This window comes from Clytia hemisphaerica, unplaced genomic scaffold (assembly GCF_902728285.1).
Source record: "Clytia hemisphaerica strain Z4C2 unplaced genomic scaffold, Clytia hemisphaerica genome assembly, whole genome shotgun sequence".
NCBI classification, from domain to species: Eukaryota; Metazoa; Cnidaria; class Hydrozoa; order Leptothecata; family Clytiidae; genus Clytia; species Clytia hemisphaerica.
In genome coordinates, this window is record NW_027103555.1 from 36,288 (window position 1) to 180,466 (window position 144,179).

At 35.9% G+C, this 144,179-nt stretch overlaps 9 protein-coding genes and 1 long non-coding RNA gene across 11 annotated transcripts in view; 4 read left to right on the top strand and 6 right to left on the bottom strand.

The window, feature by feature from the left end:
* The first annotated feature begins 3,452 nt into the window (after positions 1-3,452).
* LOC136800433 (dimethyladenosine transferase-like) lies at positions 3,453-4,469 on the top strand. Its single transcript, XM_067057090.1, has one exon. It carries the CDS (start codon positions 3,502-3,504, stop codon positions 4,420-4,422), a length of 921 nt encoding a protein of 306 aa, XP_066913191.1. The 5' UTR covers positions 3,453-3,501; the 3' UTR covers positions 4,423-4,469.
* An 80-nt stretch (positions 4,470-4,549) lies between these two features.
* On the top strand, positions 4,550-5,885 carry LOC136800434 (general transcription factor IIE subunit 2-like). The gene has a single exon (XM_067057091.1). The coding sequence runs from the start codon at positions 4,785-4,787 to the stop codon at positions 5,676-5,678; it is 894 nt and encodes a 297-aa protein (XP_066913192.1). The 5' UTR covers positions 4,550-4,784; the 3' UTR covers positions 5,679-5,885.
* A 276-nt stretch (positions 5,886-6,161) lies between these two features.
* On the top strand, positions 6,162-56,339 carry LOC136800447 (protein unc-79 homolog). 2 transcript variants are annotated; one of them, XM_067057105.1, is made up of 36 exons: positions 6,162-6,298; positions 8,294-8,417; positions 9,228-9,781; positions 11,650-12,013; positions 13,133-13,288; positions 15,092-15,521; positions 15,771-15,859; positions 16,064-16,178; positions 17,227-17,523; positions 18,111-18,372; positions 19,122-19,184; positions 19,842-20,086; positions 20,752-20,900; positions 21,709-21,866; positions 22,340-22,518; positions 23,340-23,574; positions 24,796-24,936; positions 38,893-39,262; positions 39,476-39,698; positions 40,331-40,648; positions 41,459-41,700; positions 42,401-42,442; positions 42,952-43,064; positions 43,566-43,651; positions 44,437-44,613; positions 47,029-47,094; positions 48,020-48,127; positions 49,669-49,794; positions 50,102-50,173; positions 50,502-50,588; positions 51,033-51,196; positions 51,845-52,043; positions 52,545-52,763; positions 53,619-53,696; positions 54,094-54,138; positions 54,388-56,339. In XM_067057105.1, the coding sequence occupies exons 1-36, from the start codon at positions 6,271-6,273 to the stop codon at positions 54,556-54,558; spliced, it is 6,495 nt and encodes a 2,164-aa protein (XP_066913206.1). In that variant the 5' UTR covers positions 6,162-6,270; the 3' UTR covers positions 54,559-56,339. The 2 variants fall into 2 exon arrangements, with proteins under 2 accessions (XP_066913206.1, XP_066913207.1); XM_067057106.1 differs by lacking the exon at positions 6,162-6,298 and adding an exon at positions 7,016-7,093.
* Positions 56,340-56,847: 508 nt separating this feature from the next.
* On the top strand, positions 56,848-82,424 carry LOC136800487 (NAD-dependent protein deacetylase sirtuin-2-like). The gene is made up of 13 exons (XM_067057146.1): positions 56,848-57,041; positions 57,350-57,472; positions 58,237-58,385; positions 59,118-59,174; positions 59,804-59,872; positions 77,592-77,715; positions 78,297-78,356; positions 80,053-80,108; positions 80,452-80,528; positions 80,881-80,932; positions 81,159-81,205; positions 81,659-81,725; positions 82,227-82,424. The coding sequence occupies exons 1-13, from the start codon at positions 56,897-56,899 to the stop codon at positions 82,341-82,343; spliced, it is 1,143 nt and encodes a 380-aa protein (XP_066913247.1). The 5' UTR covers positions 56,848-56,896; the 3' UTR covers positions 82,344-82,424.
* LOC136800435 (microfibril-associated glycoprotein 4-like) lies at positions 61,399-65,400 on the bottom strand. Its single transcript, XM_067057092.1, has 3 exons — positions 64,730-65,400; positions 64,018-64,259; positions 61,399-63,050 (listed from the first exon to the last, which is right to left on the bottom strand). The coding sequence occupies exons 1-3, from the start codon at positions 65,202-65,204 to the stop codon at positions 62,799-62,801; spliced, it is 969 nt and encodes a 322-aa protein (XP_066913193.1). The 5' UTR covers positions 65,205-65,400; the 3' UTR covers positions 61,399-62,798.
* On the bottom strand, positions 66,766-67,059 carry LOC136800424 (uncharacterized). The gene is made up of 2 exons (XR_010845706.1): positions 66,989-67,059; positions 66,766-66,803 (listed from the first exon to the last, which is right to left on the bottom strand). It is a non-coding gene; the product is annotated as an uncharacterized lncRNA (long non-coding RNA).
* A 9,195-nt stretch (positions 82,425-91,619) lies between the features above and the next one.
* On the bottom strand, positions 91,620-93,582 carry LOC136800426 (uncharacterized). The gene is made up of 3 exons (XM_067057083.1): positions 93,372-93,582; positions 92,513-93,012; positions 91,620-92,035 (listed from the first exon to the last, which is right to left on the bottom strand). The coding sequence occupies exons 1-2, from the start codon at positions 93,415-93,417 to the stop codon at positions 92,519-92,521; spliced, it is 540 nt and encodes a 179-aa protein (XP_066913184.1). The 5' UTR covers positions 93,418-93,582; the 3' UTR covers positions 91,620-92,035; positions 92,513-92,518.
* Positions 93,583-96,882: 3,300 nt separating this feature from the next.
* Positions 96,883-97,830, bottom strand: LOC136800490 (histamine H2 receptor-like). Its single transcript, XM_067057147.1, has one exon. It carries the CDS (start codon positions 97,828-97,830, stop codon positions 96,883-96,885), a length of 948 nt encoding a protein of 315 aa, XP_066913248.1.
* A 1,365-nt stretch (positions 97,831-99,195) lies between these two features.
* On the bottom strand, positions 99,196-101,797 carry LOC136800491 (uncharacterized). The gene is made up of 4 exons (XM_067057148.1): positions 101,548-101,797; positions 100,998-101,428; positions 100,221-100,583; positions 99,196-99,861 (listed from the first exon to the last, which is right to left on the bottom strand). Exons 1-4 carry the CDS (start codon positions 101,795-101,797, stop codon positions 99,196-99,198), a joined length of 1,710 nt encoding a protein of 569 aa, XP_066913249.1.
* A 37,259-nt stretch (positions 101,798-139,056) lies between these two features.
* LOC136800436 (ubiquinone biosynthesis monooxygenase COQ6, mitochondrial-like) overlaps positions 139,057-144,179 on the bottom strand; it is a 12,494-nt gene continuing 7,371 nt past the window's right edge. Inside the window, exons 6-10 of the mRNA XM_067057094.1 lie at positions 141,906-142,073; positions 141,567-141,753; positions 141,091-141,336; positions 140,686-140,852; positions 139,057-139,198 (exon numbers count right to left, since the gene is read on the bottom strand). Coding sequence (XP_066913195.1) covers positions 139,169-139,198; positions 140,686-140,852; positions 141,091-141,336; positions 141,567-141,753; positions 141,906-142,073 — 798 coding nt within the window. The 3' untranslated portion in view covers positions 139,057-139,168. The remainder of the gene's footprint in view (positions 139,199-140,685; positions 140,853-141,090; positions 141,337-141,566; positions 141,754-141,905; positions 142,074-144,179) is intronic.

The following is a 144,179-nucleotide window of genomic DNA, read 5'->3' on the forward strand; positions in this document are numbered from 1 at the left end:
TGTTTGTTCAAGAGATTTTAAGTCAATACTCTCAATGAATGGTTACACAAAATTATTCATCTTTGAACGGTGAATCATTCAAATCTTGCTTTAGCTAGGTGATAAATGTTCTTTTGCATCAGTTAGGTTGCCATATGCAGTGAGTGATCTTGGTTTTTAACTGTTATCATAAATTTCGAGTAATTGAAACAATAACAAGACGACTTAAAGTCGAAAATTTCGCCTAGAATTTAAACTACATAGAAAAAACAAGAAGTAGAGATTGAAGCCAATTTGAAATCTACTTTACATCGAGCCTTGATGAAACAATTTTACAAGAACAACGAGGCTTAAAATCGCTAAAAAAAGAGACCAATTTAAGAACAACTGTTGTTTAATTTTTAAGAACTAATGAACAAAGGTAATATCACCGTCTTTCAAAAGTTATTTATTTGATTCTTAGCAAATGCTTGTATAAGAAAAATGAATATGCTCATATTGTGCGCCATCTCTTGTTTATTTTGTAAGAGCTAATTACCGAAAGGTATATTACCGTCTATCAAGAGTTATTGATTTGATTCTTATGAAGTAAATGCTTAAAAGAATAATAAATATGCTCATAATGTGCGCCGTCCCTTGATTACTTTGTAAAAACTAATTACCGAAAGGTATATCACCGTCTATCGAGAGTTATTGATTTGATTCTTATAAAGTAAATGCTTATAAGAAAAATAAAAATGTTCATATTGTGTGCCATTGCTTGTTTACTTTGTAAGAGCTAATTACCGAAAGGTATATCACCTTCTATCAAGAGTTATTGATTTGATTCTTATAAAGTATATGCTTATAAGAAAAATAAATGAGCTCATATTGTGCGCCGTTCCTTGTTTACTTTGGAACAACTAATTACCGAAAGCTATATCACCGTCTATCAAGAGTTATTGATTTGATTCTTATAAAGTAAATGCTTATAAGAAAAATAAATATGCTCATATTGTGCGCCATACTTTGTTTACTTTGTAAGAACTAATTACCGAAAGGTATATCACCGTCTATCAAGAGTTATTGATTTGATTCTTATAAAGTATATGCTTATAAGAAAAATAAATATGCTCATATTGTGCGCCATACCTTGTTTACTTTGTAAGAACTAATTACCGAAAGGTATATCACCGTCTATCAAGAGTTATGGATTTGATTCTTATAAAGTATATGCTTATAAGAAAAATAAATATGCTCATATTGTGCGCCATACTTTGTTTACTTTGTAAGAACTAATTACCGAAAGGTATATCACCGTCTATCAAGAGTTATGGATTTGATTCTTATAAAGTATATGCTTATAAGAAAAATAAAAATGTTCATATTGTGTGCCATTGCTTGTTTACTTTGTAAGAAATAATTACCGAAAGGTATATCACCGTCTATCAAAAGTTATTGATTTGATTCTTATAAAGTATATGCTTATAATAAAAATAAGTAAGCTCATATTGTGCGCCATCCCTTGTTTACTTTGTAAGAACTAATTCACGAAAGGTATATTACCGTCTATAAAGAGTTATTGATTTGATTCTTATAAAGTAAATGCTTATAACAAAATAAATAAGGTCATATTGTGCGCCGTTCCTTGTTTACTTTGGAACAACTAATTACCGAAAGCTATATCACCGTCTATCAAGAGTTATTGATTTGATTCTTATAAAGTAAATGCTTATAAGAAAAATAAATATGCTCATATTGTGCGCCATACTTTGTTTACTTTGTAAGAACTAATTACCGAAAGGTATATCACCGTCTATCAAGAGTTATTGATTTGATTCTTATAAAGTATATGCTTATAAGAAGAATAAATATGCTCATATTGTGCGCCATACCTTGTTTACTTTGTAAGAACTAATTACCGAAAGGTATATCACCGTCAATCAAGAGTTATGGATTTGATTCTTATAAAGTATATGCTTATAAGAAAAATAAATATGCTCATATTGTGCGCCATACTTTGTTTACTTTGTAAGAACTAATTACCGAAAGGTATATCACCGTCTATCAAGAGTTATGGATTTGATTCTTATAAAGTATATGCTTATAAGAAAAATAAAAATGTTCATATTGTGTGCCATTGCTTGTTTACTTTGTAAGAAATAATTACCGAAAGGTATATCACCGTCTATCAAAAGTTATTGATTTGATTCTTATAAAGTATATGCTTATAATAAAAATAAGTAAGCTCATATTGTGCGCCATCCCTTGTTTACTTTGTAAGAACTAATTCACGAAAGGTATATTACCGTCTATAAAGAGTTATTGATTTGATTCTTATAAAGTAAATGCTTATAACAAAATAAATAAGGTCATATTGTGCGCCATACTTTGTTTACTTTGTAAGAACTAATTACCGAAAGGTATATCACCGTCTATCAAAAGTTATTGATTTGATTCTTATAAAGTATATGCTTATAATAAAAATAAGTAAGCTCATATTGTGCGCCATCCCTTGTTTACTTTGTAAGAACTAATTCACGAAAGGTATATCACCGTCTATCAAGAGTTATTGATTTGATTCTTATAAAGTATATGCTTATAAGAAAATAAAGAAAAAATCAAAACTGTGGAGCTAAAGACACAAAGATATATGACGTAATCCAAAGAAAACCCGCGAAAATCGTCCGTGGTTATACGAGCGTGTAATTTGTAAATCAAATTTAGTGAGTTCGTCCACCGTATCAAGCACTTTCGTTTTCTAATTTTTTTTCCGATGACACCGCCGCCGCCGCCGCCGCCGCAGAAAGGCTATCGTAATACTGAGAAATTAATGGCGAAATTAATAAATCTTCTCATCTATCTTATTTTTCTTGCCAACACAACATCCATCTTCCAAATCTTTGACCCAAAATAGGTTCGAGTGAAAAGGTTTTGTTTCAACAACATCACGAGTGTGGTAGTTTGAATGAGATAATATCAATGAAGAACCACAAATTTGAATTTTGAAGAATTATTATTGTAGTTGTAGATGTAATCTACATCAAGTATCATTTGCTGCTTGCACTTTGCAGTATAAACTTTCGACAACTTTCTAATTTCTAACAACTTTCTAATTTCTAACAACTTTCAGGAGGCTTCCAATTATTACTTTCCAACCCACCCTAGCTAGATGGTGGGTAAACGGTTTTCCAAAAAAGTTGAAAAGGGCGGGGTTCAGAGAGTTTCTAGATTTAGGGCGGGGTTGGTGGCAAAGGGTGGGGAATTTTTTCGAGGGTGGGGTTGAAGACTTTTTTCGAGGGTGGGGTTGAAGACTTTTTCCTTCAATTTTTACCAAAAAGGATACTAATTTTAGATTTAAAGTATATCATTTGCAAGAAAGTACTTTAAAAGTATTTTTAATGCAAACAAAAATAATGTCACACTCATTCGGAGTTATGATTATAATTTTTATTTCTTTCAGAATTACTAGGTTTTAATAATGGTGTTGCATTTCAATTTTTTATTTCTTTTCTGTATAGAGTTCCAGTTGCAATTTCAAAAATGCCTAAGGAAAGAGTTGCCAAAAAATCGAGGACTCACCAACAAACTCGTACAGAGGGAATTCAATTCAATACAGGACTTGGTCAGCATATTTTAAAAAATCCTTTGATAGTCAATGCTATCATTGAAAAAGCAGCAATCAAGCCGACAGATACAGTTCTTGAAGTTGGTCCTGGAACAGGTAATATGAGTGTTAAGATCATGGAAAAGGGTAAAAAATTAATTGCTTGTGAAGTTGACCCAAGGATGGCTGCAGAACTTCAAAAGAGGGTCCAAGGTACACCTGAAGCTAATAAATTACATCTTCTGGTTGGTGATGTTTTGAAAGCTGATCTTCCATACTTTGATTGTTGTGTTGCTAATCTTCCATATCAAATCTCATCTCCATTTGTTTTCAAACTTTTACTCCACAGACCAATTTTTAGATGTGCAGTACTCATGTTTCAGCGTGAATTTGCACTCAGGTTGGTGGCTAAACCAGGGGATAAATTATATTGTCGTCTATCAATTAATACGCAATTGTTATCCAAAGTTGATCATTTAATGAAAGTGGGGAAAAATAATTTCCGACCTCCGCCCAAAGTGGAATCTAGCGTCATCAGAATTGAACCCAAAAATCCTCCACCGCCAATCAACTTCCAGGAATGGGATGGCCTTGTTCGTATAGCATTTGTCAGAAAAAATAAGACCTTGAGTGCATGTTTCAGCTCTAAGGCAGTCATCGAAATGTTGGATAAAAATTATAAAATTCATTGCTCTATGAACAGTATTATGGTAGATGAGGATTTTGATATCAAAACAAAAGTCCAAGAAATTTTACAAGAAAATGAATTCAACAAGAAACGTGCAAGAACCATGGATATAGACGATTTTCTTCAACTTTTAGACAAGTTTAATAAAAATGGAATACATTTTGCATGAAAATAGAAATTATAAAAAAAAATGATTTGAATGTGTCTCAAAAAGGATATATTAATTTTATGTTTCATTTTTTTTTTGGTGTTTTTAAAAGTAACTTGTCATGGTGTCTTTTTTAATATTTTTATCAATTTCTGCACTATGTATACTGTGTAACTACGTCATCTTTTTTCAAAGTTTGAAAACTCTTGTATGTTTAGGAAAACACAATGCATTGTTTTGTTTTAGACAAATCAGCTGCATCTATTTGGACTCAAAGTTTTTGTCTCCTTATTATTATTTCTTTATTTTACTTTATTCTTTTTTACAGGGTATAAAATAAATAACAAAAAATAAGAAAAATAAGATCACATTTTTTATAGAAGATGGCAATGGACCCTGCACTTTTGAAGGAATTCAATGCATTCAAAAAGAAAAGTTTGGCAACACCTAGTGTCGAGGCTAAAAAGACTCCAAGCTCTACTGTTTCTAAACCTTCATCATCTAAAAGAAAAGTCAAGAGAAAGAATGAACTACCTGCCCAGCTTTTACAGCAAGCTAAGAAACAAGCACAGCAATCACAATTTAATTACAAAACACATGCTCCTTTGAAATCCAAAAGTAGATTTGCTATTTTGTCATCGTGTGTTGACCATTTGAAAGGAAACTATCAAAAAAGAATATTCGAAGGCTACACGCTAGATGAATTGTTAGATATCACAAAGAATACAGACATTAAACCCCACGATAAAGAATGGTTATTTGTTGCACTGAGAGAAAACCCTAAAATTGGTATTGATGATGGAAAGTATATTTTCAAGCCTAAATACACGTTGAAAGACAAGAAATCATTAGTGAAGCTTCTAGACAAGCATGATCAAAAGGGACACGGTGGCATTCTACTTGATGATATTAGAGAGGGTCTACCTAATGCTGATGATATCATAAAAGCAATCGCTGACAAAGTTACATTTGTCACACGCTCAAATGACAAGAAAGCTGTTTTGTTTCATTATGATCCCAGTATGGCGGTCAGTGTTGATGAGGAATTTCAAAAACATTGGCGTAGTGTTGCCGTTGAAGGGTTAGCAGAGCCTGATATAGAGAAATATTTGAGTAGCAGTGGTATCACAACTATGCAAGGTGTAGCACCCAAAGCGCAGAAAGCTCAAAAGCGTAGAGGTGGAAAACGTAAAAGGACAGGCAAACTACACAATGACCATTTACAAAGCCATGTTTTGAAAGATTACTCTGAAGTTCCTAAGAAAGGTACTCACTAGATTAAAACTAAAAAGTACAATGAAAGGCTGGTCATAACATTGATGAGTGCAATTTGTTCGGGTTTGGTACGGTGGAATTAGAAAATCAGATTCCCAGTTTATTATTTAAGAATTCACGAGTTTTTGATATAATATACTTTTTTTTTAAGTAATGAGATTGTATTGTTGTAACCTTCTTAAACTTTTTTAATTTTAATAAAAAAATTGCCCTTTTTGTTTTTATCCTTTCTTTGTGTAGGATTTAATTTTTAAAACCTCTTTTGGAACTTGAATATCTTCTTACCAAGGTTTCTTATCAATCACTGTTGATTAGACAAATGATCGTCATATTATATGTTGAATCCAAATCTACTTGAATCAATCTCCCGGTTTTTTTAAATGCTTTATATTTTGATACACATCTAGAAACTCTTCTTCCTAAGTGGCTCTATCCTTGATGATGATTTCCATGTATTATTTTCATTCATTTTCATTTTCAGAAAGAACTAATCAAATAACATGAAAAAACTATTAACATTACATGAAATAATACCATCAAGGAAGATGGCATCTTATTGACAGTTCGTGTGATGTTTCATCCATCTACACCAAAATGTTTTCATCAACAAAAGCATCACAATGTGAGTTCATTCTGCTGTTGACACAACAGCTTAAATCATATTTATTCTGTTTAAAGTTGATCCTCTGCATAACTCAATACTCAAACCGTTCCCATCTCCCTTCATAGAAAGTCCTTTGCTGGGGTACTCAGTTGCTGATATACGATATAAGATATACCTTAGCCAAAGAGTCAGGATTGAGAGGATGTTTTGGGGCTCTTAGAGTGCCAAAGTGAAATCTTTCCTTCAAAAATTTCTGAGAACCGTGACCCTTTGAGGCCTTTGAGAGATTGATTTTTCGATTCTTTGTGTAAATTTGGGATTTGGGATTTTGTAAATTTGTGGGATTATTTTGGTATCCGAAAGATTTTCAAAGGCTTTAAAAAGGTCAATTTAGTGATCGCAACCATTACTTTTATTGTTTCAATTCAAAATGAGTGGAACCCGATCCTTTTTGGGTATAAAACATTACGCCATGAATATCACGAATAGAGTGCTAAATGTAGCTGCTTGGTATTATTAAAGTTGTCTTAACTACAAGGAAGATTTGTGAAGCTGACTTTTGAATGGCAAATGTGCTCTCTCTTTTTCATGTTCGGACCATCATAATTCTAAAAAAAGAACATAGATTTTTTAAAGAGATGAAAATAATGTTTTGTTTTCTCTCAAAACATTGTTGAGAGATTTTTATTTTCAAATTTACTATAAACTAACAGACAGTCTAAGTAAAGCTCAAAACTTTCAGTTTGACTGATAAACCAAAAGGACATCGCATTAGAGAACCTTGTGTTTTGAAGAGTATGGATCCCAACAACTGTAAGATCCTTCACTTTTTTTACCTTTTAGGGGAATCATTATACAATATTGGTTCCTTTTGTTGTTTTTTTTACCCTAATAAGGCCGTATTTTTAAGATTTTTCAAAATAAATCTCTAATCTAAGAGTGTTTTTGTGAAGTATTCTTTCTGAGTTGTATTCTTTTTATTAAAGTCGTCACAGATTCGGATTCTTGTTCCCAGAATCCTCTCCTAGAAACTGAAAAAAATCGACTAAAAATTGTGAAATGGAACTTCGGTCCTTAATTCAATCCCCCATCATCAAGTTCTCAAGTTCTCACCAGGTTACTGAGACAGGAGTGCTTGTAGAAAAGATATATAAGAGTGGAGATGTTTTCTTCATTTCTCATCTTTATCATTCATTATTTCTGCTGATCCATTCTTAGATATCTTTCGAACAAGTATAAAATCCCAATTAATCCAGAGCCTATTAGAAGTTGCATTCTTTTTTGGAACTGCTCTTGATTGAACTGGGACAGCATGTTTCATTCATGCCTAGTCCTTGACTATAGCAGATCAGTAGTAGAGCATTCGCCTTGAAACCATTTTTTTCTTGGTAAAACCCTTGGTCGCATCCAGTCAAATGGATAATTGGCTTTAATTACAGTGTGAATCTCCATAACTTGAACCTATAGAACTCGAAATTTCTTCCAAGTTGATGACAAACTTGAAATTCTAATGTGTAGATAATTGATTTGTTGTTAATAAGCGCGAAGTCAGGCTGGGTTGCATTTTATAATTTGCTACCACTAACCCAAATACCCCCAATAACCTAAACAATGCGTAAATATGGTGGAGATTTCGCTAACTTCATAACCTGTACTATTCGAATGTCTCCTTGACTTAAACGATTTCCTCCGGCCTGCATGCTATCGAGCTTTGAACACTCTAACATAATACATGTTTTTTATAGGAACAAACTATTTAAAAACATAAGGCTTCGATGGCTAAAATATGAAGAACAAGTTAAGAACATTTTAATGCCTTGCGGACTCTAAAACAACCTATTTTCTTAGAAAAATGGACAGAAATACTCACAAAATGGTGAAAACAAGAACATGTTAACATTTTTAGGCTTTTAAGAACATCCGAAGGCTTCAAAAATTTTAAATGCTCTTATAAAAAACCGTGTAACATACTTGAACAGATAGTAATTCACCATTTTCTCATTTTTGTTGTAGTTACCGCCAAGATTAACCAACTGAATGACTTCAGTGCTCGACTCAATGCAGGTGGTGTCAACATTGAAGTGATCAGTAGAGAAATCGTAACATCTTTGAAATATTTCGAAACACAATTAATAAGGTCAGAAATTATTAGATCTTAGTGATCTTTTTCATGGAAATGCCAGAAATGATGTTATAGATGGATAGATTAGAGCCGATATTTTTACGTGGATAGCCCAGTCATCTAGGACTTTTAGACAGTCTTTCAATTGCTTTCACGGGATCCACGGCCAGCCGACTCGGTTATCCATAAACTGAACGGAACATTGGAAAGAGCGGGGATTTGAACCGCGAATCCCTGGTTTAAGACGCTGACCCCTTTGTCCACTTGCCCATCACTCCGTTAGTTCAATCCCTAATTCAATATTCTAAGAACAAACATTTTTGCACGAATTATTCATAATGGGATCAATGATTTAGTTCGAAAGATTCTAATACAATTGGTGGAATTCTCTAATTATGCAGAGAGAGCTCATGTTTTTTGAGTAATCTTGTGTATTGAAAGAACTTTTTAGTGACCTCTTATCTATTGATGATTCTTATTTGACACCCCTCAAGTTCTTGAATTCTCAAAACTTTTCATCTTGTAAGAAATAAAGCTAGTTAGATATACAAGTAACTTTTCTCCATGAAAAATATTTTTTAATCAGTTTTAATACACCTTTTCGACTGTAGCCGCCAATTGCCGTGCGGTCATTTTTTTGTCCGTTTTACCACCCTAAAACCGTCCCAGTCTTTTTTTTTTCGCGCCTTAAGACAAAAGAAAAAAATGTAAAAAAAGGATTGTATCGAGTTTAGGGTGTTAAATTAAATAATAAAGTGGCACAGGCTTGACCACGTGACTACGGTCGAAATAGTGTATTGCATTATAAACGTTTGTAATTTTCAGTTGGATCAAAGATTCCGATCCATGTTACAAGCCATCAGAATGTGACTTCGATCGAAACCAGTTCCCCAATGTCGACTATTTACATTTAATGCAAGCTCTACTCGATTTGATACCTAACCTTCACAACGAGCAAGACGCCGAACTGAACAATTTAGTTCTACGTACAATAGCATGCATTGTACCATTCATCGATAAAGAAACACTTCTCAATCTGTTGGTGACCTTATCAGATACTCTGTACGATGTACAACAATTTTTTCATCTTAAAATCGTGGATTTACTCTCACAATATTTCATCCCGTTTGTTTATGGTTTTATGACGCACGACAAGTCGGACGATTTGGCGGAGATTAATCTACTAATACCGGCCATTTTGAGTAACGTCTTGGACGCCACTTCGGAGCCGGCATCGTGGACGAAGGTCATGGAATGTATCATGAGATTTAAGAAGAACGCATCTACTGATCTTCTCATGGTTTTAGCGTATGGTAGCAAAGAATCACTAAAAGCTTCGTTACATCTGCTAAACCGTTATTTTCCACCTGTCGATATAGGTATACTTTTAATTAACTTCGGATTAGGCCAAATTTATTGTTCTATGGATTTGACCAACCCTGTTTTTTCTAAAATCAAAAAAAAAAAATTTGTAAAGCTAGAAGATGGATTTGAAAGTTCTTTTTGCAGATTATTTTTAACTGAACATGTAAATTCATTCTCATGTGAAAATTTATACGCCTTCCAGTATCTTACGATTTTCACACATACCGCAGATGAGATGGAGTTTTTGGACCTACCCCGGTGGGGTGGAGGTCCTATAAATTCACCTCTGTCCGTCCGTCCGTCTGTCCGTTCGTTACCAGCTTTTCTCGAGATTGAATCATAGGAATCATTTGATTTTTGGTACAAAGGTGCAAAACGGTGGTGGCCAAAATGTGACGGAGCCCGATTTTCGAAAGAAAAAATTTTTGGGCAAATTTGGGCCAAAAAACGGCTAAAAATCGGGTTTTTTGGACTTTGTGAAAAATTGGATCATTAAATTTTTTTGCTTTTTTGCATGAAAGTAGGGTACCATCATAGGTAAAAGATGGCTCAAGCAGATTTTTGAAAAAAAATTTATTTGGCTTGAAAAGCGCATGTTTATCTATAAGAATCACTATTAATAAGCATACATCAATGTTCTTAGTCAAATTACTCAATTTCTTTATGAGATAGAAGTTTTTTTTTGCTCATGAGGGCTTACTTTTGAAGAATATGTGTGTTTAGACATGCAACTTTGGTTGCTTGGCGTGTTTTTAGTTAAAAACTGGCCAAGCTCAATATTTTTTTATACGCACATTATCAAATACTTACGTATTAGCTTTTCTCGAGATTGACTCTTTCATTCTTTAAGACTTTTTGCACAAAGATGAATAACTATAAACCCTCGAATGTGACGGAGCCCAATTTTCGAAAAAAAAATTGTTTTTGGGCAAATTTGGGCCAAAAAACGGCTAAAAAGCGGTTTTTTTGGACTTTGTGAAAAATTGGATCATTGATTTTTTCTGATTTTTTGCATGGAAGTAGGGTACCATTATAGGTAAAAAATGGCTCAGGGAGATTTTTGCAAAAAGAATTGTTGGCTCAAAAACCGCATGTTTATCTATAAGAATCACTATTAATAAGCTTACATTAATGTTCTTAGCCAAATTACTCAATTTTTTAATGAGATAGATGTCTTTTTATGCTCACGAAGTCTTGAATATGAAAGAATATTTCAAGAGCATGAAATTTTGGTTTCTAAACGTTTTTTTAATAAGAAACAAACGACTAATTTCAATAAATCGTCACTATTTGTGTTCTGAATGATTGTTTAACGTTCATGCTCACGTAGATATCAATTATATATGTGTTAAATGCATAACCAGGTAGGTCCATAAAAGTATCACTTGTTATGATCCATTTTGCTCAAAGAAGTTGCCAAACATGCGAAGTTTTTTTTAAACACCTGGTATTTTATAGAGGTTTTTCACGTTTTGTTTTCTGCCAATATGAAAGCAAGCTTCGAATCCGTAGGGTGATCGGGGGTGGGGGTCCGAATAAACAGGGGGGAGGAAAATTTTCTAAATTCTAATAAGCGGGGGGGGGGGTAATTTGAAGACAGAATTTTTTTAATTGATATCAATCTCAACAACAAAAAAGAAACTTTAACAAATGAACACGTAAAATAAGAACCAATACTAACAAAAAGGAAAATTTAAGCAATTTTAAGGTCTATCTACACTATAATAAAGTATTGAATTATTTGAATTTAATTAGCGAGGGGGGTCTTAATAAGAGCGGGGGGATGGTTTTTTTTTCTCTTAACAATTAGTGGGGAGGACGTCTGGATTCGGGAGACAAGAGTAAGTAAACTAAACATCTATAAAGTCATTTCTCTTTTCAGCCAGTATCAAAGCTTATCAGTCACCTCCATACGAAAATATCAGACCTTATACTTGCCAATATCAAGAATGTTCAGGTTCAAACAGAGATGCCGTCATTGAATGCCTTGATCCCATAATATGTGCCAGATACAATGATTCACCACCTCCGATGTATCTTTGCCAGAAATGTCACGATAGCATGGATCGTATGGAAAGCCCAATGTTCATCCATGTCAACCAACCTGCTGATTTGGTTTCTCAGATATGTGATAATAGCAATTGTCGGTTCGGATTCATGAAAGCATTGTATTTTTGTTTCTCGTTGGACTGTATCAAGAGGAATGATTATAAACCGATTCGCCTCTGTGAAGACTGCCATCAAAGGTATTACTTCCTCACTTTTCCCCTTCGAATATCATAAAATCAGAGATTTTTCAAAGCACTTTTAGCTGGGGCCGTTTTGTATATTTAGATTGAGTTTCTTTTGGTGCTATTAGCCAACAAATAGGCCCTGGATAAAATTGAGTTGGGGATACAGAGGTGAGAGGCCCCAAAAGATTAATGTATGAGCTAAAGTCCGAAATAGGCCAATGTTTTGACAAAATGGAAAGTTTTTTTCGGATTGAGTTTTATGAACTCAATGTTGGATTGAGAATTTTGAGTATACTGTAAAAAAGTGCTTAGAAAAATCCCTGAACGCTATCATTACATTTTTAACTTTTTATTACTTTATATATCTATCTGTTGACACGTGTTTCGTCCTTCGGAGGACTCATCAGTGCGACTCGGTAAGCGAGCATAAACTACTGTTGTGCCCAGAGTGCTAAAAACACCATTACAGCCTTATGCTCTATTCTGCGGACATGTTTCTTTCCAGTTCTTTTTAACTTTAATCCTTCCAATTTATTAGGACCCACTGTTCAAAATTAAATTACTTTCATCGTAAAAGTTTTTTATCATTTTCTTCAAAATGAAGTACAGTTAAATCTCACTATTTCGAACTCAAATGGGGAATCTGATTTGTTCGAGTTACAGAGACATTAGAATTGTAGAAGGTATTTTAAGAGGGTTTCTTCTTGACGGGGGCTGGGAATTAGTTCGAATTATAGAAAAATTCGAATAATCAGGAATAATAAAGGTTCGAAAAAGCAAGAGTCTGCTGTATCTGTTTGCGGAGTTTTTTTCTTACAATTAATCCTTGAGATCACCGTCATCTGGAATTTATTGAATATTTCATTAATGAAGCATCAAAATTTTAGTTTTTTTGTAATTGTATAAATTCGTAGGACAATTATGAATTAAAGGAAATTTTTTAAAATGATTGACTAAAACCACGCGTTTATGAAGAACCTGACTGACCAAAAATGTAATTACATGAAAATTAGTTATTTTTTAGTAAAATTTTTTTTCATTTTCTTCGAAATGAAATATCTTTTTTCGTAGTTTTTTTCTCATAATCAGCCTTGAGATCACTGTCATCTGGTTCTCTTTTGATCTCTTTAGATTACACGCTGACTTGCATGAGCCTCACATCAATCATGAATGTTTGAAGGAGCTATGGATCACTGGTAATCCTGAACAAACTTATCTGGTTGATGCTATCATTCGCCTTGGTATGGAAGCTCAACCTAATTTCCAAGAAAAATGTTCTCGAATGGGGTAAAAAATGATTGAAATATTACATTTTTGGACCTACCCCGGTGGGGTGGAGGTCCTATAAATTAACCCATGTTCGTTCGTTCGTTAGTTAGTGTGTTAGTTACCAGCTTTTCTCGAGATTGGCTCATTAGTTTTTTCTGATTTTTGGCACAAAGGTGCATGACCATAAACCCTCGAATGTGACGGAGCCCGATTTTCGAAAAAAAAATTTTTTGGGCAAATTTGGGCCAAAAAACGGCTTAAAAACGGGTTTTTTGGACTTTGTGAAAAATTAGATCATTAATTTTTTCTGATTTTTAGCATGAAAGTAGGGTACAATCATAGTTAAAGGATGGCTCAAGCAGATTTTTGCAAAAAAATTTTTTTGGCTCAAAAATCGCATTTTTATCTATAAGAACCACTTTTAATAAGAATACATCAATGTTCTTAGCCATATTATTATTATTATTATTTCTATTATTTTTTTTACGATGAAAATGTCACGGTGGAGGGTAATGGTTAATCTATATCTATAAGAATCACTATTTATGAGCATATATCAATGTTATTAGCCAAATTGTTTTTTTATTATTATTTTTTCTAATAGAAGAAAGTGTCACGGTAGAGTGCGACGGTTTGACTTTTCTGGAAACCTTATTTATTAAGCTGTGCATTTTTCTGATAGTGGTTTTTATAAAGAAAAGCGCTTAATAGCCTTTTTATTTCTTTTTCAAAAATCTTTTTCAATAATAGTTTCTCTCAATAGATATGCTTTCATTTTCTTTATTTTTTTGTATTTTGACCAGTTATGTCTTATGTGTTTCATTGTTTCAATGTTCACTGATTAGTTTGATAACCAGGTAGGTCCATAAAAGTATCGCTTGTTTATAACAACAGGACTTTTCTAGTTTAACGATTTCAGTGTTTTTTTCAAACTAACATCCATCCTACGGGTTATCTGATATTCCGATGGCGGATTGGCGGCCGCCCACACTAAAGCTCTAAAGGAGCGGGCCAATTTCCCATAGGAGAGGAATGGTAGTCGGCCTTTGATGTGCCGCATCCCAAGTCGGGTTCAACTAGCCTTGGGCGTAAACCTGAAAATATTTCACTTGGACCCGCCAATCTCCGAAAACGAGGTCTGACTTACCAGACCTCCCGCTGCAAAATTCCGTAATCTAAACCTTCCAGATGTTGAGAATTTTTGCGATCTTCAGAGCTTTAGCGTGTCGGATGAAAGTTTCTGCATCTGGGTGCCAGATAATCCTAAGGGCTGTTTCACAATTAGCGATTTATTAGTGGATTATTTTAACGACCAGACTTGAAATAAAGCTTCAACTAAGGAGGTGGTGCCAGAGGTGACTTAATTGCGTGCTCGCTTTGCGTTCGACTTGACAGAGCCATAACCCTTAACCTTGCGGCAAGGAGTTGAGCGCCCTACCATTCCCGACACGACTCCGTTTTATCTTTTTGTTGAAAACATTTTACTTTAATGGGATAAATTTTCGCGGGATAAAATTTCACGGTTTACCTCACCCGCGAAATTTTAAGATTTCGTGGGGACTTAATTTTGAGGATAGCACTATAGTGAGACAATATTTTCACGATTTTGCGCCTTTTTACGCCAAATTATGCATGTTGGCTGTCGTTAAAGTATTTCACAAGTATCACAACTCTCTTTCATTGTTTTTGCTATAAAAAAGGAAAACTAAAATGATGTCAGGTGGAAGAAACCTCATCGCATCGGTAAGCAAAACATGATCGAAAAGTAACCAAGCGACCTTTTTTGTGTTTTTCAATATCCTGTTTTCTCCTCTTTATTAGACTTGATCTTGACGTGGAGATAGTTGACAAATCACAGCAAGACTTACTACAATACATTGGAAAGATATTCACGAGTTTACATGGATTGCTCTTACTCCAAAAGACTTGTCCTTATCCACCAACAGTCTATCATTTGGAACATCTAGGAAGACTGGTTGCTATGCTATTCGTGTGGGTGGAATCCGTAGATTACGCCTCGCATCACGAGGCGGTAAAAATCGTTAATCCCAACCGCCAACAGGCGGTGGCGTGGCTGAACAAAGTGGCGGCGCACGATTTTAATTTCTATTGTTCCTGTTTATTACCGGCTCCGCCCAAACATGCGAGGGTTGGGCACCCGTGGAACATGTTGACAAGCGTGCTGCGGAAAGATATGGAGATTTTACAGCGGATCACCACACTGGCCAAGTATGGTTTAGTACCTGAAAATGTAAGTTCAAACTCTTTTCAGCTCTTCAAGAAATAAACGATTTTGTAGTTTTGCTTTTCACTTCACTATCCTTTTAAGTATGGCTTGAAGCGAACGCGTTTTTCCTTTCCAACAATTTTAATTGCTGGGGCCTGGAGAAAAATGTTTTCTAGAGTAAAAAAACTCAACTGCCTATCAATAAAGGTTTTTTTACACGACTGATGAAGACCATGTGTACACTTTATTTATATTCGTTCTTTCCTTCGCCAGGTCTGGGAAGAAATAATGCCACATTGGTTCCACGAGATCAAAACTGCCATCCCGGTGTCTGAAATCAAGAAATTCAAAACCATCTTGTTGTAAGTTGTTCTCTAATTCTATATGTAAGTTCTGATATTCAATACGCTTTATTATTCGATGAAAATCGAATTCCCAAAAGTCAAAAAACCGGTTCCCATTTACATGACTAGCACTATACGGGCTTGATTACATTTGTCGACTTTGTTTTACCTTTACAATAGCACAATGAAGCCTTGCTGATGTATATCTTTCTTATCACTCAGGGAACTTTTCGACATGAACTCGGAGACACGTCCGGAGTACGCTATCAATTTCATCCGAAAGAATCTCGAATCATCCATCTTGAAGCAAAGTCAAGAAGCTCTTGTATGGGTTCAGGTCAGTATTCATTTGAGCAGCCTACCATATTTAGTCATGTCTCCTGGTCGTGAACACGTAAAAATCTAGCAGTCGGTGCATGAAGGTAGAATATCCAGCTACAGTTCTCCGCAAGGTTGTGGGTTCGTTCCCAGATGGGTCAAACTAAAGATTCCCAAAATGGTAGTTGATGCATCTCTGCTTGATGCCCAGCAACTAAAAAGACGGTTCAAGAGTAAATGGAGAAATCCAGGGAAAGAAATGGCACCCTCTCTTACCTTCGGGTAGACAGCTAGAGAAAAGGAGTCTTCGGATCGCCCTCAACTGCGATCGCAAACTTACTTACTAAGCTTTCAGAAAAAAACGAATGTTCTGATGTGCTTTCTTGCTAAAGAAAAGGGCTCATCATCAGTAATACCGTGAGTTGGTCTAATGTCGACATCCCTCTTCTAATTCCAACACCCAGTTTTAGAGATAGGAATAATAGAAAGGTCAGAATCACTGATATTCCTCTCTAATCGCTAAGCAAACAAAAATAGTTTTAATCAGTGATTCCGACCTTTCCGTTATTCCCATCTCTAAAGAAGGGTGTCGAATTTAGAAGAGGGGTGTCGACTTTAGACCAACTTACGGTACTATGGTTAACATGAAACCACGACCAGCTAAAAATTTTAAAGTAAAAAAGTGCGACTGATAAACCGAAAATTTTCACCATCATAATCTTAATCAGAAAAATAACGAGAAAAGATGTTAAAATTATCTATATTTCGTTTATTTCTAATAGAACACATTTTTCATGAGAAATAAAATGGGTGGCATAAAACTTGCTCCCCTGCCCAGAAATAAAAAGTTAGCAACCTTTGCAGCAGTTTACAGGGAAGTTCTTCCATCTCAGACGGATTTCCGTCCCAAGAAAGTATATAAAAGGCGTTCCAGCCTAATTCACCGAAAGTCCAAGAGTATGTGCTAATTGGCTATTTAAAATCCATTTTCCGTCTCAGACCAAGTTTCTTGCTCATACGAAAAGTTTCGCTTTGATCACTTTAATTAATTCGCTGTTATGTTTCAGATTCTTTCCTATCTCGATGTTCAACTGGAAATCACATCTCTCATTGAAATGTTCATCGAACTCTTGCTCAACAAAGATGACGGTTTGTCGGCCGTTGATAATAACATACAATCTGTATTCTCCTTTCCTGATAAAGACACCATCCATAAAGTTACGAGTAGTGGTACTCTGTCGCGTCAGAATTCACTCCATTCTACACCGTTGAAATCACCGCTGGGTGCAACGTTACTGAGTTTGAAAACCGTTCAAGATGATCTGTCAATCAGTATCCTCATGTTAGATGTCTTGATTAAACAGGTAAGAAAGCAAACACAGTACACCTTTTCGACCTTAGTCGCGCGGTCAGGCGTGTGCCACTTTATTATTTAATTATCCCCCCAAACTCGATCCAATTATTTTTTGACACATTTTTCTATTGTCTTTAGGTGCGAAAAAAAGACTGGGACGGTTTTAGGGTGGTAAAGCGGACAAAAAAATGCCCTTGCGGCAATTGGCGGCTACGGTCGAAAAGGTGTATACATTACTATGTCGACATCTAACGTCCCGGCTTTGTACCAAAATTGTTTTTTGAAGTTTCAAACAGATACACAGTTGAGAGAGATTGGATTTTCATCGAACAAAGAAGCGTATCAAATAGAAGAGCGTCGTTTAAGAGCGTTTCTTGTTAAACGGCCCTCGAATAAACGCCTCTCCTAAAAACCCTAAAAATTTGATAAGCGCTCTGGACTTCGGACCTACTTGTTTGTTGAATTGCTTGCTTATTTCGCACAAATGTCGAGACAGATAGAGAGAACCAGAGACAACTTTCAGTTTCAAAGACAACAAAATCGTATAAGATCTAACTCAGCCATTCTAACCAACTCATGAATTCTTACTTTTAAAAGCTGACGCTGCAAAAATCACCATCAGGTAGCGTCTACATTGCTGATAAAGAAAGTATCTCATTAAACGTGCTCTTATCGCAAATCCTTGACCAATCATTTGAGGGTGAACACGTGGAGTTGCCAGGATTCAGTTGTCCAAGATGTCAAATAATGAACACTGTTTTTTACTTGGTTGCATTGCTGGTTGATCTGGCAATCAAAAGACAAGTGACGTTAGATCAAGCTAAAACAGAATATACCAATAGTGTCATTTCTCGGAGAAGTGAGTTATGGTTTTTATGTTTTGAACCACAGATCTATAAAGCCCGAAGGGCTAGATAGGCAACTTTAAGCTTTCTCCAGCAAAAAATAAAGTGAAGCAAAAATTTGACTTTTTAAATTTCGTGCCGATGGATAAGATCTAGCATTTTAATTGTTTTCGGAGCGCGAGATAAAAAAAGTAGGCGGCAAACGCTCTTTCGCATCTCTCAAACCAGTGAAATTACTTGTTGTCACGTGATTTCTTTGGTAGGAAATCTTACCAAAACTTGCTTCACTTTTTGGTAAAGGCCGTGGGTCTAGCTTTGAACTCCTTGTATGTTTGATCGTCAGTGAAAGTTTAATTTTCTGACCGTAGCCAAGGGTGACCCGAAAGCTCTCTACGGAACTTTGGCTTTTAACCACAAATCTATAAAGCCCTTGACCAATCAGAAGTTTCGTGGATTTTCGAAAACGATGGCAACAATATCTTTTGCGATGTTTTTTGCTTGGACAAGCTTAAAGCACTTTATCTAGCCCTTCGGGCTTTACAGAAATCTGTGCTTTGAATTCCTTTTAAAGATTCTGATGAGGTGGTTGATGCCATTTGGCCTATCTTTATATTTATGAATACACCGAGCTCTTTCAAATGTATTAATAACTGAGCTTTAAGGACAGGAAAGTTATAATAAACTATCAATTTTTACCTGTTTGTACTAGTTTTATAGATTCCAAATGTTCTAATTTTTCGGTCTCTATTCCACAACTTTCTAGATTCAAGCAGTGCTTCCAGGAAATCAAGGGACACAACCTCCTTGAAAAGTCGCTTCAGTAGCGGTAAGTTTGGTTAAACACTTTTAGCAAAATCTACCAGAATGAGGTCTTTTACTTAGGGGGCTCTGAGACTTGGGACTCAGACTATGAGAACTTACAAGCGAACCACTTTGACAGTCCAAGAACTGTAAAAAGTATGAAATGACGAGTATAAAAATTAGACGTAATCGCTACTGTTTTCCAATTTTGACCAGTGAGTTTTATGATCACATGTTCAGAATCCAAGAATGGAAGCCGCTGCAATGCTACTCTGTACCAGAGTGTATATCACGTTTATCGCTTCGTAGTACACTCTGTGCGCATTGTCTGTTTGATAAATAATTTCCGTACGGAGCCCTCTGCGATGAAGTCTGATTTATAAATAGCAACACTTCTCTCATCGTCTCCCCTCTCTCACCAACACTCTATTGCAGCGGTCGGTTTAAAAAATCTCAAGTGGGAAAAGACAATGACAACAGACCCTCTACGGCAATGAATTTTGAAAGTAGCTGTAGATACTGGGTCTGTGTACATACAACTGCAATGCTTGACGTGTATATTTGACATCGACCATGTGACCAGTTAGCAAAATTTTCGTTCATATTTTGACCATGTTCTTTATTCAATCGACATATTTGACACAATTTTATATTTCACTAATGAAGTTTTCTCTTTCTGTAGGAACTCCAGTGAACACTTCAAAACTTGATCAAACACCATTAGTGGGCAGCCATAATGATGACGTCATCATAGAAGAAGATGAGAACGATCGCGGGGCGGCGGCCGCCAATTCAGTTGTTGACGGTGCCGCCAAATATCTAAAGGAGAGAGTTTTCCGTGTGGAGTCGGGGCGTTTCAAATCGGATATAAGTGAGAGCAGTTTGAACAGTATTCCGGAATTGCAGATCTTGGAAAGACTTTTACAGGTTCGGCTTCTCAGTTTGCTGAATTTTCTTCTTCCTTTTGGTTCATTCGTCCTTTCATTCGTCTTTTAGGACGAATGGTGAAGTTTGCATGGTTATTGTCATAATGATAATTGATTGAAAGATTGTGTCATATCTCGTACTTTGATAAGAATTCTAAGAACATTTCTAAAATTTAACCAATCATAACAAATCTTCCATTCTGCACATACCACGTTCTGCTCTAAAGGAATATGGCCAATGTGACGATCTGACCTGATCAAAGCGCTGCGCCAATCTGGGCAGATTTTCTTACGGTTTCATGACCTTTAGAGGGCATACGTGCCACCGTGGGGTAATCAGAATCTGCTTGGAGATTATCTCAAACATGGTAAAGTTCTTTACTCTCGTTCTCACAGATATCTTATATAAAACACTAGGTAGAGCTTTCCCTACCCTATTAGAAGCAAAATAATTCGCCATCTTGAATGAAGTGACGTCACAGTTTAGCTTGCGCGATCCTTGAAATTTCTAAGTCATTACACAGACAAAAACCAAGGTTTCTGCTGTGATCTGCTTTCAGCAAAGACGGAGCATCATTTTGCTTCACCTGTTATGGTTTGGAAAAGATAGAGAAGCTCTATATATTGTTTTATATAGGATATCTGTGTCTTGTTATCCATTTACAGGAGCTTTCAGAATGTCATGAATCGTCAGTAGTAGTGCACATTTTAACATCTCTGGACATCCTTTGTATTCGTGGTGAATGTTTAGAAATGGTGGCTGACCAGGACCTGGATTTGCTGGAGAAATTGCAGCGACACCAACTCATTCCAAAGTAATTTTTGTTTCTTTTGTTTTTTTCTTTTCAAACATTTTTAATCGATTATAACGCCATACAAAAGTAACTACTGCTTTTCCAGTGCTGCAAATAACAGTGGGTGACCGGTAATTACCTGTCATTTTGTGGTTTCTACTGTTCTACTGTTCATTCTGGTACGGGTTACTGGTTTCTTGTAAAAAAAACCCGCTTTAGGGGGGGGGCAAGAGCGCTTGTTACACTTGCAAAATTACTGGTCAACTGAAATTCCCTTATTTGAAGCACTATTTTCACGGAACCTCTTTTTGCTATTTTCGGACTTTATCGTTAAAATTCTATATGATGTTTCGAGAATCTCGGCAAAAAGTAGCCGTTATCAAACGCGAAAATAAGTTCCTTAAAAACGTCAATTCCATTACTCTCGGGTACTTAATAGCCGGGGGGGCCGCTAATTAATTTTTCGAAAATTTTCCACCCAGGACATTCTTATTCCAACCCCCCCGCTTATTGATTTTTGGGAATTTTTTTTTGAAAGTTCCCTCTTTTGTCCTAATTCTGCTGTATTAGCCTCCTTTTCGAAAATTTTCCACCCAGGACATTTTTATTCCAACCCCCCCCCGCTTATTAATTTTTGAGAATTTTTCCAACTCCCCTGCTTATTCCAAACCCCCCGGCTATTAAGTACCCGAGGGTACCTAAGACGGCGAAGATTAGCTTGTTGAATTTGATTGTCTAAAAATGAAAAACTACAACAGGCTTTTTCTGCAAGGTCACTGATACTATTAAGAATTTCATAGAATTATATTATATATTCAATTTTATTCAGCTTGTGGCGTCGCTTGGAATCGACTAATTCCAACATTGGGCGGACTGTTGTACCATTGCTTTTACATTGTGCATCGTTACCGTACGGTGCTGATCATCTTTGCCAATGTATGGAATCTGATTTCACAAATGATGATTGGAAAACAAGATTCTCTGCAGGTTTCGATCTATTTTTCTTTTCTTTTCTTGTTTTCCGTAATCATGAGAATCTAAACACCCCTAAACACCCCTTCTCACAGACCCGGTAGGATTTTTTTAGATAGTGGGGGTAAAAATAACGGACCAAAACTCAATGGGGATTGATTTTCCCATGTTTTTTTAATGGCTGGGGATTTGAATTCCATTGTTTTCGGCAATTTTTCTGGTGGTAAGGGGTCCCGGTGAGTCTGTGAGAAGGGGGTGACGTATAATGACGTGACCGAAAAAAGACTGGGTACCTTATCGGGGAAAATTTTCGTCGGGGAAAAATATTCGTCACTTGGCCAAAATTTCGTCACTTTTCCCCGACGAAGAATCCCCCGATTAGGTATTTGCCAATAATTTTGAATTTCAACAATGAAGTAGTGGGAAACGCCGGGACTATTTTGGGTGCTTCCGTATAATAAAAAACATACATGCATATACCATTCTAGTTGACAAAGTTGGATTATTATGTCAGTTTATTGAAGCACGGAACATCAAAGAAGGAAAGGCGAAATCAGCTGTCGTCCATGCTGTTTGTTACATGACCATTGCTATGGAGGACATCAATAGTACTGTGTCTACCCGAGCAAGAAGCGTACTCCAATCCATCAAAATCTCTTCACTGAAGGTTTGTCCACTGACCTTTATATTCATGATATGCACCACTGCAATGACTTCACGAAATTATGCAATTTTTCTGTTTTTGTTCCACCCAATACGTCACTTTTTCTATTGTTTAAGTGACGCATTGGGTGAAATTTTTTTAAAGTTTTCAGAAGACTCTCCAGTGGTGCATATCATGAATACCCTGGGCAAAGTCTTTCAATCCTGGCAAAGCAAAATCTTTGATCGCAGTTTTTTGAAAAGTGGTACCCTAATGGCGGCGGCACTACTCAATAGCGGTGCATCGAGAGCGCTAGATCTACTTTCCATAAAAAACTTTTGATGATGTAGCGCTGTTAGACGTTAATTTTTAACACTGCAATGGCTTCTTTACGGGTACCAATTCAAAAAAGAACTTCGATCAAAGATGGTGGATATAGCTTGGTCCAGGGATATATAAAGGTCAGTGGGACAAAGTCTTTCAATCCTGGCAAAGTAAAATCTTTGATCGCAGTTTTTTAGAAATTTGTTCCCTAATGGTAGCACTACTCAATAGCGGTGTAAATGCATCGAGAGCGCTAGATTCACTTTTCCTAGAATGCTTTTGAGGATGCAGCGCTGTTAAAAACATTAATTTTTATTATTGCAATGGGAGATACCACTTTCAAAAAAAACTTTGATTTAAATCAACATTTTCTTAGTAGCCATTTAAGAAATTTGTGGCCAGGTTTGTTCTCAATTCGTTATTTCCAAAATTGAGCCTCATCTTCTTATTTTCATAAAATTGTTCTGATAGAATTTCTCTTAATAAACAAAAGTGTGAAAACTTTTGAAATCTTTTTACAGCCTGTCTACGGATATATGAAAGAACACTTTGTGAAAGTTGTGGAAGATCGTTTGGTGTTACTGAACGCTTACCGGACGCTCCACATGGTCATACCAGAGTCGTCACCTTTGAGTGGTACACTACTGCTGGACCTTTTGAAACTGGCTAAATATGTGGATGATAAAACTATTGAAACTCATATCAAGAAAGAATTACAAAGAGGCAGTACTATAATGGATACTTCTATTGATCCCGGTAAGAATGATACTAATTGGTAAAAAGACGTTTTCAAATAAGATGGTAGCTTAACTGTGTCAATATAATAATAAAAAACTACCGGTAACCGAGGCACTATAATGGATACGTCTATTAACCCGAGTGATAATGATATTTTAAGAGCCCATAATAATTCATAAACTCGATACTTGGAGTCGTTGTTTTTACACAGGGTTTAGTTACTTCGACCGTTTTCATTTTGCGTCTAATGATCAGTGGCGTTGTGGGAAAATTTTTCTGGAGGGGCCAAAGTCAAATTTTTTTAAATGCCCCCCCCCCCCAATTTTCCAAAGCAGTGCCCCCACCCACCAGTTTCTAAACTTTTACTAATTCATTTGCCTAGGCATAATAAGGAAGGAAATATTTAGTGGGGAAGAGTAGATATATCTTTGATGAATGGAAAAGGGAAAAACAGGCCCCACCATGGTTAGGGCCGACTAGAAAATTTTGAAAATCGTCTGCTAAGATACCCTAAATCACTAGATAAAAATAGACAAATTTGACACTTGCTAGAGTGAAAAGAAAGTTAAAGAAGCAATGTGTAATGTGAGCGAAGCGAGCGAAAAAATTTATGTTTTATGATTTCAATATTGTTGTCAGCAAATTGGTCTTGGGGCGCAGTTAGATTTTCATTTAATAATGCTTTATTGTACACAAAAAAAACTTTTAAATTAGCTAGATTGCAAAGAAGTTACCAATTAACTGTATTGCGAGCGAAGTGAGCGAAAAAAATTGCAATCATCTCAGTAAAATTGGTTCTGGGGCACAATATAAGGCGCATAAAGTATGATTTTTAAGATTGGGGCGTTTAAAAAAATCTCTTTTGACGCCCCTTGCTCTTCGACGCCCCTTCAAAAAAGCTCCGCTGGGGGGGGGGGGCATGCCCCCCCCCTGCCACAACGCCACTGCTAATGATACTAAATTCTTGGCAACAGTGCTTTGAAAACGAAAGGTTTTGTGCATTTCGCAAAACAGTGTCTTAAATATTCGCTTCAAAACTCCAACAGGCTACGTACAATTCGAACGCCGAGGAAACCAATTTATTCCATAGAATAAATGGACCTCTTAGAATTACAAGGTTCGTATCGTTTGGCTTAATTAAGGGAGCGCTGGCGATTTTGTATTGAATGCGTTATAGTTCTATTTACAGGAACTTCAAAAACAGGAGTTCAGTAACCCTCTAATTTTGGTTTCATTTAGAGTGCTTGCCAATGTACACTAGGAAGTCAAGAGAGCAACGTGCACGTTTAGGGCAGCAAAGTCAAGCGCCCATCAACTGCTACCGGCGTCATTTGACTATACAAACCGGAACACTATGGATTGATGGACCACGTGACTCAGGTACCATAAACTCTCTGAAAAGCGACCACTTGTAGTCTGTATGCAGCAATATGAAGGGTTCAATCCTTAGCAGTGTCTCACCAAGGTCTTCAAAAGTGATAGTCGATACAGTGTACTCTCGTTAATTCGAAGTCGAACGGGGACTGGAAACAAGTTCGAATTACAGAGAGATTCGAATAATAGAAGTTCGAATTAGCGAGAGTTCACTGTATGTGTCTGCTTTTAGCGATCCGTAGTTTAAGAGATGTATCAAAGGTAACCGAAGCAGCGTAGCAAAGAAATGGCGGAAAAGATATAGCTAGCTATCGAAAAAGATGGTTTTGAACAGTTATCGTAGATTTCCTCTGACTTAAATAGGCTCTCTAATTAACTAAATGTAATTCAACAACTTTGGTCTCCCATCACCATCTAATGTCTCTTATCGAGATTCCGGTATTTCTAAGTGCGGTGAGAAAAATTATTTTGGAATTACATAGCATATGTTTTCTTTGGCGCCCGTCTCCCATTTAATCTCAGTTTATTCTTTCTACACACAACGCTCTTCCCTAAATCGGTTGTATCATTAAGGGAGTGTATCCGGCTACGGTGCGCAAGGTTGTATGCTTAATCCCTGGTCGGGTCATACCAAAGGCTTTGTACTGATTACGAAATGGTACTTGATTCCTCTCTGCTTGATGCTTAGTAATTGAGGGAAGAATCAAGGGTGAGTGGAGCAATCCAGGGATAACGAGTGGAGCTCTTCCTTCCTACCTTGGGGTAGGGGAGCTATCGAAACAGGGGCTTTTAGGTCTCCCCAGACTGTGGTTGGAGACTCGCTTACTTCAAGGAATGTGACGAATGTGATGAATTGACTAGGTTGTTCAACCAAAACATTCAAAACCGTGTTGTCTTTTTGTTTGAAAATGAAATTGAAAGAGACTTGACTCTAAAACGGTTACGTTAATGATTTACGTTTGTTCTGTTCCGATTCTTTTGTATGAGCCAATCAGTAAAAAGTCTATTTAACACTCATCCCATGAAATCTGACTTAAAAAGATCAAAGTGGTGCGCAAACCTGGATAGATTCTCTTACGGCCTTTAGAATGCATGCGTACCAGAGTGGAGTTATCAAACTCTACTCTGAGATAATTTGGTAAAGTAGCATGTCCTATTTTTGGAGGGATTCAACAAGATGAAGATTTTTGTTGGCAGTAACTTTTCCCAGTTTAGAGAAAAAGGCTACACCAAAAATGTTTTTCGATTTTTTGTATCAATTATGTAACGTGAAAACGTTATAGTGGGCTTTGAATAGAGCTAGAAAAGGCTAATGCCTGAGGGGATCTTTGTTCATCTAATTGGAAATACAAAGTACTATGAAAATGAAACGACAAAATCGATATTATATTAGCAGTTGTATTGGTGAGTATCTTGAAGAAAGAAAGGAGAAAATTTGGAATTAATTTTTTTTCTTCTCTTTTCACGATATAACATGAAAGTTACAAAGATGTTGAAAATACATCCTTTAGAATGACAAAATACTTTAATTTCGTCGTCTTCTTTTCTTCAAAGCACGTTTGAATAATCGAATTGGTTTAGGGGCAGGTTCTGGATCGTTCAACCTTGATGCAAGTTGTTCATCGTGACTTTTTCTTTTGAAAAGTCTCTTGACAAAGGAAAAGATGGGTTGTGGATCATTCAAATCTTCGTCATCGTCGTTGTGAGTGAATTCGTGTTGGATAATATCCTCAATTTCACCGAAATCGTTTGTCTCATCTTGTGGCTCGCTTGGAGTGCCTGAAAATTTGTCAAAAGAAGAAAACTTGATTAAATAGAGGCCCGAAAACAACATCAAACATAACCAAATGTCTGGAAGACAGTCTTATGATTTTCAAATAACATTTTTCTGATTGTCTAGCAGACAGGTAGAATTTATCGTCACTGCTTTTGGTTGATTTATCAGACGATGTGAAAGAATTCTTTAAAAAATCTAATTATGACTTACAATGCACAGCATACACGACGAAAGAGATCAACAATAAAGTTTTCAACAGCTTCATTTTTACAGCTTTGTGTTATTCTTCTTGTTTTTTTCAACTTGAGAATGATTTTCGAAGTGAAAGATCTGTCTTTTATGTCTTGAGTAAAGAAGGAAGTGATTGCCCTCATTTTAATGTTAAGTATCTCACACACTACTATAAGGAAACTGTTTTTCCCAATCATTATCTTTCTAAATAGGCGATAACGTTCCACGTCTGAGGGCGACTGTAGGTTTTTACAAATTTGTCACAAAATATAAAGAAATGAAATTCTATGAAGATTTATTTAGAATTGAGGTCAAACTTTCTTCCCCATGTTATAAAAGCCGACAGAAAAAGGATGGTTAAGTGGATGAAAAACAATGCCTAGGGTCTGAAGTTTGTCGAACAAAGGTTTTTTTTGCATGGGAATATATAGAGCAGTGCAGAAAAAAGTGTTAAGTGTTTTCAAAAGAGTTTAGTTTTGCAGTCACAAAAAGGGTCTAAACTGTCGCGAAAGCCATGCCTAAATTTATTATGATCGTTGAGAAAGATCACTCCAGGAATGTCAGGAACATCAAAAACATGAGATTGCTTAAGTCTCAAAAATTTATAGATTGCTTTTTTGAAAGTTTTAATGGAAGGTAGATGTCGTATTTTACCTCCTAGAACACTCAACTGAGATATACAGTAAGGAAAAAAAGTGTTACGGAAACGCTCAGTTCGTATATTAAAAGGATAAATAGGAATTCTTGCTCTAAGGCCACTCGGTACTGTAAGTTTTACTGGCGGCTAGTTACGTAAATACGAAGGGGCTAAATTGTTAATAATTCCTTGGAAGAATGTCATTCTTCTAGTAAAGCGCTTGTCAGCAAGACTTTCAAGACCAAGTTCTGAATATAGTTTTTCTTGAGACGTTCCGCGAAAACAGCGTGTTGTAGCTAAACAGGCGTTATGTTGAATAGATTCAAGCTTCTGCACAAAGGTAGCATTTCTTTGGTGGTCATTATACGATATCACCGTAGTCAAGATGAGGCCTAATGAAAGATTTATAAATGCATGGCAGGGCCCGCGCCACCGGGGGGGCCGGGGGGGCCATGGCCCCTCCACTTTTTTGCAAAGCAAAATAAAAAATTTCTCTTCACCTAATAATCTTTTTCTTTTCTGTGCGCGTGCCAATAAAAACGTTAGAACCTTTCTAAGAGGGGACAGATGGACACTTAAATAAGTCTAATTATACTATTTTGTTTTAATAAAACAAACTTAACAGTTTTCTTTCAGAAAATCAGAACAAAAAGGAAGCTGTTTTAGCCAAATAAGACAGGTCAAAATCGAAAATTTTCCGGCCCGTCGGCGCAAACCATGGTTGCGCCTCCTTAGTCACTATATTTTTTTTGGCCCCCTCACTTTCAAAATCGTGGCGCGGGCCCTGCATGGTTAGTAGAGATCTCCAAGGCACATGCTTGCGAAGCCGGTTAATAGACCAATTCCTTTTTTGGCCTTTTGTATCTTCTCGTCTAGATGGATCTCGTCTAAGATTAGACTAAGATCTTTCTGGTACTCACTGGTCGTGATATTAGAGTTATTAAATGAGATTACTGGAACATTAGCAGGAGTGAGTCTACAGGAAAAAGAGACTTCATTAGCTAGTTTAGATGGGTCAGGGCTATCTGGTTCTTACATTTTTTTTTGCAAAATTCACGCTTGAAACACATAATGCTACTTTTAAGGTTTGTATCACTTCCGAAAAAGTGAACAAGAGCAAAATATTAAGGTTTTCAATGTTTGGACTTGATTTTTTTGTTTTTAGATTTACGAATTTTACGGGTTATTTCATTTTGTGATGAGTACGATATCCCTAATTCAGGTAAACTTCCTTTGAATTAATTTTATAAGGTGAAAAGTGCTCTTAAAAATGTCCAAATATTTCCTAATAACATCTTTAAAACTTTTTACACGATAATGAAGTCGAGGTAAACTTTAGGATAAAGAAGGAAGTAAATGAATTCGCTTGATGCTTCCAAAAAATAAAATTTGTGCGTGAACTTTAGGTAGACAAACTAATTTATTGCATCAGGAGGAAGCTGAGAGGAGTCGATCAAGACTTTGGGAATGTAGAATTAATTCTAAAAAGCACACGCAATTTCAAGGACGGACTTCCTGGGACAAGTGGTATATAAACGAGAGATCTTACTCTTCGAAAATCATTCTCAAGTTCAATGAAACAACGAGAATAACACAAAGCCGTAAAAATGAAGATGTTGAAAACTTTATTGTTAATCTCTTTCGTCGTGTATGCTGTGCATTGTAAGTAATAATTTGACTTTTGAAGAATTCTTTCACATCGCCTGATAAATCAACCAAATTTTACCTGTCTGCTAGACAATCACAAAATTATATTTGAAAACCAAAAGACTGTCTTCCTGACATATGTTTTTGTTTAATGTTGTTTTCGGAACTCTGTTTGATCAATTTTCTTCTTTTGTCAACTTTTCAGGCACTTCAGATGAGCCACAAAGTGAGACAAATGATTTCGCTGAAATTGAGGATATTATCCAACACGAATTCACTCACAACGACGATGACGAAGATTTGAATGATCCACAACCCATCTTTTCCTTTGTCAAGAGACTTTTCAAAAGAAAAAGTCACGATGAACAACTTGCATCCAGGTTAAATGACCCAGAACCTGCCCCTAAACCAATTCGATTATTCAAACGTGCTTTGAAGAAAAGAAGACGACGAAATTAAAGTGTGGTAGTTCTAAAGGATGTATTTTTCAACATCTTTGTATCATTTATTTGTAACATTTGTGTTATCTTGAAAAAGGAGGAAAATAAGTTAAATAAAAAGTTTCTCATTTCTTTATTCACAATACACACCAACTACAAGGTGAACTAATTGATCTGAATTTTGTGCTTTGATTTTCATAGTATTTTTTATTTTTAGGTGGATAGCCTTTGCCCTAAGGTAGCCTTTGCTATCTTTATTTGAAGTCTGAACTTAATACATTTTAATTTCTCTAATTCAATCTTCATGGGACCAAAAATTTCCTTCGAATTAGAGAAAGATTCGAATTACAAAGAGTAATTTAAACTATTTTCTAGCCGACCAATGTTTAAGTTCGAATTACAGAAAGATTCGAATAATGGAGGTTCGAATTAGAGTTCGTATTTTTCTCCAATCTGGAAAATGTTACTGCCAACAGAAATTATCATTCTCTTGGTTTACTTTAAATAATTAAATAAAAAGTAAGTAAGTTTGCGACCGCAGTCGAGGGCGCCTCGAAGGCTTTCTTTTCTCTGCTGTCTACCCGAAGATAGGGGAGGGCACCACTCCTTTCCCTGGATTCCCTTGATCCGTCTCTTTAGTTGCTGAGCATCAAGCAGAGAGGTACCAAGTACCATTTTGGAAATCTTTGGTATGACCTGGCTTGGGATCGAACCCACAATCTTGTGCGCCGTAGCTGGATGCTCTTACTTTATGTTTGCACTCTGAAGACCTATAGATCCAAATTTGCGGATCGCTTGCATAGATTCGTGGCCTTTATCGAAAAGTGAAGCAAGTTTTGGTGTGATTTCCCACCAGAGAAATCACGTGACAACAAGCAATTTCACTGGTTTGAGAGATGCGAAATAGCGTTTGCCGCCTACTTTTTTTTATCTCGCGCTCCGAAAACAATTAAAATGCTTGATCCTATCTATCGGCACGAAATTTAAAAAGTCAAATTTTTGCTTCACTTTTTTTTGCTGGAGAAAGCTTAAAGTTGCTTATCTAGCCCTTTGGGCTTTATAGATCTGTGATTGCTTGACTTTTCTCATCCAGATTTGGGATGAATGTTAATGAGAGGGATATCGTGTGAGAAAAATATAAGAGATATCAGATGCATCATGTTTTTTAAGCTAGATGTCTAGAAACTTTGAAAGACTTAAGTTGTATTGGGTTGTATTACTTGATATATTTTGCGTCCACAGTCTAGCGAATTCCGATGGCCATTTTCACATTTACCTTTTCTACACAAAGGCGAGGCCACTCCTTGACCTGGATTTCTCCACTAACCCTTGAGATGCAGAACGCTAAGCAGAGAGACATTTAAGTACCTTTTTTTAAGCTTTTTGTAGAATCTTGCCCCGTAGCCGAATGCTCTACCATCGCACTACGGCAACCAAAGCAATCGAAGCTTTATGCTCTTACAGTAATTTCTCATTTATTCGAACTTCCATTATTCGAATCTCTCCATAATTCGAACTTGTTTACAGTCCCCGTCAAGGAGAAACCCTCTTTAAAGACTTTCTATAATTCGAATGTCTCTGTAATTCGAACAAATAGATATTTCCCGTTCGAGTTCGAATTAGCGTGAGTAAAAAGCGTTTTTAACACTCATCCCATGAAATCTTGATGAAAAAGATCAAAGTGTTGCACAAGCCTGGATAGATTCTCTTAAAAATTTTAGAATGCATGCGTACAAGAGTGGAGTTATCAAACTCTATTCGGAGATAATTTGGTAAAGTAGCATGGACTATTTTTGGAGTGATTCATCAAGATGAAGATTTTTGTTGGCAGTAACTTTTTCCATTTTTTAGAGAAAAATGCGACAACAAAAATGAATGAAAAATTTTTTGTATCAATTATGTAACGTAAAAACGTTAGAGTGGGCTTTGAATAGAGATAAAAAAGGCTATGCCTGAGGAGATCTTTGTCCATCGATTTGGAAATACAAAGTACTATGAAAATCAAAGGACAAAATCGATATTATATTAGCAGTTGTATTGGTGAGTATCTTGAAGAAAGAAAGGAGAAAATTTGGAATTAATTTTTTTTCTTCTCTTTTCACGAAAACATTAATGTTACAAAGATGTTGAAAATACATCCTTTAGAATGACCACACTTTAATTTCGTCGTCTTCTTTTCTTCAAAGCACGTTTGAATAATCGAATTGGTTTAGGGGCAGGTTCTGGGTCATTTAACCTGGATGCAAGTTGTTCATCGTGACTTTTTCTTTTGAAAAGTCTCTTGACAAAGGAAAAGATGGGTTGTGGATCATTCAAATCTTCGTCATCGCCGTTGTGAGTGAATTCGTGTTGGATAATATCCTCAATTTCACCGAAATCGTTTTTCTCATCTTGTGGCTCGTTTGAAGTGCCTGAAAATTTGACAAAAGAAGAAAACTTGATTAAATAGAGGCCCCTAAAACAACATCAAACATAACCAAATGTCAGGAAGACAGTCTTTTGCTTTTCAAATATATTTTCGGATTATCTAGCAGAGACAGGTAAAATATTTATCGTCACTGCTTTTGTTTGATTTATCAGGCGATGTGAAAAAATTCTTCAAACATCAAATCATCACTTACAATGCACAGCATAAACGACGAAAGAGATTAACAATAAAGTTTTCAACAGCTTCATTTTTACGGCTTGTTGTGTTATTTCTTGTTTTTTTCATTCAACTTGAGAATGATTTTCGAAGTGAAAGATCTATCCTTTATATCTTCAGTAAAGAAGGAAGTGATTGCCCTCATTTTAATGTTAAGTATCTCTCACACTACTATAAGGAAACTGTTTTTCCCAATCATCATCTTTCTAAATAGGCGATAACGTTCCACGTCTGAGGGCGTATGTAGGCTTTTACAAATTTGTCATAAAATGTAAAGAAATGAAATTCTATGAAGATTTTTTTAGAATTGAGGTCAAACTTTCCTCCCCATATTATAAAAGCTGACAAAAAAGGAGGGTTAACAATACGATGAAAAACAATGCCTAGGGTCTGAAGTTTGTCGAACAAAGGTTGTCTTGCATGGGAATATATAGAGCAGTGCAGAAAAAAGTGGTGAGTGTTTTCAAAAGAGTTAGTTTTGCGGTCACAAAAAGGGTCTAAACTGTCGCGAAAGCCATGCCTAAATTTATGATCGTTGAGAAAGGTCACTCCTGGAATGTCAGGAACATCAAAAACATGAGATTGCTTGAGTCTCAAAAATTTATAGATTGCTTTTTTGAAAGTTTTAATGGAAGGTAGATCTCGTATATTACCTCCCAGAACACTCCACTGAGATATACAGTAAGGAAAAAAAGTGTTACGGAAACGCTCAGTTTGTATGTTAAAAGGATAAATAGGAATTCTTGCCTTAAGGCCACTCGGTCCTGTAATTTTTACTGGCAGCTAGTTACGTAAATACGAAGGGGCTAAATTATTAATAATTCCATGGAAGAATGTCATTCTTCTAGTAAAGCGCCTGTCAGCAAGACTTTCAAGACTAAGTTGAGAGTAAAGTTTTTCTTGAGACGTTCCGCGAAAACAGCCTGTTATAGCTAAACAGGCATTTTGTTGGATAGATTCAAGCTTCTGCACAAAGGTAGCATTTCCTTGGCGGTCATATACGATATCACCGTAGTCAAGATGAGGCCTAATGAAAGATTTATAAATGGTTAGTAGAGATCTCCTAGGCACATGCTTACGAAGTCGGTTAATAAAACCAATTCCTTTATTGACCTTCTCGTCTGGATGGCGATCAAAAGAAAATTTTTGATCTGAGATTAGACCAATTCAGGTAAACTTATTTCGAATCAATTCTTTAAGGTGAAAAGTGCTCTTAAATGTCCAAATATTTCCTAATAACATCTTTAAAACTTTTTACACGATAATGAAGTCGAGGTAAACTTTAGGATAAAGAAGGAAGTAAGTGAATTCGCGTGATGCTTCCAAAAAATAAAATTTGTGCGTGAACTGTAGGTAGACAAACTAATTTATTGCATCAGGAGGAAGCTGAGAGGAGTCGATCAAGACCTTGGAAATATAGAATTAGTTCTAAAAAGCGCAGGCAATTTCAAGGACGGACTTCCTGGGACAAGTGGTATATAAAGGAGAGATCTTACTCTTCGAAAATCATTCTCAAGTTGAAAGAAACAAGAAGAATAACACAAAGCCGTAAAAATGAAGCTGTTGAAAACTTTATTGTTGATCTCTTTCGTTGTTTATGCTGTGCATTGTAAGTGATAATTTGATTTTTGAAGAATTCTTTCAGATCGTTAGATAAATCAACCAAAAGGAGTAAAGACCTGTCTGCTAGATAATCAGAAAATATATTTGTAAAGCTAAAGTCTGTCCTCCTGACATTTGGTTATGTTTAATGTTGTTTTAGGGCCTCTATTTAATCAAGTTTTCTATTTTTTGTCAAATTTTCAGGCACTTCAAACGAGCCACAAGATGAGAAAAACGATTTCGGTGAGATTGAGGATATTATTCAACACGAATTCACTCACAACGACGATGACGAAGATTTGAATGATCCACAACCCATCTTTTCCTTTGTCAAGAGACTTTTCAAAAGAAAAAGTCACGATGGACAACTTGCATCTAGGTTGAACGATCCAGAACCTGCCCCTAAACCAATTCGATTATTCAAACGTGCTTTGAAGAAAAGAAGACGACGAAATTAAGTTGTGGTTGTTCTAAAGGATGTATTTTTAACATTCGTGTTATCGTGAAAAATGAGGAAAAGAAGTGAAATGCAAACTTTCTGATTTCTTATTCTTTGACCTATATAGCCTTTGCTATCTTCGCTACATTTTTATGAGGTAATCATTTTTCCAAGCAAGAATTATTGAAGCCAAAAGATGCGATCGCAGCGTGCGCAAGTGGAGACCGGCCTTTACTGCCAACAGAAATTATCATTCTCTTGGTTTGCTTTTAATAATTAGTGTTACTTTATGTATGCACTGTGAAGGCCTATAGATCCATAGATGTTTTGTTAAGAAACCTTGGAAGCCTTAAGTTGCATATGGGTTGTATTACTTAATATATTTTGCGTCCACAGCCTAGCGAATTCCGAAGGCTATTTTCACATTTACCTTTCTAAACAAAGGCGAGGCCACTCCTTGACCTGGATTTCTCTACTAATCCTTGAGATGCAGAACGCTAAGCAGAGAGACATTAAGTACCTTTTTTAAGGCCTTAAGCAGAATCTTTCAAGGGATTGAACGCACAACCTTATGCACCGTAGTAGTCTTGAGCTACTACTGATTAACATCAGTTTTACTCAAAAGCTTCTTTTACAGTAGTAGAAAAAACCTACCTAGAAATTTGTTTACTTTTCGAGTGTTTGAATTAGTATTCCAACTTCCCGTGCGGCTTTTCTTTTTCTTTTTGACTTTGAGGCAGGATTGCTCCTACGTTTTGTGCTAAAAGAATAGTGGTCTGGAAATCGAGACTAGCACCGCCGAATGCTCTACCTTCCCACTACGGCAACCAAAGCAATCGAAGCTTTATGTTTTTACAGTAATTTCTCATTTATTCGTACTTCCATTATTCGAATCTTTCTATAATTCGAACATACTTTCAGTCTCCGTCAAGAAGAAACCTTCTTTAAAAACTTTCTACTATTCGAATGTCTATGTAATTCGAACTTAATTTCAGTCAACGTCAAGGAGAAACCTTCTTTAAAAACTTTCTACAATTCGAATGTCTATGTAATTCGAACATACTTTCAGTCTCCGTCAAGGAGAAACCTTCTTTAAAAACTTTCTACTATTCGAATGTCTATGTAATTCGAACTTAATTTCAGTCAACGTCAAGGAGAAACCTTCTTTAAAAACTTTCTACAATTCGAATGTCTATGTAATTCGAACTTAATTTCAGTCTCCGTCAAGAAGAAACCTTCTTTAAAAACTTTCTACAATTCGAATGTCTCTGTAATTCGAACTTAATTTCAGTCAACGTCAAGGAGAAACTTTCTTTTAAAACTTTCTCTAATTCGAATATCTCTGTAATTCGAACATACTTTCAGTCTCCGTCAAGAAGAAACCTTCTTTAAAAACTTTCTACAATTCGAATGTCTCTATAATTCGAACTTAATTTCAGTCAACGTCAAGGAGAAACCTTCTTTAAAAACTTTCTACAATTCGAATGTCTATGTAATTCGAACTTAATTTCAGTCAACGTCAAGGAGAAACCTTCTTTAAAAACTTTCTACAATTCGAATGTCTATGTAATTCGAACTTAATTTCAGTCAACGTCAAGGAGAAACCTTCTTTAAAAACTTTCTACAATTCGAATGTCTCTGTAATTCGAACAACTTTCAGTCAACGTCAAGGAGAAACTTTCTTTTAAAACTTTCTACAATTCGAATGTCTATGTAATTCGAACATACTTTCAGTCTCCGTCAAGGAGAAACCTTCTTTAAAAACTTTCTACTATTCGAATGTCTATGTAATTTGAACTTAATTTCAGTCAACGTCAAGGAGAAACCTTCTTTAAAAACTTTCTACAATTCGAATGTCTATGTAATTCGAACTTAATTTCAGTCTCCGTCAAGAAGAAACCTTCTTTAAAAACTTTCTACAATTCGAATGTCTCTGTAATTCGAACTTAATTTCAGTCAACGTCAAGGAGAAACTTTCTTTTAAAACTTTCTCTAATTCGAATATCTCTGTAATTCGAACATACTTTCAGTCTCCGTCAAGAAGAAACCTTCTTTAAAAACTTTCTACAATTCGAATGTCTCTATAATTCGAACTTAATTTCAGTCAACGTCAAGGAGAAACCTTCTTTAAAAACTTTCTACAATTCGAATGTCTATGTAATTCGAACTTAATTTCAGTCAACGTCAAGGAGAAACCTTCTTTAAAAACTTTCTACAATTCGAATGTCTATGTAATTCGAACTTAATTTCAGTCAACGTCAAGGAGAAACCTTCTTTAAAAACTTTCTACAATTCGAATGTCTATGTAATTCGAACTTAATTTCAGTCAACGTCAAGGAGAAACCTTCTTTAAAAACTTTCTACAATTCGAATGTCTATGTAATTCGAACTTAATTTCAGTCAACGTCAAGGAGAAACCTTCTTTAAAAACTTTCTACAATTCGAATGTCTATGTAATTCGAACATACTTTCAGTCTCCGTCAAGAAGAAACCTTCTTTAAAAACTTTCTACAATTCGAATGTCTATGTAATTCGAACTTAATTTCAGTCAACGTCAAGGAGAAACTTTCTTTTAAAACTTTCTCTAATTCGAATATCTCTGTAATTCGAACATACTTTCAGTCTCCGTCAAGAAGAAACCTTCTTTAAAAACTTTCTACAATTCGAATGTCTCTATAATTCGAACTTAATTTCAGTCAACGTCAAGGAGAAACCTTCTTTAAAAACTTTCTACAATTCGAATGTCTATGTAATTCGAACTTAATTTCAGTCAACGTCAAGGAGAAACCTTCTTTAAAAACTTTCTACAATTCGAATGTCTATGTAATTCGAACTTAATTTCAGTCAACGTCAAGGAGAAACCTGCTTTAAAAACTTTCTACAATTCGAATGTCTATGTAATTCGAACTTAATTTCAGTCAACGTCAAGGAGAAACCTTCTTTAAAAACTTTCTACAATTCGAATGTCTATGTAATTCGAACTTAATTTCATTCAACGTCAAGGAGAAACCTTCTTTAAAAACTTTCTACAATTCGAATGTCTATGTAATTCGAACTTAATTTCAGTCAACGTCAAGGAGAAACTTTCTTTTAAAACTTTCTACAATTCGAATGTCTATGTAATTCGAACATACTTTCCGTCCCCGTCAAGGAAAAAACCTCTTTAAATACTTTCCATAATTCGAATCTCTCTGTAGTTCGAACAAATAAGATTTAATAAAGAAAAAGAAAGAAAATATATATATTCTGATTAGGAACTTTTCACCATAAAATAAAGGGGTGAAAACCGTTAAAACTTTCCAAAACTTCCTGTTGTAAAGATTAAAAAAACAAAAAAACACAAGCTTCTAAGCATTGAAAAATAATAGGTTAATAGGGTTCTAGACATAACCTGCAGCTTCGGTTATGCCAATGTCGTTGATGTTAATGGCAGCTTTCTTTGGGATTCTGCTTCCCCTTATGCATAGAACTGTAGAACGAATGAGTGCAAAAGAAATTTTCGTTCTCAGATAGTTCAAAGTAAGAGAGAAAAGTTCACCTCTCTTTTCAGCCATTAGTGCTGCAAGGGAACGAATGAAAATCTGTGCTTCCCTGCCAGTTCCGCCATTGGTAGTAAAAACAAGCGGCGTAAAAGAGCCTCCTTCAATCCTGATGATGCGATCATTATAGTGTCTCTTTTTTTCCCTTTCGTTAGCTTCAAACATGCTAGAGGGGCTCTTCCTAGAGTACCTTTGGGCATAGGCATTGAATACCCTAACATCAAAAAATGCCCTCTGGCCTCTAGTCCAGAACCCCATAGCGCTGATATCCGCTCTTGCTCCGTCCTCTCTGATCGTGCCAGGTGTTAAGTCCTCTCCAGTAATGGGTTCTAGGCTTGGCTCGACCGCAACATCTTTCTTGACTTCGCTCAGTAGTGTCGATAGAGTGTCTCTTATCTCATTGTGTCTCTTATAGACGAAACCTCCTTTTGGGCACGATAGTGCATGTTCGATTGTGAAACGATTACCACATGCGCAATTGGTGGGGAGATGTTTCAGTTGCCATCGATAGCGGATTGAATAAGATTTCCCGTTCGAGTTCGAATTAGCGAGAGTCAACTGTTTATGCTTTGTTCTTATAAAAAAGCGTGTTTATCCTTAAATTAATTTTTACATCTTGAATGAATGATTAACATGTTCTCTCTCTACCTACTCATACGAATGAACGAATGAACGAATTCCAAAAGGTCAAATTTTCGATTTCTAAAATAGTAAAGTTGAGAACGTGATTGACATTTAAAGGTTTTGTTTTTAAATTAGAGTGGTATCGTTTGCTTACTCATCAATTTTAATTCACACGCTTTTTCACATTGAATTGACACGAATGTGGAGCAAGATTGGTCAGAAAGGAGGAAAAGAAAAACATTTTTTTTGCTTATTATAAGCATAATATAACAATAGGCAGACACTGTCCTGATATGATATATGTGTCTGATATGAAACGGGAACGCTTATGTAAAAATAAAACCTTTAAATATCCCTTCTTCTCTTACATTTTCTACAATAGATAATTTACGACGTTTGACACGTATAGTATCCACAGATGTCGCTCCAAAGATGGATCCATCCTTGCATACTGTGACCGAAGAAGACGAACAATCCACCAGCAATTCAACGTCCAATTGCCAGAGCCTTCACGACCTTACAGTTACCAATGATTTAGGGTCAGCTGAAGATGAGATTCTCTCCTCGCTCAGCACCCTGGTGTTTGAATTTCTATCATCAAAAGATACTAAACAAAAGATCGATTCAGATTTGATTAACACCAACTTTGAGCAAGTATGTGAAATTGTGAACTACTTTGGGCATGCTATGGGCTTCGAACCGACTAATTCGTCGTGGAAAGCGAACAAAGCTATGAATACCAAAAGATTTAGGTAGTGTATTGCCTTTGCTTTCAATTTAATATCATAAAGGCCTGTTCTTTCTTCAGATTTCTACACAAATCGTCTTTAAACATTCAAATATCAATGTTCTCCCTATATTTTTTTGGTTGGTGAGAACTGGAATTTTTCGATTTCAAAGGTTGAAAACTTTCCCATTTTTCAAAAACGCGTTGGAAAGGCTAATAATAATTTCTTATTGTTTAGAAAAAATCCGATTTTTGTATCTTTCCTGATGAACTTGCCTTACCTTCTTGATGGGAACGTTGAGCGGGGAAAATTGTTTTTGCCGCTCGCTCTTGTCGTCATGGAAACTTGTATTAAGCCGAAACCTACGGAACCGATCAATCAAAGTACAACAACGTTGTCATCTTTGGAATCGCATCTTTTGAACGCATGGATAATGTCTTTGTTGGTGATTCTATATAAGGTAAAGTTGTAATTAAATTGGTATTATGAAGATTTCGATCACATACTTGCACCGAAATGGACTGTGTTCGAAACCCAAGCACTTCTAGACAGGGTTTTCGGGAAGCATTGTGGTAAACTATTCTTTCACTAATATATCACTCTCTCTAAAAACTGACTGATGATCGAAGTACTGGTTGACGTAAGAAATGACAAAATAATACATCCAACCCATTAAAAATTTATCTCTACAAGTACCTTTGTCAGAAAAAAACTATTTGAAAATTAGTGAACTTAACTTACAGGCTAATTTTTTATAAGAACATCAGGAGCTTCCGGATAATTCATAAATTATTTGAGTTTTAAGCCTGAAAATGTTCTCAACTTGTTCTTAACATTTTTGCCATCGAAGCCTTATGTTCTTATATACAAGGTGATTTAGAAAAAAACCGCACCCATAGAGTTTTTGACGTAACTTTTTTTCTGCTTATCGTATCGTCGTGAAATCTTCAACACTAATATACTAGTAGATTCCGAGCCTGCAGGTGAAATTTCAGGCCTATTGCTCAGATGTTTCTCAAGATATGACAGTTTAAATAAAAAACCATTTCTTTTTTGACGTTTGTTCTTATAAAAAACGTTTAATCTGTTTAGTATCCGATTCAAGAAAATTCGACCACTCGCGAGACTATTTGGACTTTGATGTCGGTTGTGAAGAACACGTTGGACGGCCACGGTCACCACGTTTGCTCCGGTAAAATTCAACAACAAGTCATGTCAATGAGGAATGTTGTCCATTTGAAAATGAATCTAAAAACGGTCTTCAAGAAGCACGATCAAACTAAACAAACTAATTCTAGCGGCGGTGGTTCCGCTTTGGGTTCGCATCACCACCAGAATGGGGAAATTGAAATGACAGATTTCAGTGGAGATGGAGGACACCATGACCAAACAGCGTCTGCTTTGAATTCGGTTAGTATAGTTTGTTTATTGACGCATGCTCAAATACGCAAAGAAATAACGTCGCATACGTTTAAGTCTACTTTTACCGAGCTCGATTACCACTATATTACTATCCCAACTTTCGCTCGGGTCAACCCATACCATGTGAGGGGAATCGGTTAGCACTACTCTGATACAAGAGTGTGGGTGATATGCCAGACATTGTGGTGTGTGGTGTCACTCATCCCGTTCTGCGGCTGCGACGAGCTATATGCTCTCCCGTGTAGTTTGAGTGTCATCACTATACATCATGATATCTGTGTCTCGCGTGCAGTGTTTGGACAGCGCTACTAAGCGTTCAGACTTTAAAAAGGAGGAACTCCTACTTCACAAGGAGAAGGACCCAGTCCCCAATGGGAATGGCTCATATCATCTTTAAAGTCCGGGCATCGTCGATTCTAAACACATTTTTGGACACATTGACCTTCGCTGTTTATTGCTTTCGTATAAATCTTTTGCGACCTCCTTTGCCAACCCTCTTGTAGATAGGAGATTAGACGAATCCCAGGGGTTTGCTGATACCTTTTAACCAAGGTTCACAGTTTCCTAAGGTACAATAAGTGAAAAATTACATCGTCATCCAACCATGGTGACCGATAATTTCTTTTCAATAGTTCGGGCTAAGTAACTTCAAACAACTCGCTGGGGCTCATGTGGTCATCGGCACTGGAAACCAAAAAACACATCATAACTAACATATACGTAGTACTAACGATATCTATATTTGACAACTGATTTTCACGCACATATTCATTTTCATCATATTTGCTATCCTTGTAGACTGATATGGGAGATAATCGGCTCTCGCGACCAGCTTCGGAACTTTTTCTCGGTATCCCGGACACTACCGAGGAATTACTCGTTGAAACGAATCAACAAAACTGTCAGCGATGCAAAATGACACTCTTCAACCATAGTGAAGAAATTATCAATAGCTGTTTGATTTCCCTATTGACGTACGTTCACATGGACCCTGAGCGGTCGGCCTCGTTTATCGTGGACCTGGTCAAGTCGGTCGTCTGGTATGTTTAACCCTATTTTATTAGTCTTCTATAGAATGTAATAAAACTTAACTTCGGATTTGGTAAACTTCTGTCGATTGCTTAATTTCAAGGAAGGTAATTTTCCAAGATTATTACATTTTGCAGAATTAGGTCTCATTCGCGTGTCAACTCCCAATAAAAGTTTCTTACAATATTTTTTAAAACCAATAGCCTGTTGATGATATCGCTGAGTTGGAATTAACTCGTGCTTGTACGTTAAAATGTTACTCTTAGATTCCAAATAAACGGGGGGGGGGGGGCTTGGAAAATTTTCTAGATTTTAATAAATGGGGGGGACCTAATTGCCGGGGGGGTTGGAAATTGTACTTCTAAAACCCAAAAATAAGGTAGAAGGCTAAAATCACGCTATTTAGAGCAAAATAAGGGTCCTTCTCTTTGACAGCTGAAAATATTCTTAGAGATTAATAAACGGGGGGGGGTCCTAATAAGGTCTGGAGGGGTTGGAAAATTTTCGAAAAATTAACAAGCGGGAGGGGGGCCCGTTTATTTAGAACCTAAGAGTAGTTCTTTACCAGCTTTTCTCGAGAATCGTTCACGCTCGAATTAAAAAAAAAACCTTCCCTGAGAGGTGAAAGAGGCATCTGTAGCACTGAATCATTTGTAGCTGATCACTTAATAATGGAGGTAACTGTATTATTTTTCATCTTTGTTTTTATAGGAAAGCACAAGTCATGCCGACCAGTGGCACTTGTAAATTACCGTAAGTTATCGCTATTCTCTAGCTTAAATTGTGCGTGTGCGTGCGTGCGTGTGTGTCAAAGTCCAGACAAATTGTTGGTTTTGGCTGAAACACGCGTGCTCCTTGGATGAAGATCTTATCTCGGGTGTTTTTTTTTCTTTTTTTGATAAATTTTGATTTTTGATGCCTTTGGACGATTTGTTCACTAATACTAAAATAAGGCCACAGTAAATATGATTTCGACATGGTAGCAAAAGTGCAGAATAAAATATTGTACTGAAAGCTCAGTACCGTATTTCTGATTTTGATGATGGGCTCTCTGATGATCTTTTTCGTGAACCCTTTTAGTGTTCATTTTTATAATTTTAGAATAATCATAGAATTTCAAAGTTGCCTCTCTTTAGAGAGCATTTTATACTTCTTTCTATCTAAGGTGACCAATATTCTAGTGCAAATTACAAAAATATTCGAGTTATATAAGCTCGATTTAGGGAGAGCTCACTGTATATTTTCTTCATCTCTTCATCAAGGAAACTCGGTTTGACGAACACAGCAAGTATTGCTCAACAATTCTTACGATGTGTGTTTGCCAAAATGGCGCAATCAAGATTATTCCCTGAGCTCTTTGGAGCTGAAAAATATGGTGAGCCCATTCAGATTATTTTCAATTACAAAAGGGAACAAGAGTTTTCTTTAAAAGAGACCCTTCCATAAATTATTTCTGAGCTCAACGACTGCCTCGTTTTGAAACCATTACCAAGGTGATGAGTATCTCTTCGTGTCTTCAAGTGTTACTTTTTAAATTGAGTGAACTTCTTATGAACTCCTCTGGGCAAAGTAATATATTGAAAACGATTAGTTTTGCTCGTGATTTAATTTATGAAAAGGTTTATTATTTTTCAACTTCAAAGGGAACACAATTTTCTGCTTTGATTTATAAAATATTTTAAGAGCCGAGACCTTCGTATTGGATGATAGAGGTTGAATTTAGAATTCAAACTGACTGCTATGAAATTACTAGCAAATACCTTTGCAAAATTTGCAAAAAGTGATCCTTATATCACTTAGAGTGTGACCCTTTCCAGCTACACATAACCAGCACATATGTGCCTAAGTAGTCTACTACTTTTTCTCTTTGATTTAGATGAAGATTTTTTCATGATCATTACAACAGTGTTGACAGAATTTCCATTCTTGAGTTTGTTGGAGCCAATCAAACTCATTCTTCAGGTTCGTCACAAATACCTTTTATTCGGACACAATCAATTTTTCTGTTAAGACCAAGTTCACACGTTACTGTTCTGTTTCGCTCCGGTATGATTTTCGTTATGGATCGAGTGTGTTCATATTGGTTTCGGAACGGAGTTGTTTCGTTCCGATGAAAAAAGTGGAGCGAAACCGTTTCTATCTGTTTTGTAACGTCTTCTTTTTTGACGTTTCGAATTTTGACGTTCACACTTGTTTCGAAACTGTTTCGTTTCGGAGCGGAACGGAACCGTAAAGTCTGAACATGGTCTAAGGTATATAGCGGACGCTCCATAACCAAATTTGTTCGAGATAAGGAAATTTCGAGTTAAAAAAGGTTTTTAAGGCATTGTTAAATGAAGAGACCATAAAACTTGTTCGAGTTATAGAGACACCACTTTATTTTGATTGTCAAGATTATTATTTGGGACAATGTATTTGATTATATAGTATGTATATAATAGATTTGTCATTTGAATGGGACTTAGCCCGGTTGGGCTCTTGCCCTTAATTATATAGTAACCATGCCGGCTTAATATTAGCTTTTATTAGTGTATTATGAGGCTCTTTCTCTCGCCTTTATAATCCGTAACAATGCGCTTTAAATATATTAATATATTCAAAGTTGCAGTATCCTAAGGCGTTAGCGCCAAAAACTACCTCCTTTTTTAACATACCTTGTTTTAAAGAGAGTTCGTCTAAAAAGTAGTTGGGCTACGATGTAAAATGTCGACTCAAAATCATTATGTTATTGATTCACATCTTTATAGGATTTCATGCAACCTGAAAGTCAGATCAACAAGGAGCGCTACATGATATTACGTAATCTTTCCGGTTACATTGAGAAAATGGTGGACGGTAAACACATCGCCCATAAAGAATGGAATTCCTTGAAAAGTACTTTCCAAAGTTTCTTCAGTAACGTGGAAAACCTGTTGCCGAAAGGGGTAAATAATTTCCCTTTTAGTCACATTAGATTCATATGTGACCTAACGGCCCTGTACTAATGGGTCTAGACACTAAATATCTTATATTGAACCTTACAATTAATGTCATAATATTTGGCTCGATAGGGGAATTTCCTCAAACTTTTAAAACTGCAGTGACTTTTGAGTGCTTAAAAGGTTTTATTTTTACATAAGTGTTCCCGCTTCATATCAGACATAAATTTCATATCGGGGCAGTGTCTGCCTATTCTATTGTTATATTATGCTGATATAAGCAAAAAAGTGTTTTTTGGACCTACCTGGAGGTCCTATAAATTAACCTTTGTCCGTCCGTCCGTCCGTCTGTCCGTTCGTCCGTCTGTTACCTGCTTTTCTCGAGATTGGCTCACTAGTTTTTTCTGGTTTTTGGCATAATGATGCAAAATGGTAATGCCCAAAATGTGACTGAGCCCGATTTTCGACAAAAAATTCATTTCCGGCCGAAAATGCCGGAAATATGCCGGAAAAACCGGTTTTTCGGCATTTTCTCGAGATTTCATCATTAGTTTTTTCTGATTTTTTGCTCAAAGATGCGTATTAACAATGCCTTAAACATGGCTAGTCTGATTCCTGAGAAAAAAATTTTTCCATGCCGGAAATCGCCGTTTTTCATTGGACTTTTTCCATATAATTGGTTGTTTTTTCGTTCAAAAACATTATTAATAGCACTGCCCACCATCAAGCATGTTTCAATTTTCAATAAAATTGATTTTTTAAGCTGGAACTTTCTAAAAATCGCCGGAACAGCCGATTTTCGCCGGAAAAACGGTATTTCTTGAATTTCTTGAGCTGTACTTTATATTTTTTCATGAAATTTTGCACACTGATGCAATATGACAATACCTAAAATGTGACGGAGCCCGATTTTCGAAAAACATATTTTTCGGCCGAAAATGCCGGAAATATGTCGGAAAAATGGGTTTTTTGACATTTTCTCGAATTTTCATTTTTAGTTTTTTTCTGATTTTTTACAGAAAGATGCGTATTCGCATTTCTCAAAACATGGCCGAGTTCGATTTTTGAGAAAACATTTTTTCCGGTTGAAAATGCCGGAAATCGCCGTTTTTGCAGATTTTCATTGGATTTTTTCATTTCTATGTTTATCACACAAAAACATTATTGATAACAATGCTCACCATCAAGCATGATTCAATTGTCAATGAAACTGATTTTTGCAACCAGAACTTCCTATTTATTTTTTCCCTACAACCCTTCCCTCTCCCCCCATCAACAATCAATGATGAATTTATTGCGTTGTGTATTTTCGCTAAACGCTATATTTTCTGACTCATTTTTTTCATTTTTCTTTTCGCATTGCTATCTAACTTTCATCATAAGGTAGGTCCAATCAGAATCTAGCTTGTCTTTCCCTTTTTCTGACCAATCTTGCTCCACATCCGTGTCAATCCAATGTGAAAAAGCTTGTGAATTAAAAGTGATGAATAAGCAAACGATATCTCTCTTATTTAGAAATAATGTAAAATAATTGAATGTAGAGTTTAACTTTGAGTTTTAACATGAGTCTTAGGATATAGCCTGGAAGCCACTTAACCCTCCCTAAAGCGAAAAATCGAATTAATTAAATTGGAAGTACTAAAATCGCCAGTATCGCCCGGCCTTATTCTTAAAAACGTTAAAATTCAACGCTCATCTGACGTTATATGGACGTTGTGAATATTAGATTAACGTTGAAACAACGTTGTGTGCCAGGTGGGTTGTAATACGCTCATTTGATTAAAACTATAAGAAAAAAAACAGTGGAGCCTCTATCACTTGAATTTGCGCTTGAAATTGAACTTGTTCGAGTTATTGAAAATTTGAGTTATTGGGACATTCGAGTTATCGAAACTCCACTGTACTTTGTATTAAGTGAGCTTTGGAGTTACCGGTGTTCCAGTATTGGACGAAAAGATTGGGGTATTTTTGGCTAAAGTATTGTGTCCTTTTCAACAGTGCTATGTTTGCGTTTAGAAGTCAATTTAGGCTGGACTTAAAAAAATGTTGGTTTGCCGTCATCCGACCGACTCTTCTCTAAACTTTTATTGCTATTTCGACGAAGAGAATTGTTATTCTTCAAAAATTACAAAATATAGACAAAAACTCTATGAATCTCCAAAATAAAAAGATTTTCCGACCGACCGACCCACCTCCAAAGTCTAGGGTCGGGTGATGGCAAACCTAGAATTTTTTAAGTCCAGCCTTATCCTAATCCGTTACACTGGCGTCTCCATAACTCAAAACACGCACGGGGGACGCAATTTTATTCGAGTTATGGAGGAATCATAAAACTTATTCGAGTTAAGGAGACATTTGAGTTGTTCAGGTACGAGTTTAGAGACACTCCACTGTAATACTTTTATATGTTATTTTTTCTAGCGAGATATGGATTGCTTGCTGAACATCATGACTTTGTTGTTAACACATCAACATCGATCCGTTAAGGTGAAGATGATTTTTTTAACACTTAGATATTGGACCCATTTCTTTAAGATCCTCTTAGCTTCAACATTAGCCAAATACTTTAGTGAGTTAAAAGTATACCGGTACCACGGGGAGGGGGATACTCAAGGTTAATAGTGAGGTTAAGTAAATCGGTAAAATCACGACGACGAACGAAAATTTAACAGGCTAGTGAGTTTCAACCAATCAAATTTCGTATTTCCACTAGCCCATTACATTTTTCGTCCGTCGTCGTGATTATCCCAGTATACTTAACCTCACTAATGACCTACCATACATGCGACCCTTAAGGGTATATTTTCCAAGCTTCCCAAAGTACACTGTAAGGGTCGAAATCAGTAAAGATGAGAAAAATTGCACTCTAAGGGTGCAAATTTCGAAATTCTGACCATATTTTGACCAAATGGTCAAAAGTGTAAGAAAAACACATTAACACTAGCCTATTACGATAATAATAGGTGTTATATGATAACACCATAATTGTTAAAGGATAATTTTTATTTTGTATTAACTTATACAATTCGCTTCTTCAATTATCATTTGTTTAATTTCTAGTATGTTTGAATTAGTCGTACTTTATAGCATGCCAGGCTAGCAAAAACGTTTTACGTTTACATTAGCGTATTAAATTTTCGGTTTGTTTTCGCTACTGTAATTCCATGGTCTTGCAAAAATCTAAGTGAGTCTCCTTTATGTAGCGGAGCCGTATCTCGGTAGAAAAGGTCACGTGACATTACAGTAGAAATTCAGTGCTTGACCAATCAGAGGCTTCGTGGATTTTTGAAAAACAAAAGCAACTATATTTCTTGCGATTTTCAATTTTTTTCTAGCCCGTCGGGCTTTATAAATCTGTGGCACCCAGTCATGTGTCTTTATTCATAATCTGTTTTTACTTTCTTTTTTTTAGTTTCTAATGGAAGAACTTGAAAATGCAATGACCTTCATTATCAAACATTGTAAATTTAGTGTGCAAGCTTTATATAATTTAACCTCTTCGACCGTGGTTAGCTCAAAGGTAAGTAAGTTCCATTCATCTAATTTGAAGCCCGTAAGAGGCTAGAGAGGAACCTTCTACCTTACTCAAGCAAGAAAAAGGTGAAGCCTCATATTTGCCCCGCATTTAGAAATTTTGTTTAAAAAGCGCACGGATTATGTGTTTTGATGGGAAATAGGTGGTTTCATTTCCCATACAGGAGTTTCGGATCTAGTCCCTTTTTTGAAATCAATGGTCCCATTACACCATTTTTTTCAAAAGAACGTTAAATTTTTTGAAGACTTCGGGCGTTCTTAAAACTTTTCGTTTTTGAGTCTAAAATGTTCTTATATTGTTCTTATTTTCAGTAATTTGTGAGTATTTTGGTCATTTTTCTAAAAAAATGGGGTGTTTTAAAGTCCGCAAAGCCCTAGGTTTAGAATATTTTTTTTTAGTCTTGAAGCCTTTTTTATGTATACTTTGTTCTTATTATAAAAAACATGTATTTTATCTTTATCTATATAATCTTCTTATCTTCTACTTTAGACGTACAAACTTTCGCGAGCAGAAAGAAACTTTCGCGATTTTCGCGATTTTCGGCCTTTTCAGCAAAAGTAAACGCATTTTTAAAATTCTTAACAAGGTGATTCGCAAAAGTTTATACTCGTGAAAAATTCTCTAAAAAGTTAAAAATCTAAGAAGCTTCCAAATCAAAATCGAAATTAGTAATTGTTGCGATTTTATGCCTTAAAAGTGTCATTGAATTCATAGAATACCAATTTACGTCAATTTTAAGCCATTTTTTCCACTTTGATTATCCAATTCGTGAAAGTTTATATTTATATAATATTATATATTTATATAATATTTTTTCCTTGAATTCGTGAAAGTAAATGTCATAAAATCTTGAATTTTCGACCTCGTGAAAGTTTCTAATTGCGAAAGTTTGCGAAAGACTGCCACAAAGGCTTCAAAGAATTAGATAGACTAGGTTCTAGTAGCGAGCACCTCACTAAAAACCGGGATTTTTCATCTCGTTTCTTAGTGAGTTCCACTTTGACGATTTTCGAAAAATAGAAGCCTTTCAAGTGTTTTGACGCAAATTCGATTATTTGATACTGCAGGAGCTTCAAACGTTTAAAGTGACGTCAAAAAATCGAATGTGTAGAGCCTGAAAACCCGGGCGCAAAACATTCGAAAAAGTTGCAAAGTGGAATAGACGTTAATTGCGTAAAAAACGCGGGTGACGTCTAGTATAGGCTAAGGTTCTAGCTGTTTAAGGGCGTTGTGATTAATTAACATATTCATATTCAAATATTACACGAATACACCTTTTCGACCGTTGTTATTATTTATCTATCCCCCTCAACTCGATCCAATCCTTTTTTACACCTTTTTCTATTGTCTATAGGCGCACTGGGACGGTTTTAGGGTGTGGTAAAACGGACAAAAAATGTCCGCGCGGCAATTGGTGGCTACGGTTGAAAAGGTGTGTTATCACCTGAGCTATGAAATAGCATGATAAAACTCGATTTCATTGAGTTGAAAGGACAATTTCTATTCACTGTTATGTCTGTTACTAGGAGAAAGATCAATCGAAGTTGTCACGTGATCAAATGAAATTGACACGCAAAGTGGCTTTCTTATTGGCCAACACGCTGGCTGGTAAAGGTAGCTTACCTGAAGTATCACTCACTAAACTCGTCCAAGTAAGTCACATCCGGCGGATTATGTCGTTTCCCTATGGCTCTGAATTAGTTATTGTAACTTTGTGTAATACGTCGTCTAATTCCGTCATAACAATTATCTGGTCTTTGAAATGTTTGAATAAATAAAACCTTCTGAGTAAACTGTTAGAAAAAATTACTCGAACTTCTTTGCAGACCAGCCAGTTGCTATGACGGAATTAGACAAGGTATGTCCGCATTACATGAAGTTATGGTACTGTTTTTCTTACTTCAACTCGACCCCAACCCCTTTTTCGATTGATCGAAATAATATCCTTTTCTATTGCAGTTCTTTTGTCATGATGCTGGAACCAAGTACCATTTTGATGACGTCAACAATGAACTGACACCTAACACATTTGTAAGTGACTAAAGAATTTCCTGCATGAACTTTTGGAATTAGTGTTTTTTCACTCGTCTATTGCCTCAAAATCAAAGCCTTTGATTCAAGGACCCCACGAAAAGTTATATGGTCACATGATAAGTATTAATTACTTATAACTATAGTGTACGCTGGGGTCCCCAACATTAAAGTGATAATCAGATGGTTTGAGATATTTAGATTACAGAAACCTTCTGTGGTCCTTAGTAAAACCTCAAAGTATTTTTATGTAACAATCTTCCAAAATCGAGATATGAAAATTTGAACTTTATTTGAATTTTAACTTATCCCTATCATATTTTTACAGAAACCGCGCGCTGTGGAGTGCCTGGATATCAACAGCTCATCAGAAATTATTGAATATTTGAAAAACCCTTGCAAACGGATCATCAAGGTCTGACGCTGATATGCAAAATATTTATACAGTTTACACTCTAATTGGACGTTCTACTATTAGATACGCTCCTTTATTCGATAACATTGAGTCACCGTCAACAAGAAACTCATAAACGACACTGCCATTCAATACTGTCCCTATTCGTTGAAAATCGAAAAGAGGGCGTCAGCTGTAGTTTTTATGACCATGTTTTGGTTTGTAGGATCATATCTTTACCCCCTCCCCCATTCCTGCTCAGACTCCCACATTAGACCCTACGCTACGTTGGAGTCGAATCATGACACTTTTGACGAAACATGTGCTCAGATGATAAAATTCTAAATAAACATGCATTTACATTACATGCTTAATTTACCTGGTGTACACACTATTTGCAACAATGTAATCACTAAAACTAAAATTATTTCTTTTTTTAATTTATTACATCTCCACCACAACCAGGAACTCAACGATAATGAGAATTACAATTACTTTAGCAACCTCAAATTGGCCTTGTATCAATTCGTGTCTGTTTACTTGAATAACATTGACTCAAAGATTTTACGTGATAGCCGATTCTATTATAAACTATCTGCTGTGCTGTTGACTGAGATCAGCCAGGAAAGGTATGTTACCCCTTCCAAAGAAATCGGAAAAGAAGTAAAGTCTTTTTAACTCGACCTTCTATAACTCGAATGTCTCCTGAACTCGACAAGTTTTCTCGTCCCTTCGGTTAACAATAGCGAGTTCGTTATGTATTTGCACTTTTGAGGACGGTAAAGTGACTAAAGCGATTTGGAAAAACCCGCACTTCTGACCCGCAAAATCGAGGACGGTAAAAGTGCTGATTTACCGTCGTCCTCAGTTGGTCATGATCTAGTCAAATTAGAACCTTACCCTCTCCGTCGCTGAAAAACACACATACATAAACTCGGTAATGTCTCCGAGTTACAAAGACTCTACGGTATAATTTTGCATTGTGTTGAGATGAAAATTGCTGATTTCATATAGCTATTCAAGTCGCAAGGTGATTGACTTGGCTTTTCAAAAGGATATTTGAAATTGCTTTTTTCTGGGCAGACCGCTAAGACTGTTAAGAGCAACATTTTAAGGCTTTATGGACTCAAAAACACACGATTTCTTAGGGAAATGGTAAAAAAAAATCACAAAATGGTCAAAATAAGAACATTATTCGCTCAGCACATTCCCGACAGCTCGCAACCCTAGTACCCTCCACCAGGGTATCATTATTATCATTTCAAATTACTTTTCAGGCAACAAGCAGCTTCAATCAGCGAAATGCACGAACATGCAACCCATTTTCGTATCTACAGTTGGCTGTTGCTAGGGGCAATTAATCATTCCGTTGTCATGGAAACTCCCATCAGTCGATTGATTCCATTGGTCAAAGCGGCGTACATATCAGAATATTTAAACGTTGTTTTTGACGTCTTGAGAAAGGAATTGTCAGAGGTATAGTTCGTCCATTTTCATATGTATACAGGATGTGCGCGAAAAAAAGTACTTCCTGGTCAGACCACTTCTATAAGTAGGAAAACATTGTGTGCTTGTATCACAAAATCTGAATAGTACTCTTTTTTATTACTTGGTGCGAGACGCGAGACGAAAAGGGCTTTCCATGTAGAACTTTTTTTCGTTTGATGAAAAAAAAGTAGTATCCTAAAGAGCGTTCACACGAATTTCAGTCTCAGCAAAGTATATATATAAAAGGCTTTTCCATCTGTTTCCATCTCAAAATTCTGAATAAATCACAAAAGTGTCAAGAATATTTACTAATTTGTGTAAAATCCATTTTCCATCTCGGACGAAAAACCTAGCTATAACCACTGATACTTAACTGTTTAGGACGAGGGATTGAACTCAAGACCTTACTCACCATAGCCGGATGGTCTACCACTGCACTACGGTTGCTGTTAGTTTGTAAATCAATCAGCCTTTACTTATCTTGTTTAGGACGTGTTAAAGAAATCAAAGACACGAGCCATGCTTCAACTCTCATTTTACCTCATGCAAATATGGAATGTATACATTGAGTTGCATTATGAAGGAATGGAGAACCAAGATAACCAATCCATCCATCCATCAGCTAACCTGAAACCAATCACTGTTATCAAAGAATTTTGGTCCAAAATTACACCCTCACTTTACTCACTCTTGAAACACTCACAAAAGGTTTGTACTGAAAATAATAGAATATGTTGATTTTGTGTGACCACCACTGTTGTTTCATCCCACTGTGTTTAAGGGGTGTCCTCAAATTTTCTAATTACACCCTCTCTTTACTCCCTCTTAAAACACTCACAAAAGGTTTGTATTGAAAATAATAGAATAGGTTGATGCTTCATGATATCTTTGGTCTACCATCTTGGGCTAACCACTGTGACCTATTTGTGGGTGAAAGATTGTTTCTATAAAGGACTCTTCCTATCTTTAAACTTGGCTCTTTATTTATACACCTACTATAAGGACATTCGATTTTTACTACATTTACTTCACTACAAGCTTTCTTTACCCGCAAATTAAAAGAAGATGGTACTGCAAAAAATAAACAAAATAATTGTACGGCAGCCGAGAGTATCTGAAGCGGCCTATGATGGGCACGATCGGGATATTTCGGGAGTTTGATTGTTACCATGGAGAAAACAAGCTCATTTTAATCCCTCAAGATCTGTCGTTAGCGACTTTTAAATTTTTAGATAAGGGATATGCTTGTCTGGGAATCACAAAAATCTACATTGAGAATTGGTTCGGCCAAGACCGTCCCAAGGGAAGGGTGCACTAATGTTGGGGAATGTCGTCGAGTATGTGCGGACCTCAGAAAACCGACAAGATTTCCTATAAATCTGAAAGTGTTTTTTTTAACTTCATGGTTTGGATACTCTTTAGTCCAAAACTCTTACCGTTTGCATTTACCCAGTACCTATTTTTTGCTAATTACCACCCCACCCTAATCCCCGGGACCCTGACACTGTCTCTGTCTCCATTTATGATATTTATTAGAACAATGTTGTTTTTTTTTGTCTTTAGATGAAATTGGAATCGATTCCATTATTTTTGCAAGTGGTTGAAAATCTTTCGCTTCACTGCCCGAAAACATTTTCACAAGTATTTTTTGATTACTTCATTTGTTTTATCGCATGACAGCCACACACTTATTTAAAGGTTTTATTTTTACATAAGTGTTCCCGTTTCATATCAAACACATATTTCATATCAGGACAGTGTCTGTTATATTATGCTGTTATAAACAACGTAATTCTTATTTAAAAACAAAACCTTTAATTCGTAGAAAAACACTTTACAACCTTTGAAAAGATCGTCAGTACACATTATAGTTTTAACGAGGGACTCTTCTTTAGACAGCTGAAATTGTAAGGCTTGGTGTTTGTAAAAAATCGAAAAATCAACAAACGCGGGCCGTTTATGAGGCACTTTAGATTAGCAAGTTAGAGTGCAAACTTTTTGCTCAAGACTGTTCTCAAATTGTTTATCTCCTTTGCAGCTTTATCCGATGTGGAAACCACTCCTTGAAATCTACAGTAATGAGGTAAGATGATTTTATTTGAAATTAAAGCGGCCACTATGATGAGATGGAGTTTTGCGGAGACTTTTAACATTAAAATCCGCCAAATTTAATCCCCGCGAAAATTTATCCCATCAAAGTAATCTCAGATCAAAGCTTCTCTTTCTTGCATTTTCAATATCAGGTTTCAATAGCTAATATAAGTAAAGCGGAAGGGTCTCGGGTGATTTTACGGGTGTTTTTATATTACGACAAATGTTCTCTTCCTTGTAGGTGCCATCGTCAGCTCGGCAGCGCATAAAGGAGTTTGACAACCTACCGTCCGAAAGGAGCAATGTTCCACGTGGCGATTCATTATCTTACTGGGTGTCCGATATCCGTAAAAAGTTATGGAATGCTGAACGTCTTACTAAAGGGAAACTGGCCCAAGTCGTCAATGTTTGATCCTTCAGTTGATTATACAGTGACCTTTATATATCCCTGGACCAAGTTACTCAATCCTGTCCAACCAAAAATCTTTGATCGGAGCTTTTTTTTTAAATTGGTACCCTAAAGAAGGCACTACTCAATAGCGGGGTGAATGCATCGAGAGAGCTAGATCAACTTTTCCTCGAATAGTTTTGATGATGTAGAGCTGTTAGACGTTAATTTTAACATTGCAATAGCTTCTCCTCGGACTCGGGTACCAATTCCAAAAAAACTCAGATCAAAGATAGCGGATATAGCTTGGTCCAGGGATGTATAAAGATCAGTGGAATTATACAGTTTACAAAGTTCTTTCGATTTTATAGCGATTTTACCGAACGAAGAGGAAAATTACGGGGTTTTGTGAAAATCTGGTACGTCGGCCGCTGTACCTGCCGCACCCGTTGCGTCGTGCCTGAACGACTTCTGATAGTAGCTGCTAAGATCTTACCCATTCATCTCACATCTATCAAAGGTTGATCGTTGTTTTCTAATTTGTATGGATTGTACATTTTTTATTAGAAAAAATTATATAAGAACATGAGGCTTTGGGGTAAAGAAGATTGAGAACATTTTAAGACTATTTAAAACTTTGCATGCTCTAAAACGTGCAATTTCTTAAAAAATTACACTAAAACAGTCTGATAATAAGAACATTTTAAAAACATTTATAGGCTTATAAACCAAAATGTTAAGAGCACCCTTGAAACACCCGGTATTGTTCTAAGCACTGTATATTATTTTGTAGTATATAATGAGCACTATTTAGTTTCGTATCAATTTAGTTAATTTAATGTAGATCACCACGTCTTGGTTCAGTTATATTTATTATTTAAACAATAAATCTATCAATCCTGTTTTGAGAGATCGGGTTAGAAAACTCAATCCATTTTACACAAATCTTTCTGCGCACGTTGATAGGTATCATCAATACACCTTTTCGATCGCAGTCGCACGGTCAAGCGCGTGTCAATTTATTATTTAATTTACCACCCCAAAACTCGATCCAATCCTTTTTTTTTTTATTATAACCTATTTCTTTAATCTAAAGGTGTGAAAAAAAGACTGGGGTGGTTTTAAGGTGGTAAAACGGACAAAAAATGCAATTAGCGGACGGTCGAAAAAGTGTATTTGTATATTTCTTTAACCGAATAGACCTTTTCACAAATTACGTCACTAGCAATGCTTACCTCGTTTCCAAAATACTACTACTTCTAATTGATTCTCAGAGGAGTTCATAAGATGTATACTCTATTTATAAAAGTAACACTCGAAGACTCAGAGGGTTCAAACCATATATTTGTAAAGCCCGAAGGGCTAGATATGGTGCTTTTGCTGAAAAAGTGTGCCGAGGTTAGATAGAAAATCCTACCTAAGTCACGTGACATTACAATAGAATTTCAGCCAATCAAAAGCTTTGCGGGTTTTCGAAATCAATAGCAGTAATATTTTTTCCGATATTCGCTTTTTTTTGCTTGGAAGAGCTTAAAGCACTCCATCTAACCCTTCGGGCTTTATAAATCTATGGTTCAAACGCCTTGGTAATTATTTCAAAACGATGCAGTCGTTGCACTCAAAATAATTTATGAAAAGGCTTATTTCATTAGCACAAATTATATTTTTTATTTCATTGTACTAGAAGACGATTTATTTACTATATCATCACGGATTATTTTATTATTATTTAAATATTTCAATTTTCATGTTTTTTTTATACTTTTTTTGTACCAAAACCTAATGGGATTGATTTGATAGTGTTTAACTTTTTCAAATTCCTTTTATATCTTCTTCAGGAGATCACCATTTGGATTAGCTTCCCCCCCTCGTATTTTCAATTTCCAACCCCTCAACCCCTTTATACAAGGCCTCTCTGGCTTATTCATGATATTCATGAGTTAATGTTTTCTACGGAAAGACCCCGGTTTTTGCCAGCAGTTGCAAATTTTATGCAACTTTTGTTTAGTTTAATTTTCCAATACTGGCTAAAACCGGGGTATTTCCGTAGAAAACATTACGTCATGAATATAATGAATTATAGTCTCTTAGTTTATCTAGTACCTGAGGGAAACTTATATCTCATACAGTTAGTCTTGAGTTGTTTATTAATTGAGATGCTCCAGAACATGGCTTACAAAACTCTTTCGTCGCCAAGTTTTTGGGCTACTGCCCCCCTGGAATAGATTTATTTCAGGTTTCGAAACCTAAATGTATAGGCTAATATGTATTACAAATACCACTTGACATGTTTTTTCATTTTCATAATTTTAGTGACTAAAGAAAGAAAAAGAAAAAATAAGAAAATAAGATTCCCACTGTCATGAGCAACAGCTCAACAAATGATGCTGGCTCATCAAAATTACCGGAAGCCGATGATAAAGAAGATGGTATCTCTAATGACGTCACCAATCAAGATGGTGGAGCAAGTGGTGGGGCGGGGGCAATAACAGAAGAATCGGCTAGAGGTATTATCACAATATGAACCCATAAAATAAAGCTTGAGACCGAATCCTAATTTTTGTATTTTTTTGAAAAAAATCGTCGAAATAGTCGCAATGTTTTAAATCAAATCAAAAAGCTTGAAGCACAAGCCATACTATTATAAATATACCAATTTTTCTTCCGATTAGCACCACTGGAAAAAAATTAAATCGTGAAAAAGTTGAACACTTTTGAAGGGTCACATCCAACCAAGAGGCTTTTGAAGCTGATCGTTTGAAAAAAAACATAAAATATTGAAAAAGATCTACTAAGCCGTTCTTTTCTTTTTCAGATCGCCTGTTCGAATATTTCAAGACGTTAGGAATTTCAACCAATCAAACGGAGGAAAAGCACGAAAAAGTGATCTCTAGTTTAACAATCGAAGGGATAGCCGAACACATCAGAGAATTACGTTGTAAGACTTCCCGCCAGCTGACACATATGTTTTTTCGACATTTATCTAATGCCTACTCTCGGGTACCTAATAGCCGTGGTTGGAATAAAAATGCCCTGGGTGGAAAATTTTTGAAAAGGAGGCTAAAACAGTAAAATTAGGACAAAAGAGGGAACTTTCAAAAATATTTTCCCAAAAATTGATAAGCGGGGAGGGGGGTTGGAATAAGAATGTCCTGGGTGGAAAAATTAATTATGGGGGGGGCGGCTATTATAGGTACCCGACAGTATATAGCATTATGTGAACGTTGAAACAACTTTGTGTGCCAGCTGGGTTAACTACCAAGCCACTGAAAGTTTCGATAGATTTTTAACCGTTTATTAAGCCAGTAAGCTTTTTTTTCTGTTTGACACGGGACAAATGAAGGTTCGACATCGACATTATATCGGTATATGCGAACATGGGTGATCTTTTTTATTATTTTTACCATTGAATTTATTTTCACCCAAATATATCGCTGCAACCAATCAGCTGTTTTGAAACGTAATTTTAGATGAATTACAGTCCTGTGTATTTGATATCTTATTGTACATTAATCTTACAGTTGACTATCTCTATAATTCGACGTTCTTCTATTCGATACGCTCCATACTGATAACAAGAAACTTTCATAAACAACGCGCTACTATTCGATACGTTCCCTTATTCGATTAAATTCTAATTCCCCGTGAAAATGGAATAAGAGAGCGTCAAATGTATTTTCCAATTGATTTCTTTCTTTCTAGGCAAGAATATCATCGTTATGACAGGTGCTGGGATTTCAACATCGGCCGGTATTCCAGATTTTCGATCGCCGGGTACTGGGCTCTACTCCAAACTAGAGAAATACAATTTACCATACCCTCAAGCTATATTTGAACTAGACTATTTTAAGGTAAACCATTTCTTTTTTACACAATTTTTTATAAGAACATTTTATGAGAACAATGAGAATTCCAGAAAATTCCAGAAAATTCCAGAAATTGAGAACAATTAAAAAAAAAGCTGAGCCTGGAATAATTTAAAGCGAATTAGTAAAAATAAATTATCAAATATAAAGTACCTCGATTTCCTCCTAGAAATAAAGAACAAGATAACAATTTTAAGATCAAAGAGCCAAAACGTTAGAAAAGCCAAGCCTTCAAATATTTTGGTTCTTATAAAAAGAGATTAGTTCTATTAAGTAATATACGAAAAAGTCGTTTTATTTAATCTGACTAAGAATTTCTTTCCAGCCAATCAAACATCACGATCAGGAAAACCTTGAAATTCGAAAAATTAACAAAAAATTAACCAAGGAAGATTTTCTGTGGAGCTCCAAGAAGCAGAAACGAATACAATGGAATTAATACTCTTACACTACCCCTTCAAGTCAGGAAATTCAGCGAAGATGGAAAAAATAACACGATATTTTTCTTTTTGCAATGTGGATTATAACTTATTCCACTGGGGAAACCATATTTTGGCCGTTTTTTCTAGAAGGGGGTCCCATCGGGTCTGTGGAAAGGGCGGGTGTATTTCTTCACAGTTTGATTTTTGATGCATTGGAGATGATTTTCTTCGCTAATGTCATTTTGATGAACTTTTAATAAAGTAATTCTATGGATGTTGTTGTTGTTGTTTTCAGGAAAACCCAGATCCATTCTTTTTGCTGGCAAAAGAATTATACCCTGGAAATTTCCAAGTTGGTATAAGTAATTTCTTATTTTTTTTTAAAGTGTCAAATATCACATGTTAATACAAAAACCATAATAAGTATAATCTCATAACAGATCATCCATTCTGCGCATACCACGCTCTGCTCTAAAGGGATAAGGCAAAAGTAATGATATGACTAAGAAACTTGATATGACATGGCTGTTAAGCCAAAATAATCAAAAGCGCGTAACCTTTTGCTTGAAAACGAAAATGAAAGCGACTGGGTTCTAATGCTTACGTTTGTGATCTTTGTGCGATTGTTATGTTTTAATCAATCACTGCGCTCAAAAACTAATTTGCCATTCATGTCAAATCTGGATGCAAAAGATCAAAGCGTTGCGCCAACCTGGGCAGATCCTCTTACAGAACTAAGTCCTTTAGAGTTGATACGTGTCATGCGTGAAGTATCATTGCAGGTTATAACAAATAACTAGCGTAGCTATAATTCTTTCAGAAGTTTGTTTTGACGCAAGTTTTCGATTGCATTTTTTAAGTGCGCGTGGTGTGAGTGCATGCGCAATGTTTCCATTTTAATACTTGACTCTCTCTCTCTCTCTCAGCGGGTGGTCTCAAAATACCCGAAATGTATATTACGTGCGTTTTTCTTATTTCCAGCCAACGCCGTCTCATCGTTTCATAAAACTTCTTCACGAAAATGGACTTCTTCTGCGAAACTACACTCAGGTATGCCATTTCTATCTTCCATTTTCTGTAAGAGGTTCTCCCAACGGACCCTAAATCCACTACATCACGCCAACCCTCAGGGGAGGAGGGGTTTCTCTTGTAATCAATATATGCGTCACTTTGAAGGGATGCAGCGAAGGGACAGATTTTCTTGACGCTCTACAGTAATGTAATATCGCCTATGTAATATTTTGAAGGTTAAGTTTTTTTCATAAGTGTTCCCGTTTCATATCAGACACATATTTCATATCAGGACAGTGTCTTCCTATTGTTATATTGTGCTGATATATATAAGCAAAATAATGTTTTTCTTTTTCTATTTCTAACCAATCTTGCTCCATATCCGTGTCAATCCAATGTAAAAAAGCTTGTGAATTAAAATTGACGAGTAAGCTAACAATGTTACCCTTATTTAAAAACAAAAACTTTAAGTGAGATTGACGGATGTCGAACACTGAAAATGGTATATAAGTCATTAGACTCGAATTCCTTTGGTGTATTTGCTGTTATTTTTATATTCAGACTTTATAAAAAACACAAGCTTTCAAAATTACAATACTATGTGGTGCAGAAAACATGGTGATTTCAAAATTACAATACTATGTGGTGCAGAAAACATGGTGATTTCAAATTACAATACTGTGTGGTGCAGAAAACATGGTGATTTCAAAATTACAATACTATGTGGTGCAGAAAACATGGTAATTTCAAAATTGCAATACTATGTAGTGCAGAAAACATGGTGGTTTCAAAATTACAACACTTTGTGGTGCAGAAAACAAGGTGATTTCAAAATTACAATACTATGTGGTGCAGAAAACATGTTGATTTCAAAATTACAATACTATGTGGTGTAGAAAACATGGTGATTTCAATTTACAATACTATGTGGTGCAGAAAACATGGTGATTTCAAAATTACAATACTATGTGGTGCAGAAAACATGGCGAAATGATATTTCTAATAATGAGGTGAAAGAGATTAAAGGCTAAATGCTAGTGCACACACATTTTAATTCTGTTAAATATGGTAAAAAAAGGACAAAAGTTAACGCGTAGTTTTAGCCCTTTTTAGGCCTTTTTGCCGACCCTTAATCCGCCACGGGCGAAAAGAGCAGTTTAGGGGTGCTCTTACAAACAACTTTATATCATAGTCCGTATAAAAAACCCCGGTCTGGAAGCCTTGTGTTTCTTGAACTTGCATTGAGAGATTGGTTTGTTGTGCTCACTTTTTGATCTAGCATGTATCACCCTGCCGCCACGGGTGTTTTTTATATTTTGAAAAAAAAAACTTGACGTAGATCAGTCTGTTACGGTGACGTCTCAGTTTGTCCCAGTTTTCGGGGACAAAATCCTAAAAAACACAAAGAGTAGGAGTGCTCTTTTGAAAATTAAAAGATACCATTGCCTTGACGCGTTAAAAGTAACGTCACGTTAGCTAGACTGAATGCAACAAATATCTATAATCCACCGCAGAGACATTCAGAGATTTGCGTAAAAATGTCTGAGACACGGAATGTTGCCTAAACCTTCGCGTTATCTTTTCAGTCTGGTACAGGCTATTTTTGAATATGTGATTAGATCTTAAACCAATCCAAAGAAGAAGAAGAAAGTATTTGGTAACGTGATCAAAAGCTGAGAAAATCGACTTTTATCTTTTTATATTAACAAAGGAAAAAGCTAACAAAAAGCTTCCAGAACAGGGTTTTTATACAGACTATGTTTATATTAAACGGATTGTTCCCTTTCCTATTGTGCGTTCGTTGTAGACACGTGGATAACGGGATTTGAGTATTAGCCAATCATAAATATCGGGTCCTACCCACGAAGGAGTAGGAATCGCGGCGCTGGCAGACACTGCAACTTGACACTAGAAAAGCGATGCTCACACGAGGCCGAACCTTATGAGTGCCATGACACGTCACTATGTGTGTCTAATCTACCCACACTCTTGTATTAGAGTAATGGTACCCAATTCCCCTCAAATTGCATGAGTTGACCCGGGCGAAGGTATATTCACTTGCCAAGTGAATCGTGGAGACACGGTGGGTATCGAACTTGGGCTGGATAACCACTATACCACTACGCCTGATAAAAATCAAATTACAATAAATCGACGATTGACTATACTACTGCTGCACGGTTTATCGTCCATTGTTCAAAGCAGCCTTGGTTGGACGCCTCCCTCTCTTGATGGTCGCATGCCAAGCAGTAGCGTGGTGGCAGGGGGGGGCAGCCGGATTTCTTTGGGGGCGCCGAAATAAAAAACACCTCTGTTTACTGATTTTGGCGCCCCTTCGCTCTTTTACGCCTTAGATATGGCAGTTTTCGGCCAGATAACAGAGAAAATACCTCAAAATTGCCTCCCCAGTTTGCGCGAATTTTAGTCGACCCACCATGCTACTGATGCCAAGCAAGGCGATCGCTCATATTAAGGGATGTCATGTTATCATTGATTTTGTCTGATTATCTATGTCACGTGGTCTTCCAACATATTTCCTTTCCACGACATGTGCGAGCATCTTCTTTTGCAAGCAGTCTTCGTGTATATCCCAGCTGACACACAACGTTCTTTCAACGTTTATTTAACGTTCACAACGTCCATATGACGTTAGATGAACGTTGAAACAACGTTGTGTGCCAGCTGGGATACTGCACATGACCGAATCAAGTGAGGTCTACGTTGGGAAAGTCTTCCATAAGCCATCGGATTAAGGAAAATATTTAACACAAATTTCCTTTCAGTAGATTCATGTAAATAAAGTCACGAAAAAACGTCGAGTAAAGCTCTGATTGGCTGAGGCATGCAAAGATTACCTCATACTTTGGGCATATGTTTAATTGCGCAACCTTTAGCCAATCAGAGCTTTTACTCTACGTTTTTTGTGACTTTTTTACATGAAACTGCCAATAGGGAAATTTTGTATTCAATGATGAAAAGAAGAACGTCGTACCATCAACAAACAACTTTGTAGTGACTCACCATGTCCTTTCCAACCACCCCACATAATACCGTTAGCGTGATTTGTCGATATATAGTTTCCATTCATAGCGACAGCATGGCACTTTTTATGCCACCATCCCCCATATCTTTGAGCACAGTCATATCGGTCATGATCAAAAGTTAAGAAGTCTTGACCTCTCATAACAAGTCCATAATTGGTACCGCTACCAGAGGCCTGAAAAAAATTATTTTGATCAATTTAACATTTTGATCAGAAGGATATTTGACTAACTTCCGACATAGTGGAAGAAAACATTCGATTTGCGTAAGCGATCGTGTCAAATCAAATTTTAATGTTTTATTCCATAGAGGATTTTATGTTTTGTTAAGTTACGTAATTTCCGCCATTATGGAAGCAAATATTCGAATCTGGAGAGGCTGGTCTTTACGCAAACCGAACGTTTGCTTCCATAATGGCGAAAGTTACGTAATATAAAGGTCGCTACCCACTCAGCATTTTCGACCAAAGCGCCCGAGCCGTGCGCCTTGTTCGCCGACCATAAAATGCTGAGTGGGTAGCGGCCTTAAGACATGAAAAACCTATAAAACTAAGTTGAATTGTACTTCCGGAAAATCCTGAAACTGCATTCAGTGAGCTGACAGGTTACATAAATCGTTACTTAAACGGTTCTATCGAGACGACTCCTAGACCTAGACATTCTTAGTAAAAGTTTATAGTAAAAATATTACGACTAAGGATAGACCAAGTGAAAACTTTTTTTCGAAAAAAAAGGAATAAACCCTGGAATCAATATCAATATTCAATGGGGTATTAATTCCGGCCAAGCAAAATATTTTGATCGGAGTGTTCTTGAAAGTGGTACCCGCACCGAGATCTACTTTGCTTGCTCGTGTGATGTGATGTAGCGCCATTTTGTCGTTAGACAAATTTTGAACAATGTAATGGCTTCTTTACGGGTACCAATTCAAAAAAAACTCTGATCAAAGATGGTGGATAAAGCTTGGTCCAGAGATATATAAAGGTTGCACCGTTTGAAGAAAGACAAATTTGTAGGTATTGTATTAACTCCTTTTGCGGATACCCCTTTCAAAAGAAAACTCCCATCAAAGAGAGTTACCAATAAGAGGCCAGTATGCTTGCCCACGAATCTAATAACTTGAAAGTAAAATCTTTTCATTACGCTATCAATATCTTCTTCACGGTATTCGATCTTGTAATTCTCCTCTTCGCTTTCAATGCGGACGTTGTGAATCTGTTTTCGTTTTCGACTCCCATCTTTGGCATGTGCTTGTACCATGTAGTCATGCTTTTCGGAAGTTGTCAATAAATGCAATAGCTCGTTGCCAAGGTAATATTCACCATCAGAATCGCCGAAACCATTTTTGAAATCTTCCCAATTTCGACCGAAAAACTGTACACTTCCTGAAGAAATTAAAAGTCGAAGATTCCCATTACTCCATTTCAATCCCGTATTTCTTTCTTTTTTCCCTATTTTGCTGATCCCTTCACCAAGTTCCTTGCTTTCATCACTTATTGCTCAGTCTTTAGTTCTTCAAACTTGGTTCTAGTCGGGTTAGAGGTTTTTTTATAAGAAATATTTTTTAAGCCTTCAGATGCTGTTAAATTTTTTTTCCATTTTGTAAGTATATTTTTGTTCAATTTCCTATGAAATTGGGTTTTTTAGAATCCTTGAGCCTTAAAATGTTCTTAACGTGTTCTTTATCTTTTGGCCATCGAAGTCACGCGTTCTTGTACAGTTTGTTCTTATAAAGACGTGTAGAAGCAGAAATATCCAAAAACGTCCTATTGGTTGAATAGGTTTCTCATTTTAAAACACGCCTAGAAACTGTAGAAGGTTGCAAGTTGCGTTAACTTGCCAAAACAAATCTTACCATCGAATCTACGCTGAAAGGCCATCCAGCCACCTCCAGATCCAGTCATAAGACAATAAACGCGACGTTTGTACTTCGCCAGCAAATAGACTTCATAGACACCGTCCTCACGATGGCCCAGCCTGTACCAGTCAATACAATCAGTTGCAATGATCGGGATGGTGTAGTACTTGAAGCCTGTCTTCTCCATCAATTTATTTGTTTGGTTAAGTACAGGTAAACCAATATCGTAAAAACTACATTCACCTATCTCAAATGTGTAGGAATGGTCGAAAGAAAGACATTTAGGATTGAGAGAACAAATACTGAAGCATTGTCTGTAATGTGCTGTTGTCGCGTGATAAGGGATAACTTTGATACTCTTGTCTATCACAGCAAGATTAAACACTTTCGAACCATTAATTTCCTCGGCAGTGAAGCAAACTATAATTGCTGAACTGAATAGAAACATCCAAATACACTTTCTATCAAACATACTCCGATGGTAAAGGTAGCTGTTTTGTGGCTACTTGTAGCAGTGTTAAAAAGTTCTTCCGTTCTAAAGTATAAAGTATATTGAGACGTATTTTCGTCTCAAAAATCTGCCTAATTCACCAAAATATCGAGATTTATGTCTTCCGTCTCACACTTTGCTTTGACAACTCTTTTGATACTGAGGAAAAAAGGTTTCTTTTTTTGTTGGTATTTTTCCTTTTTACCACCTAACTCGAAATTAATTTTTAAAACACGTACAAATCGAATCGGGGAGAGTTGTATACACTTACTGTGATTAGACAGTTCACTATTCAGTAAATCAGAGTTTGTTTTTCGTTTTTTTATGAAGTATTCCCTGCTAACCATGTCAATACTTGTATTTAATGGTTTGGGTAGGTGAGATTTCTTTAAATTCAAAGCCATTGCTGGATAAGACAAACAGTTCACTATTCAGAAAATCAGAATTTGTTTTTCGTTTTTTATGAAGTATTCCCTGCTAACTATGTCAATACTTGTATTTAAAGGCTTGAGTAGGTGAGATGTCACCAAATTCAAAGCCATTGCTTGATCAGACAAACAGTTCACTATTCAGAAGATCAGAATTTGTTTTTCGTTTTTTTATGAAGTATTCCCTGCTAACTATGTCAATACTTGTATTTAATGGCTTGAGTAGGTGAGATTTCTTTAAATTCAAAGCCATTGCTGGATAAGACAAACAGTTCACTATTCAGAAGATCAGAATTTGTTTTTCGTTTTTTTATGAAGTATTCCCTGCTAACTATGTCAATACTTGTATTTAATGGTTTGAGTAGGTGAGATTTCTTTAAATTCAAAGCCATTGCTGGATAAGACAAACAGTTCACTATTCAGAAGATCAGAATTTGTTTTCGTTTTTTTATGAAGTATTCCCTGCTAACTATGTCAATACTTGTATTTAATGGTTTGAGTAGGTGAGATTTCTTTAAATTCAAAGCCATTGCTGGATAAGACAAACAGTTCACTATTCAGAAGATCAGAATTTGTTTTTCGTTTTTTTATGAAATATTCCCTGCTAACTATGTCAATACTTGTATTTAATGGCTTGAGTAGGTGAGATTTCTTTAAATTCAAAGCCATTGCTGGATCAGACAAACAGTTCACTATTCAGAAGATCAGAATTTGTTTTTCGTTTTTTTATGAAGTATTCCCTGCTAACTATGTCAATACTTGTATTTAATGGCTTGAGTAGGTGAGATTTCTTTAAATTCAAAGCCATTGCTGGATAAGACAAACAGTTCACTATTCAGAAGATCAGAATTTGTTTTTCGTTTTTTTATGAAGTATTCCCTGCTAACTATGTCAATACTTGTATTTAATGGCTTGAGTAGGTGAGATTTCTTTAAATTCAAAGCCATTGCTGGATAAGACAAACAGTTCACTATTCAGAAGATCAGAATTTGTTTTTCGTTTTTTTATGAAGTATTCCCTGCTAACTATGTCAATACTTGTATTTAATGGCTTGAGTAGGTGAGATTTCTTTAAATTCAAAGCCATTGCTGTTGCATGGAGTTCACCACTGAGGATTCTCGTACTGACGTATATTTGTAATCAAGGATTCAAACTAAATAGATACAAAGATCCAAAATTAGTTTACATGAAAAAACAAAAATGAATAAATTCTAAGACTAAGTCTATATCAAACAAAGTCTAGAGTATATGAGACTAGGGTATCATACATACAAGAGAGGATACATTAAAGTAAACAAGAGGAAATATATTGAATAGTAAATAATAAATAATGCTTACCAGCTTGCCAGAGTGAAAGAACTGTGAAGGAGAATCCAAAATGTCAAAATGATTTGAAGACTATCATTGATTGACTTTTGTTTGTTTACATTATTTAATATTTATGTTGAGAAAATGATTAAGTCTTGAGGTGTTGACTCTCTGAGTGCTACATGTCAACTGAACTCTGAAGAAAAGTGGACAAGCTGTATTATATTTATAGAAAATCTAAACCAAGTTGGCCATAAATACTAAAATTATGAAAAATAGCTAGTAAATGTAAATATGATGAACCAAGTTGGCTATCAAACTAAAATTGATATAAACTAGAAAATACAAAATAAGTTATCATAAATTATGCAGAAAACCTGGTTTTCACTGAAAATACTGAAAAATGCACTTAAAAGAAACCAGAATAGACACAAAAACAAATGGAAGAGACTCAAGATAGAATGAGATCAAACTTGAGATATTGGTAAATTTTGCAGTTCAATATTGGTCAAATTACACTGCCCAAAGACACGATGCAAAATTTATTCATTAATACAACCAGCAAATGCCAATTCTTCACTTATACTCAATTCATCATACGGGTGAATCATGATCAAGCCACGAGTTGCACGAAACGTTTCACGATCAACATTTTCGCTATGATTTCGATACTTCACCAATACCTTTCGAATCTTTCCATCTGTACTTTTCTCGACACTTTTCACCATTCCATATTGGTATGTGCTTGAGAGTGCATTCTCACGCTTTGCAAATAGGACGATGTCTCCGGTTTTGATGTCGTATTCGTTCTTGAACCATTTTGGTCGATGCATTAGCCGTGGCACATGGACAACGAGCCATGTTTCGAACCACGCTTGAAATATCTCTTGATTCAACCTGATGAATTTATCAGGTTTTGTGCTAACATCAACAGGAAAGGTTGGACTTCTCTCGTTATTTCTGCCCAGTAGCAGACGATTTGGTGTTAAAACATCAGATATCTCGTAATCAGTCTGTCCAGCAAGAGCAAGTGGCATGTCATTGATTGTATTTCCAACTTGTGCTGCAACAGTTTCCCATTGCATTAAGGAAAGCTTATGGTTGTGGAAATTCATCTCGATTGATTTCTTTATTTCTTGAATCTTCCTTTCTACCTTTCCGTGCATGAAATGACCTGAAACTGGACATACTTCAAATTCGATCATTGTGTCGCGATGAAGTTGGTTTTGAAGATCCTTAAAGTTGAGTCGGAGAGAATCACATCCTTTGACTAATTGACTGCCTTCATCTGGCAACAAATACTTGGGATAGCCAACGTTGCTTGAAAATCTGATAACCGATAGGATGAATGATGGTGTACTGTAGTCATCCATAACATGTATTTTTGTTGCTGATGTTGTTGTACAACAAAAAACCACCAACCAAAGCTTTATACTCTTTCGCTTATTGAAACTTGAATATGCACTGAATGGACCACATAGATCCACTTGAGTTGAATAAAATGGTGGTGCAATATTGAGACTGTGCTGGGATACTGGACCCATTTCAACGTTGATTGCTTTCTTGGCCAGGTAGCGGCATCTTTGACAATTCCTTCTGATAGTACGAATTAGATCTCGTCCATCGATGATATATGCGATCTGTAGAACGTAGCGATACACTGTTTCCACTCCTTTGTGTTTAGCCACCGGGTGGTGCCAGTGAATGAAGTTAACAATACTGTAAGCGATTGGCGAATATCTGTCGACAACTGGGACAATGAAGGTTGACGAGGACAAGTCAAACATTGCATTGGTGAGCTTTCCAGTTGATGTGATTTTTTCGATTGGAAGGATACGTTCGTTGTAGTAAAGAATTCCATTTTTCTCAGATGAAATGTTTGCCAATCTCTTTGATGGTGTAAATTTCTTCACTTCTTGGGTTGCTTTCATAAAGAAATATTCCTGTGCCAACGCGTTGTTATCCTTTGAAGATGGTTTTGGTAGACACGACTTGAGTTTCAGGAATTTGATCACAAGAGCAAGAGTTGAAGTGGCTTTCTTCCAACCATATTTGTTAGGATCAATGATGTACTTTGAAAAACTGTATCGATCAGATATTGATTGTGCTGATGATGACAAATGGCAAGTTTGAGCTTCTGACAAGTATGACATTGACAACATGCTCTGTGGACTGATTGTTGATATAATTTGCTCTTTCTCAATATCCTTGACTTCATCCTGATTGAGCTTGATTTGATTAACAGTCTTGGTTGGGAAGGTTTCCACTGATTCTTTCATCCATGGAAAACCATTGAACCATTTTGAATCTTGACAAATTTCATTCAAGGATACACCTTTTCTTGTCCCGATATCAGCAATCATGTCTTGACTTTTGACAAACCTCCAGTCATCAGGATTTGTGAAGCGATGAACTTCGTTGACACGGTTGCGGACATAGGGTTTCAATTGTTTGTCACTATGAAGCCAGAAAAGCACAATTTGGCTGTCTGTTAGCTTTAGTGAAGATTGATGATGCTTTTGAAATGCTCTTCTCACAACTTCACCAGTATGGGCGTTCAGAGTTGCAGCATATAGTTCAGCTCGAGGTTGTGTGGTGCCATCTGGTACGAGCCTTGATCTCGAGAAAACCAGTTGACTTGAATATCCACCAGACTTTCTTTTGAATCGTGCATATATTGCAACACATGCAATATGCTTGGATGCATCACCAGTGTCGATTGTATCTAGTTCAAGGCTTGCAGCATCTTCTGGAATGCAAGCTCTTCTGTACCTCACATTTGAAATTTCTTCCATCATAGCGAAATGGGACTCCCAAATTGGTTTGAAATCATCTGGAATTCTGTCATCCCATCCAAGACCTCTATCCACAAGTTTGTGTAGGTCCAGTTTCATACCTGCTGTGATGGGTGTTATCTTTCCTGTGATGTCATACAATTCTGCCACCTTTGATACACATTGTCTTCTAGTTAGGTTCTTTGGGATATCCTTGATTGACATTGGTTTCTTCCCCCTAACTTTTGTTGCAAAGTTAAGTTCACTGACATCCAAGGATACTTCATCTTGTAGTGGGAACCATTTCATACCAGCCACACTGATGCTTTCACCATCGGCAGAGAGATCCTTGTCAGGTGTTTGTTTGGAAAAAGTGACTCCCTTCAATGCAAAACCACCTCTATTGACTACAACTTCCAGGCCATCTGCCAATTTGATTGCTGCTGACATTGATTCAGCACCTGATAAACAATCGTCAACATACACATCTTTGGTTATGACTTCGTAAGCATCAGGATACTCGTCTTTTGATAAACGTGCTGTCTCCCTGAGGGCACGTTCTGATTGGTTACCAGAGGATTTGACTCCATAAATTAGAGTTTTGATGATCTTTTCCTTTGGGATTCTTGTTCTGTCCAAATTCTCTTCCCAAATGTATCTTTGCAGGCACCAATGACTTTCGACTAACTTGACAGAGTTGTACATCTTGCGAACATCAGTATGAAATACAGTTTGGTGTGATGTCCATCTGATCAATAACTCAATGAGTGAATTCATATTGTTTGTACCCTTTGCTAAGATGTCATTAAGGCTGTATCCGCTGTTGGTTGGTTGGGAGGCATCAAATACCACACGACAAGGCGTGGATAAAGAATTTGGTTTCCAAACTGCTCGCCATGGGATGTAGTTCACAATTTCACTGTCATTCAATAAATTCTGTTGGGAGGGTGTCATATTTTCAACGTAATCTACGAAACCCAATGTATGCATCTTCTTTTCTGATAAGAGAACATCAGCCTTGTCACTTGGATTGTTGTCAAGCTTCTTCAGTTGCTGATAATAAACTTTCAATGCTTTGTGTTTGTTGTTTGAAAGTTTGACTTCTGGTTTGTGGAGCAATGGCAGATGAGCATATGAGGTTCTGTTGGCAATGTCAATGGTGACGGATCGGTTGATGATTTGTTGCTCAATTTCCTCTCTGATGCTGATCGATTCTGTTGATGCATTATTTTTGCAGTCTTTGCAATCTCGGCAGTTGATACATCGGTAGGTGATTTCACTACCAGCGTTCTCTGCTTGCTCAAAGATCTTTTGGTTGCGTGAAACAAGTGCATTTGAATGGTTGGGTATGTCCAACATTAGATTTTGATAATGGTCTTTGGGAACTTTCATATGAAGGAGATCAGTGTCAGGATTGATGTTTGAGCGTAGGATCTGATGACGGTCTACAATGAATGAAGTCATCTCTTGATTGGCAATGTGACTGTTGTTGATCTTGTTGAAAGCTCGATGTGGTCCACCAACAACTCCTCTTCCGCCATCTGCACTCTTGAACAAGGACTCAAAGATTGTAAGTCCAGATGGTAATTGATAGATTTCCTTGGGATGATATCTCTTGTATTTGATGCCAAGCATTATGTCTACCTCTCCCCCAATTGAGGCAGGCAAAGATGGTAGGTTGGTTGGGTCAAATCCATCTTCCTTGTAAGCCTTTGATATGTCATGCTTAACTTCTTTGAGTGAGTGAACTGGGAATTTGGAAGTTATTTGTTTGAGACAAAGGCCTCTGATGGTGGCATCCTGACCATTGAAGAGTGGTAGAAGGATTTTGTAACCTCCAGAGCTGATTGTTGAAATCTTTCCAACTCCTCCAATTGGGATTTTGCCATTGAACTCTAATGAAGCACGTTTGCCCAGTTTCTTGACAGCTTTTTCAGTGATGACCATATCGCTACATCCTAGATCGAAGAATATTGTATACATTTGACCGTCAACTTCAATTGTCTGCAAAATGTAAATGGCATTGTTGTCAACTTCTGGATCAGGATTAAGGTTATTCAGCGAGTTGAATGTGGCAAAGAAGACCAGCTTTATGTCCTTCGAGAAGGGTGATACATTTGATTGTCGATTGATGTATCTGTCCTTGTACGTTTGAAGGGTATCTTCATTCTGACTGTTGGATGCATGATCTTGACATACGAGGACATGCTTCTTTGTAGGGAAGTTATCATGTGATTGATGTTTGCAGATGAAGTGATTTTGACATCGACCTTCTTTGTGTTTCTCATTTGATCGAAGTGCACCAGGATACAAGCATTGCCAGCAATATCCTTTCTTCTTTAGGGCATTAAATCGTTGTGATGGTGTCATCTCCACGAATACTCGACATGAGTAGTACTGAATGATCTTTGAACCTTTAGGGCCATTTGTCTTGTTATGTCCTTCTTCACCACAAATGAAACATGCATCTTTGTTGTTGCCAGGACTTTGAGTTTGATCATCTTGTCTACCAGAGTGGTGTGATGAGGAAGGATTTCGAGGAGGGACTGGTTTAGAATCATTGGTGCAGTGAAGCAACTTCATTTGTTGAATTGATAACTCTTTCTCGAGGAAGGTGATGAATTCTTTCCAGATGTCAGCATCGTCTAGATGTCTTCCATCAATAGATTCAAACCATTTTGTTTGCCGTTTGTCATCGAGTAACGCATAGATGTCTTTGATGGCGTTGCCGTAGTAGAGATTACATTCAATGTTGTGTTGCTTTGCCAACTTGATAACGTCTTTGATGATGTTGAGGATTTTACTGATTGACTCGATCAACTTCTCAGGATCACGAGTCCTCCACATCCGATTTGACTGAGTGAGTTGAGCCAACTTCTTTGAAAGGAGTAATTTGGCATCTCCATACGAGGATTTGAGACGTGTCCATATTTCATCTATCTTATCAATTCCTTTGACAAGACTCAAGGCTGGACCGTCAAGGTAGTTGTTTGTGAGAAGATCTGGGAGAACTGATGATGGTGTATTCTTCTTGTGTAGTTTCTCAAAGTCGCTTTGGAAGGTGTAAATATCAATATCAGATTCATACCCTTTGAACTTTTGAAGCTTGATATTCAATTTCGATGATTGAAATTTCTGTTGCTTGAGTACTTCATTGGTTGATGCTTCATGTTCAATGGTTGTAGCGTATTTGTTTTTGAGTGCACAGACTTCATGATATGATTGGATGATTCCATCAACTTCACTGTGGTCTGCTTTGTGTGAGTTGACCAACATTTCTTTGACTTGGAGGGCCATGTGATCCAGCTTCTTTGTGTAGTGGTTCAAGTTTGATTTTGCATTGACCAATTCATCGTAGCTGAAGTTGGTCGGATCTTGGCTGAAGGTGGTGCGTAATGTTGGGATGGAAGTTTTGATTTCAGTCATCAGGAACTTGTGGGAATCCAACTGGATCTTCTGTAATTCACAATCTTCTACTTCTCTGTCGCGTCGCAGAATTCTCATATGAATTTTGATCTTTTGTATGATTTCTCTGAATGAATCTGAACTTTCGTTAAACCTTGTTGAGAAGATTTCAAGGTAATTGTTATCTCCAAGTGTTAGCTGCAATTCTGTATGGATTGTGCGAAATCGAGTACGAAGTGATTCAGTTTTGGATGTCAATAGTTCAGCCTCTGTAAGAGTAAGTTCCTCAATGTCACTTTCCACAACCATGTCTTCAAGATCGTTTGCAATAACACACTGCTCTATGTTCAATTGCTTTACCCTTTCCATTTCGACTGGTGTTCTTTTGTTGAGGGTTGGAGTAGAAATTCTGGTGATTGGTGTAGAAGAAGTCTGGTTGATAAGTTTGGTTCTGTGATGATTGGTGGAATTGATTGAAGTGTGACCATGAAATCCTGATGATTGATTAACCAAAACAGGAGTGATGTGTGAAGTCTGACCATTGATGGGTGAAGTCTGACCATTGATGGGTGAAGTCGGGCCATTGATGGGTGAAGTCGGGCCATTGATGGGTGAATTCTGACCATTGATGTGTAAAGTCTGACCATTGATGTGTGAAGTCTGACCATTGATGGGTGAAGTCTGACCATTGATGTGTGAAGTCTGACCATTGATGTGTGAAGTATGACCATTGATGTGTGAAGTCTGACCATTGATGGGTAAAGTCTGACCATTGATGGGTAAAGTCTGACCATTGATGGGTGAAGTCTGACCATTGATACGTGAAGTCTGACCATTGATACGTGAAGTCTGACCATTGATACGTGAAGTCTGACCATTGATACGTGAAGTCTGACCATTGATGGGTGAAGTCTGACCATTGATGGGTGAAGTCTGACCATTGATGGGTGAAGTCTGACCATTGATACGTGAAGTCTGACCATTGATGGGTGAAGTCTGACCATTGATGGGTGACGTTGGAGCGTTGAGTTGTGAGGTCAAAGGGTAGGTGTGTGACCAACCATGATGGGACCATGGATTGCTTTGATACAACATGGGAACACCTTGATGATACGCAGGAGCGCCATGATGAGACATAGGAGCGCCATGATGAAACATTGGAGCACCATGATGATACATTGGAGCGCCATGATGAGATGAAGGAGCGCCTTGATGAGACGTAGGAGCACCTTGATGAAACATTGGAGCACCTTGATGAAACATTGGAGCACCTTGATGAAACATTGGAGCACCTTGATGAAACATTGGAGCACCTTGATAAGACGTAGGAGCGCCATGATGAGATGTAGGAGCGCCATGATGAGACGTAGAAGCGCCATGATGAGACGTAGGAGCACCTTGGTGATATGTTGGAGCACCTTGATGATACGTAGGAGCGCCTTGATGATATGTTGGAGCACCTTGATGAGAAGTTGGAGCGCCTTGATGATATATTGGAGCACCTTGATGAGACGTAGGAGCACCTTGATGAAACGAAGGAGCGCCTTGATGAAACGAAGGAGCGCCTTGATGAAACGAAGGAGCACCTTGATGATACGAAGGAGCGCCTTGGTGAGACGTAGGAGCGCCTTGTTGCGATGTAGGAGCGTCATGATGAAACGTTGGAGCGCCATGATAAAACGTAGGAGCACCTTGATGAGACATTGAAGTGCCATGATGAGACGTTGAAGCGCCATGATGAGACGTTGAAGCGCCATGTTGAGATGTTGAAGCGCCATGATGAGATGTTGAAGCGCCATGATGAGATGTTGAAGCGCCATGATGAGACGTTGAAGCGCCATGTTGAGATGTTGAAGCGCCATGTTGAGATGTTGAAGCGCCATGATGAGACGTTGAAGTGCCATGATGAGACGTTGAAGCGCCATGATGAGACGTTGAAGCGCCATGATGAGACGTTGAAGCGCCATGATGAGACGTAGAAATGTCTTGTTCAGGCAGCGGAGCGTCATGTTCAGGCGGCGGAGCGTCATGTTCAGGCGGCGGAGCGTCATGTTCAGGCGGTGGAGCGTCATGTTCAGGCGGCGGAGCGTCATGTTCAGGCGGCGGAGTGTCATGTTCAAGTAGCAGAGCGTCATGTTCAAACGATAGAACATCATGGTTAAACAACAGAACATCATGTTGAGGCGGTGGGGCGTTATGTTGAAGCGAAGCGACACCATGTTGAGACAACAAAAGGTTATGATGAGATGATGAGACGCTATCTTGAGGTGGGGGTTCATAATGGAATGCTTGTTCATGAGGGTCATGTCCTAAATTGGAGGCTTGCCTGAGTAACCGAGCATCCATCTTTGAATCCTCTGACTCTGAAGATTGATCATCCATCGGAAGATTTTGAAAGATCAAATTGTATTGTGAGTTTGCGTTAAGTTCGGAATTTGAAGTGGTACAATTCCTCGTGACGTTGTAGCAGACGTCCGATCGGTTATGTGGAGCGACTATAGGTTGTTCGATTTGGGCGGTAGTATCAGGGGATGAATAACTGTCACTTACATGATCATTGATAAGTTGTGTCTTTTCACGTACCTGCCCGGTATGATGGAGTAATCTGTAATCAATTCTCTTGCGTGATCTCTTGCTGTTTGAATGTTGCATGGAGTTCACCACTGAGGATTCTCGTACTGACGTATATTTGTAATCGAGGATTCAAACTAAATAGATACAAAGATCCAAAATTAGTTTACATGAAAAAACAAAAATGAATAAAATCTAAGACTAAGTCTATATCAAACAAAGTCTAGAGTATATGAGACTAGGGTATCATACATACAAGAGAGGATACATTAAAGTAAACAAGAGGAAATATATTGAATAGTAAATAATAAATAATGCTTACCAGCTTGCCAGAGTGAAAGAACTGTGAAGGAGAATCCAAAATGTCAAAATGATTTGAAGACTATCATTGATTGACTTTTGTTTGTTTACATTATTTAATATTTATGTTGAGAAAATGACTAAGTCTTGAGGTGTTGACTCTCTGAGTGCTACATGTCAACTGAACTCTGAAGAAAAGTGGACAAGCTGCCATATTTATAGAAAATCTAAACCAAGTTGGCCATAAATACTAAAATTATGAAAAATAGCTAGGAAATGTAAATATGATGAACCAAGTTGGCTATCAAACTAAAATTGATATAAACTAGAAAATACAAAATAAATTATCATAAATTATGCAGAAAACCTGGTTTTCACTGAAAATACTGAAAAATGCACTTAAAAGAAACCAGAATAGACACAAAAACAAATGGAAGAGACTCAAGATAGAATGAGATCAAACTTGAGATATTGGTAAAATTTGCAGTTCAATAAGTTCAATATTGGTCAAATTACAATTGCTGGATAAGACAAACAGTTCACTATTCAGAAGATCAGAATTTGTTTTTCGTTTTTTTATGAAGTATTCCCTGCTAACTATGTCAATACTTGTATTTAATGGCTTGAGTAGGTGAGATTTCTTTAAATTCAAAGCCATTGCTGGATCAGACAAACAGTTCACTATTCAGAAGATCAGAATTTGTTTTTCGTTTTTTTATGAAGTATTCCCTGCTAACTATGTCAATACTTGTATTTAATGGTTTGAGTAGGTGAGATTTCTTTAAATTCAAAGCCATTGCTTGATCAGACAAACAGTTCACTATTCAGAAGATCAGAATTTGTTTTTCGTTTTTTTATGAAGTATTCCCTGCTAACTATGTCAATACTTGTATTTAATGGCTTGAGTAGGTGAGATGTCACCAAATTCAAAGCCATTATTGCACCAGACAGCTTACTATTCAGAAAATCAGTCGGTTTTAATTTGGATATGCTTTCATAATTGGACTACTCCATGTTAAGTATGTGAATAGTTGTTTGTAGTTTAGGGGTTGAAGTAATTAGGATTAGAAGGTTTTTTATAAAAACAAACTAGATAAGAACATAAGGCTTCGATTGCCAAAATATTAGAAACAAATTAAGAAGATTTAAAGGCTTCGCTGACTCCAAAACACATAATTTTTTAGGACTGTCTGGGGCGTAAACTTACAACCTTTCGCGTTCTAGTACTCTCCACCAGAGTGTATCTCATGTTTATCGAAAATTTATCGATGAAAATTTCCCGTAGTGAGACCTCTGCGATGGAGTATGATTTGTGAATAGCATCACTTCTCTCATCGTCTCCCCTCTCTCGCCAACACTCCATTGCAGCGGTTGGTTTGAAAAATCTCAAATGAGAAAGGACCATGACAACAGACCTTCTACGGCAATGAATTTTGAAATTAGCCGTAGATACTAGATTTGTGTATAGACAAGTGTTCTAGTCGAATGCTTTTCCTTTATGCTACGGAGCTTGACGATCCTTCACTGTACTTTTTAAGGAGAAGACATTGCTTTTTTAACTCGTATTACATTTTTGTGTTTAGAATATCGACGGACTGGAAGTTGTAGCGGGTGTACCTCAAGACAAAATTGTGGCTGCTCACGGAACCTTTATGACGTCACACTGTATCGGATGTGAAAAGGAGTACTCAGAGTCATGGATGAAAGGTATATTTATATCTTATCCTTTGTTTCTAGATCCTTAGAGATGTTAAACCCATTGACTTCCAAGCCCGAAGGGCTAGATTCGAGACTCCTGGGTGGGAAATGAAGCTACTTCTTTCTCATCCAGAACGCCCGCGCGTGGATTTTACAAAAATGCCGGATTGAAAATAAAATCTATCGCTAGATTTCAAAAAATGCAGTCCTCAAAAACAAAGAAACCGCTAGATTCAATCCGTCGTCATGATCGCAGCGCGTTCTAGACGCGTTCTGGATGGAAATTAAGTGGCTTAATTTTTCTTGCCTGGGAAAGGTTAGAGATTCTACTCTAGCCTTTCGGGCTTTAAACTCAATGGTTAAACCCTTATTCCCTCAAATGTTTTGCTGATTTGGACTTGGAGCATAGGGCGATAAAAAAACTACTTTAAAGGACACCATTTGCTTACACACTTTTTAAACAAAAGCAATGATCAATTTTCTCCCCATTCGTCACCGCCCAAGAATGAATTCCCCGCAGCAAGGCCAAGGGTATGAAAGTCAAGTAAAGTAATGGTAATATATATTCATTTCTTTATTTTTGTTCACAGAGAAGATCTTTGCATCAGAACTTCCCATATGTGAATCTTGTGGAGGCACTGTGAAACCTGGTAATTATTTTAATTTTTTATAAGGACATCCTAAATTTTTGCCTTTGGATGTTCTTAACTTTTTGAGACAACACAACACAAGACATACTCTTTCCCAAAAATGGGAATAGGCCCTAATAGTAGGGGGCCAATCCTTACGATCCGTGACATATTTTATGCGACGCAACCGCATGTAGTTAGTTTGAAAGTAGGAAGGTTTTTAAGACTTTTTTGAGAGGGGGCCCGGGAATTCGGCCCGGCAAAAGTTTTTATGACTAAAGAACTGACGTTTACAGGCAAAACTGTAAGGGAAAAATGAGTAAAAACGTTTTTCAAAAGTCAAATCCGAAAGAAATGAATGGGACCGTCGGAAAGAGCATGAAATTCTGAGCAAAAAAAGTATACTACAACAAGTCTCTTACTCGAACACACGAAGAAATACGGCCACTTAAAGTTCAAAACTCTGTCAGACTCCGTACGGTTTAGACAAAATTTGACGTCGATTGTACTCTATCTGACAGAATTTCAAACTTTAGATGGCCGTATTTCTTCGTGCGTTCGAGTAAGAGACTTGTTGTAGTATACTTTTTTTGCTCAGAATTTCATGCTCTTTCCGACGGTCTCATTCATTTCCTTCAAATTTGACTTTTGAAAAACGTTTTTACTCATTTTTTACCCTTACTTACTGTTTTGTCTGTAAACGTCAGTCTTTTAGTCATAAAAACTTTTGCCGGGCCTAATTCGTGGACCCCCTCTCAAAAAAGTCTTAAAAACCTTCCTACTTTCAAACTAACCACATGCGGTTGCGTCGCATAAAAGATGTTACGGATCCTAAGGATTGGTCCCCTACTATAACCTAAGTCAGAGATCACTGCACAATACAACTTTTTGACATATAAGCCTAAAATGTTCTTGTGATGTTCTAAATTTTACCATTTTGTAAGTAATGCCTTAGAATGTTCTTAAAAGGTTCTTAACATTTTGGCCATCGAAACCTTATGTTCTTATATAGTTTGTTCTTATAAAAAACGTGTACGTTTATTTTTGAATGTATTGCATTCCTGTCATTCGGACCCGGTTAGTTTTACACGAAATTTGGCGTAACATGTGGACGGTAGATGTACAGAAGAGTTTTATATTATATTACTCGAACACAAAGGACAATAAAGATTTGGAGATTTAAGTTGTGAGGGTTAGTTGACTGGAGATGCCAAATTATGGAGATTTCAGTATATAATTTTTGCGTGATTGATATTTTACGATTTCAGAGTTTGAGAAATATTTCTATCGTAACTGTTGACTCCTCTTATTGTGACCGACAAATTCTTTCACCTTCACACGCTTTAAGAACAATTTTATAAGAACGCAAGACTGAAAATTGGCCGAAATTTAAGAACAAATTAAGAACAATCTGAGCCTCAGATTTAGGGAATTACTGAGACAAACAGATTTTGACAGATTTTAGGTAAAGAAACTAAGAATACTTATTATTATTACGAGGATCGTAAGAACAGAATTCCGAAAATTTCAAAAAATTAAGAACAGCCCAGCCTTAGTCAAATTTTACTGGTTCTTATTTAAAAAAGCATGTACAAGGGCAATCTATGGTTGTTTGAATGTTTGGTTTTTGGGTGGAATACGCCACTGTTACACAATTTTCATCAAAGAAATTACACTTTTAGAATCTATCTATCGTTATTCACTTTCTTTTTTCTAGATATTGTTTTCTTCGGTGAAAATCTTCCCTTGCGTTTCTTCACTTGTATGGGGCAGGTCAGTTATTCTTTGTCCAGACTATCTCAAAAAAGTAATATCATTGCGCCCGCCTGCCAAACCCTCATCAATTTGAAAGAAAATGTCGGGAAAAGGCAGAATATGAATATTTTGAAGAAAATATTAGGAAAGTTTTCTCCAGACCATCCCACAGGGACAATTTTTCTCGAGAAAATACTTTTTTAGTTTTTGACATGAAATTCATTTTTAGGTTTAAATCATACCATTGAGTAACACAGATAAGACTTTCGATCAGATTTTTTGCCTTTTGCTAAAGTTTTCTCCGCTTTGTTTGGAAACAATTTAACAAAAATTTATGACGATAGTTTTCCTTTTCTTCCAGGATTTTCGTAAAGCCGATCTGCTGATAGTGATGGGTACTTCACTCACTGTTCAACCGTTCGCTTCTCTAATAAACAGGTTGGTATTTTTTTCAAAACGAGACAGCGATTTCTAAGCATAACACTGTTGTTAAAATTATTACTCCTAGACCCTTTTACTTTCACCTTCACGTTTTTTACCCTCCCTAAAAGTCTGTAAGAATCGAGCAGTAAAAATCTTGATTAGTTGTTTTGTGATACTCATTTGTGCTTTATCGTAAGGGTGGATGGAAAATTCATGAAATGGGGGGGGGGTCAATATTAAGTGATTTTGTGGTGATTTTCCCTAAAACCCCTAGGAAAATGAAGGTTTTGGCACTTTTTTCAGGAAAATTTCATAAAATGTAGGGTCATTATACTCAAACGAATAAAAGAAATGTTTAATGTTTTAGAGTTGGTGATCATGTTCCAAGATTGCTCATTAACAAAGAGAAATGTGGACAGGTAAGTTTAGAGAACATTTAATAAAAACTTTGGACCTGATTGAAATTGTCTGGGAGATAATAAACTTAAAATATTTTGAGTCATGGGAAGATTAGTGATATTCCGTGATATTCTCGATTTATCAGCGGAAAACTTTTCCTAAACTCTTGAAAAATATCATATTGTTTTCAAATTTTATGTTTTAATATTATAACAGATTCTGGTAATGATGAGTTTTCTTTTATAGAGCTTTTTTTCTGGTGGTTTTGATTTCGATGGACCCAACAGTTATAGGTGAGGAAAAACCAACAGTAAAAGTATAATATAAGTTTTTTGGCTAATACAGAAGTTATTTTTTGAATTCAAATAATGTGTGTCATTTTAGAGATATAGAAACGGGTCAATATCAGCTTGACTTTTCCTTCATATGACAGTTACTTGCTGTTACTTGTTTCAAATAAATGCACCTCCTAGAGATGTGGCATTTATTCCAAGGGTGTGTTTATTTTTTGAAAATTCCATTTACAAATGCTGGGTGAGATTATTGGGGTTTTTATGCGAAAGAGGAAAATATCAATATTAAGGGAAACATCATTCCCTTGAGAACGGACCGAGTCCGAAGCATGTCGGGAAAAATAAAATACAATAGCCGCATTCTTTTTCACCGTTCAACATATGGGAAAGGGGTGTTGATAAGAATGGGGTGTTTAAAAGAAAAACACGTTATACCAATGCTTTATTTTTCAGGGATGTCGCTTTGCTTGGTGACTGTGATGAAGGATGCTCAAAATTGTCTGAACTTTTGGGCTGGAAGGTACTGTGGTTTGGTTTTTCATAGGACCTTTTTGGCTTTTTAACTCTTTCACACTTCAAAGATCTCTCTAACGGTTAACGAAATCAATCTACTCCCTTAAATGGGTCCCAAAATCACAAAAAGCGAGAAAAAAAAACCTTTACAAGTTCACTATTTCTAGTTTAGTTTTTAATAGGACCTTTTTCACACTTAAAGATCTCTCTAAGAGTTCAAGAAATTAATCTACTCCCTTGAAAGGGCACCAAAATCACAAAAAGCTGCAGAACTCTCTGCAAGGTCACTAGTTTCAGAAAATTTGACCAACATTTAATCAAAACTGTTTGAATCATGAGTATATTCCTACCTTTCTATTTGACCTCGAATTTGTTGATAGACCCATTAGCCAGAACTTTGATGTTATTTTCACCCGGATCAACCCGAACCTAGTCCGTTTTTTACTGTTTCTGGTGTAAGGGATATTTGGTTAATTTAATACTTTTTCTATAATTCTTTCATCTTTAGGATGACCTTGAACGTTTAATGGAAGGGCTTGAAATCGAAAAAAGTCAAGAATCATGTTCAGAAGATAGCCATCCAGATCCTCCCGAGATTGTCGTCAATGAAACAGATTCCAGTTGATTTGGGAAATGATAACAGTAACAGCCATTTTTATTGGTAAAATGTTCTAGACTTTTCCTATCAAATTTTAAAGGGTTTTGCGGGTGTTTTATCAAGTTCACTACCGAGCTCTTTTCAGAAATCGAAAATTTGAAATCTTAGAATTTCGTCGAAAGTTTGATTTTCGGAAGTTCCTGTGGTCTCAGTTTTGCTTCAAATTGTATACCCATCGACGCATAATTTGACGTTTAGATTTCAATTATAAGCTCTTGTGGGTGTTTTTCACTATTAGACATGACTTGGAATCGATTTGAACTGTTGGGGTTTTGGAAAGTTTTCATGGATCTCAGTTAACTTTACTGTCAATTTTTTTTCAGAAATTGAAATTTGACATCTCAAATAACAATTCTTTTTTACCGTCTAATTTGTCTATATTGACTATATGACTAGCTGAGGTCATTCAGCACTTTTACTGTAGAACTGCGGGTTATTCCAAACCGCTTTAGTCACTTTATCGTCCTCTAAAGTGCAAATTCATAAATTCGCTAATATTCCCTACAGTAGGTAGCCTGGAGATCCATGCTATGATTTCTTATTCTATATACTGATGGCGAAATATATAGCATGGTATGGGCTGAGAGTTTGAATTTCCCAGATCCTAATAGCGGTTGAAAACAAAGCCAATCAAATTTTGTTATTCTTTTACTGGTCATACTTTCTTAGAGAAAGCGCAAGTTCTGAAATTTGGTTTTTATTTTAGTAAGTGAGGACAGTGCTAAATTCGAATCTTCCACTGTAAATTTTTGAGGCACAAATTTGCCTCACAGGTCATACCCAGACCAGGTTACATCAGATTATAAAAATACAGGACGGTTCTCCTGTCTATACAGTAGGCAGCTGGATAAAACTATCATTCAAACCGTACTAAGAGTTTGGAGAAAAATTTATTGCTTTTGTTGAACTTTATTATTTTGCGTTTTTTTAGTATAAGTTGTACATTAAAATTGAAATGTTTTTTATCTTAATTTTTTCTATCATTTTCATCATATCATCATCATTCATTAAACAGTTGTAAATATACCTTGAACTTAATCAGAGACAAAATCACTTTCTGTTCTTTCAATATTTTAGTATCTTATTTTGGATAGATTTCTTGTCTTAAAAATGTAAATATATTTTTGATTGATGCAGGGATCCCCCAGCAGCAGCCCTTTGAATATAGGGGTTTTTGAACAAAATCTTCAAACTTTTACTAATATGATGTTTTCAAGCCTGATAAACGGGCCCTCAGCCTGTGAATTTTTCCAATTTTCCCAAGCCCCGGATCTAAAACTTATTAGAACGCCCCAACCCCCTTTTAATGTCCCTATTTTTTACTCTAACTTGCTTTAATCTATATTTTCAGTATTTTGAACTGCGATCGACGCGTATCCGATTGTCTTTTGAAACCATGAGGTTTGTGAAGAGGACAAAAAGGGGGACGTACGGGGTTACACGGTGTGGCGACATTAGTAATTTTTCCGTCGGTGTTTTGAGACAATCTATCATCCGGTGACAAAATTTGGATTTTAGCAATCTTAGCTGTTGGTGTTGATGGAGGCCCAAGAAAAAAGGTCAATATTTCGGTGTTCGTGATCTCTTTACGCCCTACTCAAAAAGGTATTTGCTGACAAATGATTTTCGGGTTAAATAACATAAGAATAATAAATATGACATACTGGACAAAATAGGGTGCTCTAAAGTAATAAAATAATATGAATAAGTTACATGAACTCTTGAGAAAAATAAACGTTATTCTCACGTCAAGGTTTCCTAGGATGTCTTTAAATCACCCATAGGTAAATTTTAAACTTGGAAAACAGATACAAAAGTAGAATAATGTTGTTTTTATACTTTTTCCTTCATAAATACGGAATAAAAGAAAGCATGGAAGGAAAGATTGAACTTGGCAACCTTCACGTATTCCATCCTGTCAGTACCGTCTGATCACAATCGCAAACGACATGGAAAACCAATGCCAACACCTGAGAAGTCGACGAACAAACAAGTCGATCAAATGTCTATACGAACCAACTGGTCGTTCGGTCCTTCATATAAAACTGTATAAAGACATTGTTTCTATACTTTTTTGCCGGACATCCTTTTATAAAATCACCAAAGAATTCTTATCAAGGAACTGGCGTCATGACCGCTATGCAATCATACACCAATCTTGATTGTTTTACATTCACACAAACGTTTTGGTGACAGACTGGTTTCGTTTCCCAAACGATCCTCGTTTCACAAAATGTCATGTCTACCTTCTTATCTTCACCATTTGAATCTACTTCACCAACTTTGTTGTTGCCTTTCAAATCAATGGAACTTCTTGGCTGTTCAATCTCATCATCTTTGAGTATGTTTACTAATACTGCAGAGTGTTGCATCGATGAGTTTTGTGATACGTTTAAATCAGTACCTGTTTTTCTATTGTTTTCAATGATATGAGATACCAAGGGTTTCTGTGCTGTCTTCTGGCATAATGTGAATAAAAACAAAGCAATCAATAACACTTCTTTCATGGTGGCAATGTTGTGATGTGTGAATGGTATCAAATAATTCTATGCTCCCAAAGTAAAGTAGTACCGTACTAGTATGGACACTTTCAAGATTTGCCTCTGCTTTCAGAACGTTTTTACTTTCCGAGCCTTCAATCTATATTTTTTTCTTCTTGTCTTCTATGGCAACTTTGTCCTATGATGAAAATTTGTGCTTTTATCTTGACCTTTTATACCAAAAATTCCAAATCATTCTTTTGTCTTCAGTGTCAACCCGTGACGTTCTTAAATAGTTACGTCATAAGTATGCACTTGAAAGTTTTTGAGATGTAGGCAATTTTTTTCAAAGTACTGTAGATATCACTTCAAAATGTACGACCTTGCCTATGACTTTTTTTTGCAAAGTCATGACGTTTTGAATCCAATCTTGCGAAATTCCAAACCATTATTTTTCTTAAAATAATTTTGATCATGACATTTTCATGTGAATTTTGAATTCACTATTTGACCTGGCATATCAAAAAATATTATATTGATCATTTCTTTTGCTTTCGAGACACTTTTACAATGAGAATAAATATGTCATAACTGGGATCAAAATCCCTTCTCTTTTAACACACCCTTGTCTTACATTCCCGGTGGAATTTCTTCCTACAAGCGCGGGGATAAAATTCCTATCAAAAATTCAAATGGGAATGAAATCACAGTCGATTTCCCCGTGTTGCTGAAATTGGAGGGTATTTTGGGTTGGGGGACCCACCGGGTCTGTGACACAGGGTTATTTTAACATCTCTTTAAGAATAGCAAATGCGTTAAACGATGTGGATAAGATAAAAAGTCAAACGAGGACTTTTAAATCTACTCAGAATTCCACTGTGAATTTTGAAATTAGCCGTAGATGTCAGGTTTGTATTACCCCTGCGTGAACCCTGAAAGGTTTAGAACAGATATAGTAGAGGGCATTTTGTAAAATCGCTAGACTGTTTTGTTAGAAGCACTTGTTATACATATTTGGAAAGCTAAGGGGTAGGGGAATCGAAATTACTATGTTTCCAATTTTTTTTCGGACACTATGGTGTGATTTTCGGACAAATATGACGGTCTCAGGCAAAAATCATAGGGTTAAAAATTAACGAAAATTTTAGCTCGAGAAAACGGAGACCTGTTGTATATTTTTGGAAAGCTCTTAAAAAATTAAGATTAGAGATATATTGCAAGTATAGGTGATTTCAGTACCTAACTCGAGATATTGAGCTTCAAAAAGCGCAAAAACTGGACAAAATAGCTGTTTCTGGCTGAAAAGCACGGTTTTCAAGGGTTAATATCTCGAGTTAGGTACAGAAATCACCTATACTTGCAATATATCTCTAATCTTAATTTTTTGAGAGCTTTCCAAAAATATACAACAGGTCTCCGTTTTCTCGAGCTAAAATTTTCGTTAATTTTTAACCCTATGATTTTTGCCTGAGACCATCATATTTGTCCGAAAATCACACCAAAGTGTCCGAAAAAAAATTGGAAACATAGTAATTTCGATTCCCCTACCCCTTAGCTTTCGAAAAATGTATAACAAGTGCTTCTAACAAAACAGTCAAGCGATTCCAAAAAATCGAACAAAATTCCCCCTACTAATATACACTATTCTCGTATTACAAAACATCATTTGGGCCTTGCCTGATTCTACTTAATTTTTTCTCAGGGAAAGTACCACATTAACAATGCGTCATAATATAGCTTAAGGTTTCCAATGACATTGGGAAGTTCAATTACATGACAATGATTCAGAGGTATCATGTTAGATTCAAAGGGCAAGCATATCAGATGTCTTTTATTGAGAAAATAATGATGAAATAATTGTGGAATCAGACCATATATTTAAAAGGTTGAAACACCAGGTTATTGTTGTTGCCGTAATTTTTCTAATTTAAGCACGTATTCTAATTTAACGCTCTTTTTTTGGGAGAAATCGCAATTAATCTTACTCTAACTTTTAAAACGTAGCCCAAATTTTTCATGGTCAACAATATCTAATTGTTAAGCATGACCGAGCATTGGGCATTAAAAGGGCCTTAAAATTTTGTTGTTCCATTTGCAAAAATAACTTCATGAAAAGTTCATGCTGCTAATAAAGAAATAGAAATAGAAATAGAAAGACTTGACACAATTTTGAAAACACGACATTTTTAATAGCGATTAAAAACTCGATTTAAAAGCCATTAACCTGGCTTTAATTTTCTTTGGAACGTGTGTATAGGGTCCCATCTCAACGATTGCTACTCTATCTATCTTTATAGATTATTTAACTGTAAACCTACTCTACGTTGTCCATTATCTAAAATTAGTCGAGCATCTCATACATCAGAATCGTGTGTATAGGGACCTATCTCAACGATTGCTACTCTAGCCTGTCTAATTGATTCATTGTTACTGATACACCATTTCAACCGTAGCCGCCAATTGCCGCGCGGGCATTTTTTGTCCGCTTTATCCTACTAAAACCGTCCCAGTCCTTTTTTGACACAAAAATCTGTCAAAAAAGGATTGGTTCGAGTTCAGGGGATAATTAAATAATTAAGTGGTGCTCACGTAGATTCGTCTAAAATAATCGAGGGTTTTAACACGTTGAAGATCATCGATTATTTTTAAAGTCTTAATCGATTGTATCAATCAAAAAGGTACTTTTGAGTAGTACTAATGTAGTTCATCAAAATTCTCTTTGCTAACTTCATAAGATCAAAGAATTTCGCACCGCTAAACAAGGCTGGTGTTGGGTGAAAAGAAGTTTTTCCGGTAGTGTTCCTTTTCGGTTATATCCATATATTTATTGCATTGTCCCATTTTTTCACAGATACTAACATTTTTCGTCATTCAATCTTGGTAAACTGGAACCCAATTCCCTTGAAGCGTCACTTTTGATAAATTAGCACTTTCAAGGGCGACTTTGATTGATGATTCTCTTTACTAACTTAAAACGATCAAAGAAAATCGTACCGCTTCAAGAGAAAGCGGTTTCCGTAATTTTTTTCCGCAGTATAACTTAAAACAATGTTAAATGTAAAAAAAACTAAAATTGATCCATCTATTTTCCCATTGTCATTTTTGAATACCATGAAAACCTATTCACGATATTGATGACGTAATCTTCTATACGGAAGCATCATAAATAGCACCGGTGTTTTCCACTGATTTTATTATTGAAATTCAAAGTTACTGGCAAACTTTTGGCTTCGGGTGTTGCTGTAAAAAAACATAGTCATAAAAGCCTGTATTAAATACGGGTTTCAAGTGTATCAGCCCGTCAGTGTTCTAGGGTTCTCTATCGAGGATAGAAATTTGGTGACCATCTCCAATATAGAGGTTTCTCCAAGATGTCAACGTCTAAACAACAAACGGCAAGACGTCACAAAAGTATTGAGCTTGGTATCTCTGTGCTCATTATAATCGTTAACACTGTCGAAATTTGTATCCTTAAACGTCAAAGAAGTAAGAAAAATTTGGAAATTGTACTTTTGAGCTTGTCAGTAGCTGACCTTCTTTATGGAATGTTAAACGGCGCATTTCAAATAGTTCAGATTTACGACATGATGAAGTCGAGTTGGACAAGTTTTCATGTTATATTTAATGTCCGGCTATTCTTCATGATGGCTTCCATATTCCATCTTCTTCTCATCGGAGCAGATCGATTGTTCGCAGTTGCCAGGCCTTTTCAACACAATGTTGTTGTCACAAAAAGAAAATTATACTGGTCACTCTTTCTGGTCTGGGTTTTGTCGTTTAGCGGGTTAGGTCTGTTTAAGATTTACGACGAATACCTCTCGTCAAAAGGGCCAGTGACTAAGCCACATAAACCTCCAAGTAGAACACGAGATTCCATGATTTCATATCAAAACATATCTTGGAGAGCTGAAAACGTTTCACAATATAACACTACGCAAAAGTCGAAGAAAACAGATCGAATGGTTAATGACACTCTCTATTCGTTGGGGTCACCATTTGATATCCACAAAGATGGTAAGGAAAGTGGAAGAAGAGCTGACCCACCGCCCTCACCAACCAAAGAAGGAGGGCAACCTCCCCCACCACCCGCACATATACTGAAAAGGATCACTACAAAAGAAAACATCCTTGCTTATTGTCTTATCGTTGCTGCCATCTCTCTTGTTATCATGTATTCCGCTATCATATATTTTGTCCGAAATGCGAAACAAAAACATATCCGACGAAAAGTCAGTTTACTTAGTGTCCTCGTCCCAGCTTGTTTCATCGCTTTCACGTTACAATATGCAGTAATGAGTTTGTCATCCGACGACAAAACATTCTTTTTACCCAATGTTCTCCTGCTGACAAACAGTGCTGCCAACTCCTTGCTCTACTTCTTCAAAGACATTTGTAAGAGAAAAGATAAACGAAGAAAGACACCGCAAAATAAATGTGTAGCAAAAGTCTCAAAAGGAGAAACGACCAAAAAACCAATAGACAAGAAGGCGACTTCTAGTGAACATATTGAACTTCAAGTGACATCTTATTCAGCCCCAAAAGATTGTATCTCAAAAGTTCAAGCTTAAAGATCATCTCAAAGTCATATTAAATTGGGGTGGAACATTTATTTTTATCTGATATTCCAATGGCGTATGGGTGACCGCCCACACTAAAGCTCTAAAGGAGCGTCCCAGTTAAAATTTGATCGACCTTCATAGCAAAGTGTGTTGTAGAAAATTCCCACATCTAGTTTCAGATGACATTTATTATTAACCTTCAAACAAAACCTAAAAAAAACGACCCTCGATATGAATGAATATAACTACGGACATGGTGATAATTTAAGGGGACAAGCTGGAGTTTTTACAAGCTCTTATTTGATTTGGTTGGCCATTAACCAGTAATAAAACAATTTTGTTACTTTTTCTAAAGAATGCGTCATCAAGATGGAATATTAATTTTTTTTACATAGCAGTGTGTATAAAAAATAATCATATAAATAGACAGACTCGAATCCAGTCCCTTTGTTTGTTTTTTATTTATGATTCTGATAGTGTTCACTAAAGGCACTTGTATTTCGTTCATCAGAAAAATCAAGACATTGGCGCAAGTGTTTCTGGGTACGAGATTGGTGGATAGATACCATCCCTGTATCAAAGTACCGATGGTAGTACTACCCAGGAAGTGAAAAGAACAGCCAGAAAAATGATCCCGTCAGTAAAAAAAACGGCTTTTATTTGTTCCCAGTGAGTATATACACACTAAAAATTGTAAGCCTAAGTTTACCCCCATCCAAATTTGTTAAAATAGATTAAACTCCCCAGCTCCCCATATCCTTTCCCTTTCCCTCATGGCTACAAAGAAAGCAAAATATAGATTATTTCTCTTAGTCGAGAACTGGTTCAAGGACAATTTAAAAATCACTGTATCGCTGGGATACAGAGATGTACTTATTTTTAGGTAAAAGAGAAACAAAAACCCTTTGCAAAAATTATAGCTTTCGCAAAATTAAAAAAAAATTGCTGCATCGCCAAAATTGTTTGCTTAATTTATAGGTTTTTTGTTGCTTCCTAAAAATAGGTCAAGCCAAAATTAGTTTTATTGAGGAAAATCGGCCAAAACCTTTTTTAAAAGAAGAGTTGTTAGAAATATTGGAAGGCTGTTCAATTTGTCTCACATTTTTCATTGCGAATCATTGTTAACTTCATCTTTGACCCTATCTCGCCATGGAGATATAAAGAAAAACAGGAGTTGAATGAGTCGGTAATTGATCGTTAAAGTCTTTTGATTTCTTTTATAAAATGTATCAAAAGAAATTCTAAGCTCGCCCGATGAAATAGGACTTTTTAGTAGAACTCAAGTTTGCTCTGAATATTCTAATTATCAGTATTGAAGATTCTAGCCTTTTAATATACGAAAATTAAATAAAACTTCGTCAACGACACAAGTTTATGTTCCATTTCGTTATCCATTCAATTTTGTTTTGAAAAGATATTTTCTCAAGCCAGAAAATGAAAAGTTCTTTATAAGCACACACAATTTCATCCTCAATTTGTAGACTCAAAGTCGCTGGAGAATTTTGGAGGAAAGTATCAAAAATTGAAAAATCTTATTATTTGACGAGGGATTGCTAAGTTTACAGGCCTTTTTTTAGTCCAAATATTTTCTTACACTGATGTTAGAAACGATGAATCTCGTCTCAACTAATTTCCAAAGCTTCAATGAGTCAATAAGATTTTACCAATGGATAAAAGAGCTCATCAAAAATGCACGATATATGAGATTATGAGCATACATACATCGTAACTTTTTTAATCGTAGGGCGAGCTTGGCTACAATAGCATACATCTTCTGTTTCTTTATACCTGCATGGTCTCACTCACTGTCTCACTCGGCGAAAATTTCTCATCAAATGGGGCTAATATCAAAGGTTAAACCGCCCCTCAAGGGAATAAAAATGAAACTAATTGAGTACTCTCGGGTACCTAATAGCCGGGGGGGGGCCGCTAATTAATTTTTCGGAAATTTTCCACCCAGGACATTCTTATTCCAACCCCCCTGCTTATTGATTTTCGGGAAATCTTTTTTGAAAGTTCCCTCTTTTGCCCTAATTCTGCTGTATTAGCCTCTTTTTCGAAAATTTTCCACCCAGGACATCTTTATTCCAACCCCCCCGCTTATTAATTTTCGAGATTTTTTCCAACCCCCTGCTTATTCCAAACCCCCCGGCTATTAGGTACCCGAGAGTAAGGTGATTTCTAATTCTTTTCGTAGCCAAATAATACAAATCTTTACATGTTTCATTGTAGATTATGAAAAAAATATCATTTGTAACAATTTTACAGGCAATATCTCCAGTAGATAGAAGGGGACCGACCCAGAACATGACAACGGGCTGTAAGTAAGAACTTTTCTTTCATTAATAGTTAGTACAAATAAATAAAGTTTATAAAGTGGAATCTCTATAACTCGAACACGCACGAAGAATACAAACCTGTTCTAGTTAACGAAATTTCGAGCTATGGAGTAATATAGCGTTTATAACGTATCGTCATTAAGGGGACAACAAAATTTGTTCGAGTTAAGAAAAAGGAGACCTTCGAGTAATAAAGGTTTAAATTAAAAAAGATTCCTTTGTAAAAAAAAATTGATAATACTGTTGTGCCATCATCACCTCAAATTACGTATTTACCACACCTATGAGGGAAATACAAAAATTCGTAATTATTCGATATCCTTGATGGGATGATGGGCATATAGGGATATATATAGGAGGGTATATGTAGCATTTTTGAAGATTTCGGACTGAACTTTTTGAGTTTAAAGCCTGAAAATATTATCACTATTTTGTGAGTATTTTTATGCAACTTTCTAAGAAATTGGGTATGTTCATGATATTTTGGCTACCTAAGCCTTATGTTCTTATATTGTTTGTTCTTATAAAAATGAACTTGATAACATATTGTTATAATTTTTAACGCAATTCCTACTTTGTTGGCATTCCCATTTTAGTGTAGCACAGTCTTAACAAATTCGAGATAACTTATTTGTCAGATCGCTTCTTTTCACACATCCCTTCAAACTTTTAGTGTGGTGTGCAGAAAACAATGTCGATCTGATCTCAGGTCACATAAAAGTGAAAATCGCCCTAAACAGTTATATAAATATAACTACCTTTATTTAAATGAAATCGCCGAATGTTTGAGGAGCATTACATGTCGGTGGTTTTTCAGGATTGACAGCAGGATCACTAATTTCATCTTCCCCTTTACAAAAATAACAATGTTTGGCTCGGCAATTCCCTTCACATTCAATAATGAATGGTGCAAGATAGCTGTTGTCAATTGTATATCGGCCTTTACTTTTACCTTCGCAGTATTTGTTTTTACAATATTCATAGTGGACTTCTTCTATGTGTGCGGTATATGTGGTATAGCCAGGTAGACAGATTGGGTTTTCAGTTGATGATATAAGCTTGATCTGTTCACCGTAAGGACAATAATAACAATATTCTAATTGGTAATTAGCACCACATTGAACAGCAACGTGAGCGTCGTAAGTTTCGTATTGCCCAGGATCAACTCCATTACAATATTTATAATGATATTTGCAAGGATCTTCTCCTGCTTTTTGTCCTACCGCTGGTGGGTATTCACCTAGGGCTGTTCCAATAACTAAAAAAGAAGAATAAACTGTATAAGTCCTAAAGTTGCAGGGACCGCGGCACCCGGGGGAAGCACCCGGGCCTTGAGCCCGACCACATTTTTTCAAAGTAAAAAAAAAAATTTATCGCTTCCAATCCCTCCACCGTTCTTGAAAGTGCAAATTAAATACGTACACTCTAATTCTTATGTAAAATAATAACCGTACCTCATATAGTCACACGTTTTGACTTTTTAAAAATTGTTATGGCGAAACATCACGCTTTGTACACTATTTAATGCATGTAAAGCTCACAGTACTCCCTTATTGAAGAAACTGCAATCTACCTTCGATTAACTTATAAGCTATAAAGTTTGAAAGAAAATCTCACCGTTTAAAGTTACCAAAAAGGCTAATGAAAACATGAAAAAGTTCATCTTGAATTAATTTGCATTGAAGTCCTTCTTCGATATTGACTGGATGATGTCTTTAGTCGGTTTCAAACTGCACTATTTATACATGTTCCTCCCTTTGTGACGCATCATAGACTTTCGTGGGCGGGAACCATCCGCGTCAAAGCTAGACTGAATTGTAGATGTCTACAAAAACGCCGGAGTGTAGCTTGTATCACTTTCTTCTTGTGTGTCCGGTAATTACGAGCATAAATTCTCCTTTTTTGAAATTATAAGAACTTTGGAATAAGTTTTCGTATTTCCAATAACTTCCAATTTCGATTCAACAAATGCCTCGCTTTGAAACTATTACCAAGGTGATCAAAGCCTTCAAATAAAGAACGAGGTAAGCTCAACTCAACTTTCACTACATAGTTACTTTATGAAACTTGATTTCAGATTTAAGGATAAATCAGAACAAAATGAATAAAGTGTGAAAATAAATCTGAAAAAAAGACTTGGGTGTCTGTTTATCTGGAACCAGAAAAAAAATCAAAAATCGTAGGCGAAAAAAGGATCTTATCATCGTTTCTGCTAGCCTGGATATCCAAGCTCAAAATAAAAAAAAAAGCTACCTCAATATACAAAGTTGTAAAATTATAAAACTTGGTCTCCCTAGTAGACCAAACAAAAGTTAATAAAAAGGAGCCTCACAAGATCTAAAGCCATTCAAAAGATCTAAAGATTACACCAAAGTCCCGTAAATTTTCTATGAAAATGAACTCGTTTCTTCTTTTTCATGATTTCATGTAATATAAGCTGTATATTCACTAGTAAATGGTGGGTTACCCTATTTTTGTTGCAGACTTTCTCCACGGCACATAGATAGGCCCTTACTGCTTTAGCGGAGTGAGCACAAGCAAGCGGACTTAATTCTGATGTGAGAATGCAAATTGCTCTGGGAGATCAGGCTGTAAACCAGAACATAAAATCTCAAAAACTGGACTGGTTTACTGCCAGTAGCGGCCTGGCTGAAATTTCTTGGTGGTGCAAACTATGAAATTGGCGCCCCTGGTATTTTTGTCCTTATTTGCGCCCTCCATTATTAAGTGAAAGTATTATCTATATTCTTACTTTTTAAAACTCTTATCAGAAAAATTACCAGATAATCTTTAAACTTTTACGCCGCTGGGCTTACTTTACTCTCTATTAAAGATCAATGGCTGAAAGAGGCCCCAAAAATTCAGAAGTTGGGAGGAAGGGTTCCTTGTAATTGTGGCGCGGCAGGCAAAAAATTTTGGTGTAAGAAAGGCCAAACAGCTTAAGAGATCTTCTAAAACGGAGAAAGTTAGTCAGTATAAGACCACAAAACCACAGCGAGAATCGACAAGTTTTGATCATTTTGGCAATCTCTCATTTTGGGGGTGAGCATTCTCTTTAACCCCTGGTGGATACACTTTTGATTGAATATTTATAGATGTTTTGAAAAAATTGAGACAAAGGATGCAAGAGGGTAAAATCAAGAAAATAAAGAGCCGCAGGCGAAAAAAATTAACATTGTACTCATAGAAGGCGCTGTAAACGTGCCGAAGGGCGCCAAATTGCCCAATTAAAATTCATAAAGAATTTGGCGCCCCCCCTTAAAAAGCTCTTTTGGCGCCCCTCTCAGATCTTTCTGGGTGGTGCACTGCACACCCTGCACCCCCTGCCAGGCCGCCACTGTTTACTGCCTGGATATCCAGGTTACGTTTGTGCATATTATTGCAAGGCTTTTCATAATTTTTCACACAAAAAAGTGCTTAAGAACGAAAAAAATAAAATGTCGAGAGAGTAATACACACAGAAGGGATTTTTATGATCAACCGAGTCAAAGTTGAGCAAATGATTTCTAAAATATTCACTTGATTCACTTCATTGAAAAGACAGGAAGAGACTTCAATATTTACCACAAGATAATTAACTTATTATTACATTATTAATTAGTCAGATCAAAAACCGTAAACAGGACCCATGATATTCGCCTCTGCTGACTGAGATTTTTTTTGGGACCAAAAAAACAATAAATGTCCTGTGCGTTGGAAACATCTTTCTGTCGAATAGTTTTATGGTTTTATGCACCTAAAGTGAAGTCATAAATGATTATTGAATAACAGAATATTGGCCTCAAAACTAATGAAAAATTGTAATTAGAAGGGAACTTGTTAGGCAAGTCAAACACAATTTTTTAATTTTGGCGACAAAAGTATGCGGACACTATTTACTTTTTGACAATTCATCAACAGTTATTAATGCTATATTCATGTAAAAGCTATTCACAATAGACGATATCGGCTTAACGTGAAAACTTAGATTTAACCTCCGAGAATTCCCCACAATGCTTTGTGCGGAAAAGATTCACCTTGAACTTTTTTCCTCTCAAAGCATTGTGGGCAATTCCCGGAAGTCAAATCTGAGTTTTCACGTTAAGCCGATATCGTCTATTGGAAAGATATTTCAAAGGAGAATAACCTTAAAGATGAACAAAATTCTTTTATCTAAACTTTGGCAAGCGGTAATCTTTGAGAATTTTGTCAAATTTCGCATAAATTGATTCTCGCCAAAGAAAGTTCCTATCCTAAATTAATTGATTACTTTTTAAAAATTAACCCTAATTTTGTGCTATTAAAAATCAATCTACGTTGCCACTCGCCAAAATTAACCTTAAAATACAGTTCGCCAAAATTGGTTCCCTTTAAATAGGTCAATAAAATAGTTATGACAATTGATAGTTGATTTTTTGTTTTCAATTTTATTATTCAAATGAGTTCAAATTAAAAATAGAATAATTAATTATAAACAATTAAAAACCTAAAAAAGGGTGTTGTGGTAATCCCAAAAAAACTAAGAAATTATATAAAAATCATAAATTATAAATCTGCCCCGTGCGGGCCTCGAGTTATAGGGACTCAACTGTAATCCCATAGCAGTGCCGTAGGAAGCATTTTCATATTGGGGGGTTGAAGTTTAGTGACACCTCGAGGGCCAACCATGGTTTGGCCCGAGGGGGGAAATTTTGAAAATTTGAGCTCTAGATTGCTTAAAAATACACTCAAATATTGCACATAAAGACAATTATGACAAATTAATAAAGAAAAACTTTGCATTTTGCAAAATTACCATTTTTGAAAAAATTATTGGGGGCATAGCCCCCTTCCCCCCTCCCCAGTTGCTACAGCACTGCATAGTGTTACTCGAGTGTTACTATCTGTCACTTTTTATATATGTGATTGAAACTGATTCCAGTTGTTCAAAAAGCACTCGTGAGAAAGCGTTGTAGATTTTTATTAGTTTTAGATTAATAAATCCTTACAAACGGGAATCTTAACGGTTCGTCTAACAGAGAGATTCGAGAATTATAGAAAGTATTTAAAGAGGGTTTCTCCTTGACGGGGGCTGGAAACCAGTTCGAATTATAAACAGATTCGAATAATAGAAGTTCGAATAAATGAGAAATGACTGTATGTCACAGTTTCACAAGCTGGATGTTGCCATTGTTGTATCATTTGTCCGGTGTGTCATGCGATTAACACGTCCAATATTACCAGATCTCCTCCAGAAAAGTCTTTCAAAATCAGCTCTGAATTCGCGATCTCTCCAAAGATATATGAATGGATTGCAACAAGAGTTTGATAGTCCAACATAACTCATTATATAATATGTGTAACTTAGAAAATCCGCTGATATGACTTTAGGTTTTGCAGCCTGTATCAGTGAAAGAACAACGAAGAAAAGGGTAGGAACGTAAAACGCCAGATAAAAAGCAATCAAATTGAGTACCTTTCTAGCTAAGCGATGTGCTCTTTTATGTCTCCTTTTTGTTTTCGCATCATTGTTAGTGTTTGAAATTTCTCTTATACGCGCTTCGCTTTGTTGAAAAGCTTTCCAAACGAAATAATAACAAGTACACAAGGTGATTACTGATCCAATGATGATTAACGGACTTCCAAAATAGTAAACTAGGGGTTCAGCAAGGCAGAATGACGAAAACGCGAGCATGAGTACACCATATAAACTCACAACGCTGTATATTTTACAGTCTGTTAGGATCTCGTCATAGCGTGCATATTTGGTAAGGGCAATATATCTGTCATACGAAATAAAAGATACTGAGCAAGTCGAACAACCTGTCAACCATATGCTCGCAAATACATAAGCAAGAAAAATGGGTGTACACCGCAAATCTTTCAAGTTTAAAATCAATGCGGCCAAAGGAAAGCACACAAAACCAACTAAACAATCACTGATTGCCAATGATGTTAAAATCTTATTTGATTTTGAAGATCTTTGAGAACGTTGGAATAAGATGACAAGAGAAATTGTGTTTCCTACAGATGCAACGATAGCTGAAAGAATGTATATGACGGAGGCAATCAATTTTGCAGCTGGTACAAGGTCTTTGAAGGGTAATTCACAAGTCATGTTGGGGTTAAAAGATATCAGCTACACTGCTCCTTTACAACAAAAGGATCCCTAAGATCTAAATTATGCTTTTCGGTGACTTTATTGACTGCAAATGAAACGATGTTGTTATCATCCCATCTCTTTCAAGACTTCGCATACGATCAAAGCTAATGTAATATTGTAATCGATTTTCCTCCGAAAGGTTAAAAAGCATAATTAATGAAAAGTGAAAATTTAAAAGGCCGAACCTAATTTTGCAGCCTATGAAAAGCTTTGGAAGAAATATATTGTACTCAATATTACGCCTTTCCTTTAGCTAGCAGGTTGTTTTTCATTTCAAAGGTTTCTTCTTCTTTAATTGTTTTCTCTAATGTAACTATTTCAACTTTTTTAACTTCATTTTTCTTTATTTACGCCTGCATAATTTATTTTTTATACAGATTTAACCAGGCCGCTTATCAGCGCCATCCAGTCTATCAAAAAGCTACAAGTGGCCCCCGGGCTATGTTAAACGTAGCCATTGACTTCCAAAGCCGAAAGGATAGACACAGGCTTCACTTTTTCTTCTTAAAACCCTATTCAACCTAGGCTTTTAGGGGCGGTTCAGAACTAGGAGGGGGGGGGGGCTTTTCCTGTACCACTTCTCAACTTTTGATCTAGTGGGTCTTTTTGGATGAAATTTGGCACACAAGATCCTTGTCACGTAAGGTAAATTTTGACAAAAAATTTTTTTGATGACGTCACTCGTCATTCCCAAAGTGAGCAAAAACCAAAAATTTCCTTTGTTCTTATAAATTGCTATTGTATTCTAACAAAAGCTTTAGAAAAAAATTGCCTGAGTTTAAAATGCTTATTTTATCCTAAATATTCAATAAATTACGGTTTAAACGATATATTTGACATTAAAAATCAATTTGTATTGGGAAAAGTCGAGGGAAAAGTGGCAATATTTTTGACACCTTACTGCCAGAAATGTCATCATGCTCAAGGTGTGAAATCTTTTAGGTCTCAAATTTTTTTTTATTTTGAAGCTAAATAAAAGTTAGGAATTTACAGAAAATTTCACGGCAAAAGCTCTATTATTACAGGAGCTATTACCAATAGTTTGACCTCCGAACAGAAAGAGGAACTGGAACTGATCGTGATTATACAACGTATTTTACAATTGTCTTGTGTTGAATCTTTTCGGGTGTTTCCATGCAGTGTTGAGTCTTTCTTTGAAGACTTTGACTGTCTTTGCTTCAGCGACATCTTTTGGCAATTTATTCCAGGTTGGTATAGTTCGATAAAAGAAGGAATTCGTTTGTACACCACGGAGTCCATCGCTTCCAAAGTTTGGAATCATCTCAAAGTTGTGCCTTCTGTTTGGTCGCGTTCGACGGGCTATCTTGTTTGGGATGGTATCTTTTTCGTAATGGTTGATTTGCTTGTAAAGTTGGACCATGTCACAAAAGTGTCTTCTAAACTCGAGTGAACAAGTTTTGTTGCCCGTCTTTGTACTCCTTCAATCAGATTTACGTGTTTACGTAGAAACGGAGACCATACTGACTGAGCGTACTCCAGATGCGGGCGAACAAACGTACAATACAATGTTCTAAATGTACTTGTACTCATGTTTACAAATCCTCGATTGATTATGCCAAGTATCGCGTTTGCTTTTTTGACTTGCTTTGCAATGTGTTCTTCAAATGTAAGTTCTGAGTCAATGAGGATTCCAAGATCTTTTTCTTCAAAGACGTGTTCCAATTGGCGTCCATCTAGGGAATATGGATGAGCATGTTTGATGTTTCCAATCTTTCCCAGCGTCAGAACGTGACACTTTTCAGGATGGAATTGTAATAGCCAGTCTTTCGACCATTCTACAAGTGTGTCTATATCATTCTGAAGGGAAACAGAGTCTTCGATGCAGTTGACTTCTTTGAAGATTTTGGTATCATCAGCAAACAGTAGGATCAATGAGATGACCTTTTCAGGAAGATCATTGATGTATAGCACGAACAGTATTGGTCCCGTTACACTACCCTGTGGAATACCACTCACTGCAGGGCCCTGTAGTCGAGAAGGACTGGTTTCACTTTTACTGATTGTGTTCGACCTAAAAGAAATGACGTTATCCATTTTAAGATTGAACCGTTGATGCCATATGCTGATAGTTTCTTGCATAGTCGACGGTGGGGTAGAGTGTCGAAAGCCTTAGCAAAATCGAAGTAGATACTATCAACAACGTTTCCTTTCGAGATGCTCTCATAACATTTATCCAGATAGTACAAAAGCTGTGTCACGGTTGAACGGTTGTTAATGAAGCCATATTGTTTGTTCGACAAAAGATTATGATCGGAAAGGTGCTTCATGATGTGTTTCCTCAGTATTGATTCCATTAATTTGCACACTACCGATGTCAAACTAACAGGTCGATAATTGACTGCCAAATTCTGAGGTCCCTTGTTTTTGTAGATAGGTGTGACATGTGCCACCTTCCAATCTCGTGGCAATGAGCCTTCAACTAAAGATTTGTTCATGATTACAGCTAAGGGTAGAGAAAGATAGTCAGATAATTCCGCTAGTATCCTAGGGTGTATCTCGTCTGGACCGAATGACTTATTATGGTTGAGCTCTTTCAATTGATTCTGTACCATCTCCTCAGAGATATGAATATCTCCGATGGATGAATCAGTTCTCTTTTCAAATGCAGGAAGCTCACCTACTGCTTCTTTTGTGAATACACTGCAGAACTGTCGTTGAAGTATATTGGCTTTTTCGTGATCTTCATGCTTTAACGATGTTTTGACATTTGGTGATTCAAGTGGTGATGAAACTGTACCTTAAGTGGATTAATTTTCGCGTGGACAAAATTTCGCGAATGGAAGATTGAAAATTTTCGCGTGGACTAAATTTCGCGATTTGGCCTGTTTTTTACCTAATTTCTTTCATTTTCCTAGGGGTTTTGGCAAAAATTGCAATTCTAAAAATTTCGCGTGGACAAAATTTCGCGAAAATTGCCAAAATACGCGAAAATCGCGAAAATTAATCCACGCGAAAATTAATCCACTTAAGGTACTAGAAGATTTCATCTTGTTACGCACATGTGACCAGAAGATCTTCGGTTTGGTCTTTGCGTTATCACAAATTCTTTGTTCGTAGTTCCTGTGAGCTCGTCTCATCAATTTGTTCACTCTGTTTCTTACACGGGTGTATTTTGCTCGATTGTATTCTTTTTCTTCGGGCGATGATTTCATCCATTTCCGATGGAGGCGTCTCTTCTCTGCTATTTCTTTCCGAAGTTGAACTCCAATAGGCATTTTACCTTTCTTCTTCCAGTTTTGACCACCGATAATCTTTATGGGTACAAAACGGTTTCCTATATCCAAATTCTTCTTTCGGAAAAGCTGCCAAAGCTCCTCGGTTGACTTAGAATTAGCCATCTCGGGAAATTGCTTGTACCAATCATCAGAGTTGAGATCTTGTTTCATTGCTTCAAAGTCTGCGTCCTCGTACTTGTATCTTTCTGATTTAGGTTTCAATACAGCATCACATTTGATACTGAAGGTCAAGCAACTATGATCGCTTAAACACAAAGGACTGAGATACTCTAGACATAGAGCTTGGTTAGCTTTACCTGTTAGAATGAGATCGATCAAAGATATGGGTCGTCAGTCCCACGGCATCTAGTTGGTTCGTCTACACTTTGGTGGAGAAAGGAGTCGCGAAGGGCTTCAAGAAAGTTTTCTTCTTTACTTTCCTCGAGATGTGGCGTCGTCCAATTTTTCCAATTGATTGTTGGGAAGTTAAAGTCCCCGACAAAGCATTTATGAGAGTATTTGTTGCTTGATGCGATATCTTTGATTACATGATTCAACTTGTTGCTATTTTCAGCTGACGTGTCATTGTTCGTAGGGGAGCGATAGATACAGGAGAAGACCAGGAGATCGTTTCCGGAAAGACGAATTTCGATTGTGGATGCTTCATTGAAATTGACTTGGTTCATTGACTGGTTGACATCGGTGACCAAATGTTTGATCGATGAATGAGCAAGAATAATTATCCCGCGACCTTTTAAATGACCAATTATTATTATGATTATTATTACGAATATTTATACAGGATATACACCTCAGTTATATAAATATACTGTTTTCCATCGGACCCTGTAAATATGAAATATAACTATATATAAATATAAAATAAATATTAAAAATGCCATAAAAAGATTTCTTAAAAACATTCATTTTAAAATCATTTTAAAAGATTTAGAATAATTAAGAATTCTACAGCGTGCCTCATAAAGTTCACGAGAAACAATAGATTAAGAACTATTGTTTGAACTAGCCATAGCTTTCACTAACTGCCACCCCCTAATTAATACAAATGCTTGTAAAAACTAATTAATGCTAATTAAGGCTTTTTAATGCTTTATAGCAAAAGTTTGGAAGTGATTTGGAATAGTTAGAATGATTCTTCTCAGCATTTTCTTTGAGATATCAATGAATAAGCTAACATAAATGAAACATTTTTTTTCTAAAAATATGAATTACTTTTTACAAAGAATAAAATACGAATCTTAAAACATTCATTAGGAAAAGTGTCCAGGTAGAATCAATTACAGACAGTTACAGATTTGTTTTTTGTTTTTGTGTTTTTGTGTATACTAAACCAGTCAAAAGACATGCAACTATATTTATTTCAACCAATTTGAAATATATAGGTATAAATGAAACATAGTAGAACCAAACAGTATAAGAAATGCTATGAGCCAGAAACATAACGAGCAGGAACCAAAAATTGACAGGTAATCAACGTACTTAGGAGTTTTTCCAACTGTTTAACAAAGGATATCGTGATCCAAAATTTTTTACATTAAATGGATTTACCAGTAATCTAGAAGCTATAACAGCGTTGTGTAAAGGATGGAAGATGATAGGACGTAACGTGGTAATAGTATCAGTAACGAGGCAATATTGATGAGCAGGAAGCAGGTATTAAACAGGAAATAGCGTACATTCAGGACTTTTTCCAACGGCATGATAAGGGATCTCACGGACAAAATTGTTTACATTAAAAAGATATGCCAGTTATCTTGCAGTTGTAACAGCAATATCGTGGTAATAGTAGCAGTAACGAGGTAATATTGCGTTGTCAAGGTAAACGAATCCTCATTCATAAAAAGCTTAAAGGGAAAATAAGAAACATGAAATTAGATGATATGGTGAGTGTACTGAAATTTCCTCAAAAATAGTTCACCAAAAGTTTCTTTCAATCTTTGATAATAATTTCCCAAATAGTGCCTGGTAAGTATCAACAAGAACACAGACCTGTGTTGAACATAAAAGATTAATAAAACCATAGTATAAGAAAGCCGCGGCTGGAATGAGTACAGCTGAATTTCTGTTGTTCTATCTATGTCGTAAGAACGGTTTATTTTATTGTTCAGTGACAATTTCCATTGTCAATTTAATTTGACTTTTAACAAACTCCCTCGTTGGACGTAATTCTGCTCATAAACGCAAATCTCTTGATAATTCACGCATTCATAACATCAAAGTAAAAGAAAAGACTCTTGGATTAAAAGTACAAGAACGTCAGAATGTCAGTGCTTTAAGAACTTGAAGAAAATTGAGTGCCTCGAAATGCCTTCCTTATTATTCTGAAAAATTATTACTGGTATTAGTAAATAAATATTCAAGCTGCATTCTGTGAAAACTCCATTCGAAGAACAACAGTATTGAGGTGACAGCAAGCAGTCAAAGTTTAACATTTGAAAATTAGTTCTTGTAATAAAATGTGTGTTACTTGGTCCTAAATTTATAAAAATATACTTCAAGTAAGGTAATAAGAGAGGATAGTGAGAAAAATTTGAGACTTGAAAAGTAATTGTACTTCAATTGAATATTATGAACACTTTAAAGGTTAAGGATTTTGTTACCTTCGACTTAGTTCTTATAAACCACGGAGACACAGATAGAACATCCATTTACGACAAAAACAATAGCGTAATCATTCCAGCCGCGGCTTTCTTATACTATGATAAAACCAAGTCTTATAAAAGTACAGAAAGAAAAAAATATTTATACTTACTGTCGAGAAGTATACCATAACACAGGATTTTTAAGCATTCTTGTTGAGAGTAGAGTATGTTGAATGGCGATTGTCGAATAAATTTAGTTACAGTGGAATTTCGTTACCAATTCAACCACCAACAATAATCACTTTTGTCCATATTCAATCATTGTTCTACTATTATCATTTTAATCATTGTTCATTATTATTGGGGACAAACTGTTTGGATCGAAAAATGAATCAATCTCCTGAATGTCTAAGACAGGAGACAGATTGTAATTTGACTGTCAGCAAATTCACTGATTGGTATATGTATACATCTTGTTTAATCCGAAAGTCAAAAGTAAATGCATACAAGTATTTTGACTGCAGGAAGAGAGAACTTGAATTTAAAAAAAACTTCCAGAAACTTCTCCATTCCATTTCCTGCATGTTGACCAATCGGGCAAAATTCTACAAGCGGAATAGAATCTACTGTCGAAAGCTGAGTAAAAGGCCCGCGGCGCCTGCCAAAATGAAGAAAAAGTTTTTAGGCTAGCAACTGCCGTGCCTGAAAAAAAACCGAACATTTACGGAAGAGACTAACTACGGGTAGGCTTGCGCGACAAAACAAAACAAAACAAAACAAAAAACACAAAAATTCGAGATTCCAGTCCAATATCTATGCGTGAAACTATAAGTGCCTCCTCGTCGCTGCGCTCCTGCGGGGGCAATGAAATTACACCCCTGTCTCAGTGACCCGGTGGCTTTTAAAATTTCACCGGGGATAAAAAATTTTCTTTGGAAAGCCAGTGGGGATTTTTCAAAGACAGAAAATACCAGTGGGGACACAGAATTAGAATAAAAATTTCAGTGGGGATTTCGAAATTTTCTTTTTTTCCAAGTTTGTTGAAACAGTACAGTAAGTGTGATAAGCAAGCAATTTTATTTCAATCTTTATGTAATTATATGGATATGCATAATGCATAATAACATTTTTCTTTGCTCCCACCCAGTCTTGATCGGGTCAATGAGGCTCATTAAGGTGAATTACTTATATATCATTTCCTCCCTAAGCTCATTTGGCCAAAATTTCCAAACATTCATCTTGAACAGGTAGAATAGCAACTATTTGCTAACATGACAGCTATAACAAGAAATAGACAAGCTGTATTGGAGTGGCTACTTTCCTAGGACAGTTGCCATAAGTGTCTAAGGAGGCGCCACCATGGTTGGGGCCGACGGGCCAGAAAATTTTTGAAAATAGGACCCTTTAGATTGGCTAAATATGGCCTCAAATTTCAAATTTTTGACAGTAAAAAAGCAGTTTTTTGGTCGTAATATAGCAAGATTTAAGGGTCTTTTCAGAGTGGAAAAGGAAAATAAAGAGTTTCCTAGTAGTTTAAAAAATTTTCATACTCAGGTCTACAGTTCCTAGGCCAAGTTGCTTTTAGGTCATTGTGAGGCCCTTTAAAACTGCGTTGCTTATAAAATTAAAAACCGTAAGCTAAAAAAGTTATGATAGAAAAAGAAAAGATCTCACAATTTCTTTTAAAATCCATTCACTTTTTGAATAAATGGGCTATTCCATTTAATATCCGTACATGAGTATTGACGAACTTTTTGAAAGTGACCTAACCGGTACCGAAAATCCTACTTACCCCCTGGAAAAATGTTTCAAACTCCATAACCCCACTGGAAATCTTTTTTCTCGCGAAACATAGTTTTTGTTAGCATTCAACATATTGACGATGTTTTGAATTAAGCTACCCCCTGGAAATTAGTACACCCATCACTCTCTTTTTAAGATTTTTTTGAACCCCCTGGAAAACTCAATTCGCTAGGAAGAGGTACGAACAAGCATAATATCAACTATTGACGAAAGATAAAAGCATTAAACCCCCTGGAATTTCATTGTTGTCATCTGTAACAACCCCCTGGAAAACCATATAGCCGTACCGTAACCTCGTACCCAGGGTAAAATGTATTTTAGACAGTGGAAAATCATTGTGTGGCGCGCAACGTGTCTCGTGGAAAGCGCAATCTCGTACCAGGCGCGAAAAGCTTTTAGATGTGCTTAAGTAATCGTCTTCATCTGGTCAATTTTCGCTCTAAGTAACTTTTCTTTCCCGCCTCACCGTCAACAACAACAATTCACCCTCGGCTTACGAGGTAGGTGGGAAAAGCACAGCGCGAGTAAAAAGCGTGCTTCGCTCAATGTTATGCTTCCCTGCATACCCAACCTGTATCCCATGCTTTATTTATGTGGCTTATTGACACCAGAGAATACTATCATTGTTTTTGAATTACGTAATCTTACGCGCTAAACCAGACAACATCAGGGTTATCTAGCGCTATCAGTAAGCATCAATAAGCTGATAATACGTAGGGAACGAACGAGGTTGGCCTGCACCCAGACAAGACGGACACGATTTAGATAGACTGTGGTGCTTATGTCTACTGTAGAAGCGGGACTCTACAGCTTACATGCATAATCTACGCAACCTCATCCCCGTTGTATCCAAGATTTATGTTACTGATGGACTGAGGTGAGAAGTATCAGGCGTGTCACGCACTGCCTCTCTTCAACAATCTGTAAGTACAAACTCAACTTGACTCTCGAGGTTTTGCCCCCCCTTGAAGTTATAGCTCGACGCAGGTGTGTTGAATATAAGTAAAAGTATTTCGCCTGATTCATTGGCCTATGATTCTATGATTCCTCTGATCTATAAGAAACTTCGCTAAGTAAATGGATGACCGTCGGAAGCCAATGGTATAGTTTGCGTGATTTGAGAAGGATTTTTAGGGTGAATATATCTATACAAGTGGAAGTCTCCATAACTCAAACACGCACACGGAGAAAACAAATTTACAATTTAGTTCGAGTTAATTTAGTTCGATTTTTAAGGAAATTTCGAGTTATAGAAATAGGTTTATTATAACGGTTCGTCATTATAATAAAGGCATTGTTAACTGAAGGGACGAGAAAACTTGATCGAGTTACCTTAAGGGAAGAAATCTTAACGGGAAGAAATTTTCGCGGAATTTAATTTCGTGGTTCACAGCTCAAAATTTGCAAGTTTCGCGGAATTTAATTTTGTGATTGGTTGAGAGATTTTTTTGTATAAAATATGGCTTTTTTTTGCCCTAAAATTTAGGGTTGATTTTTTTTAATTCTGAGAATATTCGTGTTTCGCTGAATTTAATTTCGTGGATTCGTCGAAAAACCACGAAATTAAATTCCGCGAAAATTTCTTCCCTTAAATAAATTTGAGTTATAGAGGTTCGAGTTAAAGAGGCTCTACTGTATAACAAAGCGTGTTTTTACATTACGATGAAAGAAATGATATTTCAAAATCCAAAAGCAGATGGAATCTGACATTCCAATATCGAAAACACAAGACAGAGTTGGGTACATAGTAAGTAACTGGTGCCAAGTAAACTAAATGTAGAAAAATGCTCAAATGTTTAAGATTAATAGGGTGCGGGACCGAGGCTGACAAATTTAATTCATTGTTCTACGGGAAGAACTTCAGAAAATTATGGTGGTCGGTCGGCGGTATAATAAAAAAAATCTTAAAATCTAATGTCAGAAATAAAAATCTAAGTATAATTTGTGACGTTTTGAAGCAGCAAACTTTTTTCCGCCATTGTGACATTTTGAATTCATATAAGTTCTGGGATGAATTTACACTTTTTTAACCTTGTCTTTACCACATCTTTGATCTCTCTCTAAAACAGGGGATTTTCCCAAACGACATGAAAATAGCAAAAGTAACGCCTATTTTTAAAAGTGGCGAAAAAGACGAACCGGGAAACTACAGACCAATTTCAGTCCTACCTTGTTTTTCAAAATTACTTGAAAGAATTATGTACAACAGACTTTACGAATATCTAACAACTAACAGGGGGCGTACGATCTGGCGATACTTGGGATAAGGCCTAATTTAAGGCCGGGAAGCGGTAAAAACGGTAAAAAGTGTTCGGGAAACGGTATTTTGAAAGAGCCACGGTGACGGTAAAACACCTGATTTTTCGTCCGGGATGAGGTAATTCTTATAAAAAACAACGGTATTTCGGTAAAAGTCATACGTAGACGGTACATAAAATTTTCGGACTATAAAAAAAGCTTGTCACCAAAAAGGTAAAAAAAACTCCCAAAATAAAAAAGGATCTTACACCAGGAATGGGTTTAATTTTTAATACATGGAGGAGAACGTTGGGTTTGTAAAGTTGAGCTAGAATGTCTGTCTGTCACCTCGAAACTTGGGGGCAGACTGGAGTCTTCAAAAATGGTCGAATTCGGCTGAAACTTTGCACGCTTGTTCTTGTTCCTTGGGTGAATCCCTTGGGTGTTTTTTTTCAATGATTTATCATAGCCGGAAGGGCTAGATTACAGTTTTAACCTTTATCCAGCACAAAAAATTAGGTTTGGTAGAGCAATCAAGATAAACTCGAAACTCCTTTCGTGAAACTGTGCTATTTTTTGAACATTTTTTAACATTTTCAAAAGCGTGCTTTAAATTTAAAATGACATAACTCAATGAATAATGATTCAAATTGAAAAAAGGACCCACCAAAGTTTTAGTACCACATTAACATAAAAAAGTCTTTCTATTCTAAACATTTCCACCTTGACATAATCAAACGTCCGGACTTTTTTCTGGGACACCCGGTACATTTTTTTCTCTAGACGAAAACACTCTACAGAACATGCACTACTAGGACTAATAGACGGGATCGCTGACTCTTTTGAAAAAAATGAATTCACTATTGGTGTCTTCATTGACCTATCAAAGGCCTTTGATACTGTTGACCATAACATACTGACTGCTAAACTTGAACGATACGGAGTAACTGACAAAAACTTAGACTGGTTCAAAAACTATTTGACAGGACGTAAACAATGTGTATCATACGGAGACTTGACTACAACACCAAAAGCAGTTGAGTGGGGTGTCCCACAGGGATCCATACTAGGACCACTACTCTTTCTCATCTACGTGAACGACCTCCACAATGCATTACTAAGGATTTATTTTAGCGAATCACAATTTCAAAAAATTTCGCGTGGATAAATGTGCATTACTAAGGTTTCAGAATAAAAAAATAAAAAAAGCTCTGATACTCTGATTCCTTTTCTAGATGTATGTAACGAAGCTTGGAAGCCCTCAGTTTTTGTGCTTTCCGGCAAAATTGCAGGCTCGGAATTTGAGGGGATTCAAAATCACAAAAGACCTATTCCACGTGATTGAGCTTTTAAAACTGAGCAAAAATGTATAACATCGAAACCCCAACTTTTCTAGAACAAAAGATATGGGTGATTTTGTGGCCCAAAAACGCCATGTTTCTGACATGAAAAGGATCCTACTCGTGTGAGCGCTTTTGACGAGGTTTTCAACGCAACTAAAAAGCTTGGTTTTGGATAATTCTCGCCGATTATATAGTAAAAATAATAGAATTTGTTACACGTTTTTTTCTTTATTAGAACCCAGTTAAGAACATTCAGACTGAAATTCGTCGAAAATTAAAAACATCGTAAGAACATGCCCAGCCTCAATTTGAAAAAAAAATGACAAAAAACTGCAACTTTTTCCTCTTTTTAAGCAGTTTTAACCGAACTTAGGGATAGATTTTCTATACACGCTTTTTTTTTATAAGAATACACTTTATAAGAATGTCCATGATGAAAATGGCCAAAAAATTAAGAATCTGCTAAGAATATCACCATCATGGAATTTTGCTATTCAAGCAAAGAATGTCATTTTTAGAGCATTCTAAAGTCTATTCACGATAAGTGTGCACTCTTTTTTCATTTACCTATAACTTTTGAAGGAATTCTTCAATCTTTATAAATTTGGTATCATTGGAAAGATATTAGTGAGTGGAACAATTTGAAATGAAAAAAACTTTAAAAAGATTATAAAAATGAAGATGAAAATGAAGAAGAAAAAAATGAAGATCTTGTAGAAAAGTGCTATAACTATCATTTTCACTGAAGTGAATCCTTAATCATTGAACGTCATCACTGTGAAAAAAATTCTCAAAAATAATCATTCAGTCAAAAGATATCAAACAAAGTTATAAGCTGATTGACGTCTAAAAACGCTGTTTTCTGCAGTTTTTTGCTGTTTTTTGGGGTCAATCACTTATTAACTTTGTATCATAACTTTATATTGAATAAATATTTTAATGAAATTTCTTCACAGTGATGATCTCCTAAGATCAAAGAATCTTTCCAGTGAAAATGAAAGTTATAGCACTTTTCTACAAGATCTTCATTTTTTTCTTCTTCATTTTCATCTTCATTTTTATAATCTTTTTAAAGTTTTTTTTATTTCAAATTGTTCCACTCACTAATATCTTTCCAATGATACCAAATTTATAAAGATTGAAGAATTCCTTCAAAAGTTATAGGTAAATGAAAAAAGAGTGCACACTTATCGTGAATAGACTTTAAATTACAAATTGCCAATTACCCACAAGTAATAAGATAAGAATGCTGTAAGAATATTTTAGGATGATTTTCCCAAAAAAGATAAGAATATCCATGATGAAATGTTTTTACACCATTCTTATAAAAAAAAAGCGTGTAATCGAGAGTCAATATTGTCCAAATTTTACCAATTTTAGGTGCCCTTTATTTTGCATGATCTTGTCGATTTAGAGTAGTCTGAGAAATTAAGAACGCATTTAAGAACATTTTGGGCTGAAAATTGCTAAAAAAATAAGCACATCCAGGCTCAGCCAAATTCTAGGTGTTCTAATAAAAAAAACGTGTATGTGAGAAACTGAGGAGATTTTCATCTTACTTCCCTTTAATTTAGATTTCTGCTGGTTGCGAATCTTAGTAATTCTAGAAGAAATATTTTTTTCTGTTGAAAAGTATTTTAAAAAGTGGTTTATTCTAACACATGCATGCATTCTACTCGACCTACATAAAACAGGCCAATCATAGAACGATGAAATAAATAAAAGATCAATACAGTAGGATTCCATTCTTTTTGTATACACGCTTTTTTTAAGAATATACTTTATAAGAGTACTCATGATGAAATTGACCAAAAATATCCATAGAATTTGGCTACTAAACCTAAGATTTCATTACTAGCATTTTTTTAACTGTAATTTGCAAATTATCCCCCACTAGAGTTCAACACTTTTACAAAAATCCCATTTTATGCTTTAGATGTATGTATTACATGTTAAATCTAATTTGAATTTGGATCCTAGCCTGGGGGGGGGGGGTTTCAGGGGTCTCAAATACCGTCATACCGACAAAAATTTGGGTCAAATACCGTCATACCGACAAAAATGGAAGCCGAATTACCTAAATACCGATACCGGTAGAAAATGAAATACCGTAATCCCGTCGTTTTTTTCTAGTAATACCGATTTACCGGGGGAAAAAAGGCCCAATACCCTCGTACCGTAAAAGTGAAACCCCCCCCCCTAACCTCAGAATATCCATGATGAAATGAAAAGAGAGCCAGACAAAATGACCGAGGCATACATGGGAGTGTTTTTCAATAAATGCACTTTATAATATAAGGTGGACTTTAAATAAATCATAGTCCGTATAAGAAACCCCGGTCTGTTTTTTATCGCCAGGTTTCCAGGCTCAGCACAGAGGGAAATATATATTCAAAACTTTTTTCAAACCGTATGTTGCGTGATATATTTTTTCTTATTGTTTGTTCAGAAATGAATGGCAAAGAAAAAAAGGGAAAGTACCGCGAAATATTCCTTTCTTGTCTAGTGGTCCTTTTTCATGTCTCATAATAATGAGTGATAAGCGAAAATACCCTTTCTTTGTTTTTCTCTACGAGACAGTTTCTCTTTCGAAATGAAATTTGCAATACCCCTCTCCATAGACATGTCCTCTCCTAGCCCTCGGCTTGAATTCAAGAAATTTACGAAATGAATACCAAATCTTGGAAAATCTTCTTTGTTGAACTTTCTGCAACTATTTTTTTCTTTTGAATCGGATGTATTTTTTGTGTCATTATTTTATCCATTCGTCTGACCCTAATGAAATATTTCGATTCAAGATTTTTCTTTTGGCAATTTGGAATCAAACCCTGACCTTAACTGGTAATGACCCAATAACGACAAAAAACGAGAAAAAACGACAATTAAGAACGACATTTGCATAACGTAAGATCAGTACTGACGTAGATGTAGTAATTTTTGCCTTGGATAACAAAATATTTTTTTTGTCCTGGGAATTCGAAAAAACGATCATGTTTTTGCCGAGTTTTTTTTTTGCAACTTTTAGTAAACATCTTTTTAAATTCAAAATTATACTATTAGCGAACTTTCGACATCGATTTTTTCAAAATCGAGCGGGACGGCACAGTCAATGGTTTACACTGGATATAAAAACCCTCGCCATTTCTAATTTGAAAAGAATGAATTAAAAAAAGAATGAATGAACACCCATGTTGGATGAAAATGATGTTGGACATTTTTGGACAACGATTTTAAGGAGATCCAACACCTTTCCAAAATTTATCCAACATTTGTCCAACATTTCAATTTCTATGTTGGATGAAATGTTGGAATCGTTTACCTCGGCCTTAAGAATCATTCGGACTCGAATTAGAAAGATAAAGTACACGTTTTTTTATAAAAACATCCAAAACTTTTGAAGCAAATAAAAGGAGAAAAGTTCATGTAACAAAAGTGAAAGTGGCAAGTGTGAAAAGAGCTCAAACCATACGCGTTTAAAAAAGCAGAGAGAAAAAGAAAGTAAAAGTATCAGACGATCATGTTTATTATACGCATCAATAGCTCTATTTATTTAATTTGATCACGCCATGAATATTTTAGTGGTTTCCACATTCCATAGAGTTTCCGCACAGCGATATTAACAGGGCCTATTTTTGAAAATTTTCTCCTTCCGATTTGATCAAAGAGACCGACGTCTACAATTTTTCCTTTTATATGTCGCGTGTATCCTAATATTATTGTCGGACAAATAAAGTTTCAGAAAAGACATATGAATTTGAAAAACCAGTTGCGTCCGATGTCGGAGTTATTTATTTAACTGGGTTCAATTTTATTAATTGGTCTAAAAGTATACATAAAAAATCAAAACTAGGTCTACAAAGCGAAAAAAAAATTAAAAACCTTTCACACGCGTAAACGAGGGGAGAATCCCAGGAGCAAAATATGAAAAAGTCTTAATTTGAGGAGCCTATTTAGTACAATTTAAGTTTTCCAGACACTTCAGTAAAAATATTGAGGCAGTTCCAGAAGTTTAACGTTAAAAAAGCTTTCTGCTAGGTTTTTCCCTGGGCTATTATTACATCAAGAACATCGTTGAATTTGCTGAAACTTATTACTGCCATGTATATAACATAAACTGTAGCATAAAGATTTGACGTCAAATTTTTTTCTGGCTGGTTGTGCTCGTCGAAATGCATCAAAATGGCGAAAACTAAAGAAATACCAAAAAAAATCGAAATTCAACAAAATAATGGATTCTGCACCCCTGACAACTGCTTCATGAACGAGATTGTGAGGGACAATGATGTGCTACAATGTAGAAGATGCGAAAGGTTTGTCCATTATGCATGCACGGAGCTACCTGCCTATCAGATACAGCTGTGTCTCCAATACAAAAGCCGGCGCTTCGAATGTGCCAAATGTGTTACAGTCACGCCAATTCTTCTGGAAAAGATCAAAACAAGTACAGAAAGAGTGCGTAAGGACAAGGCAACAAATACTGATAAGGTTAATAATGGAGAGCAACAAGGAGATAAATCTACAAACGCTCGATTGGACAGGCTGGAGAAGAAAATCGAGAAACTTTTAGATAAGGAAGATGTCGCTAAAGATAAAAAACAAAGGACATACGCAGAAACTACCAAAGAAGAACTGAAGAAGCAAGAGGTAACTATGAAACAACAGACATTTGCTAGCATTACAGAGTTAAAGAAACAAGAGGTAACGATCAAGAACTTCATCAAAGAAGAGAAAGAAGAAGTACGATGGCTGAACCTGACAAAGTGCAATATCATTGTTCACAACATTGGTGAACTCAAACATGAAACCCTTGAAGAACAGCGAACAAGTGATAAAGATTACGTCGAAGAATTTGTGAGCAACCAAATGGGACTAAAGGTAAACATCGTCAGCGCAGAAAGAATAGGAGCTCGAAAGAACGAGATGTTCAGGACGAAACGTTGGCGACCCTTAAAAGTTGTGTTAAGGAATGAAGAAGAGAAACGTCAGATTCTAGCATCAGTCCACAAGCTAAAGAAAATTATAACTGATTTACGAGTAACCGATGATTTTTCTAAAAAAGAACGCGAAACCATCAAAGAATGGCATAGGAACGCAAAAAAGAAGACAAAGTTACAAAAGGATGGCAGTCAAATAAAGGTTAGAGGAAGTCCTCGGACTAGACTCTATTTCAAGAGGATCTGCTGTGACTTACGCGTTACTGAAAATGAAATATTGTAAAGACGACTTATTTAGAGGCCAACTGTGCGCCTACAAAATGTTAAATAAATATGATTATTTCATAGAGGTCGATAGACCTGCGAAATATATTACTATAAATAAATAAATAAATAATTTTCGATCGAAATTCGGGCGTCAAAGTCTGATTTTCAGGCGTGATGGCGTGAAATTTCGAAAAATTTGGGGTCGCTGGGGGGGGGGCTCATTTACACCATTCTTATAAAAAAGCGTGTAGCTCTTGGTGGCCAGCAATCTTTGTTCACGGCTGAATTTCTATATTCCTTTTTGAGAATGGTACTTCAAAAATAAATTTGTGTTCTAGCGTGGTATTATGTCGTTTCAAATATCAGAAGTCTTTGACTTTTTGAAGCTAGATTCTCAGAGTGTTTGTTCGTTTTTATTTATGTTTGTCCATATCTTTGGGGCAGCATAGAAAGTTGAAAGATTGGTCTACGAAGCTGAAATTTGACACTTTTAATTGGTTAAGTTTTTTTTGTTTTTTTGAAAATGAAGATGAAAAAATAAACATTTTTTCGGCTGGGCCAAAAATATAGAATTTATATTTTTTTAAATGTTTGAACTTCGGTGATTCCAAATTACTCAGTTTTCCCCTGTAGACGATTAGAGATACTCTGGATTTTTTTTTCTGATTATGAAAATACATCATAAATGGATTCGAAATAAGTTAGTTACGTCATTTGGCAATTCCCAATTTTCCATAATTGCGGATTTTAGATTTTTAACCTTTTTTAACCCTTGACAGTAGATGGGAAACATTTTCTTCGACTTCGAACCTAGACATTATATACCAATCGATCACAAATTTTATGCTGATTACTAGTAATCACATGAAATTTCTGTATATAATATGTCTAGGTTTGAGCATAGTATAAGAAAGCCGCGGCTGGAATGATGACGCTATTGTTTTTGTCGTAAATGGATGTTCTATCTGTGTCTCCGTGGTTTTATAAGAACTAAGTCGAAGGTAACAAAATCCTTAACCTGAAAAGTGTTTATAATATTCAATTGAAGAACAACTACTTTTCAAGTCTCAAATTTTTCCCACTATCCTCTCTTATTACCTTATGTGAAGTATATTTTTATAAATTCCAAATAAATTTTTATAAATTGAGGACCAAATAACACACATTTTATTAAAATAACTATTTTCCAAATGTTAAACTTTGAATGCTTGCTGTCACCTCAATACTGTTTTTCGAATGGAATTTTCACAGAATGCAGCTTGAATATTTATTTACTAATACCAGTGATAATTTTTCAGAATAATCAGGAAGGCATTTCAAGGCACTCAATTTTCTTCAAGTTCTTAAAGCATTGACATTCTGAAGTTCTAGTACTTTTAAACCAAGAGTCTTTTCTTTTACTTTGATGTTATGAATGCTTGAATTATCAAGAGATTTGCGTTTATGAGCAAAATTACGTTTAACTAGGTAGTCTGTTAAAAGTGAAATTAAATTGACAATAGAAATTGTCACCGAACCATCAAAAAATTCGTTCTTACGACATAGATAGAACAAGAGAAATTCAGCCGTACTCATTCCAGCCGCGGCTTTCTTATACTATGGTTTGAGGTCAAAAAATTTTTTAGCCCATGTGACGAAAGAAAATTTTGAATCCGCCATTATGGATTTTGAACTTCCTGTAGATTTAATTATGTAATTGTTTTTTTCTTTTTGCATTTTATTACTTAGCTGGCAGTCATTACCCTCGAAAATTTCACGTCAACCAAGCAAACTAATGAAAAGTTATTTCATCCTTTAAGATATTTCAACTTCTAAACAGCGGAAAGTAACGTGGAAAGAATTGGTTGACATGACACTTTATGTTACATGTACATCTTTATTTCAGAGAAACAGATGAAATGCTCTCGCTTCAATGACAAACTTCAATTACACAGCAGCTGACAAACACTGGGATGTGTACCTCGCAGCTCACATCCGCTATGATAAGCCAACGACACATAGAGGATCTAGAGATAATTAACCATATCCAGTTAGCAGTTAGTAAATTTTGGATAAAAATCCCATTGTACTTATAACTGATTTGTTTTGATTAAACTGGTGGATTATGACGTCACGTATCAAGTCCATGGCAATTATTGCATTCCAATTAGTTTGACACGCCTTTTTTAAAAGTAGCATAGCTCAGAGTTATTTCACTTTTACTTGGAGTCAAGAACGTTTGGGATAGTCTTTGAACAATAGTATTGTAAGAATTTTTTGTACATATTTTTCTACTATTTATGTGGTATTTTTCTCCCATTTTTAAGCTTTCGAAACGTACGCTATTTCTTTTCTGGACATTGGCAATTTCACTACTAAAGGCCGGTGTCCACTTTCGTGCGAAGCGCGCGATTGATTTTTTCTTAACCGTTTTTGCCTGAAGAATCCCGAATAACTTTATCTTTTACCATAGAAATTGTGAATTAATCGGATTTGCTTTTTTTCATGATAAAACTATTGCTCGGCCTCTCACAATATCCAATATATAATTCGGTTTTCTTGGAGCACTGTAGTTATAAATACATCTGTTTAACCCAATAAATGCCCATCAGTCCTTAATTTCAAATTTTTGAATGTTTTCCGATTGCGACCTGTTTTTTATTCGGGCAGGGTCACGGTGTTCCTACTTTCAGCCCTACCGGTACAGGTCTTAAAAAATCACCCGATTTGATATGATACCAATGGCACTGACTGTTATGCTTATCCACCCGTATTACTTCGAATAAACGCCCTTCCTAGAAGTCTCAAAATGAGATTATTCAAACTAGAATAATTTAATAGAGCCCCTTTCTTTTAAACGGCGGCCCCTGCCCCCTTAAAAACAAAAAAAAATAAACACCTGGGATGTAATACGGTACTCTTAGGTGTATAATATAATAAACGTTTGGGGGGGGGGGGTGTTAATTTTTCGATTTTTTCCAACCCGGGGGGGGGGGACCTTTTTAGGTTCATTAATTTTAAAATGTTTTCAGCTGTCAAAGGGAAATACTATTATATTGCATTTTAGCCTATACATAACTTGTTTAGTAAACTTTGAAAATATTTACCCCAACTATTAAAATTGGAAAATATTTCTAACACTTTCCGTTTATTAGGCACCCGAGAGTATACATACAGTTAACTTTTCGTAGTCCGGACTTCATACTCTTCTTATTCCGTACGATTTTCTAATTATTTGCGTATTCATTTTATTATTCTACCATATTATACTTTAGATATCTAAAATTATGCTCTGATTACGCATTAAATATAAACTACGTAAAAGATCAAAGAAACGGACCCCAAAGAAACAGTTTTTTCGTTTATTCAATGTTCTTGTAGTCCATCTTGGCGTTGAGAATCTCCTCTTTTATAATGTCATACTCCATCGATTAGATTTTTCATCAATCTCCAAACTGCAACTTTATTGGTCCAAGCAAATTCCACTTGAAAATATTTTTGTATAGATGTGTCGATTCTGTTAAAATAAAATAGAAAAAGATGTACAATAAAGTAACAGAAAGTCTTTTGAGATAACCCAAGTTTTTTAAATTATACGGGTACGATTCAAATAAATCAATGCTGTTTCCTTAATCAAACGCCTTAAATTGCTGAGAACTCCAAGTATTATATTTGAAGATAAAATCATAGTCTGCATAAAAACCCCGGTCTGGAAGCCTTACAAAAAGTTCCAACAGGTCGACTAGGGTTTTTAATACAGACTATGATTTGATTATCATTTACCGATTGATGTAGCTTTTATCCAGACGAACCCATAAAAATCACCAGTTGACCAACACAATATGAATTGTTGAAATCTTTCCACAGATATCTGAACAACAGAAAGAAAGTATAACGAAGTCAGCGAAGTCACAATTAAAAAAGATAGTCCGTTATACAGTGGACACTCTAATTAGCGTACACCATTGGGGAAACAGGCTCCGCTGATTAGAAGTGTCCGCCTTTTCGAAGCTTTTAAACTGTAAGCTTTTATTTATTGACTAGAATAAAGCTTCAAACTTGTAGAATCAATTTTTACAATAGAATTACAAAGTGTAAAAAATAATTTAAATGAATCACTTCTTAAAATTAACGTCTGTAACCGCTGATGCTGATGTCCGCTAGCTAACGGGAGCGAAAAATATAGGGTTTTCGCTATGGAAACGGCCTAGGAAAATAGAATTGCCCACAAATCAGAAGTTTCGGCCTTTAGAGTGTCTGTTAATTTTACTGTACCTTAATAATTCTAGCAGTAGTACTTCTAAAATCTCTTGCACGGGAATGTCCAGGCTTTGTTAACGTTGATGCTGATTGACGCCAGAGAATACATTGAATTTGGCTGGTGGCATGAGAGTCCCCCTATGATACCTAGATTGGTGCACTGCAACGCAATCGCCGGTCCACAGCTTTATTATGAACATTATGAATTTTATGATTTTTGTAAAGCCCGCAGGGCTAGACGGAATCTAGCTCTTTCCTATTTTGCATTAAAGGTCGTTGTCAACTTAGCTTTTTTTGGTCGCCGAACAACGCGATCTATGGTCTATGAATGAAGCCCGGGAGGAGGGCACCCTCGAAAGTCTCTCAAAGGGGTACAAAAACCATTAAAAAGAATTGAGACTTAAAGGGGGGGGGGCGTACGGGACTTCCAAAAACCGATAAACCGCGCAAAAATAGCTCGTTCACCGATAAACCGACAAAATTTATCCTCTTCACCGACACCAACTTTTTACTCTTGCTTCAAAAAAGGTCTGTAGCTCTTAATAAAGTAGACTGCATGCATCCCCGAAATTTTTGTAGCAAAACTTACTCATAATCCCCAATGCATGCTGGCAGGAATTCAAATTGTTGTTTAGGAGGTAGCAGGAGGCACAACCATGGTTTGCGCCGACGGAAAATTTTTCAGTTTAGGCTAAAAACGCTCTTTTTAGACACTTTTTTCCGAAAATAAGCTGGCTTAGTGAATCAATACTATTCAATACGGGTTTCTACATTATTATGTTGGTTCCCTCGATGGAGAAAACTTTGTATTTTCTCAACCCTCCATGCGAGCGAAGTGAGCGAGAAAAAAATTGATGGACTTATTTGTACCGAGATTTGTGCAAGTTACTTGTCCACGAAAATTATAATCTCTAAAATCGTGTTTGGAAAAAGCATCTTTTGAGGCCCTAAAAGTATCACTGGACTGGACTATTTTATTTCCTGCTGGTCATATATACACAGTAGAGTGGTGGGTAGGTCAAGGGTGGGGAAGCAAAAGTAGAATTTTGGCTGAAGGCGCCCCCTAGGCATATTCTGGCGCCCCCTTTTTGGTCGCATTAGTATACCGAAAGCAAGAAAAATTTGCGACATTTTTTATGGAGATGAATTGCGTAAAGTCAATTAGAGTATAATGATACTGAAATGCGAGCGAAGCGAGCACAAAATTTTCGACTAGAAAAGGAACAAAATAAAACCACGTTAAAATTATTTTAATAACTTTATAAATTATAAAACTTTAAAATCAGGCATATAATATATGACAAATCTTATGAAAAATTCCACATACGATCCTTGAGGAACTATTATTGGTTATGCCTAGTCTAAAAAAGTCAATGCAAAAAGTTGAATCTGTTTGACACGAGCGAAGCGAGGGAAATTATTTCCAAAATAGAGCTTAAATTTGATCAAAAGTTTAGTAAAAGGGCGCTTTAAAGGGAAAGGGGCGCTAAAGTTACATACTAAAGAGCAAATACGAAAGAAAACTTCCTTCTTTTGGCGCTCCTTCAAAAAGCCTCCACTGGGAGGGGGGAGTAGCCCCCCTGCCACCACGCTACTGTATGTAAACAATTTTTTCCATCAGAGCTTTTACTAATGGGCTATTGCTGAACATATGTTATTTAACTAGGTCACTCCTGGTGTTTTCTGCGAGCGAAGCGAGCAAAGAAAATTTTAATTCTTGATTTTTGATTATTTATGCACAAGGATAATCAATTGTCAGAAACCGACGTATTTGATCATCACCGAAAAACCGCTATTTTTTGATTTTTTCACCGATAAACCGAACAAAAACAGCTCAATTACCGACACCGTGATGTTTTCCCTTCACCGATAAACCGACATATTTCGAGCTCTTCACCGATAAACCGACAAAAAAAAGGGCCGAAACCGACAAACCGCGCAAAACCGCTTTCCCGTACGCCCCCCACCTAGAAAATCCCGATTTTTTGTTATGAACAGACCTGTCTAGAATGTGAGACACGAAAAACTGTTTACAGTGGTTTTTAAACATTTGTGCTCTTCATGCAGTTTTATGGAGTTTTGACGATTAAATTGGATTGAAAATAGACTTCTGTTGACCCTGAGAATACGTTAATGGATTTTTATCAGTGTCAGTTTGATGTTTTGTAAACTGTTGTGATTATGATGAAAAGGAAGACAGAGAGAAAACAAACTTGGAAAACTTTGCAAGCAGCTGAGTCCTGAGAGGGGCATGTTTGTCTGGATTTATTTCTACCTCAAGAAAAACGAACAGTCATAAGACGAAATTTATACAAGGGAGAGAATGAATATTGTCATTGTAGAAACTCAAAAGTTATGGGAATGATTTGCTTTGAATCTTGTTGTGAGGAATTTTTGGAGGATTTTATTTTGTCCCATCATCCATGATACAGCATGACCCATGGCCTGCAAAATACAACAGCAGCAGAAGCATATGATAGGGCTATCAAGTGACCAACAAAGACAAAATTGTTGAATTGATTGCATATGATACTGAACCTGTCAAATAGTTCCAATATCAAAGAGATTGTAAACAGACTTCTCAAGACCATGTGATTTTTGTTATCAAAATTATGAATCGGTCAATAATATTGATAATTTGACGTGCTTCTTCCCAAAATCAGAGCTCAAACATCAAACGACATTTCTTGAACTAAATTGGGAATGGAATGTTTTAAATTCATTTTTGATGGATTATATTCCTGTTCCGCTATCATCCTGATATGCATATTCATGATATTCATGACGTAATCTTTTATACGGAAGCACCCGAGATAACCCGGAACTAGTGGCAAAATAACAAAAGAGGATTATTTTGTGTGCTTCCGTATAAAAGATTACATCATGAATGTCATGACGTCATGAATACACAAAGTAAAGAAACCCAAGCTATGATTTAAGCTACGGGGACACGGAAACAATTTTTATGCGATTGCCACCCTCGACTCCATGGCTTATCTAACCCCCTTACGCTATTGATGATTCTGATGGACGCGTTGACGGGGGATATAAGCCCTGGTGCACTTTAAAAACGAAAGTACTTTCAGGCATGTACGCGAAACGTATGTCGATTAGCATAATCCCGCCATTTTACAAATTCCGAGAATTTGAAAAAATCAAAACAAGCTAAATACATAATGAATGGCTGATGTAAAAATAGTAAATTTAAAAGTCAAAGACAGATTCTCAACATGAAGAAGTTGAAGTATGAAGCATGAAGTACTCTTGGCAAACCAATCAATTGACAAAATTGCAAAATGTCATTTAAATGAAACTTGATTGGCAGAGAAAGATACTACGAGACCTTGATAAGCAGTCTATCCCTGCACTGAGCGAACTGGAACTGCAATTTTTTACAGAAAGACAAAATGACTATGGAAAATAGTTTAAAGATTCACTCGAAAAGACCCTCTGCTGTCCACATATAATTGTTTTGCTTGAACTGATTTCCAACAGTAATCTTGCATGTTTCTTTATAATCTGATCACTCGTGATGAATGACTGACTGATGTTTATACATTTTGACATCTACTTGTCCATGACCATGGGCATCAGAATTATGAAAAAGAAAAAAGCATACATCTCCAGTGATTGCTTGACTGGTAGTCAAAATGAACTGATCGGTGAAGAAGCTTTTTCAGAAAAACTTGAGACTACGTACAATACAAACTCACTGCAAAAATGTTCTGGTTATGGTTTATACAATTAAAAGCTTGGCAATTATGTGAACAATTCTAATCAACTGATGAATGTGTAAAAGCAAGAAACTTCAAGTATTGAAAAAGAAATAAATCTGTTTCTTCAATGTTTACCATGAAACAATTCTTTAAACATATCCTATTACCAGACTGAAAATTTATTTATATTGACCGTAAATGTCAAAAAGTATACAAACTAGTATGGTACATTGTGTATATTGGACTAAATTTGACAAAAAATGTTGAAGCTGGAAGTAGTTTTTTTATCGGAATAAAATTTATGCAAACATATAACAAATCTGTCATCTAGATTATCAATTATGACATGTTAGACTTTTTTAGATTGAAATCAGTTGAATTTATTCTGACCTAAAGATTATGTTTCACTGTCGTCATCATGTTCTGATTTGCTACATAACAAAATTTTTGGAAAGTTTTCCATAGAGTCTTCAGTTTTTAACCTATTTTGAGGATAAAATCAAAGTACAGTCATCTAAAGTAACATTGACAGATTTTTTTTCATAAGCTGTATTAAGTGTCAAATTTTATTATTTTATAGATGAATATTTCTGGACATTGTTTCAAAAGATAGCAATCAACTACATTTTGGTCAAAATTCCAGAATAGAACTTTAAGATTATATATGTCTTTTCAGTTCAAGTTCTGTTATTTTGATACAAAATGATTGAGAAATTTACTACAAAAAATTGAATACATATCTCTGCTTTTTTTTTGTAAATGTCACATTTTCTTTGGAGCAAAGCTGTTTCATTTTAAAGCATCTGATACTTTGAAGCTGAAAGGACTGATAAAACAAGATTAATTTTTGGAACTTTTTTCAATCAAAAATTAGGAACCATTAAAGGCAAAAATAAAATTTGGAATTATTGTACTTTACCTTCACTGTTCTCGAGACTTGACAAAATTGATAATAATACCTTGAAGGAAGAAATTTTGACAGGAATTTAATTTGGCGGGTGGTTGAAAAAGTTTTTTCAGAGGAATTTAATTTGGCGGATTGCTAGAGAAAAGAAATTAGGCGAGAATTTAATTTGGCGGTTGAAGGAAATTTTTGGCCAAAAATTGTTACCAAATAAGCAAAAACCTGTTTTTAAGGCCTGAAATAGCACAAATTTGGAGAATACACGAGATAAATTAAATTTGGCGGGAATTTAATTTGTATGGCGGAATTCCTGGTAAATCCGCCAAATTTTATTTCCGTCATAATTTATTCCTTTAAGGTAGTCCTTGATTACAATCGACCTCTTTTTAATATTGAAATTCAACAAAATCTAATATTATTTTCAAGCCTTTCCCATGAAAGCCTTTCCCATGAACATTTTTCATTAATTATTTCTAACTTTTTTTGTTAATTGAATAAAACGAAATGTTCCAAGTTTATTAAAGTTTCATGTAAAATGTATTCCTGCAGATTTCTTTTGATCATCTGCCAAATCTCTAAAAAACTTATTACGCCATGTTTTTATTATCAAAACCCTGAGTTGAAAATCGTTTAAAGATTCACAAGAAAAATCTTAAAAATGGCACGTATAAAGATTCACACAAGAATATATCAAATTCATTTTACTAGTCAGAAAACTCTTATTAATTAGAATTTAATTCCAAACTCTATACAATGATTCATAGCTAGCATTAAAATTTTCATTAAATTTCAAATGGGTATTTTACATAATTAATGTGTTCTCTAAATAAATAAAAAAATTCTTAATGAATGATGATATAGTAACAGAACAAAATTCACCAAAATTAGTTATCGCCAAAATTGAAAGAATTGCTTCCTCATCCTGCCTCACCATAATAAGGGCCCCTAATAAGTTCTTGCCAGAATTAAAATTTCCAGTGATTTTCCTAAGGGGCCATCCACATAGTACGTACGCACTAAGGGGGAGAGGGGTGTCTTCTCAAAAGCATATGCTTGCGTACAGAGGGGAAGGGGAAGGGGAAGGGGAGGGGTCCAAAGAAAAAGTAAGTACGCAGAAAAAAAAAATTCACAGCCCTTTTTTTGCTTGTAAAATTGGTTGAAAGAGAATAAAAAGAGAATTATTATTCGCTTGTTCCTTACAAAATATCAGCTGTTTCTCTCTCATAGAAAAAGGGGAAAACCCAAGCATTTTGAATTTGATTTTTTTTTCAGCCAGGGGGGGTGTGAATGAAAAAAGTACGTACTCACCAGGGGGTATAGCTATTTGCATCTGCTTGCCTATAGGGGAGGGGTATATATATACTCAATTTTTGACATTTTAGTGGGTACGTACTATATGGACGGCCCCTAAGTAACAACAAAGTTCTATTTGAAACACTAATTTTTTAGCATAAAAGAACCACTTTATATACTGTGCTATTTGCCCAAATTAGTTTTTGCCAAAATTAAAAATTGGATTTCTCTTCAAAACCACATTTATAAAAAATTCTATTTTATTTAGCTCCTTGCCAAAATAAGTTCTCTCCAAAGTAATTGTATTCCCCAAATTCTTATTTTTTCGCAATTTTTGCCTCTTGCTGATTTCACCATTTTATCTCCAATTGTCCCTTTTCGTTAAATAATTGTTTTTCAGTGAAGTGAAAGTAACAAAGATCAAGCATTTTCACTCTTAATTGTTACACAGTCCATAAAGTGTCCATCAATCTTTTCTTTCTTATTATTTAAACCAGTTAAACATCATAACAGTGGGCAAATGTATAAAATTAACTTCAACTGACACTGATGACTGAGCAATGCATTTAGTTATTTAGCATCCTGGAAAACCAGGGCTAACAAATAGTGCAATCTCTCAGAGTTTTTATAGCTCATGCTTATTCCAATCAGCCAATTAGTCACAAAAGCAAGATGCAATGATGATGTTGAGGACATGATACTTTTCATGTTTTTACACACAAAAACATTATGTTGTTGTACAAAAATCTGATTGAATTCATCCTACTGCTACTGTCACTGTCGTTCATCGTTCCCAGCTGTGGTGACATGATATGGGTGGACAATTGGAGTTTACGTTCTTGAGGCTGGATATAAAAATTCTATCGGCTACTTTTTGGATGAGCAGCATCAGCAGAGTCAGCAGCAAAGCATTAGAGCTGTTGAAAATGTTTTATTTATTTTTCACATAATCTAAAAGTGAGAAAGAAAGCAATAATTTCAAGGTTTGAATTTCTTTAGATTTGCTGAGTGTGTTTAAAGCCAGTTAATTTATAGCTTTAATAACTGTTTAAGACCAGTTTACAGCAGTTTTCTGCACCAACCCTAAAACTTCACCACAAAAAATATCCATATCAGAGAGCCAAATTTAAAAAACAGTAATTGGAAGTTGAGACTTATTGCAAGGCTACTAATTTATTTTGAGCCAGTAAAAAAACATTAAAAGACAGAGGAAAGCCATTCTCTATTCCAAACAACAAACACAGTCATTTTCTACTTGCATTTCCCTTCCAAATGTCCAAATCAACATTATTTTCTTTTCCCATGCCAAATGGTCATACGGAGAAGAACTATTTACAGCATTTTGATATAAATTATTTTAGTAAGTGTGCTCGCAGCTCGGCTGTACTTGTCTTCGCAACATATTGCCCACACTCAAGCTGCCAGAGTCCAAAGGTCGAAAAATATCAAGATTCTTGATATTTTCTCTTCTAAAGTACCAGGGCCCTAAACGATTCCTCCAATTATACGGTACTGGCCTCTTTAAGTCGCAGAATCGTTTATCGGCCCTGGCTCGCGAGGGTGTGCGATTGCAACAAAAACATTTTTTTGTTGCAGTCGCATAAATATGTTTCACTGTGTCCCCACGTTAAATCTCCTTGATTGGCAACTTTTTCACTCAAAGTTTTTGTTGCTGAAACAAAATTTTCATGTTGCAAATGAGAATCATACAAAAACCCTCGTGTCCCCTCACCTTAAGAAGATTCCTTGAAACATTTTTTTCATTTAGCCAATCAAATTCGTTTATACAACTCAAAACAAATTATGACATAATCTTCCCATTTTCAACACGCAAGACATGAGTTCAAAATGGTGGAGTTGCTTTGATTTCATTTTTATGATTTTGTTTCGTGTGCTAGGCCTATACGACACGGTGTAAAATTTCATTGCGATTGCGACAATTTGTTTTTGTTGCAATTGCACAAAAATTGTTTCCGTGTCCCCTTAGCTTTAGAATAAGTACCAAGAATTCATTTGCTTGATTGAGAAATGTTTTTCATTTTTTTTGGAATTATTGTGAATTATTTTAAGTTTTAGCTGGTGTCTCTTGGAATTTTAAATGAAAGTGACATAAGGAGAAATGAATGTAGAGGCATTATATTACTGTTTTTCTAGTTTTTACATTTTATTTCATATTTAATTTTGTTGAAAAATGTCCATAAGCTTCATTAAAGCTTGATAATAGATTTTTTATTTTCAAAACAAATGAACAACTTTGACTCAAAAAAGCATCAACATAACTTTTTTTTTCTCTCACAGAGGTTTTGATATAATAGATGATACACAAAATTTCCAACAATTTTCTTGTTCATCTCTTTTGTATATTTTATGGCTCTCCCTTTGTGAGGCTTGTGATATTTTCATGTTTTTTAATAGAAAATATGTACATTATTATTGTTGAGATACCTATTGGGCTATTCCATTTTTAAGCCGTACAGGTGTATTGACGAAATTTTCCAGGGGGTATCAAAATGGTGGTATTTCCAGGGGGTTTTGATGAATGAGAAATTTTCCAGGGGGGTGTATAAAATTTAGACCCGTCAATATAAACGATACGCTAACAATGTGAAAATAAATTGCGAAGGGGTTTCCAGGGGTTTCAAGGGGTTTTTCCAGGGGTTTCCAGGGGGTTAAAAGCCACACCACAAATAGGTTTAGAGTAATGAAACAGACTACAAAGATTATACAAGGTATTGACGAATCTCAATTTATTGTCTGTTTTCCAAGGGGTATAAGAATTTTGTATATATTTTCCAGGGGGTCTGGAGGGTGTAAGGGGGTAAGGGGTGGCCCGCGTGGCCCTTTTACGCCCCGGTCCTTTTTAGCCTGGTTTATGGTTTAATCCATAAGGGCCGCGTAAAAACGGCTGACAAGGTAATAGTAAGATTTGGCGTTGCTGGAATAACAGCGTACGTACTGTTCCTGTATTGCGGTCTTTTTTAAGCCGGCCTTTATTTGCGTTATTTTTAAGCAAAAGAAGTTCGACTAGGTAATAATCTTCGAGTAGATCCTGTTCACGATTTTATTTAAAGCTTCAGCCCAGGGGTACTAGGTCTGTGAGGTGACGGGTATGTACGAGACAAAAATCGAAAATCGACCCTTAGAGAGAGTCGAAAAACTGGCCTTTTTGGGACCCTCAGAGAGACTTTTTTCAGGATTTTTAATATCGATTTCCACTCGATTTTTGTCCAAATTTCGGAAAATCATATGATCTTTTGAAGTTTGAGAGAGAAAATTTTGAATCTCTTGATTTTTGGACCCTTAAATTAAAGGGAATAGCGCTATACTTATAGTAGGGGTCAGAGTTGCTGGTAATTCCATGGTATACTCTGAAATACATGCTGATGTCAGCCCGAAAGCTGATTGGCTTAACCGACAGTTATACGTGGTTTGAGAGTATAGCTAAAACTTTGTTATGTTTTCAACAGTAAACGAAAGTGAATGAAGACAAAATGTAAACAAAAAGATTGCAAAGAAGTTTTCGAATAAATTCACAATAGAATGTCTTCATTTAAAAATAGAAACACTCGATTTCATTCAAAAGAAAAAGACATTCTTTTTTTCTTTCAGTTTTATGTAAGTCTTTTTGTGTTGTTGTTGAACATTATAGTAAATTATATTCACTTTTTTGAATATATTTTTTGGAATAAAGTCACTTTTGGTTTTTGTTATGATCCAGCACTCCTAAATACTCCTCCGTATGGGTGTTTGTACCAATGCTAGATCAGCATTTCATAAATATACCATGCGTCGTTCCCTTTAAGTGGGGGGCGTACGGGAAAGCGGTTTTGCGCGGTTTGTCGGTTTCGGCCCTTTTTTTTGTCGGTTTATCGGTGAAGAGCTCGAAATATGTCGGTTTATCGGTGAAGGGAAAACATCACGGTGTCGGTAATTGAGCTGTTTTTGTTCGGTTTATCGGTGAAAAAATCAAAAAATAGCGGTTTTTCGGTGATGATCAAATACGTCGGTTTCTGACAATTGATTATCCTTGTGCATAAATAATCAAAAATCAAGAATTAAAATTTTCTTTGCTCGCTTCGCTCGCAGAAAACACCAGGAGTGACCTAGTTAAATAACATATGTTCAGCAATAGCCCATTAGTAAAAGCTCTGATGGAAAAAATTGTTTACATACAGTAGCGTGGTGGCAGGGGGGCTACTCCCCCCTCCCAGTGGAGGCTTTTTGAAGGAGCGCCAAAAGAAGGAAGTTTTCTTTCGTATTTGCTCTTTAGTATGTAACTTTAGCGCCCCTTTCCCTTTAAAGCGCCCTTTTACTAAACTTTTGATCAAATTTAAGCTCTATTTTGGAAAATAATTTCCCTCGCTTCGCTCGTGTCAAACAGATTCAACTTTTTGCATTGACTTTTTTAGAATAGGCATAACCAATAATAGTTCCTCAAGGATCGTATGTGGAATTTTTCATAAGATTTGTCATATATTATATGCCTGATTTTAAAGTTTTTATAATTCTATAAAGTTATTAAAATAATTTTAACGTGGTTTTATTTTGTTCCTTTTCTAGTCGAAAATTTTGTGCTCGCTTCGCTCGCATTTCAGTATCATTATACTCTAATTGACTTTACGCAATTCATCTCCATAAAAAATGTCGCAAATTTTTCTTGCTTTCGGTATACTAATGCGACCAAAAAGGGGGCGCCAGAATATGCCTAGGGGGCGCCTTCAGCCAAAATTCTACTTTTGCTTCCCCACCCTTGACCTACCCACCACTCTACTGTGTATATATGACCAGCAGGAAATAAAATAGTCCAGTCCAGTGATACTTTTAGGGCCTCAAAAGATGCTTTTTCCAAACACGATTTTAGAGATTATAATTTTCGTGGACAAGTAACTTGCACAAATCTCGGTACAAATAAGTCCATCAATTTTTTTCTCGCTCACTTCGCTCGCATGGAGGGTTGAGAAAATACAAAAGTTTTCTCCATCGAGGGAAACCAACATAATAAATGTAGAAACCCGTATTGAATAGTATTGATTCACTAAGCCAGCTTATTTTCGGAAAAAAGTGTCTAAAAAGGGCGTTTTTAGCCTAAACTGAAAAATTTTCCGTCGGCGCAAACCATGGTTGCGCCTCCTGCTACCTCCTAAACAACAATTTGAATTCCTGCCAGCATGCATTGGGGATTATGGGTAAGTTTTGCTACAAAAATTTCGGGGATGCATGCAGTCTACTTTATTAAGAGCTACAGACCTTTTTTGAAGCAAGAGTAAAAAGTTGGTGTCGGTGAAGAGGATAAATTTTGTCGGTTTATCGGTGAACGAGCTATTTTTGCGCGGTTTATCGGTTTTTGGAAGTCCCGTACGCCCCCCCCCCCTTCTAGCCTAGCTGAGCGCGTACTACTTAGGTAAAGAAATCTGTCAGTTTGTTTCGCTTAGCTTGCGAGCGTGCAAAATATATATTTAAAGGTATTTCAAAATCAAAACAAATATTGTATAGACAATCTCTAAATTGGATGTTAAAAAAATTGGCTGGCTGGATGAAGTTGCTTGACAATGAACAGTCAGTCTTAAAGAGAAAGGTTATCAGTTAAGAGTTAATCAAAGATAGAATAGCAGTTAGCAGTCTTTTAACATAAGTTTTCAAACTAAAGTTTTGTATAAATTCTGTTGATGTTTTTTAGCATAGGCGGGTAGCGGGGTTTTCTCAAAATCTTCAAGTTTCAGTGGGGACCGGCGAGGAAATAAAAATTTTGAAGAGCTACTTAGTGGGGATCTAGAAAAATTAAAAGTTTTCAGTGGGGATTCCCCGGAGGCAAATTTAGCCTGTTTTTCTCCCCGGGGACAAAATTTTGGACTTTTTTTTCAGCGGGTGGGGGTGCCCAGCGGGTCTGTGACACGGGGATGTGAAATTTTATGGGACATTCTGTAAAATACAAGACTCGGAGAAGTGGTGGTAAAATCTAATGCTAAAACACCACAAGAGACTAGAAGGTGGAAAGACGCTGAGAGAAGAGACTAAGTAGTAAAGCTAGAAACTAAAAACGTATGCTTGTAGCAAAAATCTAAAAGTAGGTGTCAGGTGCACAAAATTATTAATATTTTTTCAAAAATGATCTAAATTTTGATTCGTCTTTCTCAATTTGAAAGTTCTTTGGTAATTTGTTAAAAGCCAAGGCCCCTTGAACATAGAAAGAATATCGAGCAGATTCTAATTTGAATCTTGGAACATTCACTGTAGATAAATTTCTAGCCGTTTGCTTTTTCTTCAGTTCAAAGTATTTTTGAAAGGGCTCACAAACATTACCAAATACACGTTGATGAACAAAACAACACATTTCGCTTAAAGGGAATAGCGCTATGGGTCGGAGTTGCTGGTACTTCCATGGTATACTCTGAAATACATGCTGATGTCAGCCCGAAAGCTGATTGGCTTAACCGACAGTTATACGCGGTTTAAGAGTATAGCTAAAACTTTGTTATGTTTTCAACAGTAAACGAAAGTGTATGAAGACAAAATGTAAACAAAAAGATTGCAAAGAAGTTTTCGAATAAATTCACAATAGAATGTCTTCATTTAAAAATAGAAACACTCGATTGCATTGAAAAGAAAAAGACATTCCTTTTTTCTTTCAGTTTTATGTAAGTCTTTTTGTGTTGTTGTTGAACATTATAGTAAATTATATTCACTTTTTTGAATATATTTTTTGGAATAAAGTCACTTTTGGTTTTTGTTATGATCCAGCACTCCTAAATACTCCTCCGTATGGATGTTTGTGCCAATGCTAGATCAGCATTTCATAAATACCGTAAATCACCGATTAAGCGCCCCGCTTGAATTAGCGCCCCGCTCGAATAAGCGCCCCCCATTTAGTTAAAATAATTTTATAAGCGCCCCGCTCGAATAAGCGCCCCCCCCCCTTTGAATAAGCGCCCCCTCCAGGGAGGGGCGGTTATTCGAATTGGTGGCCTAGGCTAATTTCCGGGATAAGAATTTCTCTTCAGATGATTAACAGTCCAAAAAAATTGGAACAAAAATAAAAATCAAGGTCTTTTAGCTTTCTTTTTTTTCTGTTTCTTATTGGATTTTTCTTTTATTCATCCTTTTTTGAAGTTAAGTTTAAGCAGATTCCGAATTTGTTGATATACGAATTTCTGAAATAAAAAAATAAGTGCCCCGCTTGAATAAGTGCCCCGCTTGAATAAGCGCCCCCCTCAGAGCCTGAAAAATTAAATAAGCGCCCGGGCGCTTAATCGGTGATTTACGGTATACCATGCGTCGTTCCCATTGAGTTTCAAGCCGAAGGCTAGAGGTCAATCTCTAACCTTTCTCAGGCAAGAAAAATTGAAGCCTTAAAATATGCGCCGTATTTTTGATGACGGATTGAATCTAGCAATTCCTTTGTTTTCGAGTGATATATTTTTCAAAATGAAGCGGTAAATTTTAGTTTCAATCTGTCATTTGTGTAAAAACCAGGCGGGTCGCTCAAGGCCGCGCAACTTTGGTAGGATTTGTTGGCTTCAAATCCTACCAAGGAGATTGACCTCTAGCCTTCGGCTTGAAACTCAATGGTCGTTCCCTCTTATCAGTGCTGTTTACTTTCTCCCCAATTATTCTTGCAGCACGATTCTCAAGTGAAACAGTCCTTTCTTTCAAATAGTTGGGTGTGGCACCATATGTTGCAAAGTTGCAATTGGTCAAGAATGGTAGGATCATGGATCGATAGATGACTATGGCAGCTTTTGTATGCACGAATGCTCTCATTTTCTTCAAAAGGTTTAGTCTTGATGATGCTACCTTGATTGACGAGGTGATGTGTTGTGACATACAGAGTGTGTTTGATAGTGAGAGACCAAGGTATTTGTAACTGTTCGTTTGATTGATAATATTCTCTTTATGTTTTATTGAAAGAGAAGTATCTTCTGTCATGCTGATCCTTTTCCCGGTACCGAAAAGCAACGTTTCAGTTTTACCAATTTTTGTGTTGATGATAAGTTCATTGTGTTCTAACCAAGTGACAAAACTATTAAAGTCACTTTGCAGGTTCTCGTGGATTCGGGCGATATTCTTATCTGAATAGAAAATTACAGTGTCGTCTGCATACATCATCATTTTACAGGTGGTTATCGATTTTGTTGAGTCGTTGAAGATTAACAGAAACAGCAGAGGTCCCAGGATGGATCCTTGAGGTACGCCACAGAAGATCTGAGATGGAGGTGATAATGATCCATTGTAGCGCACACGTTGATGTCGTCCGAAGAGGTAACTTGAGATCCAGTCCTTTGCTAATCCGTTAATTCCGAAGCTCGACAATTTATCGATGATTGTCGAATGACCTATGGTGTCGAAGGCCTTGCTGAGATCGACAAAGATTGCACCAGTCAACTTTCCATTGACCATCTCACGTCGAATGCTATCACAGAAGTAAGCAGTTGCAAGTTCAGTTGATCTTTTACTTCGATATCCGTATTGATTCGGAGCAAGGAGATGATTGGATTCTAGATAATTCATCAACTGGGCGTGAATGCATTTTTCGTAGATCTTGGAAATAACTGGAAGTATACTGATGGGGCGGCAATTTTCGAGCTGACGATTATTCCCTGATTTGAAAATCGGTGTAATTCGAGCCGATTTTAGCTCATTTGGTACAATACCAGTTGATATAGAGTGTTGATGGTGTGGGTTAACGGTTTTGCGATGACATAAGCAATATCTTTGAGGTAAGATGCAGGTAAATCATCTAACCCAGTAGCACATTTCCGTTTCAAGTTTTTAAGGTATTTGAGTACTTGAATATCAGAAACTCTTGAAAGTTTGAAATTTGGTAATGTGGAGTATCTATTATTGGGTGTTGCATAGCTCCACAGAAAGTTTTTCAAAAGAAAAGACTTTTCCTTTAAGTTTTTCGCGCTTGAAGAATAAAACTTGCAGAATCCGTCAGATATCGTGTCTTCGTCAGTCGTTGTTTCACCATCAGAGAGATTAAAACTTTTCGTAATAGCGTTCGATTTGTTATTGACAGGAAAAATTTTCTTAACGATTTTCCAAAAGCGGTCTGGGTTATTAGCATTCTTCTTCAGTTCGTTTTTAAAGTGATTTCTTTTGGCTCGTATGATTTCATTTTTAACAAAGTTCTTTTTTCGACAATAACTTTGCCAATCATAGTTGTTTCGAGACTTTTTAGCACGTCGGTTTAGCTGGTCGCGAGTATTCATTTGTTTTTTGAGGTCCTCTGTCATCCAAGGTGATGGTTTACCTTTGATGCGTTTAGTGATGATAGGTGCATGGTTGTTAAGTGTTTCTTTGAGAATCGATAAAAGGTGGGTGAGTGCATTGACAGGACATGTAGTGCTGTAAACGGCATTCCAATCAACATTTAACAGTTCATTATTGATTGTGTCAATATTGTATTTTGAAAAATCTCTGCACTTAATAGTTTCTGGTTCATATTTAAAATGGTTCAATTTTCGACAGCAAGCAACAATATCATGATCACTCATACTACAATTAATAACTTGGGAACACGAGATGTTTGATGCGTTAGTTGTTAAAATAACATCGATCAAAGTAGCTGTTGTTTCAGTTATTCTAGTTGCCTCTTTGATTAATTGATTATAGCCATTTAATAAAAACAGTTCCTTTAACTCTTTATGATCATCTTTAGAGAGATAATTGACGTTAATATCTCCCATGATAATTGTTTCTTTTTTCTCATTGTACATAGAATCGATGATATTTGTCAAAAGTTGTTGAAAGTTTTTTGACAGATATTTTGAAGAATCCGGGGGTCGATAAATGGTATTGAAAAGCCAAGATCTGCTTTTATTTGGTTTGATTTCAATACAAATACTTTCAATTTCAGAGTGTTCAAGATCTTTCCTGGTGTCATAGTATTTAGATGTATATAGATTTTATATAAACTCCAACTCCTCCTCCGGTACCTTTATCTCGTGTTTTATAAATGAAGTCATACCCCTGAATATCGAAAGTTTTTGTATCCGATTTGTATGATGAGAGAAAAGTCTCGTTTTGTGTGTTGTCATTTTCGTCCTCGTCTGTGTTTACAAAAATTTCGTTCAGTGCAAATATATCAAATTAAAGTCTGTCCAGATATAATTGGCAGTGGAAATAAGAATGCCTGTAACTTTTGATAGTCAAATATAATTATGGAATTTTTATTTGCTTGTTTCAGAGAATCAAAAGCGCTATTATATTTGAATGTATTTTTGGTTGAAAAATTCGCGATTTTTAGCGGTTAAATTTGCGATTGTAAAAATTGAGCTTTTTTTCTACTTATGCTATAACGTTCATTTTTACACCAGTAGTAGTTCAACCTTAGGTTAAGAATTTTTTTAAATTTCAAGGCGAACAGAAAAGTCCTTCGGAAGATATGGGACCCGAAATACCCCTTGGTAGCACTTTTCTGTGAAATATCGTATCTCCAACTTATTACTAAAAACGGGGGTTATGTTATCTTTTTTGAACAGTGCAATTAAAAGTTGGAAAGTGTTGGTGCATTGGTTTTATTGGTATCATTGATTATTTCGAAACTAAGTGAAATCACAGTATAATTGTTTTTATTGAAAAGATAAGCATGAACTTATATTGCCTTTGCTATTTTTAAGGTATTAAAGAACTTTGCTAATTCCAAAAACACTAAACACAGTTTGGCTATGAGGTCATTAAAGAGATCGTAAAATGTGTTATGATCGAACAACTGTTTTATCATGTCACTACCCCCGTTTTAGTAATAAGTTGGAGATTTGATATTTCACAGAAACGTGCTACCAAGGGGTATTTCGGGTCCCATATCTTCTGAAGGACTTTTTTGTTCGCCTTGAAATTTAACAAACTTCTAAACCTAAGGTTGAACTACCACTGGTGTAAAAATGAACGTTATAGCATAAGTAGAAAAAAAGCTCAATTTTTGCAATCGCAAATTTAACCGCTAAAAATCGCGAATTTTTCAACCAAAAATACATTCAAATATAGCGCTTTTGATTCTCTGAAACAAGCAAAAAAAATTTCCATAATTATATTTGACTATCAAAAGTTACAGGCATTCTTGTTTCCACTGCCAATTATATCTGGACAGACTTTAGTGAAGTATCTTGTAAAAACTCCAGCTCATCCCTAAATATGATAAACAGCAAAAAATCTTGGAATTCCATTCCTATCAGCGCGCCTATCAGCATGAGTTAATAGCTTATAACAAAAAATTAACATTATATATAAAAATTTTTGCTGAATCAGCAAAAACGACAAATTCCACTAATCTTTTGCAAAATATAGGAAAAAAAATACCTTTAAAGCTTTATATTTTCCATAGTGGGCAACACCCCTCCAACCCCCACCTGAAAAAGGTCACCCCCACCTGCATAAGGTTACCCCCACCTGAAATCTAATATCAGCCCAACCCCCACCTAAATTTGTAAAATCTTCGAACCCCCACCTGAAAATTCAGTTTATCGTTTTTTCCTTTAGGAAATTTATGTCATAGGTAATGGATATAAAGAGATGTGCTTTGTTTGAACACTCACTCATTTGTTTTTATTTTTATCTAGTATATATAGTATGTGGAAAGTTGAAAAAGACAAAAAAGTACAAAATCAAACGAAGTTAAATACAGAAAACTTGCGACAACCCCACCTGAAAAATGTTACCCCCACCTGAAATTTCTCATCAACCCAACCCCCACCTATTTTTAAAAATCTGAAAATCCTCAACCCCCCCCCCAGAATCCAGGGGGGGTGCCCACTATGATTTTCAGTTAAGCTGTTTTTCTAAAATTTTCAACGCATATTCCATATACATGAATGGAACTATTTTCAAAAGAGATTGATTTTCAGAAACTTGATTAAGACGTTGTTGAATCAAAATTGTTATTTTGAAAATTTCCTAATTTTCAGTTTGGACTTTGCAATATCGAAAATCTTGAAATATTTCATAAAGATCATAAATTTTACATCCATCGGGTCGTAAATTGAAGGGTAAACACAAATATGTTCATAGTTTCTCTCATTGAATTGTGTAATTTTTCGCGTGTTGGATTGGTTTGGTGGTACTTTTTTCTTCATTTTTTTGAATTTTCATTTTTTCCAAGTCATGTCGGATGAAGTGTTGGATCGCTTTGCCCCGGCCTTGATTTTTGCTTCATCCAACGCAAGTTTTTCCATCAAACATTTGAATATCATGTTGGACTGGTTTGCCCTGGCCTTTACCACTGGGCTTAATAATTTGATTTTAACTACACCTACGTTTTGACAACCAGGGGTAGACTGTAAAATTTTTATCAAACATATATATGCCCAAAACCCTCTAAATCACATTTCAAAACTATGGTCAAAATTTTGTATTCATATCTTAAAGAGATCTCGTGAAATCGCTAAAATTACAAACCTCCGTTTTGGAGGCCATTAGAAGCGATTGAAAAGTATTGTTGAAATTGAAAATTTTGAAAAAGAACTTCTTGGAAATAAAATAGGGATGTTACAGGGGGGGGGGGGTCGGTACTAAAATCTCAGACATCATGACATTTAGTGACGTGGTGGTACTGCAAAAAAGCTCAAAAATAATTTTAGTACCATGTGTACTAAAATACCAAAAAGGGTGGTCCCTAAAAGAAATTTTTGAAAAATCTTAGTATTTTGTTCTAAAATCAGCCAAAATGGAGCATTTTTTTAACAATTTTGGGAAAAATTTGATTTTTTTTTCAGAAATTTTCGAAAAAATCTTTCAAAATTTTCCCAATTTTTTAAAAATATTCTTATGTACAGTTCAGCACAGTTTAGTAATAAAAGAGTCTAGGTAATGTTCTAGTTGGTGAGTTGGGGAGTTGGGGAGTTGCTAGTTTCGAGTTGGGAAGTTCGTAAAACTTTACGGCGACCGAAAATTTTCTAATTTAAACTAATGTAGCCCAAAAGTACAATTTAAAGCCAGTACCAACATATTATTGACTTTAAGATCATGACACGTTCTTGTAAAAATATTGACAAAATCTTTAAATACAATGATTGTGAAACAAATTCCCCAAAAAATATTGATCATACTGCAAGTGATGCTTATTGTATAAAAGGATATAAGTTGACAGTCATCTTAGCCTCAAAAAAATCGTAGAGATAGCTTATAATAGAGCTAGAAAAATAATGACACTTTCTTTTGTCATTTTATCATTGGAATTGACACTTTTTAATAAAAACTTTGCTCACATTATAAAATACAATGGTTCTAAAGTCACTTTAATCAAGAATTATATTTATTCTCAATGTGATGCAGGAAATATAAATGGATATGAATTGACAGTAGAAAATAGCTTTCCATGCTCTCAGCGTAACTAGGCTACTCTCAGCGCACGTGTTTAAGGCAAACAAGCATATTACATTAACATTAACATGTGTTATATATTACTCTCATATTACATTTACTTTCAAAATCGTACTTTTGATGTATGTTATTCTTTTTCGGTAGCCGGTAATTTTTTAACTCCCAACTCGAAACTAACAACTCCCCAACTCGAAACTAGCAACTCCCTAACTCGCGACTAGAATAGTTTCCAAACTCGTAATAAAATTATATTATTTTGCAGATTGATGCACTAAATTCGACTAAGTTTGTAACAATGACCCCATTTTGGTAAATTTAAAGCCGTAAAAGGGCAAAAAATGGGTGGTTTCTATGTTAAATTGCTCAAAATAATTTTAGTACATGTGTACTAAAATAACATTTTCGATAAATAGGTGGGGGTATGTCAATAATTAGCGAAAATCCTTTTAGTACTCATGTATGTCTTACATTTTAGTACTGAGACCCCCCCCCCCGTTAATGTTTTTTATGCAGCAAAAAGTTTTGTAAAACGTTTTTTCCTCTCGATTTGAGAGAAATTTTTAATTTGATCGACGTTTTGGGGGCCACATACTGTACTGTATCAAGACTGCTTAATCTATATTAAAATTCAGTTTCTTAAATATTATAAAAAAGGGATGACCAATGAAGTACACGTTTTTTTTTTATTAGAACCTAGTTTATAAGAACATATAGGCTGAAACTCGTCGAAAAATTAAGAACATCTTAAGAACATGCCCAGCCTCAGTTTGGAAAAAAATGACAAGAAACTACAATTTTTTCCTCTTCTTAAGCAGTTTTAACAGAATTTAGGGGTGGATCTTCAAAAGTCGAGAGTCAAATATTGTCCAAATTTTGCCAAATTCAAGTGCTCTTTATTTTGTATCATATTGTCGATTTAGAGTAGTCTGAAAAATTAAGAACGCATTTAATCAAGTGCTCTTTATTTTGTATCTTATTGTCGATTTAGAGTAGTCTGAAAAATTAAGAACGCATTTAAGAACATTTTAGGCTGAAATTGCTAAAAAATAAGCACATTCAGGCTCAGCCAAATTTTAGGTGTTCTAATAAAAAAAACGTGTATAAGCCCGTAAGGCTAGAATCGAATCTTTAACCTTTCTCAGGCAAGAATAAGTAAAGCCTTATATTTTTGACGACGGACTAAATCTAGTGCTTCCTTTGTTTTCGAGTGATATCTTTTTCGAAATTTGGGTGTAAATTTTAGTTTCAATCTTAGGCTTTAAACCATACCAAGGAGATTCGAAGGGGATGACAGTTAATAATTATTTTTTCTTCAATTTTATTATCTAAAATACATCTCTCATTTAAACTTTAAATTCAAATTATTTACAATATGTACAAGAATCATTCGTTAGCTACGATCATCTCATTGCATGACGTATGATCTGCTCCTGTAATAAAATCGATTAATGATTTAAAGTTATCATAAATTGTCATATTTTGAGCTTTGAGAAATCTATCACGTGATCAATTTTATGACGTCATCTCCAAAAGATATTTTCTTTAACAGGAAGTTCGTAATCTACACAATAGACAGATCCAGGCTTTTAGGCCTTACTCTTGGTCTATAGGCACTGCTATAGGTTGCCACTAGTGACCCCCACCGGGAGTTCGCTTATCAATAGGTTTAAACATAACAGAAAACTTTAACAAAAGATGTTTATCAATAGAGATTTCAAATAAAAGATTGTTTAAAACACAGCTGATTGGCTTAGGTTTCGAAACTCTATTGTTTCTTTTAAACCTCAGTGCGCATGCGATGTATCCGGAGAAATTCAATATTCAAAACAAGAGCAGTGCTCATATCCCGAAGAGTAGGAGTTTTACTCTCGAAACGAAGAAAGATATGAAGTAGCCTAGAAGTTCGTATCTTGTGAAAATTTCAAATCGAAAGCATTTCTCATTGCTTCACAATAAAGGTTTAAAAAATCATATTTACATGAAAACGAGGCGGGGTATGGAAAATAATCGGAAGCTTACAAAATATGAGGAATTTTGTAAAAAACGAAAGTGAAATAATATCTTTTGATCTAAAGTCTGTCTCAAAATAATTTGCAGCTGGAGAAAAAAATGGCTGTAACTTTTGATAGAATTCGAATCAAGTTGCGATTTTGTACTCGTTAAAAAGATATCGTGGGTGGAATATTACCAAGTAAAAAATTTGAGAAAAAAAAAAAAGGAAAATGAAAAAATCAACTTCTTGTAGAAATGTGGTTTGATTACCATTTTCACAGGAGTGACTCAATCTTAGATCATCATCACTGTGAAGATTTTTTTTCAAAAGTATTCATTCAAAAGATATCAAAAAAAGTTTATTGCAGGTGGTTTTTTTGTTGTTGTTTACTACTTTATAGAGTCAACCAGCAATAAACTTTGTTTGATATCTTTTGATTGAATGAATATTTTTTGAAATTTTTTTTCACAGTGATGATGGTCAAAGATTGAAAAATCACTCCTGTGAAAATGGTAGTTATACCACATTTCTACAAGAAATTGATTCTTTCTTCTTCATTTTTCATTTTCCTTTTTTTTTCAAAATTGTTTACTTCATAATATTCCACTCATGAATATCTTTTTAACGAGCACAAAATCGCAACTTGATTCGAATTCTATCAAAAGTTACAGCCATTTTTGTCTCCAGCTGCAAATTATTTTAAGACAGACTTTAGTAGACCGAACAGAACAAAGTTTTCAGGGATTTCTCATTAGACAAAAAAAAATTGAACTGTGATATTAGATTAATCAAAATTTACATTTTACAGAAGTTAATATTTAAGTGGGTTTCGGGAAAGGTCTATTTAAAGAGAATAACGAAAAAGCAAAAACATCTCTACTTGTCTTTCGCCTTAGATTTGCACAAGTACAGGAAAATATTTACCTTTATATTTGAAACAGAATCGGTCATGGTGAGTCCAAGGGTACGTGCGAAAACGACAGGGAAAGCATCCGTAGAAAACAACATATTCAATCCATTGATTGCTCCGATAATTGAAAGAACATGGCGTTGACGTTCCGTTTCGTAAGGTAGTAGGTTTTCAAGTGCTCCTGATGAATAGAAGGTGTATATGAAATTATTCGCGAGCGGTAACTCTGATCACGTTATCACACGATTTTTTCTTCAATAACGATCACGTTAATCAGCAAAAATCTTTCAAATCACAATTTGACCTCTCATCACGCAATCACGCTGCAAAAAAAATCCCTATCACGTAATCACGAAACCGCTTGGAGTAACACATTCGTGACAAGCTACTGACGTAACAGTTCAAGGACAGCAACATACCGAAATCTCTTCCAAGTCTGCACGAGTTGTCGATATTTTCAACCAAAGATTTTACATCTCCAAAACCCAAATTGACACCTTGGCCAGCCATTGGATGAATCCTGTGGGCTGAGTCTCCTATTAGCGCTATTCTTGATTTGACGTAATACGTGGAGTGCTTCATTCCTAGAGGAAACATTCCCCTGCTTTGCGGTAGAATATCAATTGGCATGGGTACTTTGTGTGATACGTTGCTAGCATACTTCCCTGTAACAGAGAATCAGAGAAGTTAGAGATAAATCACATGATTTTATGAAAGACTTCCCTTTTAACGCTATTTATTACTAAATACCAAAATATTCAAAACTTCCAGTTATTCCGAGTAAGGCGGCTTCTCTTAAAGATTCGCTTGCTTGTTATTCGGTTGTTCAACCAAGCGTAGGATACTTTGTTTAGTGACAGGTTGAAAAAGATTTAGCGTCTTGAAATGAGCTTACCTGGCTGTATTGTTGACATTACATTTTTCATAAAGTCAGAAAGTGCATTGACAGGGATAAGGGAGTTGTTAGGTTTGGTGAAAGCTTCATTGAGATTTTCGATAAATTCACTATCAGAAAGCTGCATCAGTTCTTTTGCTTTATCCTTTGAAGTTGACCAAACTAAACTACTCCATTCATCAGATAGCTGTAGAAATAAAGATTTAGTTGATTTCAAAATCATTGGCTGATTAAAGCAAATAGTGGTGAAAAATCACTCTAAAAAATTTAATAACAGACAGACGGACGGATATACACAGGTTAGGATTCCCCTTTAAGGAAGGATCGAAAAATACCTACCGGCAAGAGGGCCACAGGGCCATTTGTCAAGTATCGTTGCCAAGCAGTTTTATTAGGAAGCGTCTTGACTTTGATTGTCGCTACAACAGCTGACTGTCCATAATCATAATCAATTGTTTTGATTCCAGAATTGGTTCTAATGAAAGAGTTGAAACCATCAGCTGCTACCTGAAAAAAAAATTAAAAAATTTTCAGAAATAAAGATGGGAGATGCAATATTAAACTTTTCTTGTCAACAGCAAAAAAAACTCTAAATAGTACTCATTTCATACCACCACATTGTTAAACTGAATCTCATGACTTAAAAAAATTAGCCCTATAAAAATTAAGCTGATTAAAGTGAGGCAGCTGCTTCAAAAATCTATTTAGACAATAGGACTGATCATGATGAATGGATATGAATGGATGTATGTTTTTCGAGTTTCTAGTTGTCATTATGAACACATGGTTTTGTAAAGCATGCTAAAAAGACCACTCAAACGAGCAGTCAGAACTTAATAACTATAACATGGATGGCTTCACTATAATTTAAGCAAATTGCTATAAAAAGGCGATTGCTTTTGGTTTTGTGATACTTTATCTAGCAAGACGAAAAATTGAACCTGGAAACCAAGACACCCAGGCACAGAGTGTTATCTTGCAAACAAATTTCATAAAATTAGTGTAATTGCACAAAAGTTCACTATGAAGATAAGTTAAGAAAGGTTTATATTCGAATCATTCCATGCAGTTAATTAAGGTGTACAACCTTTTACAAGCTGTTATTGCCAAAGAGAATAGCAAAAGTTGGGCTTACATAAAGCAGGGGGGGGGTGTTTCGGTAGTAAAATCTCAGACATAAGAGGTTTACTCGGTGGTGGTGTGACGAAAAATCGAAAAATAATTGCCCCCGCAGGAGCGTAGCGACGAGGAGGCTCTCATAGTTTCACGCATAGATATTGGACTGGAATCTCAAAATTTTGCAAATTGTTTTGTTGTCGCGTAAGCATATCCGTAGTTAGTCTCTTCCGTAAATGTTCGGTTTTTTTTCGGGACGGTAGTATACATATTTTCATATTACGTTATATGGTATTATCATTATTACATATTACAATTTTAGTTTTGATTTGGCTTTGAAAAGCTGAAGCGAGTGTTATAAATGCAAATCAAAACAGTGTATGATATAACACGAATTACAATATTACTTGTGCAAATCAAAACAAACAAAATGGCAGACTGGTTATGATGATGATGAGCTGATTCATTGACTAGAAAAAGTGTTTTGTATGTCAGATTTTGTTTCTTGTCTTTGAAACTGAATACTAACTACTGTAATTTAGTCAGAAGTTCACTTCAGCAATGATTTCAATTCTTTTTCCAGAATCTTTAAAGAAATTTGCTTAAGTTTTCAAATGTACATTTGATATTTTTGTTCAAACTCTAATTTATTTTTGTCTGTCATTTTATTGATAACTACCTTTATTGTTTACGTGTTTATAGGGCTTCTTGAGCTTTAAATACTATCATATGGTCGTAACTCGAGAAAGTCCTTCTTAACTTAGTAAAACAACCGGCAAAATACAAAAAAGATGAATGTACGCATAAAGTTGAATCCAAACGTGGTTGACTTTTTCTTTTGGGTCTTCAAAATAATTTACCTCACTTAGAGTGTTTTTACGTCTTTTCAGTGTGGTAAATCTTTTTCAAAAACCTGAAAAAAGTTTGTTTACTCGTTAAACTTTACATGCGCACGTTAAACTTTTTCATGCAGTTGTGATAGCCTAAATAACTTACGCTCCAGTTAGGAGACCTTCCCGAAGGCATTTAACGGTGGTTAGACTAGGTACACAGACAGTCATACAGAAACACCATAAAGGGAAAGTATATCGCTAGCTATAAACTCAAAAAGTCTAGCTTCCTAAAGGCACGTCTCTTCATTGTCTGCGCTGCGATCAGCTTGGAGAAAAGATTGCATTATGAAAAAGGACTATGCACTTGAAAAGAAATTTAGGCGCATTTTAACTTTTCTCGACTGTACGTCTGAATTTTTTTTCAAGCAAACGCCTCAATCAATCAATAAATCAATCAATCAATCAATCAACCAATCAATCAATAATTAAATCAATCAATTATTCCTGATTATTTTTTAATGTTTAATATTTAAAGCATTAAAGCTTTATAAGTGCATGAAATGATCTTTATGTGGGGGCATTTAGTGAAAGCTATGACTAGTTTTACTACCCAGGGTACTGAAATGGGTGGTATCTATGTGTTAAATGTTGAAATTTTTTTTAC

Bases quoted from the DNA above. Each gene is read 5' to 3' on its own strand.
- LOC136800487 (XM_067057146.1), top strand. From the start codon at position 56,897: ATGAGCAACAGCTCAACAAATGATGCTGGCTCATCAAAATTACCGGAA. The intron at 80,109-80,451 runs GTCAGTTATTCT...CTTTTCTTCCAG, and splicing joins TCTTCACTTGTATGGGGCAG to GATTTTCGTAAAGCCGATCT. The intron at 80,933-81,158 runs GTAAGTTTAGAG...TTTCTTTTATAG, and splicing joins ACAAAGAGAAATGTGGACAG to AGCTTTTTTTCTGGTGGTTT.
- LOC136800433 (XM_067057090.1), top strand. From the start codon at position 3,502: ATGCCTAAGGAAAGAGTTGCCAAAAAATCGAGGACTCACCAACAAACT.
- LOC136800434 (XM_067057091.1), top strand. From the start codon at position 4,785: ATGGCAATGGACCCTGCACTTTTGAAGGAATTCAATGCATTCAAAAAG.
- LOC136800435 (XM_067057092.1), bottom strand. From the start codon at position 65,204: ATGTTTGATAGAAAGTGTATTTGGATGTTTCTATTCAGTTCAGCAATT. The intron at 64,260-64,729 runs GTAAGATTTGTT...TAATTTCTTCAG, and splicing joins CTTTCAGCGTAGATTCGATG to GAAGTGTACAGTTTTTCGGT. The intron at 63,051-64,017 runs GTAATGAAAAGA...AATTTTTTTCAG, and splicing joins GTGAAGAAGATATTGATAGC to GCCTCTGGTAGCGGTACCAA.
- LOC136800426 (XM_067057083.1), bottom strand. From the start codon at position 93,417: ATGAACTTTTTCATGTTTTCATTAGCCTTTTTGGTAACTTTAAACG. The intron at 93,013-93,371 runs GTGAGATTTTCT...CTTCTTTTTTAG, and splicing joins CTTTTTGGTAACTTTAAACG to TTATTGGAACAGCCCTAGGT.
- LOC136800447 (XM_067057105.1), top strand. From the start codon at position 6,271: ATGTTTTCATCAACAAAAGCATCACAAT. The intron at 13,289-15,091 runs GTAAAAAATGAT...CCTCTTTATTAG, and splicing joins GAAAAATGTTCTCGAATGGG to ACTTGATCTTGACGTGGAGA. The intron at 47,095-48,019 runs GTGAAGATGATT...TCTTTTTTTTAG, and splicing joins ATCAACATCGATCCGTTAAG to TTTCTAATGGAAGAACTTGA.
- LOC136800490 (XM_067057147.1), bottom strand. From the start codon at position 97,830: ATGACTTGTGAATTACCCTTCAAAGACCTTGTACCAGCTGCAAAATTG.
- LOC136800491 (XM_067057148.1), bottom strand. From the start codon at position 101,797: ATGAACCAAGTCAATTTCAATGAAGCATCCACAATCGAAATTCGTCTT. The intron at 101,429-101,547 runs GTAAAGAAGAAA...TCATTCTAACAG, and splicing joins GACGCCACATCTCGAGGAAA to GTAAAGCTAACCAAGCTCTA. The intron at 100,584-100,997 runs GTAAGAAACAGA...ACATCGTTAAAG, and splicing joins ATCGAGCAAAATACACCCGT to CATGAAGATCACGAAAAAGC.